The following is a 110,000-nucleotide window of genomic DNA, read 5'->3' on the forward strand; positions in this document are numbered from 1 at the left end:
CACCCAGCAACTTCCAATATTTCTGTCCGTTTCCTTTTCTTTGTGAATCGCAGCTCTGTGCTTTGCTGCTTTATCAAGTCAGCCTCTGAAGAACCCGAAGTTTCTTTCCGAATACTGTTCAGCTGATTCATTCTTTTTTTCCTTGTTGGAGTACTGGCAATGGCTGAAGGTTTTCTAGGTATGGTAATTTTTTTTAGCACGAGTGGCTGACCCCCTGTTTTACAAACCACAGTCTGTTTATCACTTGACTCTGCCATTGTTTTGCGAACGAAGAGGGTCATATATTTTTTTTCAATATCTGTCAGTTCCAGTGATCTTTGCACCTGTTCAAATGGACGTACTTGTTTTGTGTTGTCAGTCTGAGATGACCTGTCTTTTACTGTTGCGTTTGAATGCAGTTTAGTTGCCTGTTCTGTTTGCTTTCCATTCACCATGATCTTAGACTTATCTGTATCACTTATGCCAATCTCACTGCTACCACTGGCACTCTTCTGTAGGCTACGATCATCTAGATATTCACGAAGACACCTCCTTACTGCAGGTTTCACATGAGGTGTCGAAGACACTTCTGGCTCAAACTGTGAGTTTGAATCAGTGACACTGCTGTCACATAATCCTTCATTTATGCTGCCATTACAGATGTTCTCACTGACATCAGTGACATTCTCAGTCTCACTGCTGTTGCTGATACTACTGTTATCAGAAACTGTGTCACTGACTGTGCTGTCATTAATATTTTTGTTTGCACTGGAAATGCTGCTTTCACAAGCTTTGTCACTGGCAAAACTGAAATCTGTGTGACAAACACTTTCATCTGTGTCAGTGGCATTGCTGTTGACAACTTTGTCATTTACAGTGACAGCAGTGATACTGCTGTTGCAGACATTCTCATGTGCTGCAGTCATGGTGTTGGCACAAGCCTTATCTACAACATTGTCAGTGTTGTCAAAAAGCTCAACTGTGTTACTGGTACTACCATCAGCCACACACACCTCTCTAGAACTGACTGGAAAGTTCAGATTTGTAGATGTCAGTTTCTGGGATTTTTTAACACGTTTGAATGGTTTGGACCTCTCCAGAAAGGCATGACATACAGAACAATCAGCTTCTCCAATTGTGGGGTCAAACTGTGTCCATACACTGTGTGTGCTTTCAATCTGCTCTTTTACTGTGTGTAGAACACCTTGTGATGGAACTGCAGTTTTTTGTATATTCTTCAAACGCCAATAACATTTGCTACACAATGTATCAGAGTACAATTTCCCATTTGTTTCCTCAGAAATTACAAGTCCGTACAACTGTTGCAATTCTGATGCATACGTTTTGCAAAGATACACAGGCTGTTTACTTTTAATTTGTCTTGTTCTGCTGACACATATTCTGCATAAGGAGTTCAGTCTGAGCATGTGGCTACTTTCTGTGTGTTGAAGTGATGCCATGCTGCACGCACACACACACACACACACACACACACACACACACACGAGAGAGAGAGATCGAGTGAGAGGAGAGAGGAAGAGGGAGAGTGGTTACACAGAAGTAACGCACGTTAACTACAGTTAGTACAAAATAAACTATTTCTGAGAGAATTGGAACTTGAATAATGCTTCTGTTAAGCAATGTGGAAATAGGTCACACATGAACAAACCGCGTTCTGCGGACGGCAATGTATGCTTGCGTGCTGAATCGCCCTTACTGTGGCTGGCACCACCGATGATTCACACCACGCGCACGGCGCCACGCAAGCTGAACCTTGACCTCTACGAAATGGCGCGCGCTTTGATTTTCGCTAAAATTAACAGAATTTATACCTCTTTATGTGCAGGATAATATTATAACTCGAAAATCAAATTTTGACTACAAAGAGATGAGACACCAAATATAAATCTGCAGAACTTAGCACATTAAACGTTGTGTCCTTCAGTCACAAATCACTTGCAAACATAGTCACCACGTGAGGATTTTTTCACTTTTCACACATGCCATAGAGCGTCACTTTCAACACAGGCATTGAGTGTTGAGCCCTGGATCCCAACACAGTGTTGAAACTCGAAATATTTGATCACCTACTCACAAAGTTTACACATCCAGGTACCTGAATGCATCAAGGTATAATCACCACAGAAGCTCGTTTTCCGCAAAAACGGGTAATATAATCAGATGTCAGTGAAAAAATACAACGAATGTCCTGCTGTAAGCATGGAAGCGCTGTACTCTGCCACTGACCAGATGTCTGGAACCAACCCGCACTGCGTGCGCGCGGCAACCAGTGCAAAGGTACCGGCTAATTTTAGTACTCTGCTGCCTCAGCAACTAAGTTCTGTGAAAACTAAATGCCTCGGTTTCTGTAGGCAGCGAACAGCCGTGAATAGTATTCATTTTTGGTTAAATTTTAGAGTTTTACACTGATAAACATAAAGACAATTTTACACTGATGAAGACAGTGTTGACATGATTGAATAAAACCCAGTGTAATCTGTAACAGGCCTTCAATCCACCCTGGCAACAGCAGCAGCAGCAGCAGAATCCAATGAGCAACTCTCGTGTGACTCTGCTGCAAACCCCTCCTGGCCTGCTGCCCAACATGTCTCAGGCTGGACGAATGCCACCTCCAAATCCCGTCCCCTTGCCAAATCCTTTGACATCGCAAGCCCCTCCTTCCGTCAGACCCTGGCAGCCACCACAGATGAACAGTTCTGCTCCTTCCATGCTCCCAAACACCAGTGTGCCCATGGGTGAGTGCAGTGCAATATCCTATTTGTTGGTTTAGGTTTTTATGTTGTATTGCCTGGTGTATGTGTGAGTGTTCTCTTTGTATTAAGAAAGAAAGACTGTGAAGAAAGCATGTATGTTTGAATCTGAACTGGCGGGCTGGGTCTGAACACCAATCCATGTTTTTCAACTGGTAAGGCAAGGCATTGTGCAAATTCTTTCGATTGTAATCATGTCCAAGTAACGGTAAAAGTCTAGGCAATGCAGGCATCAAATGTGCAAAGAGAAACAGGCATATCAGACGGTTATGTCACCGACTATAGCTCTTGCAACCCAGCTGCCAGTGTATCTGATGACAAACTCAGAACAAATTTAGCACTGCAGTCTTTACTTATCCGTTCCAAGAATCGAAGACCCATTTTTATCAGTGTTGATCCAACTAACTCTTGAGCCAAACATTGTACGTTACTGAGATTTCAGAGTGAAATAGGTCATTTTGATCAAATCAAGATATTCTTATCACAACGAGCTCACTTAGCCAGTCAGAGTTCTGGTCCACAACAACAAAGTGGAGAGCACGGTTTTGATGTTGCTCACCTTGCGACAGGTTCTCTTGGACGACAGTGAAATGTTCACTGCCAGCGGCCCGTCATTGTTGCATGATAGCCAACTAGGCCTGCCTATAATCACTCCAAGAGGGTGACCTACATGGATGGCTGTGACCATTTCCCTCAACCCCTCACCCTCCACCCCCCCCCTCTTTCTCCCATTTCCACCTCACCCTTCCACTTCTATTGGTAGAGCTGTCAAAATCACTGCCACTCTATCCCCTCACCACCCTCTCTCCCCTCCTGTACTTTGACCTGATCTGTCTCCCCCCCTCCTCTCTCTCTGGATCTGACTATCCCACGCTCTTTCTCCCTGTCTCTCTCTCCCTCTCACTTACTCCCTCGCTTGGGTTAATCAAAAAGAAAACAGCCACTCTGGAGAATAACTTGAACTAAGTCATTACAAACAAGACCTTTGCAATCCCTTCCCTTCTCATTCCTTCACCCCCTCTCACTTATGCTCCCTTCTCATTCACTTTCTTTTGCTCCCCTCCCCCAGACACCACCTCCTATTTAATGCATGCTTCTTTCTACCCTCCACCCCCCTTACATGATCAGACTGCCAATGGCAGAAAGGGTGGAGGCCAAATGGGGGTGAAAACACCACACACACACACACACACACACACACACACACAGGAAAGGCCCCCAGTACCTCTTAAAAATCACTTATTTCGTTGTCCCTGCATCCCACCACGTGTTTATGCCAGGCCCTGGACCATGGCCGATTTTCAGAGGAAACTTTCCTCGACAATTTCCCTGCCTGATACACACAACTCTCTCTGAGTACATAACCTATCCTCATGTGGCTGTCCTGGCAAATGAATTTTCAACAGTTTCCCTTCCAGGCAAGTGAGAAACTTATGACCGCACCTAATAGAATCTTACTTGGATCTGTCATTTCGTGATGCTGTTTGTCCCACAGTGCAAATGCTGGCTTTCCTGTTTTAACTCTGCATGTTGCTGCTTGCAGCAGAGGTTTAAAAAAAAACACAAAAAAAAACCTGGATGGTCAGCTGGGCTAAACTGAAATGAAACAGGACTAATAGGGATAATAATAATGTGAAATCTGCAATAGATAACTGATACAGTTGTATTGTGGAAGTTATTGAATCGCAATTTTGGATATGCTCACTTGGTACACTATTTTTAGGAGGAGTACACCTTTGTTTTGTTTTTTTGTTTTTTTACAAGAATAACACCAAACACAAATATAAGGTAAACAGGTCTGGTCACTTGTCTCTCCTTCCCGTCTCTCTCACCCTATTACACAGACACACAAACACACACACACATGCACGCACACACTCACTCATACATCATGCAAATCTAACCATCTCGCTCACGCATGTAATTAGGTCTTATTTCCCCTCCCCTTCTCTCTCCCATTTACACACACTCACAGACATGCAGACATGCAGATCTATCTTAACTCAGATGTGTAATCAGGCCTTATCTTTCATATCCCCCACAACCTCCCAATATAGCTCTTTTTACAAACACATGCACGCATACACTCACACTCATGCAAGTGTGCACCTTTGTACACACACAGGAACGCACCTTAATTCTCAAACACACATACATACACACACACTCATATCACCCTATTGTGTAATGTTCACAAACTTTGTTTGCCATCTAATACAGTCCCTAAGATCCCCCCACCTCACCTGTTCCAGTATATTCACAACTATAGAATCGCATCTCTGCGCACAGAGATTTAGACAGACAGTAAGAAATAGCTCTGTCATGAATAGAACAGATGATAGTTTCAGTGTCAGCTATTTTGTGTTAGTGATTTCTTCGCCTGTTGGTGCTTCTCTCTTTTTTTGTCTTTGGAGGTTGGCATCTCTGCGCAGGAATATTTAACACAGTGTTAGATTTCTGCAGGTACTATAAGGTGTTACACTTTAAGACCATGTTTGAATCCATGTCATTGAAGATGTATCAATCTTCATATGTCAGCCAATGCTTAAAAATGAATGGAAAGTTAATGACTGTTGAATCAGAACTTGAGTGCACAAGTCTTGAACTATTGGGCCAGTTACACAAGTTAAGTTGTGTGCTGTACTACAATACTAATAATATGTTTGGCAGTATTCCAGACCGAGATGGTTATCTTTTGTCCTTAACAAAAGGGTACAATTACTTTGGCCGTAATTGTTATATTCAGTTCCATACATTATACCTCATTTAACTTGACCCAGTTGTTTAGTAACTCGCAGAAAGTCATAATGTACTGTATTATATAATAGTATTGTATGGTGCATGAGCCTGAGGTAACAGTGCTATCTTATGGTGTTGTGCAGGTGTTCCACCCCCGCCCAACATGCAGACATCAGCCCCCCCACCCCCTCCAGTCAATAGCCAGGCAGGGGGCAGCAGCATGCCTTGGAACATGAACCCCATGCAGCAGCAGCACAACATGGGGCCTCCAGGCATGGGCCAGCCTGCAATGGGCCAACCCCCTATGGCCCAGCAGCCTGGCATGAATCAGCCCGGAATGAACCAGCAAGGCATGGTGCAGTCGGCTATGAACCCAGCCGGCATGGCCCAGCCTGGCATGACCCAACCTGGAATGGTGCAGCCAGGCATGGCCCAGCCCATCATGGGCCAGCCCCCCATGGGACAGCCAGGCCTGGCGCAGCCTGGCATGCCTCAGTCTGGTATGCAACGTTTTCGATGGAATTGATATTGACAATAAAGAGGTGTCCTTTCGTTTTCGTGTGGAACTGTTGAAGGGAAAAAAATGTTGAACAACAGTGCCTGGTGTTGAGATGGCTATATTTATGTGCTCATTTACCCATGTTTCTTTTTTGTGTTGATGATGTTGTAAACTGTTCATTGTTATTATTATGCAGGCCTGCAAAACCATATTCAGAGTATTTGCACACTTAGGTTAAAAGAAAAAAAGGAGTGCAGTAATCACTACACGCATGAAAATTTGACTTCCCTTTTCTCTCCTGTCCCCCTTCTCTCCTTGCCACTTACTGAACCCCGCCCCCCCACCCTCTCCACTCCCCTGCACCCCCAAAAAAGAAGCACAAAAGAATTAGCATTACTCAGATAACACTGTAATTTTGATCGCCATAACACAGTGTGCAGGTTCATTGAAATAAATAACATGATTTGTATTTGTCACAGTGCCTTCAGAATGTGACGTGCATTATATAACTTATTAAAGATGAAGCAAGGCGCAAGAAAACTACTAATGGCAAAAAATCTCCAAGGTACCCATGATCAAGTACTAGTGTGAGTTTTGTTGTGTTTTTTTTTTAAATTGAGTTGTCTGCAGTACATGGTTTACTTTGACATCAACTTGCCTTGTACAATACATTATCAAGATGTGATACTGATACATTATTTATTGAAATCTAAAAAAACCCATTTATGGACTCCATGTTTATACTAAACCATCAGTGCAACTGGTGCAGTATCCTGACACACAATGTATTAACTCAGGCTCCATGATAGTGCAAAACCATCAGTGTAACAAGTGCTATACAATAGCTTTCATGAAGGTAATATGACAGGTGAACGTGGCTAAATTGTGAGTGGTTATGCCATTTCTGTTGCAAAGATATTAAACTTATGGTAATGATTCTATATTTGACTTATAAGGCTTTGTAACACCAGTTATAGTGAAAGTGTTCAAAGAAAACACTGAGTGGCAGTCAGTAACCAAATTAAACATGCACAATTCTGTGAACAATATCAGAATAGATGATATAACAGACACTCTTACAGTGATAATTTGAACATGGATGTTTAGATCTGCTACATTCAGAGAAGATTCTCCACAAACTGAAACAGGAGTTGTCATTGTTTTGTCCTTGCCTTCCACACCCCTTCTCTTTGTCCCACCCTCCATCTTCATGCACACACTCAAAAGACACACATATATTCACTCATAAATACAGTTCGACACAGATGAGATGATGAACAGGGGCCCTGTGTGCAGCATGTACTAAGCACATGTAAATGAAGCCATATCTACGAAAAGATTATTTCTGTCCAGATTCTGTAGAAATATATTCTGATGCCAAAACAAATTCACTTGCAAACAGAAAAAGAATAAAATAAAGAAAAAAGGGTTTTGCTGCATAATGGTGACAAGCTCTCTTGGGGGGGAGAGCCCATATCACATATACAGAAAACCAATGTAACAAGAACAATAATAGACTGAGAATGCACCAATTAAAAAAAAAAAAAAAATGGGGGAGATTGCTCTTTTTTTTTTCTTTTAATTTAAACCATTTGAATGAATAGTGTTGCCTTGTGTGTCACTGTGGGCTTATATTTTTTTTCTCTTCTTTTTTTGAGCTGAATGTTCCAATCATTGGTGGGCTTTTTTGTTTTCACCCTCCATTCCATGTGTTTGAATCATTGATTTTTTTATGACCAAGATTAAAATCTTCGCAATGCTGGTGTTGAAAGTAAGAATGTGTTTGTGTGTGTGTGTGTGTTTGCTGTTCAAATAAAGATACCTACATTATTTCTTTGTAAAAGCTCTGTTGCTCTGTTTTCCATATAAAAGAAAATGTGTTGGGATCTTGCTTTTTAAGGCTCAATTCTACCTTTTTTTTTTCTTCTTTTTTTTTCTTTTTTTTCATCTTTTTGGAAGTAAAGCTCTTCATCAACAGACAAAAAACAACCAACCAAAATAAACAAAAGCAGCTGGCTTATTTGATTCATCTACTTCAGTAGAGACAGGACTGGTGTCCAGACAGTGGAAAAAGGGTTCCTCAGAACTGTTGGTCATGTTGCTTGAGCCTAGTTTGAGGGGTTGTGTGTTGACAGCGATGTCCCTGGCTGGTTGTTGCAGGTGGCAGTGTAGCCATGGTTCCGCCCCCTCCAGTACAGGCCCCGCAGACCACCACCGCCACATGGCAAACCAACCCTGTGGGTGTGGCTCCCCCTCCACCATGGCAACAGCAACAGCAGCCGCAAGGAGCCCCGCCTCCTGTCCCCCCTCCTCCTCCTCCCCAACAAGGGCAGCAGGGATTTGGTCAGATGCCTCCTCCTCCTCCGCCGGGTGGCTTTGAGATGAGCCAGCAAATAGGGGGTGTCAATCCCATGATGGTAGCTCCCCCACCACCTCCCCCTTCTAGCTGAGAAAAAACAATTGTTAGAAGTGACTGCAGTCTACTACAAAAGTAATCCAGAATTTCAGATCACCAGCCCAGCACTCATTCAACTTGGTTCTTGCATGTCAACGTAGTGTGCAGCATCTTGGCGGGGGGCTCCTGGAAACGGCTCTTGCAGTTCGCTGGGTTTTAAACAGTTCAGTTGACTTGCCATTGGGAGTGTCCTGAAAGGTGTAGATAAGGTTTAAAGGTTTATTGCAGAAAATGTGTTGCTGCAGAACTAATTTACATCTTATTTTCCCTTCAGTTGATTATGGCAGCTAATTGGGTATCATGTAATTTGTCTGGCAATTACTTTACACAGAGAATATGGGAGTGCACTTCGAGATATAGCTGTTTCTTCATTGCTGTTGATGTTGTTTTGTTTTTTTTTGTTGCAAATAAATGAGTGTGTTTAATGTTCTGGCTGCTGTTCCCCAGTCTGGAAAGTTGTTTTGCAGTGGTGGAGCTGAACAAGTTTTGAATGAAGCAGCACATAACTTTGGGGTCAAGGAAAGCCACTGAACTGACAGCTCAAAATGGATAATGCATGCTTTCTGATCAGTACAGTTGTGGATCGGGTCTCAAAAAGAAATACTGTGACATCATCATAATGTTTTACTTTTTATACATGTCTTGAAAGCTTAACACACAGGCTGACAGGATTCTCGCCCTCTCTTCAATATCCTGCTCCTACACCTTGGGCCTTTATCAGCAGTGTTCACTGTCCTTGGTACTCGGGAGAATGGAGACGTCTATTGGGTGGTTGGTAAATCAGAAAACTGACAAATTTTAAGCTTGTGTGCAGTTGGCATACCAGCATCACCTTTGACTTCAGTGCATGAGATCCCCCAACAGCAGCTTTACATCAGGTCATGCACTCAGTCTTGTATGTGTTTTTCTTCTTCGCATGTGCACATCTTTTTAGTTAAAACTGAAACGGGAACATTCCAGGTTGAGTCAATAGGTCACTGCCAGAGTAGTAATAGTTTTGGTGCCTGTGTATGCTTGTAAGGCTCTTTTTCTTTTGAATTTAGGTAGATGTGCTATTATCTACAACCAAAACCACACAAATCACAGCAGCTTGATCATAAGTTTGATGCTCATGTTTGTTGTCAAATGTGGTGACGCTGAAATCACCCAGCTATTGGAAACAGGGACTGACACTTGTAATGAACAAAACTGTTTTGTTGGACAGTTACCCTTCTCCCACTACTTTTTTTTGTTAATGTTTGCTTGCATCTCCAAATTGTTAAACAATGGCAGATGTTGGCCAGAGTGGGAAGAAGAAAGGGGGTTGGGGGGTGTTCTTTTTCATGATGGTAATGCTTTGTTTGATTTTTAATTCCAGTTAGAAATATATTTTATAAAACTTCATTTTACTTTCTGTGTTGCTTGCGTCTTGTTAAGTTACCTTTCTTCCTCTTCACAAAAAACGCTGTCCAGAGTTGTTGGCAAACATACAAATAGATGAAATCTGTTATATCTGACTTAGATATTTTTTGTCAAGGAAGAGAAATATTCCATTATTACTGTGTTCTGTGTATGTGTGTGTGTGTGCATGTTTTTTTGTTGTTTTTTAACTCTTAATTTTTTTAGTTTAGCTTCAGTAGTAGCCTGCGACATGTCAGTTCAGTCATTTTGAGACCTCCTACTTGTATAAGTGGTTTTCATTTCTTGTCTATTTAAAAGTTTTGTATTTAGTATGGTTTTACACCTGCTTTTTCTTGGATGTATCATTATGAACTACCTTTAAACTACATCACTGTGTTAAAACCATGTGTACTTTATTTCAAGTTACAACTGTACACACACTGGCACACAACTGAATTTGTGAGGACAGTGCGTTTATTCCTGGTTAACATTGGTGAATGAAGCTTTTTCTTCAGTTACAGTAAAGCCTAAAATTTTTCCTGGTTTCTGTGTTTATACATGTTCAGGTCTGTGAATACCTTTTCTCTCTAAAAGTGTGATGCATTTAGATGGCTATCAGATTTCACGGTTACAATCTTGAAATTGGTGTTTGCATCCAGTGGGTTTAGGTATCACGACCAAACATATTGCACCCATCACCGAAGACCGAGTGGCTGTCTGAATGGCAAGGGTGAAAACAAAAATGGCGTACAGTGTACAAGCCAGCTTATAGAAACTGGGCAAGCTAGGGAGTTGCAGCATATGGATGCAGATGATTAACTCACAAGAAGAGGATGGGGCAGTGGCTGTGAGTTAGATGTTGGAAGGCTGCCACAATAGATATATTTGATCACCATTACACTCGTCAATAAAACAACATTAAAATGGTTTGGCAGACATATTTTTGTTTTGAAACTACTCAATTCTGTGACATCAGCACATGGAAAGGTGCTGCATAGAGTTCCTAAAAATTAGGAAATTTGTGTGGAAAGGCAAGGTTAAATGGGTTGTGTGCTTTTAAGTTGTTTTTTTTCCTTGTGTGAGATGCAGGTCTTTTTTGTTTGTATGTGTGTGTGAAAGATGCAACTCATGGAAAACTTTTAATTAATCTAAACCACTTTCGTGTCACCTTTTGGGTTTTGAACTTTCATTTTGTTTTTGCAATGGCTTCTTTTGTGTAACCTCTTTGTTTTGTGTGTGTGTTTTTAAAAAGAAAATATATTCTTAAAATTTCAGAATGGGGGGCGAACATGGTTTGATATGCTTGAGTTGTCAGTAATTATTCCCGGTTTTTGTTTTGCAGTATCTTGTATTAGATTCATTCCTGATCCTTGCTTTCTCTAATTTTCTTGTTGTTTTTTTTTTAGTTTATTATTTTCTGAAATGATTGTATTTCTTTCCCATTATTAGAATAGGTAGTCGATGTTTTATCTGAGATGAGTTAAATGGATTGAACATTTGTTCCAAGAGGTGATAGATAACATTTGAGTGATTATTTTTTTTCTCGCCAGCACTGCTTGATTTCCTTTCCCATGAGAGCTCCAGTCGTTGATCCACCCCATGTTTCCCTCAGGTTCTTGTTGTAGAAACACATGAATGTGGCCATTGACAATTCTGGAGTATTAAAATGGAAAACAACCATGTTTTATGATTTTTTTGTCATTATTCTTTCCTATCTTTTCTATTACCTGTCATATTTTTGAACGTTAAAACACACAGATAACCATAATTTTGAACACAGCATCTCTGTTTCACTTCAGAGAAATGTGTATATTGTTTTCAGACAGAGCATGTCACCAGTATGCATACCAGCTCCATACCCCCCCCCCCCCCAATCCCCCCAAGGCCTCCCACCTCTCTCTCACTCTGTAGATATATACATATATACACACATATATCTACATAAACATATACAGTGTATGTATACAGTAAAATCCGGCTGTATCAACCACCCTGGGAGACAGACTGAGGGTGTCATATCAAGTCCACTATAGCCAACACATCAGGTATAGCGGCCACTTTTGGCCTTGTGGATGCTATATCCAATGTCTCCAGATATTGCAAAAATATTCCAGTTTATCCAATGTTCTCAGACAGTATGCACTGTATGATTATGTATGTTGTGTATTGTTGACATATGCAACCATTTCCTGTGCTGTTTGGTGTGTGTGTTTAAATTTCTCATTCTCATGAATCCTGGCTATGAAGTGTTATACTTAACTCGTCATTGGGCCTACATGCATTTTGTAAAGTTCTGTGTTAACATGTGCAGATTTCAATGCAGTGTTTTTTTTCCCAGTGGTAGTTGTGATGCAGAAAGAGAGAGAGAGGGAGAGACAGAAAAAAGAGGGATTGAATGGAAAATAGGGAGAGAGGGATTTTTCCCAATTGTGTGGAACTGGCGAATGTTACAGTGTTGATAAACACAAAGGACACAACTATAACAGCGATAAAAACACATCAGTGAAATGCACGTTATCACAATGTTTATAAGCACAAAGTACTAAAAGACAGAATGAATGTGTGCGATACATATTTATTTTGTCTTTAATAAAGTCACTCACTGAAACAAAGCAGAATATGGGCCTAGTAAATTGAAGAGGACTGTGGGCATGAACCTATATTTAATTTTCAATAAAATCAGTCTCTGGCACAAAATAAATGCAAAAATTTGGTTTAATAATGTTCAGTGGAATCAGTCATAAAAGGAAATAGAAATTAGATGTAATGCACCCAGTGAAGGGGGCTGTGGATATGTGTTTTAGTTAAATCAGTCATTAAAACATAAATTAGGTCCAGTATACTCAGTAAAGAGGTCTGTGGATGTATTTTTAGTTTTAAAAATCATTAATTCAACAAAAAGAAATTAGGTCTAATACACCCAGTAAAGAGGGCTCTGAACATGTATTTTTTGTGAAATAGTCATTTAGCAAAATATAACTCGGGTCCAATGTATACACTCAGTAAAGAGGGCTCTGGACATGTATTTTTTGCTTTAAATTATAAAACAAAAATTTATGAATCGGGTCTAATACAATAAGTAAAGTGGGCTCTGGACATGTATTTATAATTAAAACCATTTATTTAAAAAATATAAATTAAGTCTAATACAATCAGTAAAGAGAGGGCTGTGGGCATGTGCACCATTTTAGTTAAATCGGTCATTAAAGCTAAGCTGAAACAAGGTCCAGTACACTCACTGGAGAGGGCTCTGGGCCCAGAACACGAGGAACAAGATGGAGCAAGTGGTCAGTTTCTGGGTCAAAACTCCGAAGTCCGCTTTCCTTATCCTCATTCTCCATCCTTTGCACCACTTGCCCAAGACCGAGAACAATGGTATCCTCCTCACTGATGATTACTGGTGCGGGAATTTGGCAGTTGCGCTTGCCGATTGATGGTGCAATACGGTCATAGTTGTCGCTGTTAGTGTTGCACAGCGTCGAGTACATAGGCCCTCCTTCTCCACTGGTGCTGAGCGTGAGTGAAGAAGCCACCGAAGTCTTGGCCATCTGGCTCCAGTTTCTCGCAACGGGGAATGGGGGTCAGCGTGTACACCTCTCGCTGCAGCAACGCGGCACTGGCGTAGATATTGGCCCACTTGCCTAACTTCCCCATTTCCTCACGACGTGTTGTGTCGCCGCCGTCACGTCAGTGTACACACCAGGATGTTGGTCAGTCAAGTCACAAACTGACTGTATTCTCGACATGGAAGCCTTCTGTGCAGTTCCTTCGAGAGACAGCGGAAGTAACAATGATGTGGTCCACCAGTCTTTCCATATTGGATAGTAGGTATACTGGAGTCAGGTTGTCATAGACAGGGAAGGAGGAAGGGGTAGATGTCGCTGAGCGTACAGTCATCAGTGACATTGTTCTTTTCGAGAAACAATGGAGAAGCGGTAAGATGGGAGGGGGGGAGGTGAGGGGGGGGGGGGAGAATTGGTTGGATGGGGAGACTAGAAGGGGGGTATCGGGAGTGCGGGGAGGGGAGTGTGGGGGCGGTGGGAGGGGGTGGGGGCAAGGAGATGAGTTAGGAAGAGAGGTATCCCTTGTCTTGGCCTTATCCTGACTCGGTGAGCTTTGCGGATAGTATTCAGTCATTTGTTGTTATTGGCAAAACGCAAAGCGGACCTTCACTGCTAGTGATTTCTGACAATACATCAGTTATTAGGTAGGCGACTCCTTGGGACCGTACTGGAGTAGGCGCCATAAGGGATTTGTCTGACATGACTCAACGCTATAATCCGGAAAGAAGACTCTTTGGGAAGGGATCTGTGACGTTATACATGCTAACTAAGCTCGAAAGCATGTCTGTGTTCCCCAAGGTCTATATTCCACCAGGTCTATATTCTCCCAGGTCAGTCCTGATCATTGGCCAGTGGTGGGCAGCAGTGGTCAGTCGTGGTCAGTGGTCAGCGATGGTCAGTGGTCAGCAATGGTCATTGGTGGTCGGCGGTCTAATACGTCGGTGGTGGTCAGAAATGGTCAGTGGTCAGCAATGGACATTGGTGGTCAGTCAGCAGTGGTCACTAGTGGTTAGCGATCAGTAGTGCTCAGTGATCAATAGTGGTCAGCGGTCAGTTGTAGTCAGCGGTGGTCAGTGGTCTGTAGTGGTCAGTGATCAGTAGTGGTTAGTAGTTTCCAGTGGTTAACTTGATAGTAGTGGTCAGGCACCAACAAGCGATTATGACGACGAGGCTGTGGAAGATTTACACGAACAAGTGCAAGAAGTTTTGGATCAAAACCCCAAGAAAGACATCGTCATTGTGCAAGGGGACTGGAACGCCAAAGTAGGAGACGATGCTTACAGCATCTGGAAAGGCACTTGCGGACTGACCTGCAATGCCGAGTCAAACAACAGAGGCATTAGGCTCCTGGAATTTGCCAGATACAACGCTTAACGACATTGTTATGGCCAACACGATCGGCCCGCACAAAGCATCCAGAAGGTGGACTTGGCATCACCCAGACGGAGAGCACCACAGCCAGACTACACGATTATCAAAAAGCATTCCCAGTCAAGTGTGAGCACTGCCAAGACAAGAACTTTCCCAGGATCTGATGTCGGAAGTGATCATGACCTTGTGGTGATGACATTCCACCTCCACCTGAAGATGATCAAAAAACAGGGCCACAAAAGAATTATGTTCGACATCGACAAATTAAGTTAGATTCTTTCCAAACATCGAACATCAAAGAAGCCATGGGTCACGTCAGATGTCCTGGACCTATGTGACAAAAGAAGGGAGCTGAAGAAGAGGAAGAATGAGGTAGATGGGGCCACACACAACAAAGCTCTCAATCAGATCAAGATAAGCATGACTGAAAAGAGCAGATTAGGAATGGATCGAGTAGCAGCGCCAAGACATTGAAGACAGCCTGAAGAACCACAACAAAAAGCGTTCAACTGAGCTTGTGAAAGGTCTGACAAGCACCAAACAAGGACATTCTACAATTATCCAAGACGAAGCAGGGAACAGCCTGACAGAAAAGCAGGATATCCTCCAGAAAAGCGCAGGCCTTTACCTAATACACACAATTTATCAATTTCTTTCTTTTCTTAGTAAATTGTGACAAATTACATTAACTGTAAAACCGTCATCAAAACTGAATCTCATACCGCGGAGAAATAGTGTGAATGTGTGTGGGTGGGGAGGGGAGCGGAGGGGAAGGAAGGGAGTCGGGGGGGCGGGGGGGGGGGGCGGTTGGGGAGAGGGGAAGAGGGGAGGGGGGGGGCGGGCAGGTGCGTGCGCGCGCGCGTGTGTGTGTATGTGTGTGGTGTTCACCGAATAAGGCATTTACTGTGTGTGTGCAGGATGCCGGCACACAACGTATATGTTTGTGTGTGTGTGTGTGTGTGTGTGTGTGTGTGCGCGCGCGGGTGTGGCCGCGTGTATGAGTTCATGCGTGGTTGAGAGTAGGTGGGTGTACGTATGTGTGAAATAGATAGATAGATAGACAGACAGACAGATATATAGAGAAGAAAAGAGAGAATGAGTGAGTGAGGGTGTGCATATCAGTCTGTGTGTGTGCTCGCGCACGTGCATGGGAGAGAGAGAGAGAGAGAGACGGTATGTGTGTGTCTCCGTGTGTATGCACGGAATTGATAAATATATGGACCGATCGAACACACACACACACGCACGCACGCTGGCACATTGACACTGCACACACTGAGAAGAGCGCCCGCATAGTCTGCGTTTATAAGAGAGAGACAGAAAGACAGAGAAAGAGACATATCGAGATGGTCTGTTGAATATTGTATTAAGAGAGATCGAAAGGAATGGATGAGAGACAGACTGGCTGACTGAACGAATGAAATCATGAAAATTATTAATTGAGTAATGGTATCTGAGAGATGTATGTTCTGAGGGAAGCAAAACATCTTTTTTTTCCCCACTGATTCAGCGGCATTGAAGACACTGAGAGTGGTAAGTGGACAGTCAACACAGTCATCAAAACTGAGAAAGTTAAGGTGAACAGCACGACTCGAGGCCGCGAAGTCCGAGCTAATAACGCTGATAACAGAATAATTTGACACCCAGCTGTCCAACAGATGGTTTCTGTCCCTGGCCCTGGGCTCTCACGTCTTTGAAGACGGCAGCATCGAAACCGCCACCGCTTGCAGGTGATGGTTTCTAACAGAGCACGAGGGCATATTCCTATTCATACAGCCCCATCACTGCGCGTTCGCACCGCACACACACACTGGCACACAACCAATACTATTGCACACTTTCATAGGTACACACACACACTGTCAGTGACACGCCGCGTGCGCGCACGGCACGCCAACACACACACACACACACACTATCCACACACTCATATTTAAGCACACACACACACACACATATATATATATATAAACGCGCGCGCACACACACACACACACACACTAATATGAGAGAGAGAGAGAGAGAGAGAGAGAGAGAGCACTGAACACTCAGTGAAATGTTTAATGTCAGTGTCTTTAGCTGTACAGCTCCAGTGACACATCAGAACCATGATGGCCGTGAAAACAATGAAACAAAATCTGATAGGGGGGACGGGGGCACGAGAGAGAGAGAGAGAGAGAGAGAGAGGAGGGATCGAGAGAGACAGAGACAGAAAATGATAAGAGATAGACAGAGAGACAGACATAGAGAGAGTGAGAGATGGGGAATCTGAGAGAGAGTGAGCAGAGGGAATCTGAGAGAGAATCTCTAAGAGAGAGAGAGAGAGAGAGGGTGGGGGATCTGAGAGAGAGAGAATCTCTGAGAGACGGAGAGAGAGAGATAGACACAGAGAGTCAGAATCTGAGAGAGAGAGAGAGAGAGAGAGAGAGAGGGGGGAGAAGTGATTGTTGAGACAAAGATATAGGAGTATGGAGAGAGAGAGAGAGAGAGAGAGAGAGAGAGAGAGAGAGAGAGAGAGAGAGAGAGAGAGAGAGAGAGAGAGAGAGAGAGCGTTCTCCCGTATATATATACACATAGTCGTGGTGAGAGAGTGTAAACAACCCCCTACCATCAAACACACATAACCCCAACCACACAAACGAACAACCCCTACCACCAAACGCACACAACCCCATCCACAAAAACAAAAACAACTTCCTTACCATCAAACATATATAACCCCAGCCACACACACACTGGCATACAACCCTCCCACCACCAAACACATACAACCCCAACCACACAAACAAATACCCGCACTTAAACAACTCCAACCGAACAAACTTGACCATATGGGTGTAGACGCCAATAGGTCGTTAAACTCCAAATAGGTAGGAGAGAGTGTAAGTCCGTGTCACACGGCCCGTGTAGTACAAGGCAGCGACCCCACACACCAGCGGGCCCAAACACACAAGTCGCGCACTGCTGCTCAACTCCGAAGGTGGACGGTTGTAAGAAGAGAACACATTCATAACACATTCATCAATCCACAGCACATCGTTGATCAAGCAGAAAGCATTATCAGTCACAACTGTATAGATACTGATCGCAGAGACCCATGTGCTTGAAGGCGTTAGTTCCAACTCGACTAGCGTGGACTCAGCAGTACCCCAGTTCTTGGCCCTCTTTCTTTGCCATGTAAACGACCTCCCTGACGCCGTCACCTCTCAGGTCCGCCTATTCGCCGACGACTGCCTGCTGTATCGTGAAATTCACACCTTCCAGGACCAATCTTTCTCTACAGCAGGATCCCAAGAAGCTTGAACAGTGGGCGGATACCTGGGGGATGCACTTCAACGCCACCAACTGCTACATCCCGAGCACCAAGAGCCAGTCTTTGTACCACTACACCCTAAACGACACTCTCATTAAGCATGTGCCCAACAAGCCCTACCTAAGCATCCTCATCTTCCATGACCTCAGGTGGGGTGACCACATTGCTAAGGCCACTAAGAAAGCTAACGCCACACTGGGCTTCCTGAGACTAACTTCCGCCACCTTCCCACAGGCTGCAAGTGCAGCACGTACCTCTCCCTTGTTCGTTCTGTCCTGGAATACGGTGCCATTATCTGGGACCCCTATGCCAAGAAAGACATTGATGTGCTGGAACGAGTCCAGAGGGGTGCGGCACGCTTCATCAGTGGGGATTACCACTCTCGCACACCTGGCAGCATCCAGAGGCTACTGATGAAGCTAGATCTTCTGACCCAACAAGACCACAGAAAGCAGCTCCGCCTGTGTTTCTTCTATTAGGTGGTTGAGGGGCTGGTGCCGGCCACACCTGCTCAAAATTGTCTGTCTCCACAAAGATCAGGCAGACTGATCCACTCCATCAGAGGCCCAGGGTTTGTGTCTAGTAACGTCAATGACATATACATTAGAAACGACAGGTGCTTCACTACAGTGTCGTCCATGCTGAATCAGCCGCCAGCTTCAAGATGCTGTTAACTAAAAGGCTGGCCACCAACCACCAGTAGGCCAGTTGAGTCCCCCCCTGTGTTGCTACTAACGCCAGTCATCTGGATTCTGTGACCTTTGTATCTACAGACAGATGTGTATTTGCCTGCTTTTGGATTTTTCTTTTTTTTTTTTTTTTTTTAGAGGAATTAATGAGCTGGGGGAGTATAGACATGGGGAGTATCGACACAGGGGAGTAACGGGCTGACCCCATAATGCCAGAGATAAAATCCTATTTTTTAGCATCCTAATTTGTTGCACCCATTCTACTGACATTTTTTGTGCAAGTATGAAACAATATTACCATTAGTGGATGTTGTAACCCATTTTCAATGGATTTCAACTGTTATTTTGTACCTTATTTTATCACAGTTTTGATAAGGTTTCTAACGTACCACCATATTATTGTTTTTTTCTGTTTTTCGTCCCACAAATAATGGAAATGTAACCAATAGGTACAATAATTTAGGATGCTAAGGTAGGTATTGATTATCACCTGAGTTCCCTGAATTTGCTCCTTGGCATCGCATCTGGTGGGTTAAGAGAGGAGATTTTTCATATCTCCTAGGCCTGGCAACATGTGTGCAGACCTACTGGTGCTTGAACCCTCTTCGTATGCATGCAAAAGATCAAATATGCACGTCAAATATCCTGTAATCCATGTCAGCGTTCAGTGGGCTATGGAAACAATTAAGAACAAACTCGGTGGGTTCACATTCCCCAAAATGGCGTATGACTGCCTACACGGTGGTATAAATAAATAAATAAAACGGTCATTTTTAATTTATTAATGTATCCATATATCATGACGGGCGCAATAGCCGAGTGGTTTAAGTGTTGGACTTTCAATCTGAGGGTCCCGGGTTCGAATCAAGGTAACGGCGCCTGGTGGTTGAAGGGTGAAGATTTTTCCGATCTTCCAGGTCAACATATGTGCAGACCTGCTAGTGTTGATCGAACCCCCTTTGTGTGTATACGCACGCAGAAGATCAAATATGCACGTTAAAGATCCTGTAACCCATGTCAGTGTTCGGTGGGTTATGGAGACATGAAAATACCCAGCATACATGAACCACAACAGAGTCATCGGCAAGTCGATGTTCATTGTATAACAGAAAGAGGAAAGAAGAAGAAGGAGTCATACATGTGAAATGTTACAGGTCTGTGTGTGTGTGTGTGTGTGTGTGTGTGTGTGTTTGACAAAACCCTGATTGTATAATACAATAAACTGATAAGCACCCACTGGCAGCTGTCAATTGGCTCAACCAAGGTAGACAGCCTGTTGTTCAAATGACTCCATCAGTGTTAAAGCGCTTTGAGCATGGTATCAAACTGAGTATAAGCGCTATGTATACATGTATCCATATCACATCATTCTTGAGTCCCCTCATTCATACACACAAGTAGACTATACCCACAAGCATCCATTGACACATAAACAAGACTGTCAGACAGAGAGAGAGAGAAAGAAAAAAAGAAGAAGCAGAAACCAAATTACATTTCACATTCAATACCCCCAAAACAACACACCCACCACCACCCTCCACAGGACATTTTAGCATCCTCAATGATACTTAGTTTGGCCAGAATGCATGAAGGCCTTGTGCATACCATTCTTATTTTCAAATGGCATTTTCTGCTTTAAAAAGTCAAAGTGTTCCTATATATATCTATCAGCAGATACTGAAATCACTGGCTGTAACAGTCACATAATTAAAAATACATAAATAAAACATATATATGTGTATATGTATGTATGTATGTATGCATGCATATTTTTTCCCATTTTTTCTTCTTCTTTTTTTCTTATTTTATCTTGTATTATTTATTTATTTACTTAATTGATACAGACACTTAGTTGCAGACCAAGCATTGTCAGATTGTGTAAACAAATTTAACAGTGGGCCTTTTGCCAAAAATTAGTCAAAAGCAAGACTGATGAATATACTGAATTATGCTAAAAAAAATTGATCAACGTAATAAAATTATCATTATCAAGTCACACATTTTCTATAAATCTATTTCACGACCACTGCAAAAATTACAAGACAGCAAACACTCCTGGATTCTGGCAAATGAGCTTGCACGGCATAGCACATGTGTGTTTTGTCAACTTATCTAATTCATTTTTATTTTGTGATTCAAAATCAATACAAACACACATGCATACTACACATTTCAACAAAACATACAATTCCATTTATAATCTATCTCTCTCTCTCTCTCACTCTCCCCACCCACCCCCCTCTCTCTGTTACAAATCTGATGTGAAAACATGCAATTCAGGTATTCGAGAAAATGTGGGAAAATGTGAACAACCAATGCAAAACACTAACAACAGTAAAACATATTGAAATGTTGAATCACATGCTTTTCACCTTATGCTGCATATCTTGGACTTTGTCAAGCCAGGGCATGATACACCTTTTTTTCTGTGGTGATGAGTCTACTTTTAAGCACATACATATATGTCCCTATACATAGACATGCTGATATAATGAAAACTGTATATTCATCGAAACTACAGTATAACTGTGTATTCATATTTTTTAAAAACTGATTAATTCCATAAGCCCCTGTACTACAGGTACCTGTCTCCATTCCCATCTTCCCTTTAAACATTTTGATCTCTGCTATAATAATAGTACCTCTGCACTGAAGAAATACACAACTCATAAACAGACTGAAAAAAAATCTTCAGATGGCCACAATCACAGTCAATACTCAACACTTCTAGATAAAATGTGGTAGTGCAATTGATTACTGGAAGTTTATCAGTTCATGGCCAATTTCCAGTGCATCTTGAGATGGTACTCCTCCTACCATTTCTTCCCCCTTTTTTCTCTCCCCTACTTCACACCTCTCATTCAACACATTCCATCCAATAAAATCCACTCTCAAACTGGAAAAAAAGAAGAAAAAAACAATAATAAAAAAAGAAAAAAGAAAAAAAAGAAGAAAAAAAAAAGAAGAGGAGAATACAGAACAATGTTCACAAGATGATGCTGATGGATGCCGATACTCATTTCAGATTCTCAGCTGACATGCTGCTCATCTTGTTCTGCACGTGCTTGGTCACGGATCCTTTCTCTTGTTTTCATGATCTGATAACGGTTCTTGGTCACCGAGAATCGAGCCATAGCAAATGCCCCAAGCCCAAGGGAAATGATGGCAACCCTGCACACGCATGCACACTTTATGACATGTACACATAGTAATAGTCTAATACAAGCATGCACAACATGCAGAAAGGTAAATAAGTCTGCATACATGTGTACACATATTGTGACACACACAATGTTACATATAAATTCATATTCAATATCTGAATATGTACCGGAAATATTTTGTGTAAAGTATGCCGCATATCAGTTTGCTATTTGAAGCAAGCTAAATTGTACATGTATACTTTCATATATATATATATATATATATATATATATATATATATATATATATTTTTTTTTTTTTTATTTATTTTTTTTTTTTTACATTTTTTAGTGCAACTACTTGTTATACACTTTTGTTGTTTCTATGATCAATTAGAACACACCTACTCAATTGTTTATATGCACTCTGTGAGAGAGACAAAATTTTTTATTTCTGAGGATAATACATAAGCACTGATGCGCTTTTTTTCATCCAGTCCTTGCCTTTAAAAGGGTCTACACTACACAATACTGAATGATACAAGGCATGACCATGGTATTTATAACATGATATACAGAGGTTAGAAGAACACACATTAAAATATGTCAGACCATTGTTGCACTGCAAGAAATGATGAAAAAGTACACTGAGACACATAGCGATAATGGGCGAACATCACTATACTCCAAGGAAAGTGTATGAGTTACAAAGAGAGAGAGAGAGGGGTGGAGCAGACAGAAAGTGAGTAAGAGGTTTGTGTGTGGGGGTGCATGGAGGGGGGATTGAAATAAACGAAGAATTTTTTCCTGGGGCTGGGAGGGGGGAGTGTGACAAAACACATAATGTATCTACACATACATACATACACAAACCTCCATATATTCTTATTTGTATTTCTTTTTATCACAACAGATTTCTCTGCGTGAAATTCGGGCTGCTCTCCCCAGGGAGAGCGGGTCGCTACACTACAGCATCACCCTTTTTTTTTTTTTGTTGTATTTTTTCCTGCGTGCAGTTTTATTTGTTTTTCCTGTCGAAGTGGATTTTTCTACAGAATTTTGCCAGGAACAACTCTTTTGTTGCCGTGGGTTCTTTTACATGCACTAAGTGCATACTGCACACGGGACCTCAGTTTATCGTCCCATCTGAATGACTAGCATCCAGACCACCACTCAAGGTCTAGTGGAGGGGGAGAAAATATCGGCAGCTGAGCCGTGATTCGAACCAGTGCACTCAGATTCTCTTGCTTCCTAAGTGGACGCATTACCTCTAGGCCATCACTCCACTCCATATGTATGTGCTGCTAAAAATTATAAGATAAAAAATAAAGTGAAGAAAGCAAACACAGATATGAGATACAGGAATATATAAAGAACTATTAATGTCTCACAGGCAACATTAAAATACACGCAGTTACAATATCAACCATGAGCATGGTATCCAACATTATGGCATAAGGTGGGATAAGTAATGATTTAGTATGTGGCAGGGTAATGGTTTTGTTAAATCATCTCTGGGATTGAGTTCCTGAGGGAGGCACCAAATTATAATTATCAAACAGATCAATCCTTGGGATTGGGATATTGACTTTTTAGGTATTTATTGTTGGATTAACAGGGAATCTTTTTTTTGTTTTTTGTTTATAAATGTTGGTGCAAGTGCATTTCCTTTCAAAGTTTCATAATTTTGTGCATTGTGATTCCTTTTTACACTTTAATTTCATTGTTACACTTTAATCTAAGTATCAACAGGAGGATCTTTGCTGTCTGAGTCCAGAAGGAAAGACTTTTTCAGAAGTACCAACTTGAGCCCATGTTTATGAAGATTCAGTAATGGCCTCATAGTGTTCCCACTGACAGGGTCCCATTGTGTTGATGCATAATATATTGAGGACTGGATATGTGGTTGAAAAAAATTCTGAGAGAGAGAGAGAGAGAGAGAGAGAGAGAGAGAGAGATCTAGTCTGTGTGTATATGTGTGTGTGTGTGTGTGTGTGTGTGTGTGTGTGTGTGTGTGTGTGTGTGTATTTGTGACTGTGTATGTGTGTGACTCTGTGTGTGTGTGTGTGTGTGTGTGTGTGTGTGACTCTGTGTGTGACTCTGAGTGTGTGTGTGTGTGTGTGTGTGTGTGTGTGTGTGTGTGTGTGTTATGATTTGTACGGCAAACCTGTATTCAATATGGTATAACTGAGACAGAAGAAGCGATGGCAAGCTTGCTTCGTCACAAATGAACTTTACTGAACTTTCAACCGTGGGCTGCAACCTCTCAAGATGCAGCTTTTCCAGAACTACTAACTAACGTGACAAGCAAACAAGCAGACGATCGTGATTTAACAACGCAGAACGTCAGCAACGCATGTGACTTTGAGCTATGGAGTAAAACATTGGAAGTAATCACAACTCACCATCCCATGTAAATCTTGGGCACCTTTCCAAGTGCCATCTCCGATAATCTTGCAATATAATTTCTCGCAAGTCCAGTGAATTTGTCAAAAGCAGTGTGCGCCTGTCGCGTAACTCGTGAACTCTTTTGTCCAGAAAAGTCCTTCAAAGAGTGAAAGTAGACAGGAAGTTCAACGAACATTTCCGCTTCCTTTTGCAGAGCAAAAGCAAGACCACGTTGACTCAAGAGTTGTCAAGTCGGAGATTATTTGTCTCGGTAAGTTATGTTAAACATAATGTTTTCTGTGGTTTAGTGTTATTTAGACAAGACTTACATATAAGTTGACGCTCTGTTTCCTTGAAATGGCATTGTCTTGTACGGAATTCAAAATCTGTGCTTTATCAAATTGGTTCGTCATTCACTTCAGATTTCAGTGGGCCCACGTTTTGTCGTCACGCAGTGAAGAAAGCTTTAGACCTGTTTTCAGAACTGCCACATTCGATGCACGTGGACCTGGAAACAGGCGGGCTTAGCATCTATATGTTCAAAATCAATTTTCTAATGAGACAGATGAACTATTACGGAGGCCACTTCATTAGTTTAGACTGTGCGGAAGACAGAACATGATTGTAAATCAAAACGAATAGTGAGCACAACATTACCTCTCTCCCAAGACAGAACATGATTGTAAATCAAAACGAATAGTGAGCACAATATTACCTCTCTCTCTTTCTCTCTCTGAGAATGTGTGTGTGTGTGTGTGTGTGTGTGTGTGTGTGTGTGTGTGTGTGTGTAAATTTTGTTTTGATTATTGGGTGTGAAGACAGGACCCGTGTGACAACTAACATGGATGAAGACACAAAAGAAAAGACAAATCCTATGGCTGAGGATTCAGTAGATGATGATGACGACATAATCAGAGATGCTGATGTTGAATTTGAAGGTAAGATTTCACAGCTTTATGTAATTATGATTTTAGCTAAGGAAATTATGAATAAGCAGCCATTAAATTAGGTCTGCTAGCTAATGCTGAATCAGTGAATGTGAATTTTATTTAAATTCAAAGGAGTTTGATTCTTTGTATTTGGTTCCAAAATATTTTTAGTTATGATGACATATGACTGCTAAAAAAATCGATTAAAATCTTGACTTTAGACTGTACCTGGACATTGGTGTATGTGTACCCCTGAAAGCGGAAGTGTACATGGTGGGGTTAAAATGGTCATACATGTAAAAGCCCACTCTTGTACATATGAGTGAATGTGGGAGTTGCAGCCCACAAACAAACAAACAAGAAGAAGAAGGTTTATGTGTGTTGTTACTAATTTTAGTTTAGTCAACGTTATGAAAGGATCACAGCATAAAAGCTGTTGCTGCTGCTTCGTTAGTGTTTCCCGTCAGTTATCATACAGATAAAAGATAAGAAATTTCTGTGTTTATTTCTCTGTTAGTCTGTACCTCTCTATCTTCCTGTATGGAAGCTAACTGAAAGACCAGGCAGCCATAGCTTAAAGTTTTGCACATTTGTCTTGCTTTGATAACCAAAGAACAAAAGTAAATTATATACTTGCTGTCTGATATTTGAGTCTCTTTGTCTCATTCAGATTCCCTTTCTTAACAATCAGCAAGTTCATACATATTTCACCTGAACCTTATTCAGCCCTGGACCATAATGCAATTTCAGACCATGAAGATGGGCTGGACCCTGAAGAAGAAGCAGCGGCAGGTGGAGAAGAGGAGACGCCAGTGGAGGACAATGCAGTGGTTGTCTTCAACGGTCACAAAGGTTGGAGTTGGGAGCGCATGCTGATGTACTGCTCATACTTATTGATGGACCTCAGGGCATTGAAAAATCTTGGGGGGTCCCAGGGACTCTTTAACAATTCCCAGACTGCTTAAGAGGGTCTTTCCAATGCAACACATTCTGATCAAATCTGCATTGCTACACACAAAGGCAGTTATACCGTTTTGTTATAATCCTTTTATTAGGCCAATAATTGGTGAAGGGAAACTACTCTTATTTGTTGCACTAGACGATCCTAGCTTCAAACTGTTGCTCCAAATACTCCCAATTCACAATTTTCACTCTTTTTACTAATTTCTGTTCATGTTATAAATTTTCATAATATTCGAGGGACATGCTAAGTAAACATGCAGGTACCAGTAGCAGTGATGAATTTTGATGAAAACAGAGAAGTTCACCAGTTACACATACATAAGAAAAATAAGAAATAGACATTGAAAGTAATCACACATGCAGTTTGTTGTTTAAGGCTCAAAGCTAATCACAAACATTTGAAAGAATCAGTACAGTTTAACAAGGAAAGTGTTGGTGTTTGCAGAGAAGCCACATGCAGCGGACGAGCCACCTGAGGTATATTCAGTTCACATCGACCCCTCCCCCTCAGGTGGTCTGGTGGTCACAGGGGGCAGGGATGACTCAGCCTATGTCTGGGTCATGAACTCTGGCCAGGTGGTGTTTGAATGCACAGGTATGTTGAGTTTCAGTTTGTTTCAGTTTCTCAAGGAGGCGTCATTGTGTTCGGATGAACCCATATATGCTATACCACATCTGCTCGGCAGATGCCTGACAGCAGTACAACCCAATACGCTTGTCTGGCCTTGAGTGCATATATATATATTATATATATCAGTATTTGTATGCCTGTCAGACTGGATTTCTTTTATATAAAAGACATCTAAAAAAACTGACCAGATGCTGTGTTTCTGCCACCTTGGTGTGTTGAGGAGTGTGTTTGTGTGTTGTTTGGGTTTCCTTGATTTGTTTTCTTGGATGATTTTCTTGTTCAAGTGCAGCGGAACGTTAATTTTCCAGTCATGCGTGCAGTCAGTCAGTATGAAAACGCTTGGACGCATGCACCTGTGCAAATAGGCATGGACATGCACTGACACAAAGTCTGTGAAAGACATGGGTACACAGTACACAATTTGCAATTTTGCAAGCTTGTGTATGTATGCTCTCATGCAAATGCACACACAGAGAGAAAATCATATTTTAAAATGTGGAGATCAGTTTAAAGAATGGTTACACATGACTGCATTACATGTAAGGGGAAGTAATTTAAGACTGGAATCTGCAAAGAGAAAAATTGTGTTTGTTTAATTTTGTTCGTATTTGTATAGTATTAAAGTGAACATGATGCAGAGAAGACAGATATAAAACAAGAATGTCTGAATATCTGCACGCTTTCAATAATTATATATAAAAAGGAATGTTACTCGGTGTAAATAGATATGCTTAAAAAGGAGATAAGTCATGTGCAGAAATAGAAATAGAAATTTGTGAGTAAAGGCAGATGTTTTTGTTGCTGCTTTTTTTTCTGACAGGACACAAAAATTCAGTGACGTGTGTTGGGTTCAGTCACGATGCCATGTATGTGGCTTCAGCTGATCTGGACGGCCTGATCAAAGTGTGGAAATGTTCCACCAAAAAGGAAGTGTGGTCCTATGAATGTGGCTCTGACATCACAGTGAGTGGAGGATGTTTGTGAATTTACAATACAGTCACCATATGTTCCGTGTGTTTGTGTCTTCATATATGTACAGTTACCCTTGTGTTGAACATGTTTGTGTATTCATATATACAGTCACTTTGTTTTGAAGTGTTTGTGTATTCATATAAAGTCATCATGTATTAAACAAGTTTTTAATTACATGTATTCATACATGTGTTGAACATGTGTGTGCATTCATGTACAGTCACCCTGTTTTGAACGTGGAAGTGTATTCATATACAGTCACCATGTACTAAACGTGTTTGTTTACATTTATATACAGTCACTCGATGTTGAATGTGTTTCTGTAATCAGAGTAGTCACCCTGTGTATTTCCTGTGGTCCTAGAATACTGTCTGAGCTTTCCACGCATTACTTGTTTTGAAAGTTATTCTCTGTATTCCTCATGGCTACTACAGTTTATCTTTTGCAACCATCAAAAATGCTCATGTTGTGAATGTTGTAACAAGTGTGAAACTTCTGAGGATAATCCACATATTTTCAGTCAGTTTTTCTGATGCATGGTTATTATTATTATTATTAATATTATTAATATCATTATTATTATTATTATCATTATTATTAACATTGTTATTATCTTTTGATTTGGCAGTTTGCTTCCATAAGTCTCTAAATGCTGACATGGATTACATCTATATAGTCTGCGTGTGTATACACATATAGGGGGATCAGTATCAGTATCAGTAGCTCAAGGAGACGTCACTGCGTTCGGTCAAATCCATATACGCTACACCACATCTGCCAAGCAGATGCCTGACCAGCAGCGTAACCCAACGCGCTTAGTCAGGCCTTGAGAAAAAAACAACAACCCCCCCTCCAAAAAAACAACAACAAACAAAACAAAAAATCCAACAACAAAACTTTAAAAAAAACAACTGAATAAGTAAATAAATAAAATAAAATAAACAATTAAGAGTTAGCTCCAAAATCACTTGTTAGCTTGTACCAGCGACCCAAAACACGACCAAACAGACAACAAAGGGCTAGCAGTGGCATCACCCGTCGGTACTAGCAGGTCTAGTCTGCGCTTGTGTTGACTCGGAAGATTGAAAAAACCTCCGCCAAACCAGGGCCGGGTTGCATAAGTTAATCTTTGCAGTGCTAAGTTTGTTTACGACTTAAAGAATGTTCCTAAGTATATTGAATTGATCTTGGAGTTTGGAACATTCTGAAGTCTAAGCAAACTTACCACTGATAAGTTTGCTCATGCAACCCACCCCAGGTGCCATAACTTAGAGATTTGAACCCAGCACTCTTGGATTGAAAGTCCAGTGCTATTAAAAAAAAAGAAAAAAAAAGAAGAAAAAAAAAGATACCCACTCTTGGTCTTAACCCAGCCAGGAGCCACAACTGGGATTCAAACCTAGAACCTTCAGATTTTGAAAGTCCAATATTTCAACCACCAGGCTGCTGCGCCCATCTGATGGTTTCCAACCTTAGTCGTGATGTCTGTTGTTTTTGCTGTGCCAAGTATTGTGTCAAGTACTGATGTCTGTTGTTTTGCTGTGTCAAGTACTGATGTCTGTTGTTTTTGCTGTGCCAAGTACTGATGTCTGTTGTTTTGCTGTGCCAAGTACTGATGTCTGTTGTTTTTGCTGTGCCAAGTATTGTGTCAAGTACTGATGTCTGTTGTTTTGCTGTGTCAAGTACTGATGTCTGTTGTTTTTGCTTTGCCAAGTACTGATGCTTGTTGTTTTGCTGTGCCAAGTACTGATGTCTGTTGTTTTTGCTGTGCCAAGTACTGCTGTCTGTTGTTTTTGCTGTGCCAAGTACTGCTGTCTGTTGTTTTTGCTTTGCCAAGTACTGATGCTTGTTGTTTTTGCTGTGCCAAGTACTGATGCTTGTTGTTTTGCTGTGCCAAGTACTGATGTCTGTTGTTTTGCTGTGCCAAGTATTGTGTCAAGTACTGATGTCTGTTGTTTTTGCTGTGCCATGTACTGATGTCTGTTGTTTTTGCTGTGCCAAGTACTGATGTCTGTTACTTTTGCTGTGCCAAGTACTGATGCTTGTTGTTTTGCTGTGCCAAGTACTGATGCCTGTTGTTTTGCTGTGCCAAGTACTGATGCCTGTTGTGTTTGCTGTGCCAAGTACTGATGCCTGTTGTGTTTACTGTGCCAAGTACTGTGCCAAGTAGTGATGCCGGTTGTGTTTGCTGTGCCAAGTACTGATGCCTGTTGTGTTTGCTGTGCCAAGTACTGTGTCAAGTACTGGTGCCTGTTGTGTTTGCTGTGCCAAGTACTGTGCCAAGTAGTGATGCCTGTTGTTTTGCTGTGCCAAGTAGTGATGCCTGTTGTTTTTGCTGTGCCAAGTACTGTGCCAAGTAGTGATGCCTGTTGTGTTTGCTGTGCCAAGTACTGTGCCAAGTAGTGATGCCTCTTGTTTTTGCTGTGCCAAGTACTGATGCCTGTTGTTTTTGCTGTGCCAAGTACTGATGCCTGTTGTGTTTGCTGTGCCAAGTACTGTGCCAAGTAGTGATGCCTGTTGTGTTTGCTGTGCCAAGTACTGTGCCAAGTAGTGATGCCTGTTGTGTTTGCTGTGCCAAGTACTGTGCCAAGTAGTGATGCTGGTTGTTTTTGCTGTGCCATGTACTGTGCCAAGTAGTGATGCCGGTTGTTTTTGCTGTGCCAAGTACTGTGCCAAGTACTGATGCCGGTTGTGTTTACTGTGCCAAGTAGTGATGCCGGTTGTGTTTGCTGGTCACCAGTGGTTGCAGTGGCATCAGGGGGCCCATGTGTTGCTGGCGGGCACCCAGGGTGGGGAGGTGTGGATGTGGCAGGTACCCAGCCAGGACTGGAGCAAGATGAAGATGTTCCAGTCCCACGGGCATCCCTCCCTGTGTGGGAAAATCCTCCCCAGTGGTGAGTGCAGGTGGTTTCTCAGTGTGTTTTAAGTAGACTGTTTTTGTTTTTTTTCCTTGTTTTTTTTTGTTTGTTTTGTTTGTCCACCCTTGCAAAGAAATTTTTGTTTTGTTTCAAAGTGAATCTTTTTTTTATGATAAATATTTTTGACAACAATCAAACAGCCATTACATTATTGCAAAACAAGTGAATAATTGAATACAAACATTGACTTTGACAGCATAAAAAGAAAGAATCACATACACTTGTACATCCAAAGTAGCTGAAAGACAGTTTCATTGATGTTCATAAAGAAATACATCATATTTACATTTTCATACAGTGTATGACTTTTGGCTTAGCAAATTGAGAGAGAGCAGGTAATTAGCTTATATTGAGTACGTTTGGAAGGATCTTCATTTTATGTGTATGGGGTTACGTTCCCATGTGTCATGCGACTGAATGGTGTCAGCTTGAAAATTTTGGACGCTGTTGAGTATTCTGTTTGTATGGCTTCACAATAGAGATTTCCAGTCCAAACTTTAGCAAATGCATTTTAGCGACTGAAAATTGACTATGATTTAAGACATGATTGGGCTATTTATCTGTTTTGTTTGTTTGTTAGTTAGTTCGTTAGTTATTTTAGACACTTATGAATGGATGGCTACATGCTACATGTGAGTAATGACATTGCTGATTTTTGCTTGGCCATGTTATTAGGCTTTGTGATCCCCTTCTTTTATATTAGACATAAATTACAAATGTAGAATTCACTTTGGCTATTCAGTCATGTAAACAGTGTTATTTCCATGTGTCTTGGCTATTCAGTCATGTAAACAGTGTTATTTCCATGTGTCTTGGCTATTCAGTCATGTAAACAGTGTCATTTTCATGTATGTGTACCTGTATGAGTGTGTACATGTGTGTGTTTGCCTGTGTTAGCCTGTTGGTGACTTATTTTAATATCCCCTGATGAAAGCCATTTGGCACGTTGACTTGTCTCACCTGTCTGTGTGTCCATTCACCTGTCAGTCTGCAATTCCTTGTTGCTGCACCTCATCCCGGACCATAGTGATTGTATAGCATAATTTGTGAGACCAGCATGTGCAGATTTGCATGAAATATCATGATGTGAGGTGCTGTGGTTAAATCATTAATCATTTAAGCATTAGACTTATGATCACAGTTTCTTCTTCTTCTTCTGCGTTCGTAGGCTGGAACTCCCATGTTCACTCGAATGTACACGAGTGGGCTTTTACGTGTATGGCTGTTTTTACCCAGCCACGTAGGCAGCCATACTCTGCTTTCGGGAGTGTGCATGCTGGGTATGTTCTTGTTTCCATAACCCATCGAACGCTGACATGGATTACGTGATCTTTAACGTGTGTATTTGATCTTCTGTTTGCGTATACAGACAAAGGGGGTTCAGGCACAAGCAGGTCTGAACATATGTTGACCTGGGAGATCGGAAAAATCTCCACCCTTTACCCACCAGGTGCTGTCACCGACATTCGAACCCAGGACCCTCAGATTGAAAGTCCAACGCTTTAACCACTCGGCTATTGCGCCTGTCTGATCAGGGTTTGACTTTGAGGCCCTGTTTCAACATGGTGTTGTGACCTTGGGGGAAAGTCACTTTACTCTGATTTTCCTGGCTTACCCAGGTACAAGTGAGTTCCTGACGGTGGCTGGGGAAGGTTGAAAGAGCGGAGGAAGAGGATTGGGACCCCACCTTTCTATGCTGACCCCTTGACACAGCAAATATGAACTCACTGCTGTGATGGCTGTAAAAGGCTTTGGGATGTTTAACCTGTTTTATCTTGATCGTGATCAGGATTGGGCCCTGCCTTCCTAAACCCATGTCTAGCCCTAGAAACAGTGAATACGAATTCAACTACACATACTCTGCTCTGGCCCACTAGTGCAGACTGGCAGGGGTTTGATTCCTGTCCTGTGCAAACTGCTACCTGCCTATGAATTTACTCCTCCGAAAGTCATAAAAGGCTAGTGGGACCATTAACTGTTAATCATGATGGACGTTAAAAAGCAGTGCATGAAAGTGTGTTGTGCCGACAGGGAAGCACACAGTGGTGGGGTACAACTTTATCATGATGGATGTTAAAAAGCAGTGCATGAAAGTGTGTTGTGCCGACAGAGAAGCATGCAGTGGTGGGGTACAACTTTATCATGATGGATGTTAAAAAGCAGTGCATGAAAGTGTGTTGTGCCGACAGAGAAGCAGGCGGTGGTGGGGTACAACTTTATCATGACGGATGTTAAAAAGCAGTGCATGAAAGTGTGTTGTGCCGACAGAGAAGCATGCAGTGGTGGGGTACAATCTTCATCATGATGGATGTTAAAAAGCAGTGCATGAAAGTGTGTTGTGCTGACAGAGAAGCACGCAGTGGTGGGGTACAATCTTCATCATGATGGATGTTTAAAAGCAGTGCATGAAAGTGTGTTGTGCCGACAGGGAAGCACGCAGTGGTGGGGTACGGTGACGGTGCGGTAAAGCTGTGGGACCTGAAGACTGGCGCTGCTGTCCACGTCTGGCAGCACTCCTCCCTGCCAGGTGTGTGGCGTTGTTGACACTGACACTGTCTCTGTGCGTCGTAGCTGTGATGGGGGTTACTTTTGTCACATATACACTGTACCACATCTGCTTCTGAAAACAAAAATGTCCTCCTATATTAAACCCTTGACTACTGGTGCTGAGTATGCTCATCAGTGAAGGGCTGTCACCTCTCTGAGAAAAGACCCAGCTTACGGGTCAGGATGTCAGTCACCCCATATTTTATTCAGGCTTCTTCCACAGGGGATTGCATTACTTTTGTTGAGCAAAATCAGTTACACCATTTATGAATGCACAAAAAGTAGAGCTGCACTTAAGATTCATGCCACACGGACCTCTTGACACCAGAGCCCAGCAGTCAAGGGTGATCAGGAGAAATATTTATTAATTAAGAGAGAAAAATGTATTGGGCAATTACCTCATGCAGATATAATTTCATATTCATGATTAAAACCTGAATGTGATAATTAATGCTCCCAATTGAAACAGAGTGGGCAAATAGAGTTCAGAGAGAAAATCATAGGAAATGTGACATGAATAAGGTTGATGATGAATTTCATTTTATCATGGAGTGTCCCAGTTTTTCTCATGTTCAAAAAAGTTTGTTATCCAATAAGTATTTATGTCCAATGTCTTTTATGCACTTGTTTAGTAACTTTTCTGTCTGCAAGCAAGTGAATGCTAAGAAGACTATGCAAAATTATTCAAACTTGCAATGTTGCGCAGGACACTTTCTTTAAAAAGAATGTTCACATTTATTTTACTTTTGATGCTCACATTATGATGAATCCAGCTGCGTTTTGGATTATGCTGTTTTCTGAAATCCCCCATGCCCCAAAATGGGCCACCAGTTAATCAAATGTTTAATGTTGGGCCACCTATTCAATAGATATTTAATGTCAGGCTACCAGTAAAATTAGATATTTAATGTTTGGGCCATTAGTTAATTATATTAATATTTACTGCTGAACCTGTGCCATGCAGAGGAAGAAATGCGGGAGGAGGACAGCGAGGAGGAGGGAGGGGGGGCACGGGGAGGAGGAGGAGGGGGAGAGGAGGGGCCAGAGGACACGGTGGCCATTCTGTGTGTGGACTGCTCGGCAGACAACCGTCTGGTGATGTCCGGCTGTGCAGACTCCACCGTGAAGATCTACAACGTGTCCTCGGGAAAGGTGAGCCGCATTGATGCTGGTCCCTCAGGATGGGAATGTAGTTATCCTCCACCAAACCAAACCCTACAAGGTGCTGATCTTTAGCATGAGTACTTTGTGCTTCATTGCTGTCAGCGTTCGATGGAAACAAGAACATACCCAACATGCACACCTTCAAAAACGGAGTATGGCTGCCTACATGGCGGAGTAAAAACGGTCATACAGGTAAAAGCCCACTAATGTACAAATCAGTGAACGTGATATGTATATCAGTATATATGTATAGAAACCAGAGAAGGGCTATTGATGTATTTTTATTTTTGTTTTATTCATTTTTTAAAATTTCATTTTGTCGTTTTAATTTTTGTTTATTACTAATCTGTTGACAAGCATGTGAATGAGCCAAAATAATATTTTCTGCTTTATTGATTTAAAAAAAATTGTTTGAAACAGACTATCAGGTCTTGTGAATTGAACTGGGTTAAACAAAATAAGTTTTTTTTTCTATAATGAGGGTACATTTTCCTGAGCTCTTAGCTGCATTTTTAGTCTGCATGTTGGCCTCAGCTCACTTGGGGAATGTCAAGAGCTGAAGCCCATGAAGGGAAGTAACCTTGAATAAGTTTGAAAATGAAGGTCAGGTAAACTGACTTGTGTTAAGGTTTTCATGCTTTGTTAGATTGTCTTATTTCTGTGTCTGCTTTATTTGGTATTCTGGTGAATGTAACATCAGCTGCTGAGAGAAAGTGAGAGTGAGTGCATGTGTGTATTTTGACCTGAATGCAAAATACATAATGTATGTAAGTGTAATGATCAAATTTTTCTATATTCTTAGGGTCATCAGAATTTTACTGACTGTATAATATTGTCTCTGGAAGCAGTATTTTTATCATTTGTGCTTGGGATATTCTAAGGAATAACTGTGTATATGCTGAAGAAGGTGATAGGTATATTATGTCATGACCTGTGTGTGTGTGTGTGTGTGTGTGTGTGTGTGTGTGTGTGTGTGTGTGTGTGTGCTTACAGAAGAGGTTTCGTATGTGTGTGTTCATTATGCATACTGAATCATCAGTGATTCACTGTACTGAATCATCAGTGTAATTGTCAGACACGTTGTGACATGAAGTGATTTACAAGCTGAACTGTTCCATGTCAACAAGCCTTTGGTCTGCCCAATGTTTCAGCTGGTTTCTGCATTTAACTGTGCTGTGAGGGAAGAGGACCAGGACAATTCAGTGGAATCAGTGGCTTTCTGTCCTGTGTGAGTTAAATCTTTGTTCTGTGCTATCTCCTTTATAGGAAAATGTCTGTCACTATGTGAGTCAAAAACTTTGTTCTGTGCTGTCTCCTTTTTAGGAAAATGTATGTCACTGTGTGAGTTAAAACTTTGTTCTGTAGTGTTTCCATTATAGGAAAATGTCTGTCACTGTGTGAGTCAAAACTTTGTTCTGTGCTGTCTCCTTTATAGGAAAATGTCTGTCACTGTGTGAGTTAAATCTTTGTTCTGTGCTGTCTCCTTTATAGGAAAATGTCTGTCACTGTGTGAGTCAAAACTTTGTTCTGTGCTGTCTCCTTTATAGGAAAATGTCTGTCACTGTGTGAGTTAAATCTTTGTTCTGTGCTGTCTCCTTCTTTGGAAAATGTCTATTACTGTGTGAGTTAAATCTTTGTTCTGTGCTGTCTCCTTTATAGGAAAATGTCTGTCACTGTGTGAGTTAAATCTTTGTTCTGTGCTGTCTCCTTCTTTGGAAAATGTCCATTACTGTGTGAGTTAAAACTTTGTTCTGTAGTGCCACTTTATTTGGAAAATGTCCATTACTGTGTGAGTTAAATCTTTGTTCTGTGCTGTCTCCTTTATAGGAAAATGTCCATCACTGTGTGAATTAAATCTTTGTTCTGTGCTGTCTACTTCATTGGAAAATGTCCATTACTGTGTGAGTTAAAACTTTGTTCTGTGCTGTCTCCTTTATAGGAAAATGTCCATCACTGTGTGAATTAAATCTTTGTTTTGTGCTGTCTACTTCATTGGAAAATGTCCATTACTGTGTGAGTTAAAACTTTGTTCTGTAGTGTTTCCATTGTAGGAAAATGTCTGTCACTGTGTGAGTCAAAACTTTGTTCTGTGCTGTCTACTTCATTGGAAAATGTCCATTACTGTTTGAGTTAAAACTTTGTTCTGTGCTGTCTCCTTTATAGGAAAATGTCCATTACTGTGTGAGTTAAAACTTTGTTCTGTGCTGTCTCCTTTATAGGAAAATGTCCATTACTGTGTGAGTTAAAAAATTGTTCTGTTCTGTCTCCTTTCATGGATACTGCCCATCACATCTGTCTCTGTCTTTCTGTCTCCTACATTCAATAACTGTTTGTCTCCATTCTTTTATTTTTTGACCCGTAAAACAACTTGTATTGGTGCTGGTGTTTTTGTGGGTGTGTGTGTGCATGAACTTTTACAAATTAACTTTGAATACTTGATTTAATTTAATGCAGTGTTTATTTCATTCTGAAAAGATTTTATTTTAACTTGAACGATTTGGTTAGGTACATATGTGTTTGTGGCGAGAGAGATCAGTCATGAGACGCTCCAAACTTTCATTATTTTCTATGTGAATAAAAAAAACACACAAAAAAAACACCATTTGTCATGCATGTAATTAGTTACAATCATTTGTAAATTATGTTTGATTAGTTGATTATTATGGCTTTGCTGCTGTTGTCCATCCATCCCTATTTTCAGTGTGATGCCCCACCCCACCCCCTATAAAAAAAAAATCCATTCCTCATGCATGTAATTAGAATTTTTAGTGAATTATGTTTGATTTGTAAATTATTATGGCTTTGTGGCTGTTGTCTGTCTGTCCCTGCAGAGCACCTTATGCAGCCACGGCCACCAACAGTGGGGCAGTGGAGATTTGGGATCTTCCCACGTCTGTTGTCCGCCACACAATACAGCACCCTGTGAGTGTGTTGTCTTGTCCATTCTGAAGGAGCAGTCTTCAGTTTTATGGTCCACTTTCAGTGATATTACCGTTAGACGGAAGTTAAAAAAAAAAAAAAAAGTGAAAATGTGGAGAGGGGGAGGAGGAGGGGAGGGGGGAAGGTGTGGCTGTGAATGTGTGTGTGTATGTGTTTGTGTGTAAGTGTGTGTGTGTGTGTGTGTGTGTGTTTGAGTGTGTGTGTGTGTGTGTGTGTGTGTGTGTGCGTGTGTGTGTGTGTGAGTGTGTATGTGTGTCAGTGTGTGTCAGTGTGTGCGTGTGTGTGTGTGAGTGTGTGTGTGTGAGTGTGTATGTGTGTGTGTGTGTGTGTGTGTGTGTGTGTGTGTGTGTCAGTCTGTGTGTGAGTGTGTGTGTGTGTGTGTGTGTGTGTCAGTGTGTGTGTCAGTGTGTGTGCTGTGCTTTGCATTTGTCAGCCAGCACACTGTTTTGGACAAATACTCTTGTATGTATGTTTATGTCAAGGCTTGAAAAGAGGAATAGTTATTGTGGAATCGGTAACTGAATTGTTCAAAATAGTGAGTCAGTTACCACCCTCTACATGCTAGAACATTTTGCAGGAAAAAAATAATACTGACATTTTGAAAGCCACAAAGTTGGTTAGAATATGTATCTAACAGACATAGGGGTGATCATATCTTTCACATAGAACTGATGTCAGTGTCATGGATTTGATCAAGTTCAACACATTGACAGTCATAGAACTTGTAGTTTCTTGTCAATCATAAAATGATTCATGTGTTTGTTAGTCATAGAGATGATTACTATGCTTTAATTTATAATGAACTTTTGGTGGTGTTTGGAAACCTTGGGATCAGTTAACAGTTGACTAGTCTGTTATGGAATATAGCATAGTTATTGTCATGGAAATGGATTACATTGTCAGTGTATTCATGAGTCATAAACTTTCGGGGCAGGGGGTGGGTGGGAGAGGGGCAGGGGGGGTATCATTATCAGAGGATGCTTACTTCATTGCTTTCATAATGATATTGTTTTTAACTTTGCTTCTCCACAAATACCTTTGAGGTAAACAGATCAAGATAAATTGTGTGTGTCCCTGTGCGGGTTACAGCGTGAGTCATAGAAGACATGTGATTGAAGTGACATGGCTGCATGCAGCAGATACACTGGTGATTCACATATGGCAGCGTTCTTTCTTTAAATTAACGTCTTTTCACTTGTGGCAGTGTTCTTTCTTTAAATTAATGTCTTTTCACTTGTGGCAGTGTTTTTTTCTTTAACACCTTTTCACTTGTGGCAGTGTTTCTTTTAGGTTAACATCTTTCCACTTGTGGCAGTGTTCTTTCTTTAAATTAACGTCTTTTCACTTTTGACAGTGTTCTTTCTTTAACGTCTTTTCACTTGTGGCAGTGTTTCTTTTAGGTTAACATTTTTCCACTTGTGGCAGTGTTCTTTCTTTAAATTAACGTCTTTTCACTTTTGACAGTGTTCTTTCTTTAACGTCTTTTCACTTGTGGCAGTGTTTCTTTTAGGTTAACATTTTTCCACTTGTGGCAGTGTTCTTTCTTTTAATTAATGTCTTTCCATTTGTGGCAGTGTTCTTTCTTTAATGTCTTTCCACTTGTGGCAGTGTTCTTTCTTTAAATTAATGTCTTTCCACTTGTGGCAGTGTTCTTTCTTTAATGTCTTTCTGGCAGTGTTCTTTCTTTAATGTCTTTCCACTTGTGGCAGTGTTTTTCTTTTTAGGTTAACGTCTTTTCACTTGTGGCAGTGTTCTTTAAGATAACATTTTTCCACTTGTGGCAGTGTTGTTTAACCCTGTCGCTGCCAGGGAAATAAGATTTAAAGTGAAATCTATTTGCCAGGATTTTTCACAAAAAACGGGTGTGTATTTTCAAAAAGTTCTGTGCTCTTTGTTATTGGAGAAAGACCCATAAAAGTATGTATTTTCTGAAAGGTAAATGAATAAAGAATACAAAGCACATAATTTTTTCTAATTTCATCACTTTTGAAATGAGCATTTAGTTTTTTGTCACTTTTTCAACTTGTTCATTATAAACATTAGTCAGGTAATTTACGCTATAACATATTTTCTGGAGAAATGGATAATACCTGTACACATAAATTATACTAGAACAACCACAATGAAAAAACCCCAAAAAAACCCACAATGCATTGTGACTACTCTAAGTGATAACACGGATGTGAGGCCACACCCCCTCGGTCTCCACCCCCTCCTCTTCACCCCTCTCACAGGTCTCTAACCCCATTCTCTTCACCCCTCTCACACAGCCACTTTATTCAGTTGTCATCAGACTGCATTGGCTGAGTGCCAAGAATGTTGCTCACAGTGTGTCCGGCTGATAATTCGGTCACTTTCTGTCCTCTGCTATTGCTGTACAACCGGAATCACTCACTGATAGTCGTATCTTGGCCAGTCTCTTCATTGCTCCCTTTATTTTCTATCAAATCGTCCGATAAAAGTTCATCACTGTCTTCTCCTTAGAATTTACGCTTCAATTCTTTCTGAGCATCAGCTAACAAAAGAATCTTGGTTGATTTTGTGAATCTCTTGAGCACAGTGTCCAACATTTTGCTGAGCAAGCGAGGAGCCAGGCACAAACACTGGGGCAGTAACACGACTAAAACGTTCAAATAAAGGACTACCTCATGACGCAGTGGGTTTTCTAGCTATGAATAGAATGTAGAATGATTCCCCAGGCTAAAGCTACCAGTATTTTTGTCAACGAACTCAATGCAAACCAAATAAAAGTCAGAATATATCGATGATGAGTTATCTCGTCATTGTGGCAGCGAAACGTACATGCTTGGCTGATGAGTTATCTCTAGGGGTTAAGATAACATTTTTCCACTTGTGGCAGTGTTCTTTCTTTCGGTTAATGTCTTTTCACTTGTGGCAGTGTTTTCTTTAGGTTGACGTCTCTCCACTTGTGGCAGTGTTATTTCTTTAACGTCTTTCCACTTGTGGCAATGTTGTTTTTTTTTAAATTAATGTCTTTCCACTTGTGGCTGTGTTCTTTCTTTAAGATAACATCTTTCCACTTGTGGCTGTGTTTTTTCATTAAGTTAACAATTTTTAAGTGAACGTCTTTCCACTTGTGGCAGTTTTAAAAAAAAAGTCTTTCCACTTAAACAATTTTTAAGTTGTCTTTCCACTTGTGGCATTTAAAAAAAAACGTCTTTCCACATGTAGCGATTTTTTTAAAGTTGTCTTTCCACTTGTGGCATTGTGGTGATGTGGGAGTGTTGGTTGTGCAGGAGGGTGTGTCGAAGCTGAAGTGGGCGTCCTCAGCCCCCCTCCTCTTCACAGGCTGTCTGGATGGCATAACACGCCTGTGGGACGCGCGGTCAGGCAAAAACAAGGCAGAACTGTCAGGACACACCAGAAACAGTTGCATTCTTGACTTTGATGTGACCAGGTAAATTGGATTAAAATGAAAATATTCTTGTAGCCTTTTTTGTTGTTGTTGTTTTGTTAGTTTATTTTAGGAAAAGATTTAAGGATTTTTTTCATGCATGCTTTCTGTTCTTTGTGATTTGTTTGACATTTTGAGTACATTTTCCCACCAGATTTAGTAATGGATGAGCGGAGGGGTGTGAATGTCATTATGATAAGATAGCTTGTTGTTTTTTACCTGTGTGTACCTACTCCCCCATTTTTCTTGTTTTTATTTCCTTAGTTACTGCAGATACAATGCATTCCTTTTTCTTTTTCAGGGATGGGACATGCTTGGTCTCTGCTTCTGAAGATGGCACAGCACGCGTGTTTGACTTGAGGTTCACCCAGTCCTAGCACTGCGTCTGTGAATTACAAACCTCCTTTTGCAAGATGCACCCGGTTTTGCATTGATACTGAAAGCAGGGCATGGGAACAGTATGTTCATGAACAAAGCGTGCGCCATTGTGGGTAGGAGTGCTTCCCAACAGTCTCAACAGTGTTCTCTGGCTTTGATGCAGGCATGACATTTGTTCAAGCCAGATGTATCAGTAAGGTGTAGGGCAAAGGGGTTTTGGTGCTGGATGGTGGAAGGGTGTTGGAGTAGGAGGCTTGATTAATGATGCTTGGAGCTTGCATGGTGATTCTATACAATGAACATTTATTGCAAGTCATGTCTGTTACAAGTGAGTGAATGTGTGTGTGAGTGTGTATGTGACAGAAAAAAAATGTTGACACCAGTTAGAACTAGCACTAGACAGTTAAGTGGCATCCTTTCAATGTCTGTAATTGACACCTTAAAAAAAAAATAAAAAAAATTGTGGTCCGTTATTACTGAATGTACACATCTGGCAGGGAATGGCTCATGTCACAGGGTAGTCTTTTTACTCTGTGTGCACATGCATGTGTGTTAATTTTTTATATGTATATATATATATATATTAGATGCCATGAACTGATTTTATAAATGCTGAAGTTTTTGTGTGTGCCTAGGTCCCTTGTCTTTTTAGTTATGCCCCCTTGATCTCCTGCATTTGAACAGGTGATCTATAGACCCAAATCCCTGGCCACTACCACCCAGCCACTGCCTCCTGTTCTCTAACTATAGGAAGGAAGATTTTGAGAGGTTGTCTAGCAGCTGTCTGTGAAAGTACCGTCCCAAAGTGTGGAGCATTTATCTATCAATACCAACATCAAGAGTAGTTTTAAAAATGGTACAGGAAACAAAATGAGATGAATTTGGGATTTTTCAAGCTATTAAAACATGAACATGCCTGCTTTGCATGCCTGGGTCATTTCAAAGACTAAATGTGTAAAATAAATGTATATTAACAGAAATCTGTCACCTGAGTTATTAGCTGTTGTGTTCAAGTGAAAACCAGTTATTGTTCACTGGCTATCATTCTGTTTTTCACATGTTTTAATGTATTTGATGACAGCCAACTCTGACACTTTTCCTATCTGGTCTCTTACATCTACTTTTCAATATATGGCATGGTCATCAGAACAGGCATAAAACCCTATTACATGAATAAAGAAGCGTGCATGCGCGCACACACACACATAAATTAAGACGTTATGCGTAGGAGATAAAAATTTTATTTACAAATCCAAGAACTTGAAGAGGTGGTGAAAATAACTAAGGATTCAGATCAAGGCGGGGCAACTACCCCAACAATAAATATACAGATATCAGATGATACAGAATTATTGAACAGGGTCAGTGTCAAACCAGAACACATCCAGTCAACGCCCCCCCAGCCCCAACCCTAGTTCCAACTCGGGCAGCATGCAGACACAACATGCAAACAGTGGTGAATGGGAAGGACAAACAAGGCAACCCATTATGTCAACAAATGGAGGGGAGTATCCTTCTTCTCAACATTATATTGTGTCAGTTGGAAACTGGACTTTGAATGAAATGGGAGGTGTTACAATTTGTTTCACCAATGTTGATAGAGAAGTTGAGGAGGCAGATCTGTGATCCACCTCTTCCCCAGCTCTCCTGGTCTGCACACTGCACATCTTGGACATGATACAATGTTCTGTCACTACCAAAAACAAAATGTACCGGCCCCTTCTGATAACTGAACTCAAAACAGATGAAATTTTAACTAATATTCCCATGTTCCAACTTGTGAATAATTTAGAACAGTGGTTGGATAGTGCAAGAATTATGGTTGAACCTTTCCTTTCCTGAATGACAAATTCACCACAAATGCAAAAATGGTTACACTGAACAAAACCTCAGATTTAAAAAAAAGAAAAGAGAGAAAAAAAGCACATTAATGCTGTCAGATGAACAGTAAGCTTTCACATAATCACATGTCTTGCTTCAAAGTTGCACACTAAACACTGTTTTGATCAGTCCCATTTACCTTTGAGGTCAAGTTAAAAGAATTGTACTACACAGTGCCCGTGTGTAAGAAAAGGTTCTCAAAATCATTGAATTCTGTGCCCAAGACTTAAATCTTGACATTATATTGCACAATACCCATAAATAGTTTTAAAAGATGAAATGGTGATCACATTATATAACAGTACTCGCAAGGAAATTCCCTTACACACAGCATGTGCATAACATAGAAACTGACATCATTAAAATGCACCTTTTCACATGCTCACTCACACACACAGCTTTCTGAATTCTCAGTTTTTCCACTGAATTAAAATACAACTTTTTATCGCATTACCAGAAGTGAACTTGGTCAAAGAAAACCAAAGGTAGGTCAGTGAGCTTATGGTTTATATAATTTTAAGCATTTCATTTGTGAACTTTATGAAATGCTTAAGTTTCAACACATATTACATAAACACTGTCTTGATGCTTTGTTATGTAACTCTGTTTTACAAACAGCAGTGTTTCTCTCTCCAGATTTCTTCAAACACATCATCCCACTTACGTTTCTATCTAGGCCCTTTTGCATGTCCACCCAAACTTCTGAAGATACAAGTTTTTCTCATCACAGGCTCAGAGTTTGAATTATGCGATTTCAAACATCATATGAAAGTTCCAATACCGTTCATTCATCCATCAGTCATGCAAGTATGTTGTTTTAACAATCTTCGTTCCCCTTTGGTTTTAAAAGTTACAAGCAAATGTAATATATAACGAGACTAAAAGATATTGCACTGTGTCGACTAAAATTGTATATTGCACTGTGTAAAATCAAATATTTTCTAAGGTGGTGAACAAACTACGGTAAAGTTATACTGGGAAGTTGAAAACTGCCATGCCAAGTGTTAAATGTGCATTAAAAGAACCCCCCCCCCCCATAAACAACAACAACAAAAAAACACTGAACAGAAATGTCAATTTTATGAAGAATACTGCTAATGTGAGGGCCTCCAAAGCAAATGTTATAAAACTAAATGTGGCATTCTGGCATCAACATGTAAGTATTACAAACAAACAAATTATTCATTGAACATTTTTTGTTAATGTTTCAACTGAAGACTCTTCCCTTGGTTTCTAGGACTGTGTCAACCCAACTAATAGAACAGGAAACTTGCAGTGAACTTGGCTGTTTTGTTTCCACCGATTCTGCAGCCGTCCCCTGAAATTAGGTTTATGAGAGAACAGCTGTCTATCCCAATCACAATCACAAACAAGAAAGCCTTCAAAGCAGGGAAACATAACTGTGAGGACATGTCTCCAAGGCACTACGTACCAGTACCTTCTGCTAATATCAGTTGTACACATCTAAAATTCAAACCAGTCCAAGCAAATATCCATTTCTTCTTTAGTGTTAATCTGAAAGAAAATTTGCCACAGGTTTCTCACTGTGTTAAACAACAGCACCAAGATATCTCAAGAAAAGGACCTTATACATTTACTTGAAATAAACTCATGTCAAATGTTCACTGATTTTCTAATGACATGGCAAGTTGGCACTCATTTAACAAGAAACATCCTGGCTAAATAACCAAGGAAGAAAGAATGGATTACATTTAGTCACTGTTTCACTGACAAGAATAAATGATTTTTTGCCTTTCTCTTTGAAGGACAGATTCATTTTTTAAAAACACACACAAATATCCCAAAGTTTGCCATTTTCATGCCAAAGAAATGCCAGATTTTTGTGACATGTGATGTCTTGTAAATCATGCTGCACAAGCACACTGACGCATAAACTGATTCCATGTAAAATGCAATCCCAGCAGAACCTTTCTTGCAAGGTGTAGAGCTGGAAGACTATCCCCCCATCCCCTCCCAGAAAAAGCGCCAAACGTGGAATTTGTTTATTGTTGCTTATAGTCCAGCTGACCTCACAGAGCCGTGTCAGGACTGTCACACCATACAAATGCTCAACCGTGTCAACAAAAAACCGTCACATCTACAAACAAACAAACAAACAAAAATCACCATGACAAACCCACCAAACAGTTCATGACATATGACGATTTAGCTGCTTACGGCAAATAAGACTAGGCCATGCAGAGGATTTCAGCCCTTATGCTTAATTCATCATCCCCAGATGACAAAAATTCGTAAATAAGGAAAAACATTCTTCAAAGTGAAAACAACAACAACAACAAAAACCACCATAAAAAAGGCCATAGAGGCAAATAACACTGCAGGATGGACAGCTAGTGCCCTTCTGAGTGTTTACAATTTTACTACCTACTTGCCAGAGCAAAACAGCACAGATAGTACATTATCAACTGGAGAAAAGAAAAAAAAGTGTCAAGGCTTGCTTGAAAAAAAGAAAAGGAAGTGAACTGGGAAGGCAGAAAAAGCAGACAACCTTGAATGGGGGGAAAAAAAGGCAGAAATAAAGAGAGCAACAGAAAAGAGGAAATTTCTAGCACAGAACTTCCAGAAGGTGGAGCTGCTATTTATACATAAGGACCCCAGCATCCCCATGGGATAATTGAAAAATTGAGTGATCTTTTCAGAATACAAGAAAAATGACTGCTGTCATGCCTACTTGTCTGCAAAATAGGAGATTGTTCAATGACTTCAGGTCACCGTTTTGAAAATAAACCAAACTTTGTTATAACTTCCATTTAGCTGATATATAGTCGCAATAATTTTAGACATACTCATCACACTTTTTTTAAACTTAATTTTTCTTGAAGGTGCCTGGGTGCAGAGTAAAATAAATAAAAAAATTCTGGAAGTAACAGGAGTCGGAGAGGTGAAGGGTTTTACAAAACACTTGTTTATCACTTCATATGAAAGTGAAGAAGATTCAGCTTATGACCATGCGCACTATGTGCAGACCTGAATGTCAGGCCTTCAAATATAGCTGTAGCAAAAGGACAAGACCAGAATGGGGTTCTCTCTTCCTGGGGAGTTCAAATCCATTACATGCTCACACATTTCTCCATGCACTTTACAGCTATCAGAAAAATCCAATATGTGATCATGGAGTTATCTGAATTGTTCAATAATATAATGGGTCAATAAAGTTAAACAAACGAAAAGAAGATTTTTTTTAAAAAGTTTATCATTTTGATCCTAATCTGTAAACAATCTGTACATATTGATGTTCAAAAGCCTTATTTTATGACATTTCAAAGGCTGCTTGACATGCAACATTGTGATAAACAGGATACATGTTGACTGGAAAAAAGTGTAGGTCAGTGTACAAATTCTTGCATAAATCTAATAAAGATAAAACTTTTACACTCTTAAATAAAAAAAGGTTTAGTATAAATACTTAAATGGAAACCAAACTGAGTAGACAGTTTAAAAAAAAAAAAAAGTTGAAAGAAAACAGAAAAGACAACTTAAAGATCTGACAGTTCTATTTCAGCTTGTGTGTGTGTGTGTGTGTGTGTGTGTGTGTGTGTGTGTGTGTGTGTGTGTGTGTGTGTATAAAGGATCTAATTTAATACATGTCCAATTATTGACTTTTGTGGTGGAAATTTACAATCCGACTTCCGCGGTGAAGAAACAGAAACTACTGCTTCTTACCCAAGGCAAAAGAAGCACAAGTGATAAACAGAAGAGGTAGCAACAAATATCAAAATCTAAAATAAAACTTGAACATTTAGAGAAACACATGGAAACAACACAAAAGAGGTAGCAATAAACGTAAAACTCTAAAACATAAAACTGAAAATATCTATACAGAACATATAATTATGTATGTAAGTATGTATGTATGTATGCACATACAAATAAAATAGAAAGTTCCCACAGATGACGGAATTAAAACATGAAAGGGATCATACAAGAGGCAGCAAGAAAAAAGGGAAGCCAAGCAACATCATTCTCCCTTTCCAGATGCAAAGGCACTTCAGGGGTCAATGACTGAAACGCAATACAAAATTAAGATGGTTTCAGCAACAAGCTCAAAATAATGCCTGTTTGCATCAAACTATTCCCGACCGCCACTGAACATAGAACCAACCCAATATGACCATCTAACTTACTGTAAGCTAAAGAAGATTACTTACAACAGCAACAACAACTGAAGAACACTGGAACTGTGGAAGTAGACAAGAGCCTAAGAATTCTGTATCATTTCCTGCTGGAAGTCATGTGTAAATGACAAAATCTCTCACAATCTAATGTCATCCATAATCCTGCTGGAATTCTGTGAAGCAGAAAATATGATCAAATCAGATTATGCACTTCTCTTTACCCTGCCATACTTGCATTTTTCACTAACTTACCCTGAAATAAAGTCAGTAACTCACTCAATTTTGTTCTTTTGCTTCATAATCTTTTTTCCCCCCCCTAACAGTAATTTAAAAATATACTACTTCCACTGACATTCTTTTTTTACTGTTCCAACTTCATCATAATGATTTTTTGCATGAACTTTTATTCTTTCCATTCACTCACAAATACCAATTATAAATATCATGATTCCCATTGTTATTTGCTGGAAAACATTCATACATACATATATATTCCTATTTGCACATAAAAATATCAAACATTGTTACTTTATCCCTGCAATGGTTCCCTATTCTTTGCAAAAGAGATTACCTAATCATGTGCATTTTCAAATACATATGAGAAACCACTACTGAAAATCAATTGGTCCTTTTCAAATGAAACCACAATATGGCCTATATTAGTGATTAAGCCTTTGATAAGCAAACTTTGGAAGCTGTGCTGGAAGGGCATGAATCTTACTGATATGGTCTTTTTTTTCTTCCTACTGATCTTTGCTTGGTCTGTAATTATTAATGACTTTCATTCCCTCTCTTTGTCTTGATTCTCATCTGCATGCATCTTGCAACTCTTGCATCAATCAATCCCTGTCAAATGCATGTCAGTCAATACCATATCTACAGTTTCTACTCTGATCAAGACAGCCATCAATTTCTATTGAATAACAGAATACAAAGAAAAGAAAAGAAAATGAACAGTCTGTAAATGTACAGAATGAATACTATTGTATTTCAATATTTCTGTTAAAAAACATGAAAAATCTCACCAATTTGGGTCAGGTCTGTCCTATCAAGGTACAAAGCATGTAGCTGCTTCAATATATACTGCAATGCAGTTTCGCACTGCCTTTGGAAACTACACATCTTTACATCTGTAGGCAAACACCCCTTGGTGTGTGTGTGTGCGTGCCATGATCACTTCTCTCCTTTCTGTTTGTGCAAGTGCCAGTGTGTGCACACATTTCTCCCTCAACTTCCAAGTCTATCTCCACCCCCTTACCCATCTCTTTCTGAAACTTTTTGTTAGTTACAAACGTGCCTTAATTTCTCTTTCACATGCATAACTGTGTATGTATGCTCAAATTTGTACTTTTCTTAAATGAAATTTCATAAAAGACAATGGCTTTTGTAAAAGAGATGCCAATATCCAGGACCAGCAAGGAATTTATGTACATGTGTGTGTGTGTGTGTGTGTAATCTCTTCTCTTTAACAGACTAACACATAGTGTTTCCACACGACAGCACAACCTCTGCAGGCCTTTGCACGAGTATGCATGTGCGATTCCTCTCCTCTCTTACATAACACTCCTAACATAAAGTATGTCCACACACATTCTTACGATGTATTTTGCACAATCCAGAATGAAATGATACATTTCATTCATATTGTTCTGAAGAGCCCAGAGCTTTAATCAGGAAAATGGTGGAACTCGATTTATTCTGTGAATGTCTTCAAATTTCACTGTCATAACAGAATACATAATGACATCACTGAAATCTGTTTATGCAGAATCTTTATTATTTATATCGAGCTGTGAATTTGGGGTCTTTTAGCCAGTCTTCTGTTAGTTCTATAACTGCCGTCTGTGATTTCAGATGATACTTTTGAAATAATCAATCTACATTTGAAATTATTAACTAATCAAGCAACAGGGAATAAATTTTGACTTCAAACTTTTCCAGGTTGCGATACATCACTGAATGTATGTTACCATATGCATTCTTCACCGTCAGTGAAGTGTTAACAACTGTACAGTGACACTGCTATGTGCATAAAACCAGTTCAAACCACTAATTTCTGTTGTTGTTTGCTTTGTTTAATTTCTTCTTACATCAGGATGGACTTAACGAAGGGAGGAAAATAGGGAAATGGGGGCTACATGTGACAGATGTGGTGAGGCAAAGGTGAAAGAAGAGTGTGATTATTGACCAAAGTTGAAAGACATGGTACAAACAATCCTCTCACTTGACACTCATGAACATGGAAAAACTACTGTGTGAGGACACCCAGAACAATCATGCAGATGGGAAAAAAAAGCAAAAAAAAAAAAAAAAAGCAATGCTCAACACAGACCTTGTGAGAAAAAGAAACACAACTGTGGTCATTGTAATCTGTGTGTTCATGCATAAACAGGTGGGTAGTGAGAACTTCAGCTCTCAGGTATGCATGCAAACACTCAGAAGGTTCTGTTAACAGTAGCAAAAAGTGCCATTCAAAATCCACTCTCTTTTGGTATAATACTTGGAACACATTGGAGCCAAAGAATTCACATGATCAATAGGCATAAGTAGTGAAACAACACTGGGCAACAAATCTAAAGTCACACACAACTGACAGCACACATCACTCGCTCACATTTTTTGAAGAGAAAATATACACCCGTTATGGAGATTTTTTTTTCTTCTCTCTCTTTTTTTTTTTTTTTTTTTGTTGTTGTTGTTGTTGTTGTTGTTGTCAAGTTTGACATGTTAACAAGAAATCGTCAACTCCACATCAATCCAGATGTCATGCTTCTTGCACAGTGCAGAGCCTACTGCACATAATTAAACCGATGCGATGAATCGTCAGTACCGGGGGTCACAGTTCACAACCATCATCAAAAGAAGTGAAGCAGACCTCCCTTTCAAGCAATGATGTCTTGCCAGAATGGAGGATATCAACAAAGATGTCCAGCATACCAATCTCTTCACTGGCAACAACACTTAACACTTTCCTTCCCAATTGCTCATGCGCACTGGATTATAATGTGTGTATATATCCACACCTGCTGATTAATAATAATATGAAAAAATGGGTTTCATCACAATGCTAGTGTTGAAATAAAAAGGACAGCATATAAATAAAATCGGTTCTTTTCTTTTACAAATATAACGTAAGGTAACTTATAAATAAGCAAACAAAGCAATAAAGCAACCACCAGTTTTCACACAATAACTTAAAAGCAAACAAAGCAATTGTAAAGCAACACCCAGTCTTCACACAATGAAGCCTCAAAACTAATAGGTAATACTGTAAACAGTGTACAAATCATGTTATCTGTGAACCAAGAGTTCAGTAAATATAGCCCTCGCCCTGTGCATTGCCTGAACTCTTTCACATCCATCATTTCTCTATATTGCACGCAACCCCTAAAAATTCATATCACATCACTGTACTTCGACCACAACCAGTTTTCTTCCTTTCTTTCATTAGGATTGTTCAGTCCTCTGTTCTGCCAGTACTCATGTGTAATGATTGTAAGTTACTTTATTTTACTTTACACATTACCCCCAACCCTTTGTATCCCACACCATCAACTTGATTGCTATCATCTCTCTTCAACATTTATCAGTCTACGCCACTTGTTTCATGTGTTCTGCTCATTCTTGCAGGTTTCTCTGCATTCTTCATCTGTTGGACTGTGCACACTGAAACCAGTACCCCTAAGCTTTCATTTCAATTGGGACAATATGAAACCCAAAATGTTCAAACAATCTGCTTTCAAAAAATGTGGCAGAAGACAAGACTAACATTCTATGTGTCCAACAGTACATAGGGTCTTCAATAAAATGTAACAAGACGTATACACCTGACAAGTGACGCTTATCCACTATGAAAGCAGTTGGTAAAAAATTCATTTCAGTATCTTTTTTCATTTTAGTTTTTATGTGCATGTGTAAGGGGGGAGGCAGAAACTGAACCCATACAACTTACAAGCAAGTTAACATGATTCTGAGTGGCACACAAGCTGTACTGTAATTAGTATTCAGTTTCTCCAGACCTGCATTCATGCCTTTTCCTATGAAGGTTTCATGTTTCACAAGTGACACATATTGCTTCTTTTTAGTGATTACTGAATGTATTTAGCAACTTTTTTTTTTTCTTAAATGATGTTTTTACATTATGTACGCTTACAACTTTAGAATATACTGGGTTAGATGAGCATGCTGTATCAGCGCTGCATAGGAAAAAGGGGGAAGGGATGATGAGAGGGAAAAAGGTGGGGATGGGGGTGGGGGTTTAGAGAGCTAGTTAGTTTGTTGGGTAGCGGAACTGGAAGGGAACAAGAAAAGGAATGGAATGAGTTCAATCTAGTATTTCTTATGCATATTCATATAACTAAATATATGAATGTTTTACGTTCAATGTGCAGCTGAAAGACACTTTTCCATGTTTAATGGAAGATTAAAAAGTGTATCTTGCATCTTGCCAGTTGCTTTTGCCCCAGAGTCTTTCCCTTGCAACTTGTGCCATATATGCCACCAGCCAGCTTCAAAAGTCAGCATGCTTCCTTTGTCCTTTACTGCTGCTGCCCATTCCTTTCCTTCAATCTGTCTGCCATCAATACTGACTGTAGCTGTGATAACTTTTCTTATCTGTGTGGTAGTTTGATCCTGACTGACAGAAATAAGTTGCATATGTAACTGATATTACACTGTAGATGTCTAAACATACACAGACTGTCCCTCTCCTACCCCCACCCCACCCTCTCTTTCTCTTCCACTCTTGGCCAATGAGCAGATCTAATTCTAATGTTTCCTGGTAAGACATGTGTACTAAATGTCATTTAACACTGGCTGTAATACTGACTACTAGAAGGAAATTATCAGATCGAATAGGTTTTCCCATAAACAACAGGAAGAAACAGGACATAATTATGTGCTAATTTTTACATACAACTTTTATAAAAACAATAATGAAATTGTTGAGCATTTTTTAGATTCACCTTCACTTATGTCAATAACATGGGTGAAGGCTCCAAAGGTCTTGTATATATCTATAAAGTATAATCCTGCAAAGTCTGGTTCTAGCATGTGCAGTTGCTGTGAAAACACCAATGTTATAGTACATTATTGAAAAGCATATACATTATACACACAGACACAGACAACCAGATGAAAAGCCATTAAATTTACACATGCTAGTCAAAAATCTATAAATGTGTATAAATATGAAATGCAGTTTTCATGATAAACATTAACGTTTACATAAACTGTGATCATACCAGGATAACATCACTGGAAATACAGGGTAGTGTTGTGATTTCAGTTCTAAAACAAAATTATGTATATTAGGCATAGACCTTAAATAATTATACAAAGAAATGTCAAGTCAATTTCTATATTCAGTTTTACTGATCAATGTATATTAATGATGTGTAACTGGAAGCTTTCAACAAATATGAGATGAAACTAAAAGGCATCAACTTTAATTTCTATTTTTATCCATGATTTTAATATTTCAAATGAAAGAAGTGTTTACCAAATGCAAGCTGATAGTATCAATTAGATCTGAGCAGAATTCAATTAAAAAATTCAATTCCACATACCAAAACCTAATCAATCAGACCATATGAAAACACATGCACAAGTTGTAGTAAAAAATGAAACCAAATCTGATGGGAGAACAGTTACTGACACAACGAAACAGTACAGGAACTCCTATTGTCAAGAAATAACTATGCAAGATGAAAACAACAGCACATTTGGAAGAATCTGCAAACTGAAATGTCCTAAATTAATTTCCATTTAAAGCTGGAAACAAGTTCAAAGAAACTCAGCTTGAAAAATGAGTACAGCTTTCTCCAAAGAAAATGAAACCAAAATCATAAAACTGTACAACAAAAACTGATTCGTGAAGATTTTTTTTGTTTTTTTGTTTTTTGTTTTTTTTGTTTGTTTTTCAAGTATCAGTTCATACAATAAACACTCATGCGCTGCCAAGCCAAACGTCACACTTAAGAAAGGAAGATCATTCTTCAAACTGCGAGTGAAATATTGAACCCAATGCTTTGCAGTGTGACAGTAGCATGCAGTCAGTCCAAACAGAGGTGTGATAAATGCAGGGGCACTGGTAAAAGCGGCTTACACACAGAAATTATGTACCAGTCATTACAATAAAGTGGAGGAGAAAAGGACAAATTGTATGCCACAATCAATTCCCGTTTCTCAGCCCACTGCCTGTTCTCTGTGGGCAAAGATCACCCTCCCCTGGCTCTCTCTCGCACGCAGACATCCGCATTTGTCCACACCATGAGCACACCTTTAACTCGGACCATCTCTCCCTTTTCCCACTCACACTTCCATCCATTCCGGCACTCTTGCTACCTCTCTCTCTCTCTCCAGTCTGAACACAAGGTCAGCATGACGTGGACACAGACTGAATGCCTTGCACATCTCACCAGTGCTTGTGCAGCAGTGACACAGGAGTCACTTGCTGCTGTACACATGTTTGTTTTGCTTTGCTTTTTTGTGTGCAACTTCTGTCACAGACCAGCCTCTGTTTATCAACAAGGCTCTACAACATGTTATCTGTCTTTTAGTTTCAAGCAGCAGATGTTATGAATCACAGCACTTAGACCCCCACAGCCCAGGTTGTCTGTCTGCATACCATTCAGACCTGCTTCACTACTTCGGCAGCACTCACAGATGATCACACTGTTCCCATTTGCTAACACAGGACTGGTGTTCTATCATCTCATATTGCTCTCCAGCAAACTCATCTTCCCATCCTTCTGAAGGCATTTCCAGAATATTGAGCAAAACAGTAGACACTGGGTGGAGGTTATCAACGCAACATTTGAACACCCGCATGTACACATTTCCTTTGAAACAGGAGGAAACGAAGTGGAGAGTTGTAAACCTGGCCGCATGGCATTTTAAAGACGACACTGTGGGGGAGCCCAATCTGTCAGCACCTAGTGTACAGGGCAGCAGCTTCGAGTGCAGCCACACCTGTGTCACAGGTGCAACTTTATCCTGCCCTGCCACAGCCCTCCCCTACGCTACATGCTGTGCCCCACTCACCCTGCTAGAAGGGCAACTGCAGATACTCCTGTCCACCTCTGTACCCCAGGGTTCACACTGGACTCCCCACATCACCTGGAGAGGGATGGGCCATCTCATTCCTGCCAGAAGTGCATGCACTGGGGCCTCCGAAAGGCCCACTGGAGAGAGGAGGGTAGTGACGAAGGTTGTGGTGGTAAAAAGCTTTGGGTGTTAACAGAACACCTAATTGGTTTGGAAGTGCAAAAGTTCTTGATCTCTGTTCATCTTCTAGATGTCTATACTACCCTGGCGAAAGGCAGGGTACTTGGAACTCCTGGGAGAACTATGTTTGTCCCTTGAGTCTATATGTTCATGATCTCTGCCATGTCGATCATGAGAACGTTCGTCACGCCCCTCATGCTCTGGAGAATAGGAATCCGAATCGCCAGCACCGGCACCGTGGTACGTTCGACGATGGCGTGTGTCTCTTTCAAAGTCTGATCCATTGGGGTTGTGGTGGTCTGGTGGGGAGTGGGGCGTGCGCGGGTGACGTTCAAAGCTGTGAGAACGTGAGTGGGACACATGGGCAGGCACGGTGTTGTGACGGGATAGAGGACTAGTCGGTGAACCCAGCTGGCGATCCACAGAGTGGGGGGAAGGCTGTGTCATGGAGGGGGGGTGGGCTGCCCGCCAGTAGGCTTCCAAAAACTCTGCTAAGTGTTCACAGGCATCATCCAGCTGATTCTCATCAAGAATCACATCAAACATCTCCTGCAATAAAGACAAACAACAGTTTCATCAACAATTTATCAAACTTCACCAAACTTTGACAGCACAACAAACAGTCACAGGCTGATAGTCAAAAGTATATTTAGCACAATTAAAAAGTCCTGAATAAATTACAAGTTTATTGCTTTTATTTCTTTCTTTTTAAACATATATTTTCTAGTTTTGTTCAATTCATTCTTTCAAAGCTGATAAAAGCTGGAAATTCAATCTAAATATATATTTTAAAGTGGATATGTGATCCACCTTATCAGATGGCCAGTGCTAAAACTTGTCATCAGTAATATTTCAAAATGAAATTAAAAAAAAAAGCCTTGGACCAAACACATATTCCCATAAAAACAAAATCAGTGACTAGTATCAGACAAACATTATTCACTTACTTTTCTACAAAGTAAGATGTTGAAAGAAATGCACACTTCCCGATCACAAGCAAACAAAGAAATTTACACACTATTCTGAAGACAACTTACAGGTGCACACTGTGAGAGTTTGTCTGCAGCCACCAACTGCACATTCATATTACGGCTTTGGGACTTGCCTCTGGATTTGATCAGTCTCTGCAACACCTAAAAAAACAAAAGGTATTTGCCCTATAATAATTACTACTAGTTTTAACTCATTCAACCGTGCACCCAAGCATAGCTAGGGCATTAATTCACTCGGGACGGGAAGTTTTTTCCCTTGCTTTTCCCCACAGACGGCTGTAAGGGTTTGGAAAAATTTTTACAAAAAATACAAAATACAGAGTAAGAAAATTAAACTTTCAGACCTGGTTTATTACACGTTGGGCTATTATATATACATTATTTAAAAAAAAAAAAAAAAAAAAAAAAAAAAAAAAAAAAAATCTTAAATTTTTTTTTTAATTATAGTTTTGCCATCATGTAGAAAATAATGCCAATTTTTCACCCGAATCACCATACCCATACTCACTTTCTGCAATTAATTCACCTTCTTCTTTGTCATCATCCACCTTTTCGATGTCTGACCCTTCAGTTTGTAGCATTTCAAGTACTTCGGCAACACTAAAATGTTGCTGTCGCTGCCTTGTTCGCTCCGCAACATTTTGAGAACCCGCTTCAGACGGCATTTGCTAACAGGCCGGCTCGCCAGCAGGCGACTGGTCAGTGACTTTGTCAGCACGTGTGCAACACAGGCCACACATGACAGGCTGGCCAATCATACCATTTGGCTGTGGAGTGACCCAGAATAGCACACTCTGCTTGGCTATCACCAAACCATGTGTACAGAGCGTGATGGATTTTTACTTTTGGAAAATGCTATTCCATATCGTCATCTGAACCCGTGAGCATTCCTTCATCCGGAGAGAGTTAAATTAGTTTCATCGAAAGTTTCCATGTTCCTACATCACTTAAACTGCAAGGAAAGGAAACTAACTTCTATAATATGTTATGGCTTTGTCAACACATGTCAATTTGAAGGAAAAACAGATAAATTTCTGTGTATTTTCTATTTTCACTGCATCAGAATTGTTACACAATACATACATATATATATTCAAAGAAGAAAGCAAGAAGCATGGCCTTCAAGACTGGCTTGAAAACCATTTAATCCAATACACATGCGCTTTCTTAGCAACAACTTGAACAAGTACATGAAATACAGTAAACATTGTGTATATATTTGCATAAACAGCATATGTAAGAGAGTATCAGTGAAGAGGAAGATTCCCTGTTGATAATAAAGATGAACACTGACTAGTGTTCGAATTTCCTTTTTTCTTTTCTTTTTTTTTAAGCGAAGAGAATATAAAAATTTCACTCCATTTCTTAAAAAGTATTCAGCAAATATTATGTACACATTCAACAGTTTCTTTTCCATTAAATTTTTTCTTCTCTATTTTTCAATTTTTAATTCAAAATGAGTTCATGAAATTACGCACTCAGCTGTTTGTGTTTCTTTTTGTTTTCCATCACCAGTGATGACCAACACAGCAGATGTCTAAATGTATTGGAGTTGACTGACAGAGGTACATTCTAATAAGTAAGCTGATATACACTAAACAGCCATACCACAAGTCTAATCCAGTAACATCAGTACCCCATTCAACAATAATCTAAAAATTACAGGAAAAAAAAAGTCTAAAACTTTACATGTGCTCATGGACACACATTCACACAAGCATGCAAAGGAGAAAGAAACCTACCTTGGGTGAGGATATTTTGACATACACAACAATAGGGGCAAGAGAGGTCTTGGCAAGCTGGGAGGGATGGTTGATAGTGTCGCAGTCCAAAACCACAAGCTGAAGTGTCCGTGCCAGTTCAAATATTCGCTCAATCTCTGCTTGAACTTCCACTGCAACAAAAGAGTACATCATATTCACAAAACCGTAATGGTTTTTATCATTTCATGAACATTTGGCACAAAATCACTGCTGTGATGGCTGTGTTAGCTGCAATGATGGGTTTTGATCGTAGCATAGACAATGCGTTTTTTGGAGAATGCATTTTTTCTATGCACAGATGGAACACAAGAAGAAAAGTTTAAAGTGACCCTCATTCTACTAGTCATTTCTTTCTACTTTACAGGCCTCTGAGTTCACAATCCTAAATTTTTTTTATAAAAGAGAAGACTTAAAAATATACAAATACTCTGTACATCAAAAACACACACTAAAGCAAATCCAGCACACACACATAAAGGGATAGTATCTTCTTTTCAATGCTAAATATATGATTGTCTTTATCTCCATGACAATCAAGATCGTTTGAACTGGAGGCCACTGGGTGGTGGTATACTGCTATTACAGTATACACCAGCATGCAAGGAATGAAGAGTCTTGATATGGTTTATCTTGCTTTGTTCCTTCAATCATGCTCTAAAACAGCTCCTACGTAAGCCAACCGGGCTGAGTACAGTGACTAAAAAAGGTATCTATTTCAGAAACTTGTCAAAAATAAAAATGTCATCAGCGCTTTTCATATATGATGTTGGAGATGGTCTATATGTGAAATCATGACTTAGTTGAAAATTTAATGTGTTAAGTGATGTACTGTACATATACTTCTGTGGGAGTCAAAGGTGTCTTTTCATAATATGAAAATTATCATGAAATATTCATTAAAAAAAAAGAAAAAAAAAGCGCCAACTCACAAAGTCCTGAGGACCGAGGATTGGTGCGTTCCATGATGGCGCGCTTGCTGGGGTTGTTCAGCAAGGACCGCTTAGCCAGTGAAATATCAGCAGTTACACGAGTGATGATTATCCTGCACAAAAAAATTATTGTTAACATGTCATATTTTCAACAAAGCTGAAGCAGCAAATCTTTCTGATGCTTAATACTTAAATTAAAATTTTTTTTTTTTTACTACTGTCATTTAGAATGCTGCTCAAGCTCAATTTTTGAGCTCTGTTCTACAGTCATACAAAATGCACCTGTACTTTAAGTGCGGCTGAGAATGCCACTGTATGAGTACAACACATGCAAGCATACAGTCACCCAGCTCTGCTTTCTTGCTTGCTCAACAAGATGGCATCTCCTTCAACTTTGGCAAGTACTGAGGCTCGAAACCAATTGTTAACTTTGCGTTTTTCCATTCAGGTAGTAATAAAAGCTGTCACGACTGCTGCCTCCAGTGTTGATGAAGATGATGATTAATCTTTTAGATACTGATGTCCCATAACAGTATTAGCAAGGATGAAAGTGGCGAAAGTGTTGGCAGTATGACACATGGTTTCAGAGACAGTGACTCAGCCGCAGACGAACCTGTGGCAGTTGCTGAAGGCCACGACTTGAATGAGGAACAGTTTCTGGAGTTTCTCATGCAAGACTGGCACTAAGACTTGTCTTTTTCTTCCAAGATATTTTAGTATTCTATGCTAATAGCCAGTACAGCATGTGTGAGTGTGTGTGTGCATGTGTTAGTGTGTGTGTGTGCAGGTGTGTGAGTGTGTGTGTTAGTGTGTGTGTGTAAAACAGCTTGTATGTGTGCAGGTAACACTGATATTGATTCAAAAGAGGATATCCACTGTGCATACACATTTGCCCATTCCAATGAAACAGTGTTTATGGTCATAAACCACATTTGTGAATTTTCTATCATATGAGAAAAACTCACCCCATTTATGTAAGTTGTGAAAAATATGACAAATCAGTCAATAACTTTGCTATATTTTAGTCCAGTCTATTCTTTATAATAACACAACATTTTACAGCTGTATGTGCTTGCATTCTTAATTTATTTATTTTTTCTTGTAACCTATATAAACTGCAAGTAGCAAGTACAGAGAGTATAATGAGGGAAGTCATCGGACAGTTTAAAATGAGTTAAAAAAAAGAAAAAAAAGAAGAAAAAAAAAAAAGAAAGAAAGAAAAAAAAGAAAGGAACAAATAATCTACTTTGTAATGATTAATCAATCTGCCCTGATTAACTTGTGCCAGACAACAGGCTGCACTTGCAATCCCCTTTATCCCAACCCTCTCCACCATCCTGCCCCAGTGCTATTGTTTCCTCACCTGTGACCTTTAAAAATGGAGCATGCTCATTCAGACTTATGTGGAGGCAGACTTTAGTAGTATTCAGCTGAAAATTGCATATGCTTCACATACATCTAGAAACCTCTTCTTGGTTTTCATCTCTGTTCTGAATGTAGTGTTCTCTGTTCAACAGTTAAATCTGGAGACAAATCAGAGAGCTGATGGCATTATTTAAAGCAACCCACCTTCCTTCAAATCGATGCTTGAGAAAATCAAAGAGTGCTTTCTGCATCATGTCAGTGACTTCGTAGCCCTTGAGTGACGGCCCTATTAGCACAACAGGACGCATGGAAGGCACAACTTCATAGGGAGGTATACTTTCAGACTGCAAAAGACACACAAAATGGCATGAAATGAGAGCACAAATATAGATGCTGGAAACATCAATTACATTTAAACTGTAAACATGATCTGACTGGTTGATCAGAGATGTGACTGGCTGATTTGAGATTTGAAATGCAAAGAAGCAAATGGTGTCTGTGCAAACTGGTCAGCCACTCTCTTTTCACTTCCAGAAGGAAGCTTATGTTCTACTTCAGAGCTGAGATGTTGGCAATGGTATTAACCATCAGCTTCTTTTAACTTTAAAGAAGCAACTTGATCTTTCACACTTGATCTATCTTCCTCAAATTTAATTCTTGTGTACACTAAACAAGCACAGATCCATGTTTCCTGATTATGATCTTTAATATTAATATTTTGTTAGACTGAAAGCAAAAGCAACATCCCAAGGGTATGTCTGTTGTTAGTCTTAAAAGTAACAACAAACATTAAAACTAACAGTTTTGTTTCAATGCGAAGCTGTTCTGAACAAGCAATAAATGCTACCAATCATTACAGATCAGCAAAATCCTACAACTGGATGTATAATCTATAGGAATACAGAATTTCATACTACATCAAATACTGTTTCTGTCCGACATATGGGAATATTCCGAACTGCTAAATTCTGTCTGGTTTCAGGAAATCATACCAAAAGCATGCATCTACAAACTCAGTTAACCCTACTGGTGCCAAATTTGAGTCAAGCAAGATAAACAAATATATGTCCATCAATCACATAGGCACCCACCTTTTTGAAGAAAGGTTTGCGTTTCTCCTTGGTTGGTGGTGTAATGCTGGCCTTGCTGGACTTTGAGTTTCCTACGCTGTCACTGTCTTCAGCAACATTGCTTTCCATTCCATTCTGGTTTTCTTCAATGCCTGAAATTACACACAGCCATTTAATCTATCAAGAATTAAAAAAAAAAAAACCCACCAAAAAACCCCACAAACAATCATTGTATCTATCAAGTAAAATGGAAAAGCACAACCCAATAAAAAGACTAAAGTGCAACAAAAATCGGCATATGCACATTTACCTCAACAGAAGCAAGCAGATGTTTCTTGATACCATTAGCTTCAGTTTATAAATAACTGGTGCAAGATTATTAATATGTAACATAAGTTTCCCTGTATTTATCAAAGTTATGATTTATGGTGAAATTAAAGATGTGCAAACCTGATATTAGCATTAAAGTGTCAATGCATAAGCAGCTGGTACAGCAAAAACAAAACCAATTCGATAAAAACCAAACCAAACCAAGAAAACAACAATGTCCCCACTCACACACACACATACAAAACCAACTAAAGTGGAGTGATTTTCACTCTGAACATACCTGGTGTGGGGGGAGTGGAACCCCTTGAATTTGTTGGTCTTGAATTAAGCAAGTTCTCCATATTACCAGAGGAGCTGGTCTTGCTGAAAAGTCAAAAGAAATACAAACAAATTCAATACTCGTCTTCATGCAGCTTGACTGTGCATTAAATAAAGTACCTTCTGAAACAGAGCTGAATCCTAGCTGCCAGGTCTGGCACTGATAAGGCTTTAGACATCAGTGACCTAACTGCCAACTGGATCTGTTCTGCCTCACAGAAACATGACCAAAACTTAAGGCCAGACACGGCAGTGAAATTTTGACCAAATCATGATTTTTTTATGATTTTCGTTTTTTCGCATAATTTGCTTCTTCAACATCTAATCTTTATAGTCATTTTCATATTTTGTACTAAATCGGTCGCAAAAGGTGTTATATTTGCAAATGATAGTTGCTTCCTGATGTTGATTTTGTCTGAATTTTTCAAACATCGTCCAAAAGTGTTGATTTTACACCTTAGCAACGTATACTTTCGTTTCCCGAAGCCTATCATATCGCATATCAACAGAAACAGCGTCATCTTGTGAATGCACAGACCCGGTTCTTTTAGTTGTTGAAACGGACTATAAAACACTGTGAGCGATTTTACACACACACTGTATCGCGCGAACTTTCCCGAGTTTTCCCAAATAAGGGCATAGAGTACTATGACTGTGCAGTTTCATTGATGAGACTGACACCAGTGGAAATTTCAGCCAATCAGATTTCATTCCGCTGGGCTCAGCCAGCCTTCGGGCACGCTCGGCTCCCTCCGTCGAGAAGCCAAAATGGCCGTCCAATAACAACAACATGCTGACATGAAAGTGTTTTTTCTCGTCAATTGTTGATTATTTTGCCAGCTAAGACATCTCCTGGATTCATCATGCCTCGGCATAAGCAAGGAAAGAGACGACTGCACTTGATAGCTGCTGCAAAAGCAAAATGGGCCAAATGTGATGCGGCAGCGACTGAAAGCGTGGCTTCGAAGAAACCTTCGACATCAGACTCTGATAAAAGTGCGTCGAGAAGAAAGATCGAAATCATGAACCCTGTCGCATATAATGGTGAGGTGGAAGACCAGAACTGGACTTTGCTACACGTTTTCCAGCTGACCAGACTGATGAGTGACCTGAGTTGCCCAGAGTGCGGAGAAACGGGACTGTCAGTCAGTGTCCGAGAGAGGGAGAAAGCTGGTTTTGCGGCAAAGCTTGCCATGTGCTGCGATGGCTGTGGTTATGAAAAGTGCGAATTCTCATCCCCACGAACTGGATTCAATGACAAAAAGAATACAGGTTTTGAAGTAAACAACAGGATGACCATGCTGAGCCATGAACTGGGAGGCAGCTACACTGCTCTTCAACCTTCAGCACTGTCATGGGAATACCAGGCATGCATTTGAAAACTTTCCAGGCCCATGACAAGAAAGTAACAGGTATGTTTGTGAGGTTTTTTGATGGTTAAAAAAATCTTTATCTTTAACTGTGCAGTACAAATACACACAAGTGTGCACACATCCCTGCACTGATAACCACTAGTGAAACATTACACTGTCAACCACTGAATCAGTCACTCAGGCAAAGTTTTGCTTGCTCAGTCTTGACTATGATCCATGTGTGTGTGTGTGTGTGTGTGTGTGTGTGTGTGTGTGTGTGTTTGTGTGTGTGTGGTGTGTGTGTGTGTGTGTGTGTGTGTGTGTGTTCATGAATGGGTGAATGCATGTATATCAGTTATGTGTGTAAATTATGCACAGTGTGTGTGTGTGTGTGTGTGTGTGTGTGTGTGTGTGTGTGTGTGTGTGTGTGTGTGTGTGTTTCATTGCAATATTATATATTTATGTATGTGTATATGTGTATGTGTGTGTGATATTTAGACTCATCACCTGAGGAAGGAAAGTAAACGATGTAAATGATATAGTTGTGAGCACAGCACAAATATCTCACAAACATTATGCATTTTTCAGCTGCTGAAATTGAATCAGGGTCAACACTCTTAGAACGCACAGCAGCTACAATCCAGCAGGCGTATGCAGAGACCGATGAAGACCTGCAGGGGGCACTGGATAAAGGTGAAAATCCAGTCATCAATATCAGTGTTTCATATGATGGAACATGGCAAAAGAGAGGATTCACATCACTGTATGGTACGCCACCCTACGACGTCTCAACAACCGAGAGGAGGAGGCCAGGGATCCAGATGCCTACCAAGCAGGAGGACACTAGCTTGTAAGTACCCCCTTCCACTGTGCTCTCCAAAACTGCTCTCATATCAGGAGTATGGGAAAGCCAGACCACTGGAATGTGTCTGCCAATCTGTGTAAACCATTTCACGTTCTTTGTGAATTTGTCATCATGTGAGCTGTGAACTGGATTATTATTGGCCACAAAACACTTCAATTTCAACTTCTTCTACCTGGTGGTTGCTGTGCTGTGGATTGACATGCTGGGTGAGTAAGTTGTACTCTTTTACCACTTGTGCTAAACAACACTCAGCCAGTAAAGTTTCTGTTCTTCTTTCTCCGTTTTCTGGGTTTTCTGTTTTTCGCACTCTACGCACATTTCAAATGGCTAAAACTTTCACAAAAATAAATACAGAGCCTTAAAATTGGGCATGGTGCTTCTTTAAAGTATGGTGCTTAAAAGTACGCATTGCTTTTTTGAAACAAAATGTATAGTTATGTTTTATTTGAATTTTATTTAGAACAATCGGAGCAATATAACTGCGTTGACCAAAAAAAAATTCTCAAAAATATAAATTTGTCATTACATCAAAAAGCTATCCGTACTTTTATAGATATTAACATTCCTAAATTAGGTCAGAAAACAGATTTTGGCTAAGTGCAATTGAAAAAAAGCCTTAGGCTTTTAAAAATGTTTGTTTGGCAGCCATCTTGGACTGTTTCCATGGCAACCGGAGGTCCAAACACCAAAAAAAGAATAGTTTTGAACTTCCCAGTAAATATACTTTCAAAGTGTAATACATTTTAAATTAAGGCAACAAACACCTCTGATATGAACTTTACTGTAGTGTCTGGCCTTAAGCAGCCAATTAATAGCACAATCTAACTGACTGTGTGTCCATCGAGATTGATGATGACCATCGTTGTCATCCAGCTGGGGGATGGGGGGAGGGTGGTGGTGGTGGGGGGTGGGGGGGGGAAGAGTGGGGTGGATGGGGTGGGGGTGGGGGCGAAGGGGGTTGCTCATGAATCTATCTGTGAATGCGCAGATGGCTGAAAAGTCCAATCTGTGCACGAAATGTTCGCTGACAGTTGGGGCAGACAAAGACAGGCACATCATTGTCAGGGAGCTTGTTTGCCCGTGACTTTCTGGCCTGCCTATTCTGAACAGCTGCAGCAGTCCTGTTGGCCTCGCACAACTTGGCGTCTTTGTGCACAGCAGCGCGCCATTTGTCATGGTCCACTGCTGATTCCTCCCAGGAGTCGGGGTTGATATCAAACTCTTTCAGAGAGACTTTCAGAGCATTTCTAAAGCGCTTCTTCTGACCTCCGTGTGATCTCTTCCCTTGTTGCAGCTCACCATAGAAGAGCCTTTTGGGCAGCCGATGGTCTGGCATGCGCACAACGTGTCCAGCCCAGCGAAGCTGGGACTGCATCAGGATGGTGAAGATGCTGGGAAGGGTGGCTTTTGCAAGCACCTCCGTGTCTGGGATCCTGTCTTGCTACTTGATGTTCAGTAGCTTCCTGAGGCATGCTGTGTGGAAGTGGTTCAGCTTCTTGGCGTGTCGTTGGTACACTGTCCAAGTTTCGCAGGCGTACAGTAGTGTGGGGAGAACTACTGCTCTGTAGACCTTAGCTTGGTCTCAAGACCAATGCCTCTTCTGTTCCAGACATTTGCATAGAGTCTGCCAAAGGTTGCGCTTGCTCTTGCAATCCTGATGTTCACTTCATCGTCGATGGTCACATTTCGTGACAGTGTGCGTCCAAGGTATATGAACCGCTCCACCGCACTGAGTCTCTGACCGTTGACTGTGATGTTGGGCTCAACGTGGGGTTTCCCTGGGGCTGGCTGATGGAGAACTTCAGTTTTCCTCGTGCTGATGGTAAGGCTGAAGTTCCTGTTGGCAGTGGCAAACTTGTCAACGCTGAGTTGCACATCAGCTTCAGATCCAGCGTTGAGGGCACAATCATCAGCAAACAAAAAGTCTCTGATGATGTCTGTCATGACCTTCGGTTTTGCTTGAAGCCTTCTGAGGTTAAACAGCTTGCCATCTGTTCGGTACTTTAGGCCGATTCCAACATCGCCATCACTGAAGGCATCAGTAAGCATTGCAGAGAACATGAGGCTGAACAGTGTTGGAGCCAGGACGCAGCCTTGCTTGACACCATTTGTGACAGGAAAAGGAGCAGATGTTTCCCCATTGTCCTGGACTCGAGCCTGCATGCCTTCATGGAACTGGCTGACCAAGGAAATAAATTTCCGAGGGCATCCGTACTTGGCCATGATCTTCCACAGTCCCTCTCTACTCACGGTGTCAAAGGCCTTAGTGAGGTCGACATAGGTGGAGAACAGATCAGCATTTTGCTCCTGACATGTCTCTTGCAGCTGCCTTGCAGCAAACACCATGTCGGTGGTTCCGCGCTCTTTCTGGAATCCACACTGGCTCTCAGGCAAATGACCTTGGTCAAGGTGTGCTGTGAGGCGGTTTAGTAGGATCCTGGCAAGTATCTTGCCTGTGATGGAGAGCAAGGAAATGCCCCGATGGTTATCACAGGCTTGCCGGTTCCCCTTTCGCTTGTACAAGTGAATGATAGACGCATCTTTGAAATCCTGGGGATCGTCTCTTCTTTCCACATGAGTGAGTACAGCTCATGGAGCTTCTCAATCAGCACAGTGCCTCCATCCTTGTAGACCTCTGCTGGTATGGAGTCTGATCCAGGTGCTTTGCCACTGGATAGCAGACGGATTGCTTTCTGGGTCTCAAAAAGTGTTGGCGGATTGTCCAGTGCTTTGTTGATGGGGACTTGTGGGAGACGGTCTATGGCTTCATCATTTATGGAGGAAGGGCGATTTAAGACACTGTTGAAGTGCTCAGCCCAGCGTTCATGAATTTCCTCCTTCTCGGTGATCAAGGTATTCCCATCTGCACTGAGGAGGGGGGATGATCCTGAGGATGTGGGGCTGTAGACTTCTTTTAAGGCATCATAGAACCTCTTCATATCGTGCCTGTCAGCATATCCCTGGATCTCGTCTGCTTTGTCACTCAGCCACTTATCCTGCATCTGACGTAACATTTGCTGAACAGTCCTGCAGATGGCATTGTACACATCCTTTTTTGATGTGGACTTTGGGTTGCTCAGGTAGGCTTGATGCAGACGGCGTTTCTCATCCAGAAGCTGCTTGATTTCATCACAGTTTTCATCAAACCAGTCTCTGTGCTTTCTGGTCATGCATCCCAGGGTCTCTGAAGCTGTACTATAGATCACTTCACGCAGGGTCCTCCAGTCAGACTCCACATTCTGGTTGTCCAGAGAGGCAGATTCCAGACGATCTTCCAGCAGCTCCACAAAGGTCTGTTTGATGGTGATGTTTTTCAGCTTAGTGATGTTGAGACGTTTTGAAGCCTTCTGGCCTTGGGGGCGTCTCTTGGGTTGGATTCGAATATTCAGCTTTGCGACTAAAAGGCGATGGTCTGTCCAACACTTGGCGCCACACATGGTCTTTGTCACATGTACATCTTGCCTATCCCTTTTCCTGACGATGACGTAATCGATGAGATGCCAATGCTTTGAGCGAGGGTGCATCCATGACGTCCTGTTACGGGTAGGGAGGCAGAAAACTGTTGGTTATCAGCAGTTCGTGCTCTGCACAGGTCTGAAGCAAAAGCAATCCATTTGGGTTGCAGTGGCCCACGCTGTGCTTTCCAATCACTCCATCCCAGGAGATGTAGTCAGCCAACTCTAGCACTGAAGTCCCCAAGAATGATGAGCTTGTCTGCTTTCGGGAAAGCAGCAATGACAGAGTGAAGGTCCTCGTAGAACTTCGGCTTCACTTCATCCGGGTTGGTCATGGTTGGGGTGTAGGCACAGACAATGGCGAGGTGCTTCTGGCCAGATGCAAGTGGGAGTTTCATGGTCATAAGCCTATCGTTGACTCCCTTTGGGATTCCAGCTAGCTTGCTGACAAGTGCTGTTTTTACTGCAAAACCAATGCCAGCCTCACGTCGCTCTTCGCTTCCTCGTCCACTCCAGAAGAAGGTGTAACCAGATCCCTGTTCATTGAGCTCGCCTTCACCTGCAAGCCAAGTCTCACTCAAGGCTGCGATGTCGATGTTGTATCTGGCGAGTTCGGATGCAACTAGTGCTGTTCTCCTTTGGGGTCTGTCCGCATCATCTCTGTCCAGGACAGTCCTTATGTTCCAAGCACCAATGGTGAGAGGAACGATCCTTGTTTTTTTCTTTTCTTTCTCTTTGTTTCGACCGCTGATGCAGGGTCCCTGCCAGCCGCGGTATGCTGGCCAGGGTGATATGGAGCAGGCAATTTTTAGGGCACCTTTTCTAGCCCCTTCCTCATGCCAGGGAGGTGAGCAATGCATTCCTAAAGAGGGCTGCTCAGACGCTCAGATGGCTGCCGAACTCCATCGCTGCTCCTGTCGATGAAGAACGACCCTATGGCCTGAGCCGCCTGCGTGCAGGTCTGCAGCTGCGACTGCCAGTGTACCCACACCTGTCATTTCGTCGCTCGCCTGTCGCCACAGGACTTGGGGGTGATAAAAGGATGAAGGATGAAAGGCCATTAAGGATGACTGATGACTTGCGCGATGAGTTTGTTTAAAGTGAAGAGGAGCTGCGCAACGTTGACCTCACTCTCTCATCTGGGTTCACCAATTTCCAGTGGCAAGACTAAGTCGAGATGACTGGAGGATGAGCACGGATGCAGTGGATGACTAAGATATCCTTTCGGAGTCTCATCTTGCTCTCTGCACTCCACAGTGCGTTGCTGTAACCGCCTTCCTCTCCGTTGAACCGATAGTATCTTCCGCAGATTCTGCCGGATCCAGACTTCGCATGCATGGGTAGACACACCCCGGGGGGCCAACTGCGTGTGGCATGCACACAGCATGGTGGAGCTAGATTGCCATCGGTGGCTCTCCTGAGCCGACGCCCTTTTATGGATCTCGTTTTTAATTCCATAAGGGTGTCTAGCCACCTGCCTCACCAGTCCTGGAAGGGAGCAGTGGGAGTGCCAGTTTAGTCGCCGGCAACCCAACTTGACCCTGAACAGGTTGTACTGGATTACAGGTTACCAGTAGCAGATCTAATGACCTGACCTGACTGAAGTCACAGCAGTAATGTTACTATTATTTTTTCTGACCTTTCAAATACTTCTGCTCTGCTAGCCAAACTGAACAGCTTAAAGTGACGGTCATCATTCAATTTCTTTTTAATAACTACTTCTATTTTTGTATCAAATATGAAATCAGTTTGAAACTGGTCTGATCAGAGTGACTCTCTTAAACCAACCTGGAAATTCCAATTATTTAAAGGAGCAAACTTTTCTAACCCACACTAACACACTCATGTCATAAACTCATTAACAACTCAACCTTGTTGAAATGAAATCAGTTTAGCATGACCTGAAGTGCTATAAGTACTTTTCATGTACTTAAGGCCAGACACGGTAATGAAATTTTGACCAAATCATGATTTTTTATGATTTTCGTTTTTTCGCATAATTTGCTTCTTCAACATCTAATCTTTATAGTCATTTTCATATTTTGTACTAAATCGGTCGCAAAAGGTGTTATATTTGCAAATGAAAGTTGCTTCCTGATGTTGATTTTGTCTGAATTTTTCAAACATCGTCCGAAAGTGTTGATTTTACACCTTAGCAACGTATACTTTCATTTCCCGAAGCCTATCATATCGCATATCAACAGAAACAGCGTCATCTTGTGAATGCACAGACCCGGTTCTTTTAGTTGTTGAAACGGACTATAAAACACTGTGAGCGATTTTACACACACACCGTATCGCGCGAACTTTCCCGAGTTTTCCCAAATAAGGGCATAGAGTACTATGACTGTGCAGTTTCATTGATGAGACTGACACCAGTGGAAATTTCAGCCAATCAGATTTCATTCCGCTGGGCTCAGCCAGCCTTCGGGCACGCTCGGCTCCCTCCGTCGAGAAGCCAAAATGGCCGTCCAATAACAACAACATGCTGACATGAAAGTGTTTTTTCTCGTCAGTTGTTGATTATTTTGCCAGCTAAGACATCTCCTGGATTCATCATGCCTCGGCATAAGCAAGGAAAGAGACGATTGCACTTGATAGCTGCTGCAAAAGCAAAATGGGCCAAATGTGATGCGGCAGCGACTGAAAGCGTGGCTTCGAAGAAACCTTCGACATCAGACTGATAAAAGTGCGTCGAGAAGAAAGATCGAAATCATGAACCCTGTCGCATATAATGGTGAGGTGGAAGACCAGAACTGGACTTTGCTACACGTTTTCCAGCTGACCAGACTGATGAGTGACCTGAGTTGCCCAGAGTGCGGAGAAACGGGACTGTCAGTCAGTGTCCGAGAGAGGGAGAAAGCTGGTTTTGCGGCAAAGCTTGCCATGTGCTGTGATGGCTGTGGTTATGAAAAGTGCGAATTCTCATCCCCACGAACTGGATTCAATGACAAAAAGAACACAGGTTTTGAAGTAAACAACAGGATGACCATGCTGAGCCATGAACTGGGAGGCAGCTACACTGCTCTTCAAACCTTCAGCACTGTCATGGGAATACCAGGCATGCATTTGAAAACTTTCCAGGCCCATGACAAGAAAGTAACAGGTATGTTTGTGAGGTTTTTTTGATGGTTAAAAAAATCTTTATCTTTAACTGTGCAGTACAAATACACACAAGTGTGCACACATCCCTGCACTGATAACCACTAGTGAAACATTACACTGTCAACCACTGAATCAGTCACTCAGGCAAAGTTTTGCTTGTTCAGTCTTGACTATGATCCATGTGTGTGTGTGTGTGTGTGTGTGTGTGTGTGTGGTGTGTGTGGTGTGTGTGTGTGTGTGTGTGTTCATGAATGGTTGAATGCATGTATATCAGTTATGTGTGTAAATTATGCACAGTGTGTGTGTGTGTGTGTGTATGTGTGTGTGTGTGTGTGTGTGTGTGTGTGTGTGTGTGTGTTTCATTGCAATATTATATATTTATGTATGTGTATATGTGTATGTGTGTGTGATATTTAGACTCATCACCTGAGGAAGGAAAGTAAACTATGTAAATGATATAGTTGTGAGCACAGCACAAATATCTCACAAACATTATGCATTTTTCAGCTGCTGAAATTGAATCAGGGTCAACACTCTTAGAACGCTCAGCAGCTACAATCCAGCAGGCGTATGCAGAGACCGATGAAGACCTGCAGGGGGCACTGGATAAAGGTGAAAATCCAGTCATCAATATCAGTGTTTCATATGATGGAACATGGCAAAAGAGAGGATTCACATCACTGTATGGTACGCCACCCTACGACGTCTCAACAACCGAGAGGAGGCGGCCAGGGATCCAGATGCCTACCAAGCAGGAGGACACTAGCTTGTAAGTACCCCCTTCCACTGTGCTCTCCAAAACTGCTCTCATATCAGGAGTATGGGAAAGCTAGACCACTGGAATGTGTCTGCCAATCTGTGTAAACCATTTCACGTTCTTTGTGAATTTGTCATCATGTGAGCTGTGAACTGGATTATTATTGGCCACAAAACACTTCAATTTCAACTTCTTCTCTTACCTGGTGGTTGCTGTGCTGTGGATTGACATGCTGGGTGAGTAAGTTGTACTCTTTTACCACTTGTGCTAAACAACACTCAGCCAGTAAAGTTTCTGTTCTTCTTTCTCCGTTTTCTGGGTTTTCTGTTTTTCGCACTCTACGCACATTTCAAATGGCTAAAACTTTCACAAAAATAAACACAGAGCCTTCAAATTTGGCATGGTGCTTCTTTAAAGTATGGTGCTTAAATGTACGCATTGCTTTTTGGAAACAAAATGTATAGTTATGTTTTATTTTAATTTTATTTAGAACAATCGGTGCAATATAACTGCGTTGACCAAAAAAAATTCTCAAAAATATAAATTTGTCATTACATCAAAAAGCTATCCGTACTTTTATAGATATTAACATTCCTAAACTAGATCAGAAAACAGATTTTGGCTAAGTGCAATTGAAAAAAAGCCTTAGGCTTTTAAAAATTTTTGTTTGGCAGCCATCTTGGACTGTTTCCATGGCAACCGGAGGTCCAAACACCAAAAAAAGAATAGTTTTGAACTTCCCAGTAAATATACTTTCAAAGTGTAATACATTTTAAATTAAGGCAACAAACACCTCTGATATGAACTTTACTGTAGTGTCTGGCCTTAAGTGGTACGACTGATTTTTCTGAAAAAATACAAAGCAATACCAGGAGGAAGAAGTCCAAATACAGAATGGTGACTGACATATATACATGTATTAACCCTTAACCTCACTTTTTTTTATATATATATATATATAACTTCTTTTTCCATGTCCTTCTTGCAGCTACAAAGATTAGTGTCAAACTCCACCTTGAATAAAGCTTTCCCCCAGAACGGCTTCCTCCGCCATGATGCCCTTTGAGGTTCTCTAGCTTGGCTGGACTGGGGATGAACCGCAGGTCACAGCCTTCCTTCACCAGCCGACCAATCCACCAGTCATTGTTAAATTTCTGCAACAAACGATCAGTCTCATTATATATTTTTATGTGAGACAGTCAGTCGTGTCTGACTCGGATCACCAGAGCAGCAGAGGAGGCAACTGCCGTTCAAAAATATCTGGGTTAGAATTTGATTACAGTGGAGAGTGTCTTGCCCAAGTTACACCCGCACTCTCATGTCCAAGAAGGTGTTAGGACAGTCGGCGTTGGGATGGTTCCCAAAGGCCAACTAGCCCCCAAGGCTGTAGCACTAAGAGCCAGTGCAATCTTGCCTCCTAGTTTAAGAGTCATAGTTCTTCACAAAAGACTAAGCTGTGAATGACTTAACACTGCAATGAAGAAACCATTGATCATACGGTTCTCACTTTTTTATGATATATCTATGCACATTTATACAAAACAAACTAGACGTGTGCCTGAGTGTGTGTGCGAGTGTGTGTGTGTGTGCATCAATGCTGTGCATGAGTGAATAAATTCCAGTTAAGTGTGTGTGTGTGTGTGTGTGTGTGTGTGTGTGTGTGTGTGTGTGTGTGTGTGTGTGTGTGTGTGTGTGTGTGTGTGTGTGTGTGTGTGTGTGTAAGTGTGCACCAGAGAATGGGTGCATTTTTTCTCATTTTCAGATACAGCCAGTTTTGCCGAGACAAACCTCTCGTTCCGTTTTTCATTCTTTTGACTTCTAATCTTTATTTCTTCAGGTTTTCTTCACCTTCACTGAAAAATAAAGACTGCTACTGTCAGTTTAATGACTGTCTCCAGTTTCAACCAAGACAAAGAGGAGCAGTGAATGGAGCAAACTCAAAATAATCCTTGTAACTACTTCCAATCACTTCACTAATTGATGCCTCTTAAAAGACTGCACTGGTCACAAGTACTGAAGACATGTGCATATCTATGGCTTACCTCCTTGATATGCAGATAGTCCCTGACTCCAAAGGACACTGCATATCCATGGACAGGAGAGTCATCATCCGCTGACCCGTCATAAGAAACATTGGTCCGAACAGCAAATGCCACTGGTTTCGACTGTCAACAACACATAGGAGTCGTCAAGTTCTTAATCACATTCAAATCTTTTTATGGATGAGCAACAACAGAATAAAACAAGCAAACCCCTCCCACACCCACCCAAAAAAAACCATGTTACCACCACCATCATATAAGCAGTCATTACAAGGTTCATATCAGACGTGGTGTTGTAAGGGTGTGTACTTTGTGTAGTTTCTGAAGTGATCGTAACAAGTTTCTTAGAAAAGACCCATGTCAAAAATCCTGATCACAAACACATGCGCATATACACATAATCTTTTGGACATAGTTCCATAGCTTGATGACACCTGAAATTGTCAAACAAGTTAATTTTGTAATGAAATGCCTTAGAAACCTATGTTATTACATGCTGTGTTAATGTTACTATCACCTGCCACAGAAAACTTAACTGATTAGACAGTTCACTGCCATTGACAACTTTCATCGATATCAAGGTCATGTTAATCAGACCTTTTCTCAAATTGACTGAGTTTGAAGTGAGAAAGTCCACTGTGTTAGTTTGACACGAACTGAATTCTGTGACTCAGAGCATTGAGTCAAAGATATTTGGCACTGGGAAGTGTTTTTCAAACAGGAACTTGGCAGCGAAAGAGTTAAAGTAGCACATGAAAGGCAATCAACCTACTCCCAAGTGAAAACCAACAACTAGATTAAGCCTCACATTTTGTGGTTAAAAAAGTCATGGCAGAAGAATAACTGCCTGCCAAAATCAATCCAGTATCAAAAACATCTGCTATCATAAACGGCAATGCAGAAAGTGCTGAAAAGGCACATCTGCAAAATAATGGTATAAAAAAAAAAATATAACACTCCATGTGTTTGTTCTGATGCTCATAATGCCATGTGTTCCCAGTATGATCAAAAGTTTGCACTAAATGTACTGTTTGTCATATGCAAATTATTTTGGGACAACAATTAATCACATGAAAAGTCAGCTCCTGTCATGTTAAGGCTCTAACAGAAGGAAACGAAACCTCAAGTACGTGTTTATGTGGCATGACATTCACCCACTCAAGTCAGAGTGATATGAGTGGGACAAAAAGTTTATACAGACTTTTTCATTCCTCTTGTGCTTCAATACATTTAATTTGGTCATTATTTAAAGCACTGGAGAGAAGCTGATGAAGACCACAAACTTCCAGATTAGGTTCAGACAATTATCTGAAGTACTGAAAGAACAACGATGAAAACAATGGAGTAAACTTCCTGATTTGATTTCAACAGTCACTAGTTGAGCGAATGAAATGAAGTGATAAAGGCAAAAGACTTCTATATGACATAGATAGTTAAGTACTGAAGTGGAAGTGACAATGACAATAAAATTCTGGCGTTTGTTTGGCAGTGTCACCAGTCATGACACAGTCCAGCACAAACAGTGTTTAATGGATCACTCTGACAATCACAATGCGAAATTCAGTCAGCAAATGCTGTGACTCTTTCCATAAGCCTCGTGCAGATCTGTAAAGGCATGCTGTTAAAAAACACCGGCAGAAAAAGTACCTTAGCTTTTTCTAGTTGTTGTAAAGCTTGTCGCTCTGTTGCCCGACGAAGCGCTTCCCGCTCTTCATCCAGTGATATATCTGATGATGGCTGGCTATAGTTGGAGTCAGCAGAACCCTGAAACACACCAAGACAACTTACATAGTAATCCAGCACTATCACACCAAGAAAAAACACATCACATGCACTTCCTCATGCACAGTCAACACGTTTCCATTGAATCAAAGCCTCAATGTAGGGATTTTGTCCTCGCATTTAAACAATTCTTTAAGTATCAATGAATTCTGAACTGTCCAAAAGATCATAAGGAAGGTGAAAACAGGAGAAAATATACCAAAAAAGAAAAAAAAGAAAAGAAAAAAAAAGAACAATTGCCTTGGTTCTGTTAAGATGTGCGATAATATGATTCAAACATATTTCTTGGAGGAGTTGGAAATCACACATTCAGTCAGCAGGCTTCATGCATGTTTCTATAATAAACCAATCAATTAATCTGTTCTCTCCATATGGACCTAATATTTGTATAATTTATACAAATATTAATGAATGCCTGCAAATACACATGATGTATACATGTATGTATGCATGCTCTCTTTCTCATCTGGTTTACTAAATCTGCAATTAGTAATGACATTATCATGTGACATCTTTCTCTTTTCTCTTTAATTTTGTTGATTAAATCTGTAATGTATTATGATACCATCAACATACATTTCTTTCTCTTTGTTGGTATTACTTTATTTTGATCCTTGCTTTTCTTTTCTTTTCTTTTTTGCTTCATGGCTGGATGAAAAAGTAAAAAGTATGTTTATACCTTATCCCTGTATAAAACATTTACTTGTCACATGTTCATTTGTTTTCTTTAATACACACACAGACACACACAGACTCTCACACACACATGCATGCACAAATATGCACACATGAATGCATGAAAAACTCATTAGATTATACAAATGCATTTTAGTCTGTTTATTTTTTTTACAGGCTCACACACATACATGCATACACACAAATACACATGAATGCATGCATGGAAATATCCTCATTATATTCATAATACCCTCTCTCTATATCCCCCCCCCCCCTCAACACACACTCAAAGGCACTACCCTGTCTCCAAAAGTTTTCCCTTTCAGTTCCACTTGTCCAGAATGATAATGTGAATTGCCATCCAAATCAATGCTTATCGCATGCAAAGCCGGCTTTTCAAAAGCGGCAGATAAAAGGAAGATGGTTTACTAAGTGGGGAAAGACAAATCTGCTTGTTATATTTTATAATATAAATAATCATTTTTAACATTCTACTCAAGACACTGAACTGGGACATGAAATCACAAACTGATATATATATATATACATACACACACACAATATGTGCAATTGTTTTAAGAATTTTACACAGCCTACACTGACATGAATCAGTTCAAGAGCAATTGCAGGGTTTTCATTTTGTGGTGCTTACTACACACACACACACTCACCCCCCCCCCCCCTCCTCCTCCAACTCCCTTCCCTCTCTCATTCTCTCTCCAACATATGCAGTGTCACAAATCTGTACAGCTACAGCATGTCATAAAACAAGGCAATTGCATACTTATAAAGGTTCATACCATTCGTTGATCATGAACAAATTCACACAAGCTTTAGTTGGTCGCAACTTTGAAAATTAATCAAATTCAAAGACTAAGCAAATCTCATCTCCGTCAAACACATGCACCATGGCACATAACTGTTATCATCTAGAGCTGTGCAGAGACAGACAGACTGATTCAGAGTAAACATGATGGAAAATAAATGAATGGGAAAACCATAAGCTTATTCTTCATCAGCTTAACTAATTCTCATAAAGTGCTCAATTCTTTATAATAATATAAGATTATCCACCTTCTCTCTCTCTAAATGTATTTCGAGTTGAATTTTGCTTAGAAATTTAGACCAATTTTCTACAGATGTCTGAACTGTCAACAATGTCACATCTTGGTGCATTTCATGTAGACACTCAAATTGGCATTATTTTCAAACGTAGACCAAACTCTGACGTTCAGCTCTGGCAATTGTTTGCCAAACCCAACCAAAATATGAAAAGTGGGTCTTCAGCACTGTCTGTCTGACCTTTGCACACACATGCATGCACATATACACGATTGCATAGATGTATGCATGTGTGCAACATAAAATTCATGATCTTTTGTCACTCAGGCTCTGGCTTGGAGTTTCATGGTAATATTTTTCTACCCTCTTTCCCCTTTCATAAGCATTTGAAACACTGCTTCTAAAAAGTAAAAACAAAAAAAGGGAGGTGTGTGTGTGTGTGTGTGTGGGGGGGGGGGGGGGGTACCTTGGAATTATTTTGATCAGGTCATACCTTGTCAGATCACCTCACACCCCCAAGAAAATGAAACTCATGCCATCACAAGAGGACTAAAAGATAAACACACACACGCACACACACACACACACACATATATATATATATATACACATACAAAATGATCAGTCCAAAAAAATGAACCAGAGAATAATTTTCTTTAATGTTTTACTCAAGCAAGCATATGATGATTCTCACACTCAAACAACCCATGACAGACAAGAAATGTGAAAGCAGCATTGTTAAATTATGCAAGTAAGACAAATAACAAAAGCATATTCACCACCACTGATTCAATATCACTGAGTCCGGACAATATCTTCCTCAGACGCCCCATTTTGCCTTGCTCTGCATCATGCATTATGCACCACCTCCAACAACAATATCCACACACTCAGCAAAAAAACACAACTGCCAGAAAACACCCTGCACTACAATCCAGTGTGAAGCCCAGATCCCTTCAGCTGCTGGTGTGCTGGGGTTGCCTGACTGCAGAGCCCCCCCGGCAGTGTCTTCATTGTCACCTGTGTAATGTTTTGATCTGCCACTAATGCCCAAGTGATGTCATCTCCACTTTGTTTGTCCCCTGCCCTGTCCCGCTCCTCCCCGTCTTGTCACCGTCCCCACAGTGACCCAGCTCATCAAGCCATCAGCACACTGCCAGCACCCACATCAGGCCCACACCAACCACACATACTTCCAACACACACAGCCTATGTGCAGTCAACAGTGTCATTATGTTAGTCCTCCTTTGACAGGCTCCATTAGTGCACAGACATTAATAATGCCACCAGCGAGCAACATCCCATAATGTTATGCGCTGAACAGGTTGGGTAGAATCGAGGCCGAGCATGCGTGCCTCAAACACTGGGAATCCCAGCTGACAGCCACACACACACACACTCACAGAGCCGGATCAATACTTGTGTCTGATGCATTCTCTTACATTCCAGAATGGATGTCAACAGTCACAATGCACAATCAGCAGCCCTTCATCTCCAGGGAATAACATGCACGATGGATCACTTCACTTCTCATGATCACCAAAGGCCAAATCTACCATTATCATGCAGTCTGCTCAAACTGCCTTGGCAACTCCAAACTAACACTTCAAATCCCAAGAACATTTTAGAATTGTTAGGTCACAAATAAATATTGTGTGTCATAATCAGAGAGAAAGATAGATGGGGGTGTGGGAGGAGATAGGAGTGAGGGCGTTAGGGGGGGGGGGGGGGGGGAGGAGGAAGAAAGAGAGAGACGGAGACAGGGAGACTGAGAACAAAGAATGTCAATGGGGTCTGCTGTGTGAATCAATAAAATAACAGAGCAACACTGTAAACATCACTCTCATACTACAGTTATTCTGTAGTTTTGTAATTGGCATATGTCTGACTGTTAGGTCAAAACAAAGCAGGTAGGTATCTGTGGTGTATGTCTATTACTAGGTCAAAACAAGTAAGTATCTGGTCAAAGGAGTTCACAATTTAATGTACATGTATTTTCATTATGACAGATGTTCTGAGAGTCTGAAATTACTTGATTACACAGCTTGATCATGTGATACATGGCATGGGGATTGAGGAGGTGGCAGTGGATTGTTTATGCATAAAATTTCAGGCCATTACCCTCACTTTAGAACATGAATTACAAAAAAAACAAACAAAAAAAAACAAACAAAAAAAAACAAACCAACAACAAAAAAACAAACAAAAAACCCCCACCTTTAAAAGGCTTTTATATCCTCTCCTCCCTCCACTCTAGTTGGACAATCATTCTATACAGTTATGTACTTACACAGCAGAGTAAATTATATCTTGCATTAAACTGCCTAAACTAGGATCACAGGGAACAGGGGGTAGTAAGAGAGCCAGGGACAGCTCTGCGTTTTTATAACCCTTCTTTATAATGGAGTCTGTTTTTTGTTTTTCCCTTTTTTTTTTCTTTTTTAACACACTCTCTGATGTTTGCCGTAAGGTTTTCAATGAAAAAGCTACCCTTCAAAATGGGAGTTAAGACTGAGATTTGACAATAATCGAATGATACGAACTTGAATACTTCATCAATGTTCCTAAGCAGTATGTATCAGTTGCTTGCCTATACTAGTTACTATGGAAGGTCTGTTGGGTCCTGATATCAACTACAACAGATGTGGTCCAATCAGTTTTGCAACACTCTCCCTTTGTTGGTTCAGACACAACCAAACAGGCTACTCTTCCTTTTGTTTTTTGTTTGTGTCTACAAACTTCCATTCATGCAATCACCTCCAGTCTTAATAGGCTACAGCCACCAAAATTTACCTGGAAATCAATGCAGCTGAAAAGTTTTCTGTGTCACGATACACTATTTCCTACATATATTCTGGGTGGCTTTTACAGCCTGACTGGTCTGTTCATCACGGCTTTAATTCTTAACTTCTCCACATCATCAGGTAGAAAGAAAGATCGTATAATATTACTGAAAAGTACCCAGTTACTTACACTAAAATGAATGCTAGTAGGTGGTACTGTCACTGTGAAAGTGTAAGTTTGTTAGTGTGCATGCATGCTTGCATATATGTGAAATAACAGCTGGTGACAATTTGTTCAACAGCCTGTCGGACATTTTTTTCCCATGTATTTTCATTTGGCAGATCAGCAAAGTCTGGGAAGAATTTCCTGGTTTTGATTGTATACGGGCCCTGCTACAGTTTTTCCCCATTACTGGCCACAGGCCCAAGCAATTCCAGTGTATCTGCTCAGGACAACAACAATCAAAACCTGAACTTTGTTGCTGCAAATACACACTGCGCCTCCCTTGTGGGAAATCCAGAAAGATGCCAAGCACCGTTTGGAATGATTTAAATCATGCTTCTTATCTTTCCTGTTTACAACTTGGATCTGAAAGTGCCATATTTCAAACGCAACTCTGAAGTTGTTTTAATTCATTCATTTTATTTTTTTAGGCTTTTCATTTTCCCTTGGTTTGAGCTAGGGTTACAACTTGAATTACAAGGCTGAGGAGTTAACCAATGGGGGTTGTTATTACAACAGACTGTGATAGTGATTTTTCTTCTTAGGTTCTTTCATTTAACAATAAGCTGATTTAGATAATTTTTTTTTTTTTTTTTACTTTTTACTGGGCAGTCTGGATTTTGAGTTTCCTTTGAATATACACTAATTTATAATTCATCTTATGCCTTAAAACTGATATTTTCATCTACACTAATTTATGGACCATCTTATATCTTTATTAAAAAAAAAAAAAGGTATGCAAATGTCGAAAAAATATTATTAGGAAGATTGTGTGTCCTTCAAGCTCCTTTCTTATCAGATCAACCAAACCAAATTTACTTCGGTGCCACAACTATCCAACCATTCCAAGCCAGAAAACCAGTGTTCCACCATACCACTAACCACACATTATCATTAGTTATTCTCTATCCAGTCAATCCATGGTCATGGTGTGTTGATTCTGAATAAAAAATAATAACAACACTATCCATTCTTTTGCTTGATTATGTCTTTTATTCTACATGTACACTCTTACACTACAACCATATGTGACAGGCTTTTTCTTCAGCTTGTTTGCTTTAGATACAATAATGCCTGCCTCTGTTAGTGTTACAGAGGTTGATACTAACTTGACTGAGTGACAGGGAAATGGCAAAGTTCAGGAGATGCTGATAGATGAATTGCCTTTTTCATCCAGTTCAATGTGTATCTTAAAATTAAACAAATATAGATGCTGTTAAAAAAAATTAATAAAAATGAAGGGATTTCTGTGAAAGGCTTTTGGGAAAGGGAAGAAATATAAAGCTATCCATGCCAAGATCTCTATGGGAATGTTATTTCAGTCCTGAAAATTGATGAACAGATATAACTGTCGAAAGCAGCAAATATCATATCCAGTTTCATTTTCAGTTGTTATCAAGTTAATCAGCCTTGCGCAATGCTAAGCTTGATTTGAAAACATGTTCTTGTTTACTTGTATGAGGACAAGGTATTTGTATCAACTGGTTTGTTTTGTACAATACTAGATTAATATGCCAATGAAGGAGGTATTTTTTCCATTATTTGGGTGGAGATGACATGCATCTCTTGATTTTACATCCACAAGTGCATATGGTATACACAGAAGTACTCATATTGATGGGGCGTACTTTACTTGTCTTCAAAGACCTGTTTCGGAAGCAAGATTAAACATCTAAATAAATATTTCAAAGCAATAACAATGAAAGTAAACTACCATTTGCAAAGATAATAACTAACACACTAAGTAAACCAAAATGAACATAAATTATGTGCGCACCTTAGTTGACTGCATACTATATTATATGCAAGAATAAAAGAAATATTAATGCATGCATATGCAAACAAATACAAAAGTGGTAAAAAATGTGCAGGCAAGATTAAGTTTTAACTTCTATCATTTCATGGTTTTAACCGCTTATGTAAAGTGCATGGACATACCAGGGTTACTGCAGCAATACCAACCTGTCTGACGAAGCTATTTGAGCTGTCTGAGAAACTCCCATCAGATCGTTTAAACTTGCCTTTCCGCTTTCCTCCTTTACCCTGCACATTCAAATTCAGGGAAGGTTCCAGTGCACACTTCTTGGGTCCTTTCTTGTTCTAATTAACGGCCAATTTCACGGAGTCTAAACATTAAAACAAAGGTTTAATGTATAATATACACATCAGACTTACCTAATCTGGATTCTTCTAACCTTTTTCTGCCTCTTTTGTATTTTTTATCTCTTTTTTTTTTCTTTCTTTGTGACTGTTGCGTAAGTGATTCAAGTTCAACAGCATTGAAACTGAGAACAATGAAAATCACAACCATCATTCCATGGTGATGAAATCATTATCATGGTGGTTGTTTTTTTTTGACAAAGTAACAAACAGGATAGAAACTGAAAAACTTTGTCCATTTAAATCAAATTAATTAGCATTTTGTAAGTTGTGCATTAATTCAGTACCTTATGTTTACAGCTGTTTGTAAAACCTGAAGACTCCTCTCTATGTCATGTATGTGACTAAGTTGGTGATCAACAGTTTCCATTCTGTCTGTTCCTTCCGGTCATATACTCAAGTTTAGGATCTGTCTGTACTCAAGTTTAGGATCTGTCTGGAGATGACATTTTTAAAGAGTAACAAACACACAAAACTAACAAAGTGTAACAAGCTAACAAAGTGTAGCAAGCTAACAAGGTTACATCAATACATGCTAATGAACTATGACAAGCTAGGAAAGTAATTTGCTAACAAAGTGTAATAACATAACAAAGTGTGATATAAGCTAACAAAGTGTAATAAAATAACAAAGAGTGACAAGCCAACAAAGTAATGAGCTAACAAAGCGGTGTTTACAAGCTAACAAAGTGTGACAAGCTAACAAAATGTGATATGCTAATAAAATGTAACAAGCTAACAAAGAGTACCAACCTTGTAACAAATCAACAGTGTTACAAGGTAACAATCTAACAAAGTGTAACAAAGTGGTATGTTACTAAAAAGTAAAATTCTAACAAAGAAAATAACACTTTGAGTATGACTGAGCAAAATTAAACAAGAGAGAATCAGAACTCTCCACTGTCAATAAGAACAAGAAAAAAAATCCACACAACAAATTTTCTATATAATTTTCTAACAAAACTGGCATAACATTTCTCATGTAAAAAAATGAAAACAACAACAACAATAAACAAACAACAAAAAAACAAACATGAACAGCTAGATACAAGCTGTGTACAGCATCAATTCATAATAACTGACATCACACCAGTAGTGGTCTCTAGGCACTCCCAGACAGGAAAATGGGACAGTGTGGGAGTGGAAGCAGTGGTGGTAAAGGTATGGGGAGTAAAGAGTGCAGGGGAGATGGGGGAGAGGGCAGGGTAGGGTGAGTGAAGGTGACCAGAACAGGTAAGCACGGTTACATCATTTGAACTCCCATAATTAATGTTCCAAAACTTAAAATGGAACCAAAGATTTTCGCGCCATTTTACCTGTATCATCTGACTGTCAAGGAATGGCAGCAAAGAGATCCCAGCACTTTGACAAGCACAAACTCAAGTACAGAAACTCGACCACAAGTAAGAGGCCAGAGCACAGACAAGTGGATGTGCGCATACATATACACCACACACACTGACAAGTGATAGAGTTTCAAGGAGATTGGGTTGACAGCAGAATGAAGGTGTGCATACAATTTGAAACAGACAAGACAAACACATAAAAAAAGCAGATCGAGATTAAGGAGGGGGAGAGAAAGCAAGACAGCATGAGAGAGGGTGGAAAAGAGAGCGAGAGAGAGAGCAAGAGAGAGAGAGAGAGACTGAGGCAGATGACAGTTGCTCAGACTGAAAAATCAGAAGAAAAGCTAGACAGAAGAAAGAGACAAGACACACATTAAGTATGATACTATGACATGAAAGAGATGATGGAAACACACATGAAAATTGAAAGGAGAAGAGACAGACAGACAGAATAAGAGAGAGAATGAGAGAGACAGAGGAGAGGCACAGATATCAGATAGAAACACAGGGAGGGAAACTGACACTCCATGACAGAAAAAGACATCTGTGCAAAAGGCTCACTGACGTACACACGTATTGACAGAACAAGAGAAAGAGAGAGAGATGGAGGGGTGAGAAAAAGAGAGAGAGAGACTTAAAGTGTCAGTGACAAGAGACTAAGAGGGACAGAAAGACTGAGAGACAAGTTTTTAAAACAAATTTTGGCAATATCCAAGCTGCCAACAGTAATACTAATATTGACAGAAATGGCTTGGAACATCAGATCCTGAGAGAACAATTGCGCACATCATGCTCTCAGTGATATTTTGTTCATCATGCATGTTCATAACACACACACACAGACACTCACACACACAGAGTCAAACACACACACACACACACACATACGTGTGTGTGTCACATATAATGATATATGCAGAAATCTGATGAAATAAATTTCATACACATGGCTTTGATGTGTTGATAACATACAATACTGATGTGTTTGCATGGTTCAAAGTCTTTCAATTTATAGCAAAACAAAAACACTAATGCACAAACACACTTTACACAAAACCCCTCTCCCCATGATTCCTTATTCTTTGTCTCTCCATGTCCATCTGTGTATCATGTATTCCTCTGTTCACCAATCTCTTGGTGTCTGTGTCTGTGTAGAGTTCTGCCTCTTTATGTACTGTCCACTCTCCTGTGTCATTCAGAGAAAAAACAACAAAACTTGCACAAAAGTTAATGTAACACTGAAAGATTCAGACTAAACACAGGTGGTGGTGGTGTACTTGTAGTGCCAATATTCCCAGATTACAAAGCAATCCGAAGGGGTTTGGTTAAAGACAGTGGGGGCATGGCCCTTCCTCAGAAGGCAGTGTTCAAGAGGTGCAGTCCACGAAGTTGAATTGGAAACTGAAATGATTCCCTATTCTGACAAGAAATTTTACTCTGATCTCCTGGAACTGGAAGGGAACAATAACACCAGTCGCCAGACACAAAACCACAGCATGCAGAGATACAAATGTGAACAAAACACAAAATATAAATCATGTACAATGTTAATAATGATGATATTTTCCCTCTAGGGTCTATACACAGTGAAAAAAGTGAGTGTTTTTTCCACCCAAGATTGATTTCTTTTTTTTATCCCTCCAAATTTAGGCAAAATCAACACTGTACTTATGACTCTAGTGAACAATAGTAAGTTAGAGGTGGTCAAACAAGCGATAAATGTTGCAGCAGAAGCAGTACATTTATAACAACAGCAGCACTTATCACTTATTTGTGAAATTGATTTTCATTTTCATGAAGCATTAAGATTTTGATGACATGTTGTTCTGTGTCTGATCAACAGGACAATTTGGGACAGATGAGAAAAAATAAGTAAAACAAACCAAAACAAAAGAAAATAGAGAGATCAGAAAGAAAAACTGCGCAAAACTGATCTGCCAAAGAACACTGTAAGACATATATATGCTGTCCTGGGAGATTAGAAAAACATCCACCCATAACCCATCAGGCACTGCCTGGAATCAAACCATGGTCCTCAAAGTTCAATGCTCCAACTTCTCAAGCCATAGCGCCATTAATACTGACCATGTAAAGAAGTTATCTTCTTTGCTGTTGAGCTGAGCACTCACACAACAAGTCTGATGACTTTATGCCCATTGCAGAGTTAAAAGCTCCTTAGATTAGAATCCACCATGCCAGATGCCTATAGATCCTCACTATGATGCTGCCCATGGTCAAGTTGAGAAATGGCGCAGTCAGCAAAACCTTCCTTTTCACAAGTCCATATCCTCTGACAGCCATTTCTGGTGTTTAGTCTTGGTAACATCTTGGCCCATCACTAAAAAGGACTGGATGCTACTGGTTTGACCTTTAACCATACTGTTTCTAGGCCAAGTTCTCATATAATTCTGTCTTGAGATAAAGTGAATGGGGTGATAGGCAGTTGTTGTCCACAATGGATGCCACCCTCACAGTCATAGTTGATTCCATTGATGTTTGCTTTGAAACTACTGATGCATTGCTGTTAGCAGCAGTATAGTGGTGTTGGCTGATCACTGTCTTTGGCCGACCTATCTGCAGTTTTGTTTACTGAGTACTGTTCCACTGCATAAAATCATCGAAGTGTTCTGCAAAGTTGTCTGTCAACATGAGAAACATACACTGCCAATCAATCAAATCAAAGGATTATTTATTCAATACATCACTTGTTTTAATTTTATACATATTGGGTAAAAAAAAAAAAAAAAAAAAAAAAAAAAAAAAGCATAATAGTTAATACATTCCATCAGAACCAGCATCCTCTATTCTAAATGTGTAATATTTTTGTGAGTTAAACCAAATCCATTGAACGAGGCAGCACAGATAGATCAGTTTTATTCTTTTAAATTATAATGTCATATACTCCATGACTGCAGACTTGACAATTCTTCTTCTTCTCTCTTTTTTTCAAAACCATCTCATTCTGATGCTTACAGATACCCAGTGGTGCAGCATCGCTATATAATGTCTGGCACACTGACATGTAAATACTACTGTCTTTTTGGAGTGGGTTTTTACTCTAAGTTTCATTTGGGTACCACAGCTAACTAAACGTTTGAAACAGACACATATTGGAAAAATATTCCAACTTAGCTATTAGCAAAAAGTATGAGGGGAAAGATCTTACAGATGCTGCCATTCATGGTCTTTAATTATTTGATCCACTGTAGTCCAGTGTAGGTATGTAGGCATATATATATATATACATATGTGTGTGTGTGTGTGCGCGCGTGCGTGAGTGTGCCACTGAAAAACAAACCAGAGAGAGAGAGAGGGAGAGAGAGAGAGAGAGAGAGAGAGAGAGACTGTGCTTTTCTGACTGCCTGAGGCACATGATCAAAACACACCACACATTAAAAAAACCCAACAAGAACAAACATGGGGTGGGGGTGCACACAGAAAGTGTGAGTAAAAATAACCAGCACCTCATAGTCGCACATAACGTCTGCATCTAGCCAATGCAGGCCAAAAGACTATTTATGCAGTCAAATTGTGTACTTTTGCGCGTGTGTGTGCGTGTGCGTGCACGCGCGTGCGTGCGTGCTGTTCTGATTGCCAGTGGCATATGATCAACACACACACACACGCCATACATGGGGTGGGGGTGCACACACTGTGTGACTAAAAATAACCAGCACCTCAAGTCACACTCACAGTCATACATAACAGGTCTGCATAGCCAATGTAGGTCAAAAGACTATTTATGCAGTCATACAAGTGTACTAGTGTGTGTGTGTGTGTGTGTGTGTGTGTGCGCGTGCGAGAGAGAGAGAGAGAGAGAGAGAGAGAGAGAGAGAGAGAGAGCAGGGGTATACATCATATCTATCAAATGATCAATGCCTGCCATTAAAACAATGAAGATGCAAGCCTTTCATTGCTCTTGTGTGATAATAAATCAACTAACTGCTTTTGAAAATTTATAACTATTTTCAACCATTGGTCTACTTAACTCTAAACCTTTCATAAACCGTTTCAACAAGCCTAACCATGTTGCTTACGCCTGCAGAGCTCTTTTAACTGAAATCTCTGGAGTTGGTGTTGACCTGCTTCACAAGTTTCAGTTTCTGGTCAACTTTATTATGTATCATTGTATGCAGTATTTCTATCTCTTTTTCTCTCTTGTAATTTTGTAGTCTTGTACAGTGAAACGAAGTGACTAACACAATAACAGGCTTCTTTCTCAGGGGTCATTGGATTCAAGTCACTGCTTCAAAATTTCTGTAAGCTGAAACCACCAGAAATGGCCAGAATGCCACCTGCATTACAGTTTGATAATCTGCAGTATACAGCAGACTTGGGGAGGAGGGAACTGTCATTGGAGGGATGTGGTGGATGTCTTCACTCTGTGAGGGATGCTCACTCAGTCTGTGCAAATGACCAGATAAATGTTCGTAATGAACAAGTTGAAAATCTTACATAAAAAATCAACACACTGATTTCAAAACAAGTGCATGTCTTTGGAAAAATTCAAAATAGGAAAACATCATGTGTCTTGTATTCTTTGTAATTTATTCATTAACCTTTCAGAAAATATATACTTTTATGGATATCTCTCCAATAACAAATTGCAGAGAATTTTAAAACAATATATACATGTATCTGGTTTTTTTTGTTTTGTTTTTTGTTTTGGAAAAAAAACCTGGCCAATATATTTTACTTAATTCTTATATCCCTGGCAAGGGCTAACATAGATATGCATAACATGCAGATCTATATAATTGAACATTGAAAACTGAAGAAACAATCTCGTGTGTGTGTGTGTGTGTGTGTGTGTGACAGACAGTGAAAGAGTTTATGTATGTGTGCTTGGGAATGTGTGTTATGTGGGCATGACTGCATTTGAAAAAAAACCCCATCAGACTGTCATAAAAGATTTTCATTTGAAAAATAATATCAGGGTAAGATCAGTACTCTCTGACACTAGTACTAGTGACAGCCTTTAGACAGTGTTACTGTTTTAAGTGTTTAAGCAAAAATAAAACAAAACAAAAAACAACAACAACAAAAAGCGAGACCCTCTTGACTCAGATGAATAACAATGCCTCACTTAACTTTCCATCAGCAAAAAAACAACAACAAAATCATCAATTATCATCATCTGCCAGATTCACTCAATCATTTGACCTTGACCTGTTACCTGATGAAAGTCATTTAAGATGTCAAAACAAAAGAATGTCTGGATGTCTCAAAAGTCAAACCTTCATTACAAGTTCCATTCCCTTGTAAAAAGTAGTATCCATGCCTTCCAAGAAAATAACACTTGCCATTTAATCTTTTTTAAACAAAACCTGGATTTCCTGTTAAACTTAAAGCCTTGGTCGTTGGTGATGCCCACATTTTCTCAAACTATTTTACTACATATATTCTGAAACAGAAAAATATTGTGCCCTTTCTCACATAGAGGTCACAACAATTTAGACAAGTGCACACTCATACACAAAAAAACACAAAAAAAACAAAAAACAGGAAAAAGGAAATAAACTATAATATTCATCAAAGACATTATCAAGATATGCAAAGACTTTGGTTCTACAGATAAAAGAGAAACCTTAAGTTAAATCACTGTAATCACTGTTTAAACTTGATGAGTACTCATGCATACATGTATGCTATACACGCAGGTGACAGTGGAAACATACTGAAACACGTGCGCAAACAATGCAAGCACAATAGGTAGTGCTTCACAATTAATAATAATTGCTTTATTATTATTAGTCATAGTATATTATCATTAACTAAGTTAAGATGTTTCAAAAAAATGAGTTATTTAGAAAATAGCTCAAATTTCCCCCATCCACTGGTTTTTTGTTTTTAATATATAGAAACAACAACATAAACTGATAAAGTTAATTTTATACTGCTAAATTTTTAACGTTATTCTATCATGCATGGGGTTTCATTTGCACTGTTTGTTTTTTGATGGTGTTTTACTGTTGGTCACCTGGTGTCTGGCTGGACATCTACATGGTTCTGTTTGAAGGTTGTCATTTTAAATTTAATGTTTAAATGCATGGGTTTTTTTTTTTACTTCAAATTTTACAATGTCAATGTATAGTGCAAATGAATTTTTACAAGAAAATATGCTTTATTTCATAGTTTTAGCTTATCATTAGGTTAAAACAGTTTTTTGTTTTTATCAATGTCACTGATATTCTGATCCCTTCCCAATGTCAGCCAGCTCAGTCTGTAAAAATGTGTGAACAATAGTTGTAACCAAAGGTAGCACAGTCAGTGCCATACCCAGTTTCAAAATTAAAATCAACCATTCGATGTCAGAGATGACAACTCAAAAATAATATCAATAACTGCAACATCACTACCACCCAAAACTGCACACCTACAAAACTTTAATAATTTTACACTCGTTGTAAGTTGTTTGCTCATTAAAATCAATACCTACAGGTATAATAATGATGAATTATTGTATTTACAGCATTGTGATATGTGTACATGTATTATTAACAATTTTGAATGGATATCTATGACAAGATAAATGAGTAACTGTTAAACTATGTGCCAGTGTGCAGATTGATCTATTTGTACAAAGCATGGTCACTGTGCATGTAGTTGCACATATAAACACATACAAATATATAATTTATAAAAAACATAAGACTGTGTGCGTGCGTGTGTAAATGCATTGTGGAAGCGCCTGTGCGCGCGCATGTGTGTGTGAGTGGGGTGGGTGGGTGGGGCACAGTATGTGTGTGTGTGTGTTTGTGTGTGTGTGTGTGTGAGAGAGAGAGAAAGAGAGAGACAGAGAGTCTCTCTCTGTGTGTGTAGAGGGGATGGAGGAATAAGGAGGAAATGGGGGTTGTTTTTAAAAAAAAATGAAAGCATTACTTGACAATGCTATTCAGTTCATATTAAGCCAATAATGGCATCAGCAAGTGGGAGGGCGTATATTCCAGTGGTAACAAGATGAGTGTTGAGGTATAAATTTCATGAAAACAGACAATCAGCGTAATAATTTTAAGTTGTACAGTATTTTTGCATGAAGCGCAAGAAATATAAAGACATTTATACATATCTCCCTCACTTTCCCCTGCCTGAAAAAGGTAATGCATGAGTAGAGAGGTTATCACTGTTTTAGTGTTTATTACTATTTATTTATTTATGATTAACCAAATTTACTTCTTTTAAAGCATGCAACACATACATTTTCAATGTGAACATGTAAATTGGATCATTTTGTGTATTCCTTCATTCTATTATCAATTTGAGGTGATAACTGGGGGCGGGGAGTGAAAGCGGTATTCCTAAACATAGTAATTGTAAATTCTCCTCATCCAGGCTTCCTGTTTCTCGTTGGGTGGCCCAGTTCCAGACGATTCTGAAATAACAAGTCAGTTCATTACGTCACGTAAAAACATCTCCGGCTAAAGCTAATGATAAATGAGCAAATGAGTGCATTGACTGCCAAAAATAACGTAAGTCTACGGTGACAATGTATCAACGCGTCAGAGTACATCAATACCTGCGAAACTGGCGGCATATCTCTGTCTATGAAGTCCTGGAACTGGGATGCTGGCTGCGCCATGTTCGTTTCCTCGCAATAGATGCTTGAGCAGCCGCCATAAGCACCAGTGGTGGCTTAACATACATCAGGGTATGCGAAAGTCACATAGTAACTGGGAAAATAAACAGCCACAGAAGGTAACTGACAACGATGGCCAACAATACGATCAACACAGTCAAAATAAACCCGTTCTCTAATGCACTAATTCACGCAGAATCTTCGGGTGTTGACTTTCACAAGGGGTTTTCATGGGTTACTTTCGATAACAGAATTCATGTCAGTTATTTGCTAATTCATTTTGGACAAACATCATGTACACAAAATGATTACTGGTCATATAAATTGTTGTTGTTTTCTCGACAATGCCATAGTCATATTGCTCGTCTTGCTGAAGAATAATGTATAAGGTCAATTTTCCATTTCCGACAATCCATTCTGGTCTCAAGTCCCAAAACAAATTACGGCAGCCCAGTGAAACTGTAACGCACAATTTTATTGGTTCCCTGCTGGCATACAATACCAAAGAGAGCCAACACAGTGATCTTTCGGTAGCTGCTATTGGCTGTGAGAGAAAAGCAGACAAAATCTATCTCGGTTCATGTGTCTGTGTACAGGCTTATATGTTTCTGCATAACAAGTTGGCATATACATACAAAGTACTCACACTTCTGACTGATGTGTGATGTCAACGGAGGAACAATGCTATAAAAATTATCGAAGAAAGTATTCAACGTGTTGCTCAGACCTTTCAACCCTGCCGCAAACCCTCTGTCATAATATTTATCAAGGTCTTGTGTGGAGATCGAGAGCTTCAGTACGTACTTTGTTTCTCTGTTCATCAAAACCTTGATTTTTTTTTTAACGTATGATAGTAATCTCTTTTACAAGTTAAGACTACTTTACGAATCAGTGATATACAGCCAGTTGCAGGTGCATTACAAATGTGACAGTGGAGTATTCTATCTGAACGGCAACCCACGGTGCTAAGTGACTGATTCGAATTAAAAAAAAAAAAAAAAAAAAAAAAAAAAAAAAAAAAAATATATATATATATATATATATATATACAGGCAATTGTCAGGCACATGTCTGTTTTGCCAAACCAGCTCAGTTGCTACTTTGTGTAATTTGCGCAACTTGACTACACGCGCGAGCGCATATCAATGTCGGTCTGTCACCGGGACTATTGTATCACTACAGTGTGCCGTCATGTTGTCTCTCTCTGTATATATACCTAGATATTATGTTTGTTTACCTGTCTGTATATCTGCCTCGACCTCACTGTCTCTATACCCATCTCTGTCTCTGCCTGTCTCAGTGTGCGTATCTCCATCTCGAGTACCCCGGCCGGCTCCTCTCTCTGTCTCCGTCTGTGTGTGTGTGTGTGTGTGTGTGTGTGTGTGTGTGTGTGTGTGTGTGTGTGTCTGTGTGTGTGTGTCTCTCTCTCTCTTTGTGTGTGTGTGTATGTGTGTGTGTGTGTGTGTGTGTGTGTGTGTGTGTGTGTGTGTGTGTGTTTGCCAGTGTTATAGTATACCTACGGCGTATATATCTCTGTGTGTGCCGGTGTGTGTGTGTGTGTGCGTGTGTGTGTGTGTACCAGTATGTGTGTGTGCGTGTGTGTGTGTGTGTGTGTGTGTGTGTGTGTGTGTGTGTGGTGTGTGTGTGTGTGTGTGTGTGTTTGTCACCGGCGGTGTGTGTGTGTGTGTGTGTGTGTGTGTCCCCACGGTGTGTGTGTGTGTGTGTGTGTGTGTTTGTCACGTCGTCGGTGTGTGTGTGTGTGTGTGTGTGTGTGTGTGTGTGTGTGTGTCTGTGTGTGTGTGTGTGTGTGTGTGTCTGTGTGTCTGTGTGTCTGTGTGCCAGTGAGTGTGTGTGCGCGCGCGTGTGTCAGTGTGTGTGGGTGTGTGCGTGTGTGTCAGCACTGATGTGTGTGTGTGTGTGTATGTGTGTGTATGTGTGTGTATGTCACAGTGCGTGCGTGCGTGCGCGCGCGCGCGCGCGTGTGTGTGTGTCAGTGTGCCAGGGTGTGTGTGTGTGCGTGCGTGCCGTGCGTTGTGTGTGTGTGTGTGGTGGGGGGAGGTTGGGGGGGGGGGGGGAGGGAGGGGGGCGGGAGGACGCCGGGGGGAGCCGGGCAAAATGATTGATGTGCATATGATCAAACACAATCTCGATTACTGAGAACGTTCAGTTTTATTCGGCTGTGGCCGTAGTTCGAAAAGAAATAAAAACAAGGAATAAAACATAACACTGTGACGCAAGCCGTACAGGTAGACACAGACGGGCGCAATAGCCCAGTGGTTAAAGCTTTGGATTTTCAACTGATCTGAGGGTCCGGCCCTGGTTCAAATCTCGGCGCCTGGTGGGTAAAGGGTGGAGATTTTCTTGCGGATCTCCCACTGCCGGAGGTCAACTCATAGTGTGCAGACGGACCTGCTAGTGCCTGAATCCCCTTCGTGTGTATACGCACACAGAACTTGATATCAAATACCCGCACTAAAGATCTTGTAATCCATATCAGCGTTCAAACACCCCAAATTGTTACATGTCTGTATCAGTGTGTATGTGAGTGCTGCAGCCTTGTGGGCTAGTTGGCCTTTGGGAACCACCCCAACGCCGACTGTCCTAAAACCCTCTTGGCCGAGAGAGTGGGGATGTACTTGGGCAAGACACTCTCCACTATAATCAAATTCTAGCCCATATAGTCGGAACAGCAGTTGCCTCCTCTGCTGTTCTGATGGTCATAGTCGGACACGACTGACTATATATATATATATATATATATATATATATATATATATATATATATATATATATATATATACATGACTGTTCCTAGACGCTTTCTTCGCCCCTGTCCTTGCTCTTCTGTGCCTCCCTCCTCCGGTACTGGTCATACTGCAGGTGGCCCATGGCCAGGAGGATGCTGATGACGAGGCTGACGATGATGAAGTAGAAGCCGATACCCATCTGCAGGTCCTCAACCTGCCACAGCCGGCCTTCGTCTTTTGGTATGTGCTCTCCGGCCACACCCACGATTGTGGCCGGCCAGCGGAACTGTTGTGAATAAAACAATATATCTTTATCTGTCTATCTATCTGTCTATCAATCTGTCTATCTATGGTCATTTCTTTTTGCCCCTTGCACTGAAGTTTATATTGAAACTTCATCATCATCTCCATTCCCATTTACATATTTCGCAGAATTTCAATGTAGTAGCATAACACCACACACTACACAAAACAATCCGAGTGCTATACAGTGAAACCTTTCAAGGTACAAATGTTGTTTTCTTTTCATAACCCCAGGAAGGGGGACAAACTGTTTATACTTTTTTTCATATCATTGTCGCTTCAGTAAGACTGACTAACAACTAGTTAAAAACTGAGAATATGTCGTTATTCTTGCAATGCAGTTAGATATATCTAGGTTATTCATATAATGATGTCTGTCTAGAAGCAAATACGAAACATGAAAAGAGTCTCTTCCCTGCTGTCATCACCCGCACATCCCTTTCAATAATCGTTTTATGTATTGTTGCTAAAGGTCAATGCACCGGCGTTTTACTTTGAGTTTTGAGTTCTGAGTTTTCTCTCATCTTGAGTTCTGAGTTCTCTGTCACCTTCCCTCCCTCCCTCCCACTCCTCTCTCTCTCTCTCTGCCCAATCCCCTCTCTCCTTTTCTCTCTGTCACGTATTCGCATGCTCCTTTAATTTTGCTTCTCCTTATTCAATCAGTTTTACAATCATGGAACTGCAAACGATACTTTCATTTACCGAAGTCTGAAATTATCAAAAAGAATGAAGAGGTCACAATAATTATCACCACCATCACCACTACCACAATAATCAACAGCAACACGAACCCCTTCCCCATCCATCACCTCCTTATCTCTCTCTCTCTCTTTGTCTCTCTCTGTCTCTGTCTGTCTGTCTGTCTCTCTCTGTGTCTCTGTCTCTCTCTCTCCCTCTCTCTCTCTCACGTTCATCTTTGCCAACTATATTCGTGTTTCGATAATTTGCAGTATATATTGTGGTTTGATATAATGACAGTTTCTTTCGCATTATTCTTTTCTTTATAGATTTTATAGATTTTTTCCCCATTTCTCCCACCCTTCCTTCGACAGCTGGATGATAAAAAAAGCATTGTAACCTTACTCTTTTACCTTCAGTACTAAAAAAAACCCTGTGTTCACTTATTTCTCCCATCTCCGACCCTCCCCCACCAAACCTCCACAGAGAGAGACAGACAGACAGACAGACAGATAGACAGACAGAAACAGAGAGACAGGGAGAGAGACAGAGAAAGTGAGAGAGTGAGACAGAGACAGAAACAGAGAGACAGAGAGGGAGAGAAACAGAGAATGTGAGAGAGAGGGACAGATACAGAAACAGAGAGACAGGGAGAGAGAGAGACAGAGAGGGAGACAGAGACAGAACAGAGAGACAGAGAGAGAGAGAGACAGAGAGGGAGAGACACAGAGAGAGACTCACCGGACGGGAAAGCCATGAAGACGGGTACTCTGCCCTTGTCCAGAAAGCAGTTGTCGCAGAAGACGTTGAGCTGAAGGAGGCAGAGGCTGAAGAAGAGACCGTTCAGAACCTGGATGGCTTTGAAGTAGGCTTTGGAAGACATACATATTTATACACAGAGCAAAAAGAATGTTATGTCCCGTCACATACTGGTACGTGTAGACAGTTACTTCAAGTATCATATATCACATTTGAATGTTGATTAAAAAAAAAAAAAAAAAAGGCAAGAAAGGATGTGGTAAAAGGAGTTTCTTCGTGATTTTGGGGCTAGGGTAGGTGGAGGGTGGAATTAGATATTACACACACACACACAAACACACACACACATATATATATATATATATGTTTATTGTGTGTGTGTGTGTGTGTGTGTGTGTGTGTGTGTGTGTGTGTGTTGCGTGTGTGTGTGTATATATATATTTATACACACACACACACATATCTATCTCTCTCTCTCTCTCTCTCTCTATATATATATATATATATTAAAGACAAGCTAGTAGAGATCATCAGCGAATTTAGATTTCTCGGACTGATCATTTTCAACCCCCCCACTCCCCCACCTCCAATATTCCTTGTGACCCGGGTATACTTGGTAATAAAGACATATTCTCTTCTATTCTCTCTCTCTCTCTCTCTCTCTCTCTATATATATATATATATATATATATACATATATATATGTCGTTATTCTTGTAATGGAGTTAGATATATATCTAGGTTATTAATATAATGATGTGTATATTTATATGATTACATTTCCGTGTGAATTTCGGGCTGTTCTCCGCAGTGAGAGCGCGTCACTATTTGCAACATGAACATTAATGAGAGAAAATTTCAAAACCTCCATACCACCATGAGCGCATACCAGTTTGAATGGTAAAAATATAAAACATGACTTGACTCTTCTTTCCCTTCTTTGTGGAAAACGGAGACACGTGGGCTTGGATTTATCATTCACTCTGTAATAGCTTGTCATTAATCGTCCAGAGAGTCCTTCTTGCTTGTGGTGTGGAGTCTAACTTTTTAACCTAGGATTTACTGATATATATATATATATCTATATATATATATATATATATATGTGTGTGTGTGTGTGTGTGTGTGTATGTGTGTGTGTGTGTGTGTGTGTGTGTGTGTGTGTGTGTGTGTGTGTGTGTGTGTGTGTGTGTGTGTGTGTAATATGATATATATGGCATGACGCTCAGCTTATACCACATATTGACATTAGCTTACAGTTTGGCCAAAGCAAGGTGAGAGCTGTATGATCAATGTTTAATCCACTGCAATGAGAAGTCGTTTACAGCTTAGCCTTTTGTGAAAGACTGTGACTCTCAAACCAGGAGGCAAGACCGCACTTGCTCTTTGTGTTGCAGCCATGGGGACTAGTTGGCCTTTGGAAACCATCCCAACGCCAATTGTCCTAAAATACTATTCGCCGAGAGAGTGAGGATGTAGCTCGGGCAAGACACTCTCCACTTTCATCAAATTGTAGCCCAGATAGTCAGGACAGCAGGTGCCGCCTCCTCTGCTATGCTGATAGTCAGACAGAGAGAGAGAGAGAGAGAGAGAGAGAGAGAGAGAGAGAGAGAGAGAGAGAGAGAGAGAGTGTGAATAATGAATCCTAGCCCAGATGTCTTCATTTTTCCATAAAGAAATGGAGAACACACCAAAAAACAGTCTTGGTTAATCTTTTAACCTTTAAAACGTATTTGTGTTTGGGGTGGGGTGCAGGTTTTAAAGAGCTCTCATTTATGCCCATGTTGGTCCAATGTTACCATCAAAAGGATGGTTGGTTTCCACAGCAAGCGACAGCTGTGCACTATGTAATGCTCATATATATATATATATATATATATATATATATATATATATATATATATATATATATATATATATATATATATATACAGGTCGTTAAACGTAGCTCTACGCTTCTACGCTTGACGTTGATGACAGGATGCTGGTTTTCAGCGACCTTCTGTTATTTTCTTCTTCGTAACAGGTAAATTATCACTACCTGTAGTAAAATATTTTGCCCGTGCGGGCTCACTCACACACACGCGCGCGCGCACGCGCGCACACACACACACACACACACACACACACACACACACACACACACACACACACACACACACGGGGAGAAAGAGAGAGAGGGTGGGGAGGGAGAGAGGAATAGCTAATTTCTTTTTTGTTGAAAATATTTTCCCTCTATAAATGGTCACTGTGTGTCCACACACAACGTGAGTCTGTGTAATATCAGAACATTCCCTGACATTGTTCAAACTCTGGGATCATATAACTGCAAAGGAAAAGAAAATCAAAATAAAACTGTACCCCACAACCGCCCCACACCCACATGGGCTTTCCATGTGATGACAGTACACTACCAAAGTACCAAAGTGTCAAAACATCAAATGTGCTCCACTGCCACATGGGCTTTCCATGTGATGACAGTACAGTACCAAAGTACCAAAGTGTCAAAACATCAAATGTGCCCCACTGCGACATGGACTTTCCATGTGATGACAGTACAGTACCAAAGTGTCAAAATATCAGATGTGCCCCACTGCCACATGGGCTTTCCATGTGATGACAGTACGGTACCAAAGTGTCAAAATATCAAGTGTGCCCCACTGCCACATGGGCTTTCCATGTAATGACAGTACAGTACCAAAGTACCAAAGTGTCAAAATATCAAATGTGCCCCACTGCCACATGGGCTTTCCATGTGATGACAGTACAGTACCAAAGTGTCAAAATATCAAGTGTCCTGTTGCTTTTTCGCTTCTTTCTTCGCATCCATACCGTACCCCTTTCTTCTCCAACTCGCAGCCTGATGGTAATGCTCACAGCGGAAAAGAACCCCAAATTTCTTGTTTGTTTTTCCTAGTTTGCTTGGGATTTTTTTTTTTACTGTCTTCGTTTTCTGTTCTTTTTAGTTATTTCTTTTTTTTTTCTTTCTTTCTTTCTTTTACAATACTTGAAGAAGAACAAGCTGTATGGGAAAGAAGGCCAAACCTCTTTTTTCACTTTCTTTCTTTCTTTCTTATTCTCTCTTCTTTCTTTCTTATTCTCTCTTCTTTCTTTCTTTCTTTCTTTCTTATTCTCTCTTCTTTCTTTCATTTTCTCCTTCTTTCTTTCTTTCTTTTTCTATTTTCTTTCTTTCTTTTCACTTTTTTTCTGTCTTTTTTTTTTTTTTAGTCTGTTCTTCTTTTCTTTCTGTCTTCCTCTGTCTCAATCCCCCTACCTGCCACTCCTTTCTTACTACATGATTTTCATTCCCCGCCCCCCCCCCCCCCCCCCCCCCGGCCCCTTCCTTCTTCCTTCCTGCCTTTCTTTGTTTTTTTTCCCTTTCTTTCTTTCATGACTACTCTACGTGTAAACGGCACTGGACAATAGAGGAACCTTATCGCATGTAGCAAATTCAAGCACGTGGTTTATTATTCAACGGAACTCGGACAATCTTAAGCCGCGAGATTAAAACGACCATATAACAATAGAATTAGTAAGAATAAATGAATCGATAAATAAATCATTAGTAAATAGAAATTGAAGAAGATGGTTTCAGAGCAACATAAATGAAGTCATGTTTAATCATGTATAAAAATTAAAAAAAACCGAAAAATTAATTACTACTACTACAGCTACTACTACTACTACTACTACACACGCACGCACAGACACTCATCCATCCATCCTCCCTCCCTCCCGCACACACACACACACACACACACACACACACACACACACACACGCACACACACACACACACACATTCATTCACACACGCGCGCGCGCGAACCACATAAACACACGCGCGCGCGCACGCACGCACGCACACACACACACACACAATACACACACACACACACGCAAACGCACGCAAACACGCACACACACACGCACATTGAATACTCCTTTTGTCACCACGTTACAAAAGCGTCAACAGGTAGGCTTTCTACGCAGATAAAGAAAACACCAACTCATTGGAAAAAACAAACAAACACACAACCACACTTTCAGCAACGGATCAAGAGTGAAATATACCTACATTGGACCCTCTTTCATTTAGAAAAAAAAAAGTGTTTGGAGGTGTTGATATCCGTAAAGAACTGCGGAGAATACGTGTACAATCTACATAACAGAACGTGTTGATCAGCATGTAACCAGAAAAATAACTGTAAACAATCTCTATGCGACGTATTACGTCCGGCCCAATGTGCTATCACGGCCATAGACGCTTGACAATAAAAAGACAGTCACCTAAAATGATATCCAAATCTATAAACTGATAAATAGTTACTAATATATCTTACACACACACACACTTCCTATTCCCTAACACTCTCAAATGTTCACCCCATAAGACTTCATCGGGTGAGTGAAACGTCATATCCTCTGAGGGAGGAAGGGTGGCAGTGTGGTTAAGATGGGTATCTGTCACTACAGTTTCTGTGAGGTCTTACCCTTTCTGGGTATCTGCCACTACAGTTTCTGTGAGGGCTTACCCTTTCTGGGTATCTGTCACTACAGTTTCTGTGAGGGCTTACCCTTTCTGGGTATCTGCCACTACAGTTTCTGTGAGGGCTTACCCTTTCTGGGTATCTGCCACTACAGTTTCTGTGAGGTCTTACCCTTTCTGGGTATCTGCCACTACAGTTTCTGTGAGGTCTTACCCTTTCTGGGTATCTGCCACTACAGTTTCTGTGAGGTCTTACCCTTTCTGGGTATTTGGCACTACAGTTCCTGTGAGGCCTTACCCTTTCTGGGTATCAGCCACTACAGTTTCTGTGAGGCCTTACCCTTTCTCCTGAGTTTGACTGGAAAATCAAAGTGAGCGTCGAGTCATTCGGATGAGACGATATACTGAGGCCCCGTGTGCAACACGCACTTGGCGTACTGGAAAGGAACCCGTGGCAACAGAAGTGTTGTCCTCTGGAAAAATGATGTAGATGAAATTCACTCTGATGGGTAGACAAATATATGTGCATGAACCAAAGGCCTGCCTAGCGCGTTGTATGTCTAAGACACTTTTGTTACGTAGAGAAAAGGGATATTTTAGAAAGTAACCCCAAGAACAATTCGCGGTTTAGACAGTGTTTACTAAGACGAAAAAAGAAAACACGTGCGTGCATGTGTGTGTGTGTGTGTGTGTGTGTGTGTGTGTGTGTTTGCGTTTGTCCGTCTGTCTGACTGTGTCCATGTATGTGTGTATTTGTGTGAGTCTTGGTGCGTGTGATAATTTCAATTTACCAACTGAAAGAGGATAGGCTAAATATAAAAAAAAGGGGAGAAAGAAATCCACATTAAAAAAAAAAAAAAAAATGTTTGTAGAAAATGTGACACGAATATTGTTTGTGATGAAGTTCATTTTCATCATGGAATACCTAACGTTTTCTTCTGATACTCGTAATAGTTACTCGATACGTATTTTTGCCCAAAGTCTGTATTCTCGTTTTCTGACATGTCTTATGTGCATTCTGTGCATTCGATTATCAACCTTGCATGTTAGGACACTTTCAGGTATAGGTAAAGAATGTCAACATTCATATTACCTTTGATACCCTCATCTTGAGAAACCTTGCTGTTGTTTTTATTGCGTTGTTTTACTGAAATCCTTCAAGTCCCAGCAGGGTCCAAGGTGAATTAGATATTGAAATCTTAAAATCGTGTGTGTGTGTGTGTGTGTGTGTGTGTGTGTGTGTGTGTGTGTGTGTGTGTGTGTGTGTGCGCGTGTGTGTGTGTGTGTGTGTGTGTGTGTGTGTGTGTGTGTGTGTGTGTGTGTGTGTGTGTGTGTCTGTCTAATGTTTGCTTGTTTAATTTTTTGCTTTTTTTTTTAATGATTCGGCCAGACTGTCTGCTGGTTGTGGGAGTCAAAGTAGCAGAGAGTACTGCCACACTTCCCAGAAGAGTGCATTTTCTTTTCAAAACATACTTTCAGTAATTCTTCATCACGACCAGTTCATGTGCACACTACTGTCCACTAATCTTGATCAATCGTTTGAAACCCCAAGTCCTCGGATTTTGAATATCCCTGGATTCCATTGTAAGTTTTACACAAGTTGTAAGTTTTCCAACGATTTTTATTTTTTTTTACCAAACTATTAAAAATCATATCGGTGTTTCTGTTGTTGTTTTGTTGTTGTTGTTGTTTTCTTTACATTAACACATACACACGAATACACACACACACACACACACACACACACACACACACACACACACACACACACACACACACACACACACACACACACACACACACACATGCAACAGAATTGCAACTGCGCTGAAACGTCACACAATTTTTATTCCTTTCAGATCTACTTTTTTCTGCTTTTTCTCAAATGGCTTGATGCGAAGAAACAAAAATTGAAAAACAAAAGCAAAAAAGAAAACATATATACCTACTAATTCAAGCATTACACAGTCATATAGTATAAAATTACATAAGCAGGGAACCGTGTATTAATCCATGGTTACCTTTGACAGTGATTTTTGTATAGTCAGACTTGTAATAACTATGTCTTTAAAACTTATGCAACGAATTCGAAAAGCCAGTTAAGTACTAAGGTTATTTGTAGCTAGTTAAGCGCTTGGCTACACATGAATGATTGATAAGAATTGGATACTTATATGGCGCCAGTCCTTGGTCGGAGACCAAGCTCTAAGCGCCTCCCAAACTCGGGGACATTTACACAACAGGCTGCCTACCCAGGTGGAGCCGACTGACGGCTGTCATGAAACAGTGGAAAAGTGACTTTTTTTTTCGTCGGGTGTGCTTTGCTATGACTCCTTTGGGTGTGTTTTTGTTATGTGTGTGCAGAACCAAACTTCACTTGTTCTGTTTGCAATCTGTATGCATCACACATCACATACTTCACTACAGTTAATTTCTCTTACTTAGATGATAAAGTTCTGATTCCGGAATGCACGATGATTTGCCAGTTTTCAAGAATGCTGACACATTGTACACTGCAATGTATTGTACTGTCTTATCAGTTGCACAGTCTGATCCATTGTACACTGTGGTCCGTTGTACGCTGTAATCCATTGTACTGTGACAGGCGCAATAGCCGAGTAGTGATTAAAGCGTTGAACTTTCAATCTGAGGGTCCCGGGTTCGAATCTTGGCAACGGCGCCTGGTGGGTAAAGGGTGGAGATTTTTTCGATCTCTGAGGGCAACCTATGTGCAGACCTGTTGATGCCTGAACCCCTTTCGTGTGTATACGCACTTTGATCAAATACGCACGCTGAAGATCCTGTAATCCATGTCAGCGTTTGCTGGGTTATGGAAACAAGAACATACTCAGCATGCACACCACCGAAAACGGATTATGGCTGCCTAAATGGCGGGGTAAATGAATAAAATGATCATACGCATAAAATGTTCCATATCTGTGTGAGTGTGTATGTGTGTGTTTATCTAAAACCTGACTGAATATCAGGAAACGAATGACGAACACCTGACTGACAGCCGTCAGTCGGCTCTACCCAGGTGAGCAGCCTGTTGTGTAAATGACTCTGTGTTTGTAAAATGCTTAGAACTTGGTCTCCGACCGAAGATAGGCGCTATATGAGTATCCCGGCATCTCATCATAATCACTGTCTGATCCATTGTAGAGTCTGACACATTGTGCAGTCTGACACATTGTGCAGTCTGTCCATTGTACGGTCTGAGCTATTGTAAAGTCTGGTCCATTGTACAATCTTATCAGTTGTACAGTCTGGTCCATTGTGCAGTCTGATTCGTTGTACAGTCTGATCTATTGCACAGTCTGATCCGTTGTACTGTCTCATCCATTATACAGTTTGGTGTATCGTACAGTCGAATCCATTGTACAGTCTGATGCGTTGTACTGTCTGATCAGTTGTACAGTTTGATCGACTGTACAGTTTGATCCATTAAAGTGTCTGATTCATTGTCTGATCCGTTGTACAGTTGTTGGTTGTTGTGTTTTTTGTTGTTTTTTTGTTCTCCATCAGCTATTCCAGCTCGTCTGGCAGCATGAGGCAGTTCCACAGGACTTCAAAGACGCTTCCATCATACACCTGTACAAGCGCAAAGGAAATCGTCAGGCCTGTGACAACCATCGTGGAATATCCCTGCTGTCCGTCGCAGGCAAGACTCTGGCCAGAGTGCTACTCAACCGTCTCATAGCGCACCTTGAGCAAGGTGTCCTACCAGAGAGCCAGTGTGGCTTCCAGAAAGAACGCGGGACTATCGACATGGTGTTTGCTGCCAGGCAGCTCCAGGAGAAGTGTCAGGAACAGAACGCCGACCTTTACTCCACCTATGTCGATCTGACCAAGGCCTTCGATACTTTAGCAGAGATGGCCTTGGAGAATCATGGCGAAGTACGGGTGTCCCAGAAAGTTCATCACCATCATACGGCAACTACACGATGGGATGCTGGCCCGAGTCCAAGACAACGGAGAGACTTCAGAACCATTCCCTGTCTCCAACGGAGTCAAGCAAGGGTGTGTTCTTGCCCCCACCCTGTTCAGTCTCATGTTTTCAGCCATGCTGACAGATGCCTTCAGAGACGCTGACGTAGGCATTGGCATCAGGTACCGCACAGATGGCTCACTCTTCAACCTCAGGAGGCTTCAAGCAAAAACCAGCATGAGGACAGACACCGTCAACGACTTCCTGTTGCTGATGACTGCGCTCTCAATGCTGCCTCCGAAGCTGACATGCAACACTGCGTCGACACGTTCTCTGCTGCCTGTGACAACTTTGGCCTCACAATCAGCACAAAGAAGACTGAGGTGATGCACCAGTCAGCTCCAGGAAAGCCTTACGTTGAACCAAACATCTTCATCAACGGGCAACGACTGAACGCGGTGGAAAAGTTCACATACCTGGGCAGTACACTCTCTCGCACAGTTGTCATCGACGACGAGGTGAATGCCAGACTCGCCAAAGTCAGCGCTGCCTTCGGCAGACTCCATAAGAACGTTTGGAACAGGAGAGGCATCACCCTGGAGACGAAGCTCAAAGTATACAAGGCCATAGTTCTCACCACACTGCTCTATGGATGTGAATCATGGACGGTCTACAAACGCCACGCCAAGAAGCTGAACCACTTCCGCACCACCAGCCTCAGAAAACTTCTCAGCAAGAGAAAATCCCTGACACAGAGGTGCTCACTCGTGCAAACTTGCCCAGCATCTACACCATCTTGATGCAGGCCCAGCTGTGCTGGGCAGGCCATGTAGTTCGCATGCCAGACCACCGGCTCCCCAAGAAACTGCTGTACGGCGAGCTCCAACATGGCAAGCGCTCCCATGGAGGCCAAAAGAAGCGCTTCAAAGACACTCTGAAAGCTTCTCTGAAGGCCTTCAACATCAGTCACGACACATGGGAGCTGAATGCAATGGACAGACCAAAGTGGCGTTCAGCTGTCCACAAAGGCGCCAAATCCTGTGAGGCCAACAGAATCACTGCAGCAGAGCAACGCAGACAGGCCAGGAAAAGCAGTGCCAGCAAATCCCTGACATCCGCCACCATCCCCTGTCCACACTGCGTCAGAACCTTCCGGGCGCGGATTGGCCTGACCAGTCATCTGCGCACCCACAGAGCCCAACCCACCCACCACCAGGATGACTAGATGGTCCTCGTCGATCCCGACGGACGAACCACACCACACAGTTTTATCCGTTTTTCAGCTGTGCTGCTTGCAAGGTAGTACGATCAGGCACTCGCGTTTCTAGGTATTAACGTAGCGATAGCCTTGAGATGGCCTTAGTGGTCGGCGAGGCTCTAAGCACCATAATTTCATTTCATTTCGCGTTTCTATCCATGAATGTTTTTTCGACGCTTCTGTTTTTAAATTTTCCACAATAAAAGCGAATTAGAATCATTTGGCAGTGTAGTAGAGTGAGGGGGAAAAATACTTGGCCTTCCATCGTGGCTGGATTTGACATCAATGTGTCTACATAAACACGACATTGAAAAGCCTTATAATATCAAAGTCAGTGTGATATTAACATCAAACATCGTATGAACCAATAAATAAAAATAAATATATAGATAAAATGCAGGTTTATATAGCGCAGTACCCCCATCTCAGAATAGGCTCGCCGCGCTTTACAATAAAATATACTAATTCAAGACTAAATTATGTAAAATATGTACAAAGTCAATAGTCTCACATGACATAGGCTAAAATATACATATAAATCTAAGACTAAGTGACATAAAAATGTGTAAATCAGCACAGGCACCATCACAGTCTTCAATCACACAGGTCCAAATCACAGCAAAACAAAGCACACCACAGTCAGATTCACCATAGTAAAAAATGAGCACCAAGGAACCAGACACCACACGCATTAAAATCATCACAAATGTATACAGATCAACACAAAGAGCCGGCACATCCAGCAGGAAAATCACAGCAAGCAAATGCAGATGGAAAAAGTTTCAGTGAGAAAAGTACAGTTTAAAAAGATATGTTTTGAGTACTCTTTTGAATGCAGGCGTTGGGATGTAACGGAGGTGTGATTGCAGTGAATTCCATTGTTTAGGTGCAACAAAAGAAACAGAACGTTCATCATAAGTTTTTGTACGAATCTTTGGAATAGACAGTGTGCACTTGCCATCTGAAGAACGGAGTTGTCTGGATGGTGAATAGACAGAAAGTAGATCTGAAAGATAGACAGGACAAGAATCAGTGAAGAAATTGTGACAGAGGACTGAGAGTTTGTATTGTACTCGTGTTTGAATGGGGAGCCAGTGTGACATGTTGACGTTTCTTAGCTTTGAGAGTGAGTCGTGCTGCAGAGTTTTAACTTTTAGAAGTTTGTTAACACAGTGTTTGGGGCAGCCAGCAAGAAGAGCCTTTCCATAATCTAATCTAGACAGAACAAAATAACAAACCAAAGTTGTTTTTTTTGTGGTTTCTGTGGTTAAATATTGGCGAATGGAGCTGATCTGACGGAGTGCTGCAAATGTTGGCCAACAAATGTGGTTGGTGTGTTTGTCAAGTGTCATGTCATTTGAAAGCATGAACCCTAAATCGCGTGCAGATGCTGCTGAGAAAGGTATGTCTGAGGTTCCTACCAGGATAGATGAAGCCTTAAGCAAGTCAGAAAAAGAGCGCTTTGGGGGAATGAGAAGTGCCCCTGTTTTGTTATCATTTAGTTTGAGTTTGTGATTTGTCATCCATGATTTGACGTCTATGATGCACGACTGTAAAGTCTGTATGGTTTGACCTAGTTCTGAAGGGTGACATGTTCTATAATAAAGCTGTGTGTCGTCTGCGGAAGATCGATTGGAAACAAAGTGACTTTGGATGAGTGTATGAAGGGGTTTGGTGTACATGATGAAGAGTGTGAAACACGCCATAAATGTTTAATATACACACCTTTGAAAAATAAAATGCGTTTTCTATAGTTCTTGTAAAAACTTTGCTTTTTCATGTGATTATAACATGTACAAAATCACCAAACAAAATTGCTTAATTCGAAATATATTATGATTTGGCACAAACGAAATATGGATAAAAGAAGACTCTATGGGTGAAACGTTTCTGCCGAGTTATTGTTCTGTACTTTGCAGGCTATACAGTCACGTTGCACATGTCATTTTCTCTCCAACATGAACGTTATTGGTAAAGACAAACAACAAGCCAGAGGGGGAGCTGGGAGGGGTAGTAATAGTTAAAGACAAATTTTACATTGAAATATTTATGTACATATCAACACATTCTCTCGCTCTGCCCAAAAGTGGCGTACACACACACACACACACACACACACACACACACACATATATATATATATATATGTGTGTGTGTGTGTGAGTGTGTGTGTGTAATGCGTGTTTGTTTTTTTTCACCGCATGACAGTATACAAAAACCCCCCCCCAAAAACAACAAAAAAGAAACAAACAAAAAAACAAAAAACAAAAAACAACAAAAAACAAAAAAAACAAAACAAAAAAAAACCAGCATTGACTCGCGTGGGATAAAAATAGCCACACGCGAGTCAGATTCTGCAAACCAAGTAGCATCTACCTGTATCTGCCGCGCCTGCAGTGGAGATTGCCAAACCAGCATCGGTCTACACAGACACAGCAGGAAGTGCAACGCCCGGCAGTGACTACATTTCTGGTGCAGCCATTGTCTCTCGAGACGGAAGGAGGCCGACGACGATATATATATATATATATATATATATATATGTATGTATGTATGTATGTATATATATACATTTTTTCATATATTCATATATGTACATATAATGCGTGTTGTTGTTTCACCGCGTGACACCATACATTTAACGTATATACATTCAAAAGTGTGATCTTTTTCGTTTCGATCATTTGGAATGGACGGAAAAGGTGGGTGATAGTTCGTTGGCGAGATTGTTTGTGTATTGTCTAGATGAGTTGTTGCACATGGATACAGGAACTGAAAACATCAGTGTACCGTACTTGGTAATTGACCCCACCATTCCTGGCGTTTGCTGTGTGCCTTGTTTTTTGTGGTTCATCATTTCTGGGGTCTGTCACTGACAAAAAAGCAAAACCGCTCAGTGTCTTCAGTGTCGTCAAATGTGCATGCTGCTGTTGTTTTCCGCGAAATGACTGACGGGCACACTGACCGGAGGGGGAGGGGGCATGTCCAGATACTCTCCTCTCATTGCCTCTGAGTAGGCAGGAGGAGGAATCATGGGGGTCTGAATGTCTCGGGATGGAGGTAGAGTATAGGAGGGCGCGGTTTCCACGAAGGGACGGTCTCCGTGGTTTTCCTGTGTTTCCCGATTGAGCAGCATGGAAGCTCTGGAAACAGAGCGCAGGTTATCACAGTAGAGCCTCTCCGCGGACACGCTGTCCATGTGATGCATCACGGAGTGGTCGGCAGGCTCACCCTCGGTGGCATCGCTTTCTGGAAGCGAAATGGATCCGTCACTGGTCGGCGTTTCTGATCTAGATTCTTCTTGGCTTGTCAAAGAAGTTTGACTGCGTTCAGCATGGAGAGAGCGAGGAACAGGCTCACCATTTGTGGCATGGCTTTCTGGAAGTGAAGTAGATCCGTCGCTCTCCGACGTGTCCGATCTGGATCGTTCTTGGCTTATGAAAGAAGTTTGACCGCCTTGAGCATGATGAGGTGGATGAGCAGGAAGGGGAGGAAACAGAGGCAAAGGGTTAGGATGAGAAGAGCGCAGGGGAGGAAGAGAAGGAGGCAGAGGAAGAGCATGAGGAGGATGCGAACTCCCAGCTGTGCGAGTCTTCAGGTTGTGGTCTTCCCCCATTCTGCCGCTTCTGTCTGCTCCAGACACCGAGCTAGAACCCAGCCCCGGCGATGGAACTGGAGCCACGGAGTTCCTGCTGATGTTCGCGCTAGCGTTTCCCTTGCTGGGTGACTCGTGACGTACGCTTTGTTCTTCACTGGCTTTATTCTTCTGTGCCTCCCTCCTTCGGTACTGGTCATACTGCAGGTGGCCCATGGCCAGGAGGATGCTGATGACGAGGCTGACGATGATGAAGTAGAAGCCGATACCCATCTGCAGGTCCTCACCCTGCCACAGCCGGCCTTCGTCTTTTGGTATGTGCTCTCCGGCCACACCCACGATTGTCGCGGCCAGCAGAGCTGTTTTGGTAAAAGAAATAAATGGATAGATACATAAATAAACACACACACACACACACACACACACACACACACACACACACATATATATATATATATATATATATTGTTTTTCCTACTAAAGGTACAAAGACCATCCCACATGATGTCGTTTAATATACTAGTAATCTGATCATGTACATATATATTCCTGCAGCTACCAAACAGCCAGGGTTTTCATGAAATGGTGCGCGAAAGTGAATACTGATATTTATGAAAAAGTCGAAACGATTCCAAAATTTACCCCCAAAAATTTCGTGCTCGCCAAACTATACAAGGCAATATGCGAGAAGAAGAATGATAAGGTAGACGTGCATGTCCTGGCTGTTGGGAAGACAGTTCACCCGAATTTGCTTCTGTCGCTGGGAATCTAAACTGGCATAACGGTTGCTGAATCAACCATGCCACAAAAACATAGACTGAGAGAAGCAGACTGCGGAATAGTCCTTGCATGGACTGGTGAAGGCTTGTTCATTAAGAAAAGTGGCCGGAAGGCTCGTAGTCCGTCACTCCGTAATGCACAGACTCAGAGTACGGTTCCTGGTAACTGGTGAAAAATTGGAGCTCGACCTTATCGTCAGCGCGGGTGTTGCTTCGTTGTTACATGGAACAGAGGCGTGACTCCTATAATTCACCTCCAATGCCAACATGAATCGTAGGGATTCATATCGGTTTCCGATTTCTTTTAACAAACGGACGAAGTAGCGTGTGTGACTGCGTTGTTGTCGACATGATTTGACACATTGAAACTGTAACTTAAACTAAGCCTACGGTCCAGCCGCAGGAAATTTCATAATTTTGATGCGCACATCCTATTTTTCTGTCGCGTTCGTTAGAAAATAATCGTGGTCCTTGTGCCCTTTTGAGTAGTACAAATAAAATCAAATGGAACAAAATGAATAAAGAGAGACAGGCAGACAGAGAGAGAAGCACACACCTTTAAAGGCCATTCAAACTTAAAACCTTTAGCATTCAGACTGCGATATTGAAATCTCTTTGCGAAACATTACAAATAATTCGAATGTATTTACTCTAAGAACTCTGTCAGTTGAACCGAGTTTGCTTCACTGTGTACAAATGAGACAGATGTGTGTGGAACTACTGCCGATTCTAACAATTCTTTTGGGGAACAATATTTCTCTTTCAAAATGTTCTATAATGGAACTGGCCGGTTTACGTTAGCATCATGCAGTCGACCGATTTTTGTAACTCTCTCTGTCTCTGTCTATCTCTGTCTCTGTCTGACTGACTGTCTGTCTATCTCTTTTTCTGTCTGTCTGCAAGTCTGTCTGTCCTCTCTCTTGTCAGTTGTAGAATCACCGTAAATATATACAGAATAAGCCATAGTTTCCCTCAATGTTGTATATTGCTTAGAGCATTTAATATCAATCACAGAAGCAGTGTGCCCACATAAAAAAAAGATTATGCTTTTAATACAGTCAACAAAAGGAATAGAACGCGTTGTAGCTTACTCTGTTACCCGCACTCTTGAAAAATCCTC

At 40.7% G+C, this 110,000-nt stretch overlaps 5 protein-coding genes and 1 long non-coding RNA gene across 8 annotated transcripts in view; 3 read left to right on the plus strand and 3 right to left on the minus strand.

Moving 5' to 3' along the window:
• The window catches only part of LOC143283386 (splicing factor 1-like), a 40,110-nt gene extending 28,605 nt beyond the window's left edge, over positions 1-11,505 (plus strand). For both annotated transcript variants that reach the window (XM_076589600.1, XM_076589607.1), the window contains 3 exons: positions 2,486-2,735; positions 5,633-5,989; positions 8,149-11,505. In XM_076589600.1, coding sequence (XP_076445715.1) covers positions 2,486-2,735; positions 5,633-5,989; positions 8,149-8,438 — 897 coding nt within the window. In that variant the 3' untranslated portion in view covers positions 8,439-11,505. The remainder of the gene's footprint in view (positions 1-2,485; positions 2,736-5,632; positions 5,990-8,148) is intronic.
• Positions 11,506-20,290: 8,785 nt separating this feature from the next.
• On the minus strand, positions 20,291-24,450 carry LOC143292333 (uncharacterized). The gene is made up of 2 exons (XR_013056640.1): positions 24,308-24,450; positions 20,291-21,930 (listed from the first exon to the last, which is right to left on the minus strand). It is a non-coding gene; the product is annotated as an uncharacterized LOC143292333 (long non-coding RNA).
• Positions 24,451-24,497: 47 nt separating this feature from the next.
• On the plus strand, positions 24,498-42,132 carry LOC143292342 (angio-associated migratory cell protein-like). Its single transcript, XM_076602533.1, has 12 exons — positions 24,498-24,561; positions 25,109-25,228; positions 25,970-26,071; positions 26,628-26,777; positions 27,634-27,776; positions 30,526-30,679; positions 33,132-33,230; positions 34,215-34,402; positions 35,566-35,642; positions 37,246-37,336; positions 40,612-40,772; positions 41,071-42,132. The coding sequence occupies exons 2-12, from the start codon at positions 25,132-25,134 to the stop codon at positions 41,144-41,146; spliced, it is 1,338 nt and encodes a 445-aa protein (XP_076458648.1). The 5' UTR covers positions 24,498-24,561; positions 25,109-25,131; the 3' UTR covers positions 41,147-42,132.
• A 240-nt stretch (positions 42,133-42,372) lies between these two features.
• LOC143283400 (voltage-dependent L-type calcium channel subunit beta-1-like) lies at positions 42,373-90,542 on the minus strand. 2 transcript variants are annotated; one of them, XM_076589618.1, is made up of 12 exons: positions 90,285-90,542; positions 81,225-81,305; positions 74,382-74,498; positions 72,735-72,857; positions 71,707-71,846; positions 61,121-61,203; positions 60,532-60,662; positions 59,645-59,784; positions 58,076-58,188; positions 57,126-57,277; positions 55,429-55,524; positions 42,373-54,940 (listed from the first exon to the last, which is right to left on the minus strand). In XM_076589618.1, the coding sequence occupies exons 1-12, from the start codon at positions 90,345-90,347 to the stop codon at positions 54,458-54,460; spliced, it is 1,722 nt and encodes a 573-aa protein (XP_076445733.1). In that variant the 5' UTR covers positions 90,348-90,542; the 3' UTR covers positions 42,373-54,457. The 2 variants fall into 2 exon arrangements, with proteins under 2 accessions (XP_076445733.1, XP_076445742.1); XM_076589627.1 differs by lacking the exon at positions 81,225-81,305.
• On the plus strand, positions 61,409-63,534 carry LOC143283413 (uncharacterized). The gene is made up of 2 exons (XM_076589641.1): positions 61,409-62,570; positions 63,099-63,534. The coding sequence occupies exons 1-2, from the start codon at positions 62,513-62,515 to the stop codon at positions 63,362-63,364; spliced, it is 324 nt and encodes a 107-aa protein (XP_076445756.1). The 5' UTR covers positions 61,409-62,512; the 3' UTR covers positions 63,365-63,534.
• Positions 90,543-107,044: 16,502 nt separating the features above from the next.
• LOC143292350 (uncharacterized) overlaps positions 107,045-110,000 on the minus strand; it is a 14,438-nt gene continuing 11,482 nt past the window's right edge. The window contains exon 4 of the mRNA XM_076602545.1: positions 107,045-108,460. Within this exon, the coding sequence (XP_076458660.1) occupies positions 107,418-108,460 (1,043 nt within the window). The 3' untranslated portion in view covers positions 107,045-107,417. The remainder of the gene's footprint in view (positions 108,461-110,000) is intronic.

The sequence above is a fragment of the Babylonia areolata genome, chromosome 1 (genome assembly GCF_041734735.1).
Source record: "Babylonia areolata isolate BAREFJ2019XMU chromosome 1, ASM4173473v1, whole genome shotgun sequence".
In the NCBI taxonomy this organism is placed as follows: domain Eukaryota; kingdom Metazoa; phylum Mollusca; class Gastropoda; order Neogastropoda; family Buccinidae; genus Babylonia; species Babylonia areolata.

Excerpts from the sequence above, each read along its gene's own strand:
- LOC143292342 (XM_076602533.1), top strand. The coding sequence starts at position 25,132 with ATGGATGAAGACACAAAAGAAAAGACAAATCCTATGGCTGAGGATTCA. Across the intron at positions 30,680-33,131 it reads TGGGAAAATCCTCCCCAGTG|GGAAGCACGCAGTGGTGGGG; the intron begins GTGAGTGCAGGT and ends TTGTGCCGACAG. Across the intron at positions 40,773-41,070 it reads CTTGACTTTGATGTGACCAG|GGATGGGACATGCTTGGTCT; the intron begins GTAAATTGGATT and ends TTTCTTTTTCAG.
- LOC143283413 (XM_076589641.1), top strand. The coding sequence starts at position 62,513 with ATGGGAATACCAGGCATGCATTTGAAAACTTTCCAGGCCCATGACAAG. Across the intron at positions 62,571-63,098 it reads CCATGACAAGAAAGTAACAG|CTGCTGAAATTGAATCAGGG; the intron begins GTATGTTTGTGA and ends TGCATTTTTCAG.
- LOC143283400 (XM_076589618.1), bottom strand. The coding sequence starts at position 90,347 with ATGGCGCAGCCAGCATCCCAGTTCCAGGACTTCATAGACAGAGATATG. Across the intron at positions 74,499-81,224 it reads CAAATAGCTTCGTCAGACAG|GGTTCTGCTGACTCCAACTA; the intron begins GTTGGTATTGCT and ends GGTGTGTTTCAG. Across the intron at positions 72,858-74,381 it reads AACAACTAGAAAAAGCTAAG|TCGAAACCAGTGGCATTTGC; the intron begins GTACTTTTTCTG and ends TGTTGTTGACAG.